This window comes from Xiphias gladius, chromosome 22 (genome assembly GCF_016859285.1).
Source record: "Xiphias gladius isolate SHS-SW01 ecotype Sanya breed wild chromosome 22, ASM1685928v1, whole genome shotgun sequence".
Taxonomy (NCBI): domain Eukaryota; kingdom Metazoa; phylum Chordata; class Actinopteri; order Istiophoriformes; family Xiphiidae; genus Xiphias; species Xiphias gladius.
The window spans coordinates 26,140,234-26,283,645 of record NC_053421.1 but is presented as its reverse complement, the minus strand read 5'-3'; the positions used below and the strand labels follow the sequence as shown (position 1 = coordinate 26,283,645).

General features: G+C 42.6%; 6 protein-coding genes and 1 long non-coding RNA gene across 17 annotated transcripts in view; 4 read left to right on the top strand and 3 right to left on the bottom strand.

Annotated features, from left to right (window-relative positions):
• Nucleotides 1-10,588: 10,588 nt before the first annotated feature.
• herpud2 (HERPUD family member 2) lies at nt 10,589-21,208 on the bottom strand. The gene is made up of 9 exons (XM_040118639.1): nt 21,097-21,208; nt 19,513-19,918; nt 17,118-17,195; nt 15,897-15,998; nt 15,436-15,605; nt 14,562-14,687; nt 12,110-12,445; nt 11,799-11,910; nt 10,589-11,539 (listed from the first exon to the last, which is right to left on the bottom strand). Exons 2-9 carry the CDS (start codon nt 19,657-19,659, stop codon nt 11,339-11,341), a joined length of 1,272 nt encoding a protein of 423 aa, XP_039974573.1. The 5' UTR covers nt 19,660-19,918; nt 21,097-21,208; the 3' UTR covers nt 10,589-11,338.
• Nucleotides 21,209-22,454: 1,246 nt separating this feature from the next.
• On the bottom strand, nt 22,455-26,847 carry pkdc (protein kinase-like domain containing). Of its 4 annotated transcripts, none has more exons than XM_040118958.1 (5): nt 26,795-26,847; nt 24,883-24,942; nt 24,731-24,796; nt 24,235-24,626; nt 22,455-23,227 (listed from the first exon to the last, which is right to left on the bottom strand). In XM_040118958.1, exons 4-5 carry the CDS (start codon nt 24,603-24,605, stop codon nt 22,624-22,626), a joined length of 975 nt encoding a protein of 324 aa, XP_039974892.1. In that variant the 5' UTR covers nt 24,606-24,626; nt 24,731-24,796; nt 24,883-24,942; nt 26,795-26,847; the 3' UTR covers nt 22,455-22,623. The 4 variants fall into 4 exon arrangements, with proteins under 4 accessions (XP_039974892.1, XP_039974891.1, XP_039974893.1 ...); XM_040118957.1 differs by having other exon boundaries at nt 26,615-26,813; XM_040118959.1 differs by lacking the exon at nt 26,795-26,847 and adding an exon at nt 26,398-26,512.
• Nucleotides 26,519-37,685, top strand: ankmy2a (ankyrin repeat and MYND domain containing 2a). Of its 4 annotated transcripts, XR_005706503.1 has the most exons (12): nt 26,519-26,855; nt 27,238-27,289; nt 27,788-27,852; nt 30,415-30,553; nt 30,687-30,785; nt 32,292-32,452; nt 33,966-34,180; nt 34,526-34,661; nt 34,977-35,105; nt 35,631-35,760; nt 36,158-36,467; nt 37,012-37,685. XR_005706503.1 is itself a non-coding variant. In XM_040118949.1 (11 exons), the coding sequence occupies exons 1-11, from the start codon at nt 26,739-26,741 to the stop codon at nt 36,289-36,291; spliced, it is 1,377 nt and encodes a 458-aa protein (XP_039974883.1). In that variant the 5' UTR covers nt 26,519-26,738; the 3' UTR covers nt 36,292-37,685. The 4 variants fall into 4 exon arrangements, 3 of the variants coding, with proteins under 3 accessions (XP_039974883.1, XP_039974885.1, XP_039974884.1); XM_040118949.1 differs by having other exon boundaries at nt 36,158-37,685; XM_040118951.1 differs by lacking the exon at nt 27,238-27,289 and having other exon boundaries at nt 26,746-26,855; nt 36,158-37,685.
• A 4-nt stretch (nt 37,686-37,689) lies between these two features.
• LOC120784835 lies at nt 37,690-51,276 on the bottom strand. Of its 2 annotated transcripts, none has more exons than XR_005706505.1 (3): nt 51,159-51,276; nt 39,898-40,133; nt 37,690-37,968 (listed from the first exon to the last, which is right to left on the bottom strand). It is a non-coding gene; the product is annotated as an uncharacterized LOC120784835 (long non-coding RNA). The 2 variants fall into 2 exon arrangements; XR_005706504.1 differs by lacking the exon at nt 37,690-37,968 and adding an exon at nt 39,686-39,781.
• sostdc1a (sclerostin domain containing 1a) lies at nt 46,956-50,065 on the top strand. The gene is made up of 2 exons (XM_040118961.1): nt 46,956-47,242; nt 48,991-50,065. The coding sequence occupies exons 1-2, from the start codon at nt 47,038-47,040 to the stop codon at nt 49,434-49,436; spliced, it is 651 nt and encodes a 216-aa protein (XP_039974895.1). The 5' UTR covers nt 46,956-47,037; the 3' UTR covers nt 49,437-50,065.
• crppa (CDP-L-ribitol pyrophosphorylase A) lies at nt 51,211-101,510 on the top strand. 4 transcript variants are annotated; one of them, XM_040118953.1, is made up of 10 exons: nt 51,211-51,593; nt 55,193-55,481; nt 58,068-58,217; nt 64,150-64,254; nt 65,217-65,262; nt 66,816-66,913; nt 72,280-72,357; nt 72,534-72,626; nt 78,580-78,711; nt 99,022-101,510. In XM_040118953.1, the coding sequence occupies exons 1-10, from the start codon at nt 51,364-51,366 to the stop codon at nt 99,124-99,126; spliced, it is 1,326 nt and encodes a 441-aa protein (XP_039974887.1). In that variant the 5' UTR covers nt 51,211-51,363; the 3' UTR covers nt 99,127-101,510. The 4 variants fall into 4 exon arrangements, with proteins under 4 accessions (XP_039974887.1, XP_039974888.1, XP_039974889.1 ...); XM_040118954.1 differs by lacking the exon at nt 99,022-101,510 and adding an exon at nt 79,807-80,328; XM_040118955.1 differs by lacking the exon at nt 99,022-101,510 and adding an exon at nt 79,439-79,800.
• A 32,627-nt stretch (nt 101,511-134,137) lies between these two features.
• The window catches only part of meox2a (mesenchyme homeobox 2a), a 9,777-nt gene continuing 502 nt past the window's right edge, over nt 134,138-143,412 (top strand). Inside the window, exons 1-3 of the mRNA XM_040118139.1 lie at nt 134,138-135,022; nt 139,564-139,736; nt 142,591-143,412. The exon at nt 142,591-143,412 is cut by the window's right edge and continues 502 nt beyond it. Of these exons, the coding sequence (XP_039974073.1) occupies nt 134,476-135,022; nt 139,564-139,736; nt 142,591-142,809 (939 nt within the window). The 5' untranslated portion in view covers nt 134,138-134,475 and the 3' untranslated portion in view covers nt 142,810-143,412. The remainder of the gene's footprint in view (nt 135,023-139,563; nt 139,737-142,590) is intronic.

Here is a 143,412-nt window from a genome sequence, read left to right as displayed (position 1 = left end):
ACACGAATGCTCCGTTCTGACACCCTTGCTTAGCGTTGATGTGCGGGCAGTTAATTTGATCTCATCCGTACTTGGACCCTTTTCTCCCAATCTTTTTTGTTGCGCCGGAAATCGAATCCTGGTCCTGTTCCGATGTACAGTACAACAGAATGTGTATTTCCATCTTTCTAAATGTACAGAACTCTCCCCCCTTCGAACCATACGCACATTCCCGACCTACCACTGAAAATAATCTTTTATGTCACTGAACGAGATTGTGTTTTGATGATTTTTAAGTGCAATATATTTATTTTGCTCTCTGGAAATACTGTGTAATGTACTATGCCGCATTTAAAAAAAAAAAAAAAAAAAGAAGTTATTTGTAAACCTTGAGAAATATATATCACCACCTAAACACTTTGGGTTATTTTTTTTTTCACCGACTGACATCATGTACACGTTTCTCCCTCGCAGCGAATCACAGATTGTCAGAAATAAATGAAATCATGAAATGATTTAAAAACCACAGCTGATATACAGATATTTATTTAGGTTTCTGTATCACCCAACATTTCAGCATGAGCCTGTCTTGTGACTCTTTGAAGCAGAAGCGGATATGAATCCGCACCTCCATCATTTATTCTGCCCGTGTAGTAAATTATGAAGTCATTCAAAGGATTCTGTATCCTCTGGCTTATGGGATAAGAGTCGATGGGATAAAATATCATGTAACATTAAGAGGCCAGCACAGAAATCAGTTGTCTAAAGGTTCAGTGTCACAAAAAAAAAACAGACAGGATTCTTCTGTTTCTAACGCTTCACCATGACTTTAACAGCCTCGCTATCACAAGCACATCACGCAACACCACCTGGTGGTCAGCTCTTTCACGCCGCCCTGAAATGCACATGGCTGGTACCTGCGTCACGTCGATGGCTCATAAATACAACACGGGTTAGACTTCCAGGTTTGCTCAGACCCCCATGTAGTGTGAGAGTGTAACTTCACTAAAAAAAAATAAATAGATAAATAAATGAAAAAAAAAAAAAAGAAGCTGATTGATTTCAAAATTCAGAATTCTGGGAAAGCTCAACCTCTCATTGTATTAACTGGTCTTCAGCTACTGAATCAATTTTTTTTTTTTTCCACATCTGGCAAAACTGCAAATATTAGCCATAATCCAGATCAGACAACGACGTGAATTACGACCCAAACTCTCTCTTATTAGAAACATAATCCCCCAGTGTAGATACAAATAGGTTTTTTCCTTTAATGTTGAAATGAAAAGTCGCATATCGGTCGCAACCATTAGAGCTGTGAAAGCTCACTGTGCTGAGGCTGATCAGTCAGATTTGGAACTATTTCTTGCAACCACAGAAACTTCAAAACAGCGCATTGTGCTTCATACAAATATGATTAATATCAATTCAATTAACCTTTTCCAAATGAGATTAATCTGCTGGATAACAGGCTTTTGGTTATCTTATAAATAAGTGGGGAAATTTACTCTCTAATGAGCAGCTCAGATGTTTGGACAGAAAGTGGCTTCTACCATGTCTACATGATCATTATTCATAAACTTCATTCATTCTTAAATGGGAGCGCTGCATCAGCAACGGCACATCAGGAGAATACTCGCTCATCGCTCGTCCGGCCATGGCACAGGTGAGTCATCAGCTCAAGTTCCCTTGTAGTAAGTCAGGAAAAGAAAGAAAGAGATGGTAAGTAATGTAATGTTGGTGACGTTGATGTTGATGAGTAACAAGCGGAAATAAAGAACAAAGGTTTCTCATGTTCCATTTTAACACCATTGCCCAAATATCATCAAGACCAGGATACATGTAGTAAATGTACCCATTAATGTTATTAGATACACCTGTGCTTTTCCTGCCATGGCAAGTCAAGATGCCCAGTCTGACAAGGTAGCGCTTTTTTCCCATCATCCTTCATTTACCGTTTGGGTTTAAAGCTGCAACTGCTTCATGTTTTCTCTGGTTTGAAATCTAGGATCTTGTCCCTTAAAGGGTCAGTTGACAAATGGGTCAAACTCCCAGACTCTGGATATCACATTATGGTTGAAAAACGAGCTTTAGTTTGTTCATTGTCCAGAAAAGAAGACACGATATGTAAAAAAAAAAAAAAAACATTTTAAAAGAAGGCTGCTCACCATGATGAGGTCTGACGGTGTCTGATTTCACACTTACTACGATTTACGTATTAATCCACCTCTGAAAATAGTCCCCAACAAATTCAAGATTCAAGATTCCAGATTAAATTTAATAATCATTATGCAACACAAGATTGTGTAATAAAATCACAGATGTAGTCCCTTTATGCCACTCACAAAAAACAAGAGTTAAGTAAGTAAAAGAATAAATAATAAAGTGATTCGTGGTGTAGTGTGTAGGATGTATTCAGTAGTCTCACAGCCTGAGGAAAGAAACTGGTCCGGAGTCTGGTGTTACGGCAGCTGATACTTGCCAGACGGCAGCAGGGTGAACAGGCTGTGGCTGGAGCGGGTACTGTCTTTTACTTTCCTCCGGATATCGCTGACGCTCAGTAGAACGTTCTCCCCATGACGTTCTGGGCGGGAGCCTTCCTTTCCTGGGTCCTCGGACGTCCTCTGTGGATCCAGGCTGGCTGGGATGGGGTCTTCGATGTGATGGAGAACCAGCTTCTCAAAGCGCTTCATCAGAGTGGGGGCGAGACCCACAGGGTGGTAGTCACTTAGACAAGACACTGCAGACTTTTTTAGGTACAGGGCCCTGAAAAGGGACGGCGGTGGCCGTCTTGAAGCAGGTGGGAACTCCTGTGACAGCAACAATTCAAAATTGTCAGTTATTATGGCACACGTTTTTTATCACGTCCAGGGATTCTTCTCACATCCGCTGTGGACACTGACAGTGGCAGGTCCTCTGGAGGCGGAGTACACTTTACAGCTGACTCTTTGTTGAGGAGATCAAACTGAGCATTAAAACGTGTTAAGGTCATCTGGCAACGCGGCGTCACGCATGGTGAGGGCGCTCCTGCTCTTGTAGCCTGTGATGTTCTGGAGCGCCTGCCGCATTTCCTTGGTCCTGTTGGTGTTGAGATCTCACTGCAGTCTCTGCTGATGTCTCCGCGTTGTCCCCCCGATGCCAGCTTTCAGTCTTGCTCTGGCGGCGTTGTATGCTTCCTTGTCACCTGACCGAAGGGCAGCTTTTTTGGGCTCTGGACAGAGCATCATCCAGGCCTTCTGGTCGGGGAAGGATTTTGAGTTTGAGTTTATTAATATTCGTGCTTCACAGTTGATAACTGAATATAAGCAGAATTTACATGAATACAAACAGAAATATATCTATACATGGTTGTACATCATAAAAAATAAAAATACACACATCTATATACACACATACCCATACATTCATACGTGCAAAATACATACCGTGCAAAAAATAAAAACAATTTAAAAAACATAGACAGACAATCAAAAGACAAACCCCAAAGACTTCAACTATCCATCTTTTGTTCCTTTCAGTTCTGTATTGTGCAGCCTGACTGCCATAGGCAAGGTTGCTGCTTTCAGTTTGTTCTGCACTGAATGTGTGTGTAATTGTTGCTGCTCCGTAGTGGTCTGTTTGTATCATCTGCTCTCGTCTGTGGGAGCAAGTCATGGCGTGGATGTTGTGCATCTGTCATCTCTTTGACCAGCTGAATGGCTGCCTGTACCCTCCGTCTCTGAAGAGGTGGGAAATGCTGGGGTGCGGCCAGGGGAGACGATCCTGAGGGCCCTTCTTTTTTTTGCACCCTCTCCAGCAATGCAGCCTGGCTTTTATTGCACCCCACCAAAAGGACACTACCATACTGCAAAAACATGGCCTTACCACAGCAGTATGGACGGTGACAAGGTCCTCGCAGAGTAGACCGTGTCCAACTAAAACGGTAAGAAAATGGAGCCGTTTAGAGGCTTTCCTCACTACCTGTTCAGTATGAGCGTCCTTGCTCAGGTCACAGACCTGGTGAAAACCTAGGCACTTGGTGGTGGTCATGACCGGGACTTCGTGTACCCCGAGAAGCAGGGGAGCAGGTTGTGCTGGGTTTCTGGAGAAGCAAAATCTTAGTTCCACAGATTTTTCACAATTGAGCAGCATGTTCTATGACGCAGCCCATCTATCCAGCTGCTGGACTTCCATCGCCATTGAAGTGTCACTATGACTATTGGTTGAGGGAATGGCCCAAGACAGCCCTATATCATCAGCAAACCCAATGTCCAATGTGTTGTCAAACACAGTCTTTCGACTGGACATGTGTAGGAGAAAGAGGTATGGTCAAACCATTCCGCCTTGGGGGGCCCCAGATTTAACCTCAGCCAAAGACTGTAAGTGTTGTTCGCCGTCACCCTCTGCCTTCTTCCAATCATGTAGCTGTGTACCCAGGCTAAGGCAGGGCAGGGCACAGCTCAGATGTTCTCAAAATGGGCATGGGGCAGTCCATACACCTACATCACAGACCTCAGCAGTCAGCCAGCAGCCCCCATTCATCCATCTCACATCAGTTCATGTGTGTTTATATATGATCTTTCTTTTTTTTTTGTTAAGCAAAAAAAATTAAATGAATCTGGGTCTCAGTAGGGAGTTCTGGGGTTTTGTTTTTTTTATGGGGGGCACACATTTGCGGAAGTCTTCCATGCAGCTGGAACTGTTCTTTGCATGAGGGAATGTTCACAATATGAGTGAGGACAGGGACCAGATTCTCAGCATGGTCGGATGTTTAATTGTCTTTGTGAACACCACATCGTCAACACATTTATTTTTCTGATGTTTGACTTCACTGGTCATTTACAATCCTCAAGATTGATGAGGTTCTCCTGGGTGGCAGCATCTCTGAACATGTGCCAGCTATTCGCACTCAAAACAGTCCCGCAGAGCTGCCGTAGCTTCATCTGTCCGACTTTATCAGGTAAAAAAAAAAATGCACCATTTACTCATTTTTGAGAAACCTTTGTTAGAAACTACAGTGCCTTGCTATTTTAGAAAATCACACAGCCTTCTTTTAAAAATGAAACTACATATTTGTGAGCAGTTTGAAAGATGTATGTCTTCAGCAGCAACCAGTGGGCTTGAGGCTAACACTTTGTTCTTTGCTCTGTCTTTGTCATTTTGATATCACAAGTTCATTATCTCAAAATCACTTTCGTTTTCATGCAAGAAGTAGATATTTGTTCTATTATCTTGACAAAATTACCTGCCTTTTTCCCAGTATGACAAGGTAATCAACTCTTGATGTCAAGATAATGATAAAATTATCGCAACCGTGGCTGCTCTTCTGTAGATGGTTTTGGTCCTTTCTTGGGATTTGTTGACGATAAGAAAAATCTAAAATAACAACAATCTAATACTTTAACTGAAGATGTCTGAAGATGCAAAAAAGTAAAAGAAGGTTAAAAAGTGACAGACAAAATTGCACAGGTTGGACCAAAAACTTGTCCTCAGGAGCCCGGAAGAGTTGTTAAATTATTAAAGCCATCTCTGAGTTCTTTCAAGGACGCTGCTCGCCATTAAAATCTATCATATATCATAATATTCTGTAAACCTAACAGACCTGTAATTGATGTGCATAAAAAGTGTCTTCCAATAGGAGCAGTATAATGTTTTCCATTTACATTTTAGGCATTTAGCCTGTGCTTTTTATGAGCGTAACAGAAGAATATGAGCATAAACATTATGGGCCAGCAGTAGCACTGGACATGGATATTTGAATGGGTCAAGAAAATATCCAGTCATTGCTAAAACTATAATTTAGAAAAACAAACATGACGTCAGAAACAGCTCAAAAGTAATTTTCACATAAGCCTGGTTAGTGTCACCTCATGTATTCACCCACAATCCATGGACTGAAAAACACACCCATATCTGCACTATTGACTCCATTACATAAAGTATACACACTCGTATATATAAACACACACACACATACAGTCGTCTATCACCAGAACCATCACCCGCCACCGCAGACGAACTGACGGATCGATGGCTGGACGTTAGTCACCGTTTCACCAGGAAGAAGGCCCCACTTCTGCCCTGATAAGAATCGGTTACATCCTTCGAAAATAAATAAATAAACAAATAAATAACATCCATTGTGGCTCTGATTGGATTAAAGGGAGAGGGGAAGGGCAAGACAAGCCACCATGAGGTATGGCCTAACAAATTGGAGCTAACAGTCAGGCCAGAGAGTCCATTTTGGGGCATAATTTACACGGTGAGGAGCATGAGCTGAATCTAATGTCATTTCCATCAATTTTGCATTTTGGCCCTTTTTTCCTTCCCTTGGGCTTTTAGCGGTCATTTGAATCGTCTGGCAGAGGACAGCCAGCGAGCATTACAATGTCGGAGATGACATTTAGCACGGTAGCAGAGTGAGAGGTGGTTCTTTATGGCGTGGTGACTGGCTGCAGTATGGCAGCGTGTATCCACTGCTGCACCATCTTGCAAATGGCCAAGAATATGGTAATAGGGTAAGAGTACAGAATCGCCCCAGACAAGCCACTTAATGGATGTTTTATCTGCAGGTCAAGAGTCTCATCAGCTGCAATCTCTCCTGACAAGATGTGCCAAGTCAAATTTAGCGATAAAGCGCTTTTAACAAACAGGCCACAAAGTGCTTCAGGGAGGACAAAGGACACAAACACACAGAGGAGTTTGTGGTGAAATGTGAAACCTGTTGGCAAACAACGGAAAATCGTTTTAGAGGAAATACACCTTGAAAGCAAAGTTGCCTGAGGACAGAGACGACAGGGTTTCCTGACAGAGCTCAGACTAATTTCACTTCCTGCCCACAAACATTTGGATTTCTGCTACAGTAAAAATGATTTTGCCAAAAGTTTTCTAAAAGTAAATGTATTCTGACACAGCGGCTACAGCAGTGGTTTCCAGACCTCTTCTGAGATTTATGGGACTCTAAAATGTTTTAGTAATGCCATTATGAGATAACCTAAAAACAATGGTCAAAAAAAATTAAGTACTGTATTTAAGTATAATTTTAACGTACCTGACTTGAGAATTTCTGCTGTTTTTCTGCTGCTACATTTAAGAGGTATTTCATACCACTACATTTATCCAGCGGCTATAGTTACTGGTTACTTGGAAGATTCTGACTTTAAAACACATTGAATATGATTGATTGTGGTAAATTAAACTACTCAACATTATACAAAGTCAATCAAATTAGCTCCACCTTGAACAGCTGCAACACTAAAAAGCTGTTTTACTGTAACTGCTTTTGCCTTTAATACTTAAATCTGTATGATTTGTTTTTTCACCACTTGGGGGGTGCAACAAACTGTAAGCACAAAACTGATATATTTTCACCTAATAAATTTGTAACGGCTAACGTGTTAGCCAACAGTTGCCCATTTACACATCCAGCACACATGAAGCAAAATTAGCATTCGTTTGGAGTCATGTTTGTATCCACCTGAATGTAAGTCCAATATTTGCTCCGTTTTGGTCTCCACCAGCTCATGAGGGAGATATCTGGCTCCTTAGTTGCTAAATGCTCAAATATGTTCACCAGCTATTTGCTAACTGCTAATCTGCAGTTTGGTGCTGAGCAGGTAGTGTTCCGTGGGTTTAACAGGAGGTTTTTCGCTGAAAACTGCTGCATGGTTAATCTGAACATGAGGTCGATGAGAACGCTGAGAATGAACCAAAACAGTGAAGTGGCTGGCTGTAAAACCAAAACAATGAGCTGAAAGATGTCAAAATGTTCTGTAGAGCCGAGGGGAACTGCACAGCTAGTGATCATTTTCTGTGGGTTTCACATTTGAGCCCTTGTTAATATAAAAATTTTGATTACAGCAAACTTTTACTTGTAATAAAGTATTATTGCATGGTGGTATTGGTGCCCAAAAGATCCGAAAACGTCCTCCACCACTGCATAGACTGAGCTCAAGGGGGCTATGATTATGTATTAGTTAATGAAATTATACACAGAAGGGACACTCCTTAATGGCAACTTTGTACAGGTTGCCATAGGTTTTTGGGTATGGAAAATCATTCAATTTATCCATCCACCCCTTCTGAAACGAAACCAGCACCTTTGTGATGATATTTTCAGAACTGATTTTTATAACAAATGCTTTTTAAAGAATCTAGTAAATTTTTGTAATGAAAGAATTGCACGGGACATACAGTATAACTATAATTACCTTTTGTATCAATAGCACCTATAAACACAAATAACACAGAAATACAGTTTTTATAAAAGTTGATATGTGACAAATAAGAGTCAAATAAATAAAATGCATATGCTACAAATGTAAATTTAATTAATGTAGTGTTTGTGTGTTGCAAAATAGCCTTAACAACATTAAATTAGGATAGCAACTAATGATTATTTTTATTATCCATCAGTGTGTCTGTTCCAGTAGCCTGTTTTATCTGACCATCAGGCCAAAACCCAGATATAGTCAGTTTACTGTCACATAAGATGAAGGAAAGCATTAATTCCTCACATCGGAGAAGCTGGGATCAGTGAGTGTTTGGTGTTTTTGTTTGAAAACTCTCTATACCAATTTAATATTTGCTCTTTGTTGGACAAACTAAATGACCTCAAACACTTCCGAGCTGCATTTCCTCGTTACTTACTACCTGACAGTCACAGCCGTAACGATACATTTGTGATTAGCTAAAATGGGGCGATAATATCAGCCCACTGAAGCATCGGTCAGGCTCTAGTCGATACATGAAACTCTTACTGCACATGCTCAGTCGGGGTACTTTAACTGAATGCAGGTGCTACAGAGCATCAGCATCCCGTCCTCACAGGTGTCACACACTCTATCTGTCCTCCCCATCTTTTTTCTGCTTATAATGAACTCAGTCTATCTCCTCTCTGTCCTCCGTGGCAGGTGTCCAGCCCAACTGCTGCCTCTCCAAAGACAACAAGGCCTGATAGCAGGGAAACAGGAGGGAGCTGGCTGCATAACAAGGACTTATTATGATGATGAAATGTCCTACAAGGCCCCAAACACCCTCTTAAAGAAATCTCTCCCTCCGATAAGGGGAGTCTAACCCTCGCCCCAGAGCTGCGGGGAGGGGGGGGGTCCTAACCTGATTGGATCGGTGGCTCATGGGGCGCACGCATAACAAAATCAAATGGCCGTCAAGCCGCTGTCATGCATAATTAATTGGGCCTTCTACGACCAACTACACAAAAATCCATGGTCATTTGATTAGGGGGTTTTGGAGGACTCTCTGAAGTGCATCGCTGTCTGAGTTGCTTCCCCACTCACCTCTCTATCTGTGAGGATAGTGTCAGAGCTGCGTTATCCTGCCCATGTAAAAACAATGTTTAACTGTAACATTTTGTTTTGTCCTGAGACAAAACTCAGGACTTTCATTAAAGTCCCCTCAAAGCCCAAGGACAATTTGACTCCTCAGGGTCTGCTGAAAGTCACTGCGATCTTTACATCCAACCTACAGTTCTCAGCAGGTGAAGTCGATGAAACACGTTCTCCATCCCTCCGTCTACCACTGCGCTGCCTTTCAGGAAGACCCATTTGCTCCACTGGAGCTGTACAGGGGCAATTATGAGCCTGTGTTTCATCTCTAGCAAGACCGAGTCCACAGCCACACTGACGCCTTCAGTGTGGATCGAAGTGGTAAACCGACGGAGCCAACCCTTGAGCCATGGCTAAAAAAAAAAAAAATGGAAAGCGGGTAGCAGGATGAGGTGCTCTGTGAATTCTGTGACAACAAAGGTTTTGACTTCATGAGGTCGTTTTTTACGGCTAAATGTAAAATTATTGTTACGTATAGTTTCATACACATTTCCTGTAATTCAGGTGCAGCTTTTCACATCTCTGAAAGCTTTAAACCTCTACCAGTATCCAAAAAAAATTTTTTTTTGGGTTTGAACAAAAGAAAAATCCTGTGCAACAGTAGAAGTTAAACCAGCAGTCAGTATCCTTTTATTTAATCTCTTTTCATAACATAGCTTTATCTGACAGATTGTCCTGATTTTTATTAGATTTGTTTTTACTTTAGTTTTCCACTTGACTTTCCTTGAGTCGTCTTTTTTTGTCTTCTTTCTCGTATAATTTCAATCTGTTCCACTTTGCCTTTGTTCGCCAACTGCTTTTGTTTTACCATCCGCTCGTGCTATTGTTCATTCCTTACATTATGTGAAGCATTCTGTGACTTGGTTTTTGTACAATGCTCTAAAAATAAACGTTATTTCTTATTAATAGCAATAATAATATTATTATTATAATTGTGTGCCATGTATGTCATTGAAAGTCATTACAATGTGATTGGATGCGTATTGGAAACCCTTTTTGAAATGGTGAGATGTGACATAATAAATACGGAAATAAGAAAATGTTACAAATAATTTGGTGTTTCTCTACAACCAGAAGTAAACTGCAAACTTACTAAACCTGAAGAACTAACATCATTCAAAGTGAGCAAAGAAGAAAACCATCTATGAAAGTCATGTACATGGAGGTTCAATCCACCCTACCTATCCACTCTGAGCCACTGTGATATCTGTATGTGAATGCCGCCACCTGCAGGACATTAGAAAGACTGCAGAATAAAGTACTGGGGGTTAAAGAGCAGAAAAGAGTCAAACTGCAGCAAGATTTTTATTCAAAAAAAGCATATATTCAGGAAATAAAGATGCATATACTTACATGTGAAAATTACATGTGTAAATACACAAAGTGGGAAAACAATGTGCTTCAGTAGCTGCAATGTCTATATGCACATTGAGTGCATACATGAAAATGTCTTCAGGGATGTGGTTTTCGTGGTTTATTAAGGACACACATCTCCCTGGCATTTCAAGGAGAGTCCTGATTTTTTTTTTTTTTTCCTTGTGATCTGGGTCATGTCCCTCGTTTGAAAAGTTTCAAAAGCATGACCTCACTGCTTAAAATGGAAGACAGCTCCCTCCAGCGTCTCTCGCCATCACCATGTCTCGATGAAGTCACCAATGAAATGAAAGAGAAAAAAAAAAAAAAAAAAAAAAAACTTTCGCTGCTGAAGCTTTTATTCCAATAACACAGTGTGATTTTTTTCTTTTCTAAATGTTCACTTATTCCCCTAAACCCCCACGGAACTCGCATGGGATCTGCTCTTAATCTGCAGAGCAGACCGTTTTAAATCTCAGTCCGTTTGTTGGCAGCATGTAGGAGGTTTGTAACCGAGTGGCAGGGGTTGTGCCGAGCGGTCTGGGATAAAAGGGTATTGCCCAGTTTTGACCGGATACTTTGGGGTAAATTGGGGATTTAGGACAGTAAAAGATAAAGGTGGGAATTGCTGTAGAGAGATACCTGCTGGCAGAAAGAAGAGGGGCTTTGAGAGGTAGGGGGACTACCTAGTTGGCCGGGTGGGGCCGTCCCTCGGGGATGAGTGAGGTGAAGAAGGTGCTGACGAAGGACCACGCAGTGGTGAGGAAGCTTGGCTCAGGGAGAGCAGCAGCAGCAGCAGCAGCAGCAGCCTGGGCCTGGTCCTCAGGGCCGCCGCCCCCTTCCTCACCGCTGTCATCGTCCTCCATCCCCTCGTCCATCAGACGTTCCTGGGACACAAAAGGGCAGAGACGCGCGTGGGTAAAGAGACAGAGACAATACTGAAGACACAATGCTATATGTGGTTTGTTTTTCGGCAGGAAGAACAGATGAACAAGCTTCGGCCACAATGCTGGCACGTCTACGTTTGCTCAGAGTCCCACAAACTTCTTAGCCTCACTTTTCCAGTGTGGACACACCACGTCCTCAAAACCTAATTCATTCGATGAATGAATGAAATTGGAGACACGCCACCATTCTCCAACTCACCATTTCCTGTATGTCCTGATGTCTCTCTGCCTCCTCCTGAGGAGCGCCAGCCCTTTCTCCTCCTCTAAGGTTCTGTTGCTCTGGCCTGAAGGGGAACCAACCGGCCTGGTGCCTAAAAAAAGAAACACAAACAGGAGCTTAGACCTTAGATCTGGGTTAAGTTTCCTCTTTAAAATTCATATGTACAGAGACATGCTTTACAAAAGTGCTACTCAGCTAAAAGAAAAAGCAGATATTACTGTAAAATGTTGGACTAACACGGTGTAATGCACTGAATACAAGTAACATTACTGTCTGCAGCACTGACTCACAGGTAGACAAGAATCATGGCGCCGACCACCATGACGAAGCGGCTAAAAGAGGAGTAGAAGTAGACAATGCTGAGTAGGACGCCAGCACGAGACACCGTATACAACCAGTCCAGCCAATCGCGGTTCAGCTCATCATCGTTTAACACCGCCCCGCCCTGCGCGTTCATCTGGATGTTGGGGTTTGCCGGCTGGTTCTCTGGTAAAGGGTTGGGGGCCGGGTTGGGCCCCAGCGGGGGCTGCACGGCTTCATTGGGCTGAGCGGGCTGTTGGGGGGCGGACTGGGGGGAGGAGGGAGCGGAGTCGCTGGGAGGCTGAGAGGCGGCTACTGCTGCTTGGCTGAGGAGGTGGAGGAGAGGGGGAGGAGGAGGAGGAGGAGACACAACAGAGGAAGGTGCAAAGATTTTACAGCTTTGCTTTTCATTTCAAACTCTACGTCATCTGATTTTTTTTTTTAAATAACGTGACCAGACAGGAGGAAATTGTTCAGTTCCAGATATTAATATGGAATCTCGTGTGTGTATACTTAAAATATTTCCATACTAGTTGCATTATATTCAGTTGGCCTGTATAAGAGCGTATATGTCAATACGTGTTGGGAGACGTGGGAGCAGATACCGTGAAGTGACAGGATGTGTTGTGGTTAATCATGTGAAGCCGATAGAGCAGCTGTCGACTTAAACTTCAAAAAACTGCTCTTTTTGTCCAGTAACAGAAATAACTGGTATAAAGAGCTGTAAAATTTATTTGGATTTAAATCTGAATACACTAGCAACCCTGTCTCCTAGATATTACTTAAATATACACATTCATCTACAACAGCAAATGCCATTGGAAGGAAATGATGGGATCAATAATCTCGATCCTTCGACTCAGTGTAGAAACAGTCTTGACCATCGACAGACACATTTCTTTAACTTACTATTGCATGTAGTAATGGCGTGCGTACATCTGCTGCCACCACAGCATCTGCATGGGCATGTACATGGGGTGGGGGGGTGCGTTGGCAGGGAAGCCACCCTGTATAGGGACCTGGGCTCCATCTGGCCTGTGGAACAATTTCATAAGTAAACAAAACACACAGAGTAATGACAACAACATATTCTGCCAGACTCTTTTTAGTTTTCCCCTAAAGAATATCTATATGGTAATACAGTGGAAATATTTTATAAGATTTTGAAATATTTCTGGTAACGTCTGCGTGATGAAAGTGGTTGCTTGTGACGCGAAAGTCACACGTGTCAAACTTATTCTACACTTCTGCTTTCAGTGTAATGCAGTCCCTTTAATCTGATCACGGGGTTGAACCAGCACCTCGCGCACAAAACAAAACTGAATATAATCAGCTTCTCTAAAAGGTCTGATTTACTGCAGGACCCTTGCATTGGATTACATTATATTAAATAGTTCCTATGGTGTCTTGATGTACATTTTAATAACCACAATGTAGAAAAGATCTGCTTTGGGAAGCGTGTGTGTAACAAATGACGTTGTCTGTATAAAAGACGTCTTAGTAAAATACATCGTTTGAAAACACTATAAACAGAGTCCCTTTACTGTATAAATTAAAACATCTATTATCATCAAATCAGAGTCATTTTTTACAATAACACAACAGGAAGATTATTTAAATTTTAACCTGGTTAAGTTTGGAAAAAACACAAACAAAAAAACAATCGTGGTCCAGCAGGTCACAGTCGACTACCACCTTTGCCCTAGTTTGAGGAAAACACTAACATCAGTGAAAGTTTCTCATGTAAGTATATCAGTCATACTGTGGTATAGACTTGCTTACCACTGTGGGACACCAGGGGGGCTCTGAGGGTTGTACTGGGGGAAGCTACCGCGATACCTCAGCCCATCATAATTTCCTGGGACAGAAGGGGAGGAGGGGGAGGAGGAGGAGGAGGAGACACAACAGAGGAAGGTGCAAAGATTTTACAGCTTTGCTTTTCATTTCAAACTCTACGTCATCTGATTTTTTTTTTTAAATAACGTGACCAGACAGGAGGAAATTGTTCAGTTCCAGATATTAATATGGAATCTCGTGTGTGTATACTTAAAATATTTCCATACTAGTTGCATTATATTCAGTTGGCCTGTATAAGAGCGTATATGTCAATACGTGTTGGGAGACGTGGGAGCAGATACCGTGAAGTGACAGGATGTGTTGTGGTTAATCATGTGAAGCCGATAGAGCAGCTGTCGACTTAAACTTCAAAAAACTGCTCTTTTTGTCCAGTAACAGAAATAACTGGTATAAAGAGCTGTAAAATTTATTTGGATTTAAATCTGAATACACTAGCAACCCTGTCTCCTAGATATTACTTAAATATACACATTCATCTACAACAGCAAATGCCATTGGAAGGAAATGATGGGATCAATAATCTCGATCCTTCGACTCAGTGTAGAAACAGTCTTGACCATCGACAGACACATTTCTTTAACTTACTATTGCATGTAGTAATGGCGTGCGTACATCTGCTGCCACCACAGCATCTGCATGGGCATGTACATGGGGTGGGGGGGTGCGTTGGCAGGGAAGCCACCCTGTATAGGGACCTGGGCTCCATCTGGCCTGTGGAACAATTTCATAAGTAAACAAAACACACAGAGTAATGACAACAACATATTCTGCCAGACTCTTTTTAGTTTTCCCCTAAAGAATATCTATATGGTAATACAGTGGAAATATTTTATAAGATTTTGAAATATTTCTGGTAACGTCTCATGTGATGAAAGTGGTTGCTTGTGACGCGAAAGTCACACGTGTCAAACTTATTCTACACTTCTGCTTTCAGTGTAATGCAGTCCCTTTAATCTGATCACGGGGTTGAACCAGCACCTCGCGCACAAAACAAAACTGAATATAATCAGCTTCTCTAAAAGGTCTGATTTACTGCAGGACCCTTGCATTGGATTACATTATATTAAATAGTTCCTATGGTGTCTTGATGTACATTTTAATAACCACAATGTAGAAAAGATCTGCTTTGGGAAGCGTGTGTGTAACAAATGACGTTGTCTGTATAAAAGACGTCTTAGTAAAATACATCGTTTGAAAACACTATAAACAGAGTCCCTTTACTGTATAAATTAAAACATCTATTATCATCAAATCAGAGTCATTTTTTACAATAACACAACAGGAAGATTATTTAAATTTTAACCTGGTTAAGTTTGGAAAAAACACAAACAAAAAAACAATCGTGGTCCAGCAGGTCACAGTCGACTACCACCTTTGCCCTAGTTTGAGGAAAACACTAACATCAGTGAAAGTTTCTCATGTAAGTATATCAGTCATACTGTGGTATAGACTTGCTTACCACTGTGGGACACCAGGGGGGCTCTGAGGGTTGTACTGGGGGAAGCTACCGCGATACCTCAGCCCATCATAATTTCCTGGGACAGAAGGGGAGGAGGAGGAAGAAGAGGCTGGCTGACCGTCCTGATTTGGCGTGTTGGCAGGGGATGCGGAGCGGGCGCTGTCTGCACTCTGATTGACGAGACAGAAACACACACCATCACCGATCACTTAATAACCAATACGTGGAAAACAGTCCTTTTTTATAAAGGTGTATTCAGACTGAACCATGACCGAATCGTCATGGCTCAGCAACTCTCATAAATGTTTGACGCAGCATAACAATTCGGCGTTTCAATGTGTGTGTTTTCAGCCTTTGTGTGTCCTGTAATGAGCCTGAACTCCAAACAACAAAGCTGTCAGACACACATTGTTTGAGGCCTATAAGAGGAAGACATGGGAGCGCTGTGTCGGTCTACTCACGCTGGAATCAGAAGCAGAAGAGTTGGAGGGGCTCCGAGGCATGGGCGAGCCTGGGGGACTGTGTGAGGTACACACTAGATGCATCATGTGGTATTCATCCTGCTGTGGGCCGATCAGTTCAGGACACGGGTCGGAGACGTGGGAGGAAGAGAAAAGAGGAGGAGGAGGAGGTGAAGGCAGCAACAGAGCAGATACACAAAACAAGAAACAGAGAGAGGGAGAGGGGGAGAGAGAGAGAGAGAGAGAGAGGGGGGGGGGGGGATTAGTGTGGAAATGGCCAGAATTCAGACACAAAGCTCACCCTTTGTTGGTATAAACACATCAGATCAGCTATTGTTTCCAAGGAAGCCTGTTTCAGTTCCCCAACAGTTGCACGCACACAGAGACAAGCATACAAGCAATGAGTGCTCAAACACACACACACACACACACACACACACACACAAAACCAACATGGCCTGAACAACTGAGGCTTGAAAAGTCATTAGAGGACTGAGTAGCTGCATGCGTGCACACACACTTTCTGGACAGATTACCAGCACTTTCACAGTTTCTTGTAGGAGTGCACTATTCAAATAAAAAAGGACACGGGTTCTTTCATGACACTGTATAAGTACAGGCCGTTATTAAACCACACCATATGTGATCTTTGTCCAGACACTTTAGTTTCCTACTCATTAGGTAGGAGCTGAATTTGATAAATTACCGCTGTAACAAGTAGAACACCTCACGGATGAGGCGCCAAGCTAGTGGTTTTATGTTCAGGGACTACTGCACATCTTCAGTTCCTCTCGCTACCCATTTCGCCACGTGAGCACAAAAGGAGCAGTGATGTGAAATGTACAGGAAATCCCACGTGTTGCAGTTCACCACCAGTTTCTAGTTGCTTGACTCTTTCAGTTTTTGTGTCTTTTAGTTTTCTACATTTTCAGTTGCAGAGAAATAACCGTATAGAACATCAGCACCTGAAATAAATACTAAAAAGATCATTTTCTTGGGCAATTTGCCACCTGAATTTATGGGAGACTAGACATCAATAAATTCAACAGCTAAGTCATTGTTGTACATGAACGCATCATGAAATAAAAAAATAATCAGTTTTCAAAGACGTCTTTTTGTTTGGGGGAAAATCTATTTGCGGGGCTGCCAAACTGAATTTTATCCATGTGAAACATAATGCATGCAAACGCACAACGAACAAGCGCCGCAGTCAGTCCTCACCTTCCTAAGCACATCTCTGAGCTGCAGGTGGTCTTGAAGGAGCCTTCCTGAGTACACCAGCCGCTGGTCTTTGGACAGCTGCAACACAAACAGCATCATGTTGTGGGACGGGGAAATGACCAGTGTATAGACAGTGTGAAGCCCTGTATATGCGTCTTTATTTATTTATTAAAAAACACACTTAACAGCAACAGGCAAGTATCTCTCAGTCTTTTCTTTACGGAGTCATCAGATAAGGGTGTCATTTCGTCTTAGAGAATATGAGATAAAAAGCTGTCTTCATACTTGACATTTTGAATCGAGCCTTAAATCACATAGCTCTTCCTCAGACATTAGCTGCAACACTGAGTGGAAGTGATACTGCTAAGGGCCCAGGAGCAAACCTGGGCCTCAGAGCTAAAACTAACCCCCAGCATCATTGGAAGTGTCTACATATCTATAATTCCACGACAACTGGGCAAACTCCGTGTGCTGACAAAGGTCGCCTGATATAATCTGAATCAACAGCTTCTAAATGGACGTTATGCTGAGACTATTTTCTCAACGGCTGTTTTCAAGGCCAAGAATGTTGAACCTCGGCAATATGTGTTTTGGGGACTCACTGCCAGTGTGACCAGCCCACAGTAATCCTGCACACCATGCAGAGTAAAAACATGAGCCTTTCAGATAAACATTCTGTAGTGGGCTCTAATGTTTCTACCTCCAGCTATGAGAGGGGTAAGACCTTGTTGTTTGGTGGCAAGTTATGGAGTGAAATCCAATGTGTCAAATCCTAGATTTTAAAATTTACTAGAAGGCTTTCTCAGCGTGTGCAATCGTATTCTCTGTGTGTCGCAAATCTTACACTCCTCCTCGGTGGAGGCCCTTTGTGTCATTTTAAGAGAGACACTTGATTATGATGGAAAACTGGCAACCGTACTATAACAACAACAGAAACTCAAAGCTCATCCCCTCATTCTCACTAGCAATGAAATTGCCGTATTTATGTGTGATACGTTTGTTTTTCTACAGAATTAGCTTCTTTCCACTTTTTGCAACATGACCTGTCATCCCACGCATACAGACGTGAGTCATTTTTTTTTTAATGTGTTCTAAGGGAGGAAGAGGCCACAGTCCAGTCACATCTCTCCAAACTTTCACTGACAAGTAATCGTAAGAACACATCTGAATACAGCACTTCTGTACTGAGTATTGTGGCAGAGCAGCACTGAGCAGTGACGTATTACACGCCTGTGCGTCAAGTTTTGTGTCAAACCTAGAAGAGTAGCCCTCACTTGGCCGTTAAGTGGGGCGCCCCTCGAGGTGAAATCTGAGTCCACAAACATGACCCCCATTTTGGCATGTTTTGTTGCTATGGTTACACAGCTTTGCTCTGCTGTTTACATCTCTGGCCTGTGTTTTATGGTGACAAGATAAAACAGAAAGTTGGACGGGCAGTGTTTGTCCGTTTGCTGGTCAACAATATCACCTAGAAAGCTGATCAGAAACTATGTACCTTAACTTTTAACCGATGCTGAAATATTCCTTCCATTTCCAAGATTCTGAGCTGCGACGTGGTCTAAAAGTTTGAAATCTTAGGTGCAGAAACAATACGTGTAAACTGCAGGGTCCCCAGCGAACTGAAGAACTTATGTTTAAAAACCAAACGTGGCAGCAGGCGGCAGGTGCTCTGTTGCGTACAAACCAACACAATGCACCTGTTAACAACCTAAACCCGCAGGATAAAGACGGGTGCGTTGTATTTGGTCATATGACTGCTTGGAACATGCTAAGCGTACTTCTGAGAGGACTGGATTATACTGCTGGAGTGGTTGGAAAAGCCCCCACCCCCACTTTAAAAACTACTTACAGTTGGAATACGTCGTAACTGACATAAATTCAAGCAGCCACAGTGTCAATAAAGAGGGAAACTACAAAACTTTTATGCCACCTATCAACCCTACAGGAGATGACTGGTCTGCGCACAAAAAAAAAGTGATTCAATGTGTCAGTGTCTGTTTAATAAACATCCTTTGTCACTCCACTGTTGCTTGAATGCCTTGGTTGCTTGCTGACTGAATACTTCAGTTGTTCAGCAGACTGTCAATGTGTTTAATTTTCAAAAATGAATTTATTTGAATGAAAATTTATTTCATTAGATAGAATACCACTGCTCTTTATTTCTGTTTCCTAATTACACAGTGAATAGATGTCTGTCTACAGTCGGAACAATTCATCAATTAGTAGTTCAAGTAATTATTAAAGCAAAAATGCTAAATATTTGCTGGTTTCAGCTTCATAGATGTGAGAATTTGAAATAAATTCACAAATTTGACCTTATAGGTATCCCTCCTGGTTCATGAGCCATTTTAGGCTCCTTTTTCAAGTAAAACCATCAAACGTGAGAGCTACTTACTGGCTTGCTGGGGTACACGTTGGAGATGTGACTCTTCAGCCTCTCCACAGTCCAGTTGAGGAAGCAGTTAATGGTCTGGTCTTCATACTTCTGGTTGGGGGCCTTAATGACCAGGGTTACAGGACTATCAACTGCCCCAGAGTCCATGGCTCATATTACTAGCAGGGTGGGCTCTGAAGAACCTGAGCTCGGGAGAGCTTAGTATCACAACTCAGGACTCACCTGAGGAGAGAACTACCTCAAATCTTCGTCATTCTGGACTCAGCAAAACACCTAAAACAGTCCCTGCCGTAACTGGGGGATGGGGCACCCCCCCTCTACAACATCTGCTTCATCTGTAGATGTGTTGGTTGTTTCCAAAATAATATGTCAAGGCAATTCTTGGGAGTTGACAGTTCTTGGATTTCTGGGGAAAAAAAGAGGAAGAATCTGGTGTTTTTCATACAGTATAGTGGCTGGTGGAATACATATACATATAATGTATGTGTGTGTGTGTGTGTGTGTATATTCATATTTAAATAAACATTTAGAGCTGAAACAATTAGTCGATTAAGCGCATTGTCGATTAACAAAAAAAAAAAAGGAATTATTTCATCTTCGCGCAAAAATGCCAGGCATTTGATGACTTGCCACTTCTTTCAGTCTTAGGTTGTAGTAAACTGAATATCTTTGGGTTTCGGACTGTTGGTCGAATACAAAACGCTATGTGAAAACATAACCTTGGGCTGCGCGAAATGACTTTGGTCGCTTTCCCCTCTTTTCTGATGTCTGACGGACCGAACAACTGATCAATTCATTTTTTATGTCCATTTTTAAGCGAAAATGCCGAAACACTGCACGATTTGCCACTTCCTCCGGTCTTACGCTGCGGCTAACTGGATACCTTTTGGGGTCTGGACCATACAATGAACCATTTGAAGACATCACCTTAGACTCTGGGAAACTATTATGTCCACTGCTCTCTGACGTTAGGCAGACCAAACGACTAATCGACTGATCGACTGATCAAAAAAAGTAAAAATAAAAATAAGAGGGTTCATCAATAATGAAAATAATCGGCGTTGGCAGTTCTCATAATAAGTTCTCATAATATCTTAGAATACCACCACCGTCTGTGTTTAGCGGTGTAAGACATTCAGCTATCAAAACAGAAACTAACCACTGCTGGGGGAGGGGGGTTATGAGTTGGAGTTCACACTTCCTGACACCTGCCCTGTTGCATCATTCTTTTTACAGTAAACTGTCAAAACTAACTTACCGTGAATCGTCCCGCGTCGAGCTAAGCCGGGGGGGGTATTCAGAGATAATTTAGCTAGCTACTCTGCTCACCAACGAAGCCCTCGTGTTCACAAACCGACAAATACATTTTTCTAAACTCTCCGTGCAGCTGTTCGTACGCTGCCCCTTGTCCCGAAGCCCCGGGTAGCAGGGTTAGCTCGTCGGCTAACGTTAGCTTCGCCGAGGGTTTGGGCTACAAGTTCGCTCAGACTAGCGGGACGTTTCCGCGGTGACAACAGATCTTATCGGTCCGACCGCGCGAACCGAAGGCCGGGCTATCGCTCCAGGGAGCCCTTTCGCTTGTACCTGTTTCACTCCTCCGGTACCGTCGTCTCTCCCCGACCCAGCTCGGCTCGTCCGCCTTGTTGTTGCAATGTCGGGTGTGAGAGCGGAAACACGTCATCGTCCTCTTCACAAACAGCTGATCAGGAAAAAAGAAAAAAAAAAAAGGAAAAGATAAACAGCCAGGAAGACGCACCATTTCTCGTCCGCTACTGTCGGCTACTGTCTCGACACTAAAACTGCTATAATCCAAAGCGTCGTTGCTAGTTCGTGTTACTGTTTATGGGGCCGTGCCTGTAGGAGACACGTCTGGGTCACAGGGGTAATCCTTAGTTTCTTGAATCCCCAGGGAACATTTTAGGGAACATTCCCTGAAGGTCACATGTCTTTTGCAACGATTAAAGGAAGTTTTTAAAGTTTACTCAAAGTTAAAAAAAAAACAAAAAACTGAAGGTAGAAGAAAATGTTGGTTTTATTTGCTACGTTTAAAGAACGTTCTAGAAACCTTTTGTAAAGGTTATTTGTGAAACATTTAGAGAACCTTCAGGTAACGTTTTTTGAGGGTTCTCTGATTACGCGAAACCTTTGGAGAACATTCCTTGAAGTTTCCCCCAGAGGATTATTTTGTGAAGCCTTCGGAGAACCCTGAGGGGAATGTTCTGTGGAGGTTAATTTTTGTGAAACTTTTAGAGAACCTTCGTGTAACATTCTCTGAAGGTTCTCCAAAGGTAATTTTGTTAAAAAAAAAAAAAAAAAGGATTGTTTTGTGTAACTTAAGGCTACTTTGTGAAACCTTTGGACAATGTTCCGTGAAAAAATAAAATAAAAGATGTCATTTCTTGTAAAGGGAAGTAGCTTGAAATGTTCAGAGCCCAAAGTGACATAATGAAACTGCTTATTCTGTCCAACCATCAGTCCAAAGCTCAAAGATATCAATACACAGTGGTGAATAAACAGAGCGTATAGCTAATGCTCACATTAGAGAAGCTAGAACTGGACAATGTTTGTTTGTTTGTTTGTTTTTCACCAAATAAAATAGATTAATCAATTACTCGAATCGTTTTGCTATGCACTGATTGACTAATTGTTTCAGTACTAAAAGCCCTTAGTACTAAAGAGATTGAGAAAGTCTTTAAATTATTCTCTACCCCATCAGAGGACCCAGTAAGGGGCAGCTTTTCAGGATCTGATGGATGTACTCTAGTCATGCTCTCTCGTTCGGTTCTCAGCCTTGTCATTTTCAGGACGCATAAAACCAGACCTCAACCGAGATCAGTGGGTGTATGGGCAAGTTCAGAGACGTCTAATCGACTTTGGAACACATGGAGAAATGTTTTTTCCTGCTCTAAAGAGCTGCAGTACAGACAAGAATAGCCCAAGCATTTTTCAAAAACTTTTATTTATCCAGAAATGGTTTGACAAGCATGCTTCACCGTAAACGGGCGAGGAAAGGATTTAATGTGTGCGCTTGCGGGCGATTTATTTTTCCCTAAACGGATTTCCAGCTGATCACCTGTCAGTCGCGCGCTTGCTTCTGCGGTTGTCTGACGTTTAAAGTTTCTCGTACAGCTTCAGTTTGCGCAGCACCTCCTTGGACAGCTGTTTACTGTACCGGTTGATCTTCCAGTGTCCAGGCATCCATCCCAGCAGAAAACGATGAAAATCTGTCCAGGCAAATGCAAACATCTCTCTCCACTCTTTCTGTAGGGCCGCAAAGTCCACATCTTGCTTCACAGCTAGCTTTAATTCTGTGAAATAGTACTCCAGTAAGCCATTGACCCTATTTTCACACTCCTTTTCCTCCATGCAGCTCCCCAGAAAATACACCACATCTTTCATCCCACAGCCCCCACCGACATACTGAAAGTCTACAGCCGCCACGTCCTGTCCACTCTGGGAAAAACAGAAGTTGGCTAACTTGGCGTCCCCGTGAACGATGGTCTTGAAGCAACATTCGTTGAGGATCCTGTCAATGTCACCGGCTGCTGCTTTTAGCTCGGCGTCGTCCATGGCCTCCAGCTCATCTGGCCGGGTCTCCAGGTGCCAGTAGGTGCCGACAGGCCACAGCCCCTCTGGTGCCACACCCAGGAACAGAGCATGGAAGTGGGCAAGCCAGCTGAGGCAAGCCCTTATCTCTCTGTCCTTCACACTGGTCCTACAAAAGAGAACAAACTTATTTATCCAGCCCCAAGTGGATTTATTCTCTTACTCAACAGGTCTCACTCCTCTTAATGCCTTGAAATACCTGGAAAACAAGTCTTTAAACTGAGAAAAATACCGGTACGTAGGCTGTTTAAAAGGAAAGGCCAAAACAGAATACTGAGGTACGGTCACGTCTACACTTTCAGTTTCTCATTGTTTTGTTTTTAATATTTGGACAGATTATTTCCATCCTGTACTCCAGCACATTGGATTTGAAATGCTAAAATGGCTCTTTGGTTGAGCTGCTGACCGTCAGATCTATTCTGATGTTACTCGCATCCACATCTAACGAGCCGCGGAGACGGGTTTGCCGTTTTCATACAGAAGCCCCGAGAGCTTGAAAAGGCTGCGATTTCTCCACTGTTCAGCGGGGCTGCAGCCATCATTGAGGACACTAAAACACGTCCTCAGTTTAGTTTTTTTTGGAAATTTGGGAGCTTTAACAACTTGAGGAAGAGTTTATACTCTGTAATTACACACAGATTACACAGATTGAAGGCTGAGTTTGGTCATTTTTATTACAACTATCTTTAGCTGTACTGCTTTTAAGCAAAAGCTCAACTATGACAAAGGGATTGAGTATTTCTCCATCAGAATTATATCCTTCCAAACAGTATTTAGGCCATCACATTAAAATATAATCAACCACACTTGGAGGAAATGTTAAATAAAATGATGAAATTATTGAAATAATCTAAAGGTTTTACGAGCTTTTTGGCAGCTTGTCAGAAAGAAATCTCAGGTGGGTGGGGATGTTCTGGGGGAATTTAAACTCTTGACATCAGTATTTCTAAAATCTTGGCTACTGTCATGCTGTTCAATATTTATTTTTTCAGCAATAAAAAAATGTTTAACGGTGTCATTTTAATGGGAATTTAGAGTTTGTCCATTCATTCGATGCCCCTGACTTTGCAGAGCCACGTATTACCCAGTATTTCACACAACATTTTGTTGTCATACCTTCTCTGATCATAACCTGCCACATCCAGATCCTCCAGCACGATCAGCATCTCGTCTCCATGGGAACAGGCAGCCAGGCAGGCGGGGATGCGGCAGCTCGGGTCGGTGGAATAGTTCTGGTACCAGTGTGTCTCCACCTGGTAGGATCTCACTTTACGTCTGTGGGAGCGATCTGTGTTCCAGCCACCTGGGTGCTCGGCCTCCTCTGGAAACTTGACATGTTTGACCACCACGGACGGCCGGTCGCAGCCCTCCAGATGCAGCCTGACTATCTCCCCGTAACCGCTCCACAGGGTCTGGATCTTTGCGCCGACACGCAGAGATGGGGCACCACACGCCCGCAGGACGAGATCCTGGTACTCCTGTTTCATTTCCCAGGTCAGCGCTGAACCCTGCAGTGTAAGAGGAAGCGCAGTGTCAGTTCTCGTGTACGAGCAGCTGTTATGTAGATAACCTTGTTATTATAGGTGTTTGGTCACTATTTTATGTCACTTACCTTATTCACAAATGATCAAGCTTGTTTCTTTCTCACTCACACACATATGGAGGATGCTACCATGACCTACAACATTTAAACAAATAAAACTGGTTACCAACACTACAACTGCATCAAATACGCCAAAATTGAAGGTAAACGCTTTACTTTACCGTTTGCTTCATGCCAAATGTGTGTCAAATAGCCGGATAGCAGGAAGTATTCTCTCCAGCCTTTGTGGTGTTTAAAGATACAGACATGAAATAAAGTAAGCCAAACGAGTACCGCTGCCACCTGTTGGACTGGAGTGCCCACACAACTCTGGCACCTCTGATTGTATTTGGTGCATATTAGTTTTAAATGAATAATGAGACCTGCATCTATACAATTTAATGCAAACTGTTGAAAGGGGGGTGCGGAGAGAGACGTGACCCAAATACACTGTTCAGTCAAACCTGAACACACAGGCATGAGACATATATTTAAAAAAAAAATAGTGTGACTTACACTTACAAATCATATCCTTAAAATCTGCTTAGAAATAATAAAGAAAGCTCCTTACAACTCCAGACTTTGCTAGAAAATAGTCATGTTTTAAATTTCTCTTCAGTATCAAAGTATTCCAGTGACAGCTGTCTGTACAATAACAGCTAGATTGCAAACAGAAACTGCTAATATTCGATTTACATACTTGATAGTGCAGAAATGTCAAAATGGAAACCAGTGTGGGCTAAAAAAAAATGGGGCTGTAGTTTTAGCCCACAGTGTAACTTTCTGAAGAGAGAGCTGATGCAATCATATAGCTTGGCAACGACTGTGAAGAATAATCATTTTCCATTTTTTTGTTGAGATCGCCTCATAGAAATCCTGATTCAGGTCCTTGGTTCAATAACTTGATGCTATGGGTTGTGCTGTTGTATTGTACGGCGTTATTTTGTAAATATTATAAGCACCTGACAGTACAAACTTGAAATCCACAGCACAGCCTTTTTTTTTTTCTGTTTGTAAAATACGTTCCTTTTTGTGCTTTATGTGTTTATGCAATATGAATAATAACATGGTGCAGTTTTAAAGTGGGAAAGTAATTATTCATCTTGTTTCTATGCCTTCGCATGCAGTACATGTCGAAATTTAATGTCAATAAATAAATAAGTAAATAATCATAATCAGTCATTTTGGAACAGGCCATGTTTTAGTATTACTTCAAGGATTAACCTTTAGCTGCCCGTTCAAATGGATTAGCATGCAGTTTGTATTTTTCCCCCATGTTTGACATTTTGAGGAAGAAACATGCGCATAGATTAGAGGATGGGATGGACACGCACTGACCCTGCCCGAACTGTTTCTCAACCAACTATATGTAACTGAAAGAAAGAAGAAGAAGAAGAAAAAAAGAATAAATTCTCTCCAAAGATCATGTGGAGATAAGAAAAAGAGGAACGAGAGAAGAAAGAGCAAATGCTTAAGTAGTTCATTGACAAATCAAGACTCACCAAGCATCAGGTAAGTCTGTATAACCTATAGATACTTTTCTTTTCTGATCTAGTTATCACTTGTGAAGGTATTAACAACAACTTATACCTGTATCTGCAGAGCAAAATGAGCAAAAATGCTTAACTGCCCCCCCCAGAAGATTAAGCTGTAGGTTACGTCGCGCTGGTGGCCTGCGGGACGCAGAGGTGTTCTACCTTCCCCACTGTGAATGCTGCCTGTGCGCTTTTACAGCGGGATAAACAAAAAAAACCCCGCTGAGCCGTGCGTGCGTTGTGTCGTGACAGTGGCAGAAATGAGAAATGTATCACAGGGGGCTGCCTCGGTGTTTGGCCAGGTGTTCCTAACGAACACCTGGCCAAACACCTGCTTCCATTCTATCCGGCTTTGGTTACGGCGCTCGAGCGAACGCACCTCTGCACTTCCCGTTTTTTTTTTGTTTGTTTAAAACAGTCCCAGTCAGTGTTTATTGAAGTATCATCGGGAAATCCGACTCTCTTATCTCTTCGTCGTGACTCGCAGAAAAGTGAAAACACAGATGAAAGACCGATGTTTTGCACGCGAAAATGTCAACCCCCACCCCCCGCTTCTCACGTGTGCTCCGCTGCGAGGCAGTTTGAATGACCTCTCTGGACTTTCGTGGAACCGATTTCGGGTAAGGAAAAGGGGTTGAATAACCGTCGTAACTGTGCAGATTATAAAGTTTTGGCCATAAGATATTAATTTTATCATTATACCTCTTACGTATATTTGTCAATATATCTCCTGAAAGAAAATGTTTGAGCTTACGGTATAAATTTTGCAGTTTTTAATTTTATTTTTTTTTAATTTTTTTTGGCTTTAACCTAATACCCCCCTGCTAAGAGGAAGCGGTGGTACACTCCAAATGACAGCGTGACCCGAGCTAGCCTATATACCGAGCATCACCAGCCCGTCAGAGCCACGGAAAGCATTGTTTTAATCAAGAATTACACGTTTTATTTGTGCACTTATACACTAATTTTAAACTATTACTCACCAACATGTCTGCTCCGAAGAAGGGAGACTTGTCCCCAAGCGAAAAGGAGTTGTTTGAGGTTATTACCGCAGGTAAGCCTTTTCGGCTAACGCTAATCCCTGAGGAAACCGCACAGCAGTTAGCTCCTGTTAGCTTCGATGATAAGTTAATGACACAGATAATACAAATTAATGTCAGTTTAACACATTTTCTCATCTGTGACTGCTTTGTTATACCATACCAGTTAATGTAATGGTTAGTTTGATGACAAGGCATGGTAGCAGCTAACGCTATAGCTAATGATGTGTACAGGAGTAGCTTACTTATGATAGCTTGCTGTCTTCATAGTCACAAATCAACTTCCAGGATAAAATTAATTTTAATGTATTTTCTTTAGAAGTGTTTGCATTGTAGATCAACAAGTGTTATTCATTATGTAACAGTTTTATTATAATAGGTCAATTAATGACAGTATCTTCAGAAAAAATCTCAGAATAAAGAGGTGGTTTCACTGTTTAGAGCTGAATAAACTGCTGGTAAAGCTTGGTGTTGTATTCGTGCTGCAATAATATTGAGTTTTGTGCTTTTAGGCAATGTCCAGGAGGCGTCAAGGCTGCTGGGCTGTAAGGATGTTCGAGTCAACTGTCTGGACGAGGTAACTGAGCATTTCTGACGAGAGTAAACTCTCAAAACAGACTGACACCTTTGCCAATAGCCTGCATTTCTCCCAACTCACATGCGAGGATGCTTATGTTTTTTAGTTACTAGTAACTAGTAATTATTAGTAGTTACTAGTAACTCCTAGTAGTTACTAGTATTATTTTATTTGTGCAAGTATCGAAACACTATAAAACATCATACATTAACGGATCAGAAGAGGATTGTGCTGGTGAGGGGAAAAAAAAACACATGGGCTCATAAAGTTTAGAACATGTGATGCCTATTTTCAGATTTTCACTTTTTATATTTGAGGCTTGTGCATTGATGAATAATTTTTAGGCACAAATATCAAGTCTCAAATTGTAAACCGGCAGGATTTAACTTACTGTGTTTTTGAAGATATTTACAGTTCCCCCAAAGACCCTTTTATACTATCAATATAAAAAGCATTATGTCAACTGCAAGGTAGATTTTTAAGAAGCTTTACGAGGTTGGACTGCATCCCTATAAAACCAAATAAAGATGCGCAACCAGGAGTAACATATCACCTTGGATCATCCTATAGATACAATGCGTCACTAAATCTGAACGTTTTACTGCCTGTTTCATTTATCTTTATTCGTAATTTCTGATGTTCCTTACACTCTGTCAGCAGTTTATTATGTCCAACTAGCTAAAGCTAATAAAGTCTAATACAACACTCCTGCAATAAGTCCTGACCTCATGAAGGTTATAGTGTTCAGATTTGTTGAAACGTTTTTAGAGAAGTGCTGATTGGAGGCTGTTGAAGTGTATTGGCGATATAAACTGAACACTATAACCTTCATAAAGGTAGGATTTATTACAGGGCTGTTGTATTAGACTGCATTAGTTTTACTTAGGTGTACCTAGTAAACTGCCCACCGAGAGTATTTTCATGTATTATAACATTTTCATATGCATCAAACAACCTGGCAGGTTTTTATAAAGCTCATCTTTTTAATTATCCTTGGGAAGAAAATATTAGCTTGCATCTCTGACTCGAATGTAATCATCAGTGAAAAAGTGTTACGAACACATGAGAGACAAACTTCAGGTTTCTCCTGCACAGTACGGTCGGTACATTTCAGGATGACAGCTTTTTTGAAGGAGAAAAAAGGATAAGATCTTTCAGCAAAGCTCTTCCTTTGTTCAGTGACATATGTGTGGGACAAGAGGACTCGTGAGTCATCACACTCAAGGGCTTTGGAAGAGGTCCTTCCTTCTTTCTGTCACTCTTTGTGTCCACCTGTCAAAATCAGCTGTTTGAAATGGATGTTCTGTTAAGTAACGGATGCTGTTTGAGTCTTTGTCAGTAGCTTCAGGACATTGTGCTCTTTCCTCATTGCGTGACAGGAGAAAAAAAACCATCAAATTGTGTTGCAAATTTCAGGTTAAAAATTGACCTTGGTCAATGACAAACATACTGTAAATTCTAGGTAGCAGACAACTTCACATCTTCTGTGACAATGACTGGGATCTGCTGTTAAATTTGATACGAGTAATGAGCAAAATTCTACTGCAACAGGTGGAAGTAGTTGTGATTTCTCTTTACATGCTGGGACTTGGTGCATGTAGCCAATTTAGCATCATCAGTCAGTAACTTGAAAATATTTGGTTGGTACAGTACTCAAAGGTAGAAAAACCACGTTCAAAAAGTGTGAAAAGAGAGAAAAAGGTTCCAAGGCAAAATAAAAATAAAAAACGAAAAGGAAAAAATGTTAATATACAAAATACAAGTTCGGTTTAAAGCGAGGCTCACATTAGGAAAACAAGATTTCCTGTTTGTGACATGTACATAAGTACAGTTACTTAAATACAGCTAATGAATGTAAAGGTGAAACAATCTGTTAATTGATTAGTTGTTAAACAGATAATTATTCAGCAACCATTTTGATTCTGTCATTTTTCAAGCTCAAATGTCAGTTCTCTGATTCCAGCTTCTCTAGTGTGAGATGTATCTACTTTTCTGTTTCATGTCATTTATATTAAATCAAATGATAATGTAAACTGATTGTATTTGGGTTTCTGGCTGTTGGTCAGACAAACAGGACATTTAAAGGCACTGCCTTGGGCTCTAGGAAATAATCATTGGAAATTATCACTATTTTCTAAAATTTCATTGACGGTGTGATTGATAAATAATGTAAAAAATGATTATCTGCATCCCTTAGTCATGTAAACTCTGTAAAGCATAATGGTCTTCATCAAGCTGACTGACTATTTCAAGTTTGTAGCACATATGGTGGCGAAGGTAATTAGGACGATTCAGAAAGTGATGGTAAAAAATGAAAAACACACATGCAAAATATTAAGTAAAGCATAACAGTTTAAGCCCTTTATTGAGACCATTAGTAGCGACAGTATCTGAAATGTGTTGGTTTTGTTTGTGGTTTTCCCACAGATGTTTATATTCATGATTAACTCTATTTATTTATTTATTTATTTTTTTAATAACCTTTTTGCTTCATAGTGTTTCAAGTGAAATGGTCCATGTGAAGAGCACAGTCTCTGTCAGCCTTCTTTGTCTCGTCCACAGTATGGGATGACCCCTCTCATGCACGCTGCTTACAAAGGAAAGGCAGACATGTGCAAGTTGCTGCTGCAGCACGGAGCGGATGTGAACTGCAATGAACACGAGCATGGGTACACGGCGCTGATGTTTGCCGGCCTGTCAGGTACGCCGTTAGTGTAACGGGTGAAGTATTTTAGAGTTGACCGTCGCAGCGAAATGAGTAGAAGTCCCGTCTCTGTTGTTTTGGAAAGTCCCTCCCTCTGTGTGTCGTGACTTTTCTTCCTCTGTGCCTGCAGGGAAGACTGATATCACGTGGATGATGTTGGACGCGGGGGCAGAAACGGATGTGGTGAACTCTGTTGGAAGGACCGCCGCACAAATGGCCGCCTTTGTTGGTACGTCTGGATGCGACGTGTCCTTTCTCACACAGCAGTCCAGTGGTTGTATGTCTTATTAGTCACTACATCATACAGACAAAGACGAGGGGCGACCACTTTTCTTAGTCACAGAAAGTGTTTTTCCCATTCATATTGTGAGGTATTTTAAACCACCAAATAGATTCTCGCCTTTTTGGTCTAATGGTAATTAATGTATTTTCAAGAGACATTATTAGGACAAAACCACACAGTACAGGTTTTTCTTTCATTTTAAGTCCAGAAATTATAATTCATTATTGCTACGATGTATCCTTAGTGTTTGTTTCGACTTGTTCATTTATTCGCTCAAAATTGAAAACCACCAAAGAAAAGACGTTTTTAAGTTAAATTTTATTTATTTTTTTCTCCATGACATCGCCCCCTAGAGAACACTGTAGGTACTGGCTGACGATGTTGGTACTGGTAAATTGAAATGACCTAAAAATGGTTTGTAATATCACTTCAGTTCCAGCAGTTGCGCAGGCAGTTAACGAGATGGGGCCTGGACGGTTTTAGCCATTTGTGACTGAACACTCCCCTCGTTCCTCCATGACTCTGTACAGAGTGCAGAGGTCACGGGACTACCCTTGAGTTTTGACAGTCTGGTCATTTGCCGTTACCATATCTGGACCAATAAAAGAGAGACGGATGCTAGCTAGACCACCTCCTTTCGTATAATGTGATCAAACACAGGACTGAGTGTGTTGGAGCTGGCGGTCTTGAAACAACATGGACCAAAAGTACCGGGACATCTAGTGGGGAAAAAGTCCTAACCTTACAAACACAAGTACAGAAACAAAATGAAACAGCACTGTGGGTTCTCCCAAACGCTGAATGTTGTAAAGGGATGGACCGTCTAAATCACCAACAGGACATAACCAGTGCTCTGTTCGTTGAAAAAGACAAGAAACCTCTTGTTCCATGTTCGTGTCACACCAGAGTTTCCGTAATTACAAGTTTACGACTTGTACATAGCGTTTAAAGGTAGAAACTCCGATTTATTTATTTAGAGATAAAATATGCGCAATAGCTGCAGTATCTTTTAAAATTATATTTTCTTTGAGAGAAATTCTGGAGAACTCAAATTTCAGTTTGACGTCTTTACCTTACGTTTCTACTTTTTCGTTTGTTTTTCGCGTAGAGCGTACACAGATCCTCTCAACACAGAGACGTGCTGTTGATAAATCCGACTTCTGTTCATCGTCCTCTTTAAGCTGAGCTTCCATCGTCTGGATCCTTCCAAGACGTACTTCTTTGACAGTCTCGCACTACACTATCTGACCGAGCGCACCGACCAAATCAAACACATCTGGTCGGAAGTTGTTGAAAAAGGCCAAGGTCTCTAGGCCTGAATATGTTCACACTGACGCAAACTGTCTCCTGTTACACTTAGATAGCATGTAGCCTGCTCTGATTAAACATAAACATGTGACGGATGGTGCAATCACGTTGAAAAATGAGCTACCTTCTTTTTTCCCTCCCCAGGGCAACACGACTGTGTCACCGTGATCAACAACTTCTTCTCGCGTGCCAGACTGGATTACTACACCAAGCCCCAGGGTTTGGAGAAGGAACCCAAGCTGCCGACCAAACTGGCCGGACCCCTCCACAAGGTCATCATGAGCACCAACCTGAACCCTGTCAAGGTAGGACACCACTGGACAGGGACTGTGGATCTGAACGGTTTTAAATTGTTTTGTAAATTTATGTTCAGATGCAGACTGAATTAAATAAAGTTCTTCATCCTGAAGCCCTGCACCACCCTCATCCTACCATCCTCTAATATCTCATTATACAGTGGTTATTTCCACCTCCTCCGTCTGGGGAATAATAATAGTAGAGGATTATTCATCTTCTGAATTCTGTGGTTCTTCAGTTTCACTGATTACATCCCTTAGTGAAAAGAGGAGACAAGTAATCAGAGAGCTGATCGGCTGCTGCAGTGACTGGTGGGATTGGAAACCCTCATGCCGTTTGGCCCTCCACCATGAGCATGTAATGGAAAGAGGGAACGCCGACGGAAACGGAGAGCAATGCGATTTTTACAGTTTTAATTTCTCTGACCGTGTGGAAATCTGATCTTTTCACATCAGGGATGGTGAATGAACAACGGTATTAAACTCTGAGTCTTAGAGGTAAAACATGAGACTCGCGTGTAGGCTGTTGCAGAAGTTTAGTGCTGCCCTGCAGGTGCACTGGACCGTCGGCCTACTCTAACTGGGTGGAGGCTGTGAATGATACATTTATTAAAATCACAAAGGAGGTAAAGTGTGTGCGGTGGAGAGAGAGTCAAATATTCTGAGTCCAGAACAGCTCTGGTACTTATTAGATCTTGTGATTTTTATGGTAAATTTTTACACAAATTAAATTGAGAAACTCTTAATTGATAAAATAATCAGTGAATTTAAGACCTGAAAAATCACAGCCTGACGTCACATTGATGCGAAATTGTGCAAAAGCATTATTGCCATGAAGCAGTCCTGATTATTGATTTCAATATTTCCCTAATGCAACCGGATATGTCGAACAGACACTGTGTCTACATCATTATATACAGCAAAAACTTTGACTAAGTCTCAAGTCATATATCTTCAACCTGCCCAACTCTTAGCATTGTAATGCAAGGTCTACAATTTTTTTTGACTTTTGTGGAATTTTAGAAAGGGAGACATTAAATCTAATCTGACGCAAACCATGAATAGTTATACATCTACTTTTTTGCCCAGATGCCATATTAAGCAATAGTTTTACATCTTGATGAAAATGCTAAGTAGTTCAGCAAGTAATTGAATAGGTGGTTCCACTCCTTCAGTTCTTGTGGTCTGGAAAAACCTTTTCTGTATTTTAACCTGAGGGCTGCATCAAAGAAAGGAATGCTTTGTGTACATCTGCTTCATCCGTTTTTGCCAATTTTAATTACGATTTTAAAAAATCACGTTTTCCTCTAAAAATGTGTAGTGAGCAGTTGTCGTTATCTTTGACACGATAAATGCTGAAGCAATTTTGAAAAATAATTAACAATGGAAAAAAAGGATTCCAGGTCGAGTTGCAGTCAGCGTGTTAAATTAGGAAACACACCATCATTAGCCGTGTTTATTTCTGGATAAACGGGATTTTTGTTACAAATGGACCTTGAGAGGAATTTCCGGTGTTTCCCAGATGGTGATGCTGGTGAAGGAGAACCCGCTGCTGGCTGAGGTGGAGGCTCTGGACAAATGCCGCCGGGTGATGGAGCTCATCTGTGAGAAGTGCGTCAAGCAGCAGGACATGAACGAGGTGCTGGCCATGAAGATGCACTACGTCAGCTGCGTGCTGGGGAAGTGTGCCTCCTTCCTCAAGGACCGCGAGGACAAGCTGGACGGACTCATCAAGAGGTGAGGACAAGTGTGTGACATTGAAGACTACGGTATCGTCAGCTGCTCATTACAGATATAAACGCTTGTATCTGTTTATGCTAGGAAAAGGTTTTTATGTGAAATGAATGGGAGGTAGAATAGATACGGTTTCTAAGCAACTTTTTTAAACCTCTTAAGTTTTTAATGTCTTGAGCTTCTGTCTTTGTCAGTGTTGTCAGTCCGATGCAACCGAGAGGAGCCTGACTGAAGCTCTGCTCTGTCTGTTCTGAAATTTCCTCTCTCGTGACAAATGTTAAAAGTTCAGGTTACAGTGATGTGCATTCCCAACATGAAGGATCTTCTCGATCTCGATCTCTCCCGCAGTTTGCTGAAGGGTCGGGACGGCGATGGGTTCCCTGTCTATCAAGAGAAGTTTATCCGGGAGTGCATTCGCAAGTTCCCTTACTGCGACGCGACTCTGCTGCAGCAGCTGGTGCGGAGTATCGCCCCTGTGGAGATTGTGAGTATGGATGAAGGATTAAAAACGGTTTAGAGGCGACCATATCGAGCAGCGTGTTTTTAAAGCAGGTATTTTCACGGTACATCCGAACATTAGAGCCCTCAGTTTAGACTTGCAGGTTTTTGGTAACTTGATGAAAAGGGAATCACTGTCTCTTGCTGTAAACTGAGAGCTCATGTCTTGAAGACAGAATCTACACTGGATTTGAGTGAGAGCGCCATCTAAATGTAAAACCTTGTGCGTTATGGTTACGTTGTGATCATTTTTCTTAGGTTCTTTTTTTTTTTTTTTTTCTTCTTCTTTCCTCCATTACAGGGTAACGACCCCACAGCTCTGTCAGTGCTGACGCAGGCCATCACAGGTCAGGTCGGCTTCATGGACGCGGAGTTTTGCACCTCCTGTGGAGAGAAAGGAGCCGAGAAGAGATGCTCCATCTGTAAGATGGTGAGAGTCAAAACTGTTGCAACATGTCAGCTTACACACAGAACAACGGACTCTCCTCCATATACACATGCAATTCTTATCTGCATTGCTTTTGGACGGTACCTTCTCTGCAGAGAAGTGAATTCCCCTTATAAAACAATGGAGATCTTAAAGAGCCATTAAGATGATATTTTCAAATATTTGTGTGTCAGTGTGTCATTGTCAGTTCTTTTATCTACTTCAAATTATATTTTCATTTTACTTTGTACAAGCAGACAACGAAGCACAAAATTAAAGTGCAGTGATGTAACATCCGTAGAACCGTCCAACAAATGCAGTTATCTTGGTGCTACTCTCCTTCTTGTCTTCTTGATGTACTTTCCTTTTTTTAACTTTGGGTGAAATTCCTCTCACAAAATACCTCAGGAATTCCTAGTTTGGCCTCATCGGCGGCTGGTTCCTCAGTCTTTTTGTTTGTAGTTTTTTTTTTTCTTTTTTTTTAATGAGTTGCATGTTCAGGTCAAGTGAACTCTTTGTTTTCCCCAGGTGATCTACTGCAACCAGGCCTGCCAGAAGATGCACTGGTTCACCCACAAGAAAGTTTGTAAGAGTCTCCAAGAGCAGAGAGAGAGGCAAGAAGCAGAATCGGCCAAACTGAGGATGCAGCAGAATAAAGGTACTTCATCAGTCTAAGACACAAAATATGGGACCGATGAAACACTGCAACGGGGTAATTGAAACACAAGTAGCATCAATACCAGGGTCATTTTAGCAAGCAAGTACCTGAAAACTGCTTCCAAGTTGACTGGGAGCTAACTAGTGCCGGTGATGGATGCGGGTGCAGGATGCAGGAGCATAATTGTTGAGACATTTTTTTTCTTGATGTCTCAAGTTTAAGTTTGGGAAAAATTTTAAAGCTTCTTGGAGCTTTAGCAAAAGTCAAGTTCATAAAACTAACAGGACAGAACCTGATGATGGCTGATCACAGCCTCACGTGGCTCGTGGATCATGTTACTTTCAGTGTGAAAAGCAAAGTCAGACCTCAAGCAGCAACATTGTGCTCGTGTTTTCAGAGGAGAGTAAAGCAGTGCAGGAGGCCACAGACTCCATACAGGAGCTCTCAGTGGAGACCAACAGCCAGGCCGCCCCCTCAGACTCTGCAGCAAAAACCTCGAACCCCACTTCCATCCCAGCAGCTGACAACTGAGGACCATCTACCCACCTTCTCCAGAATACATCCGTACTCCACAGACCGAGAGAGCAAACTGGCCGTGAGACTGAAAGCCAGGGAAGGACCGGTCCAGCGGGAGAGAAGAACCCATATTTATTATTGACCCGAGACTGTCACAAAGGCAGGGGGAGACACTAAAGCATCCGAGGAAGGTTTGTGCCACAGCGGCCGTGCTTTTGTCATTTTTATATGTTCATTTTTTTTTTTTTTTCAGGTGACACTGTCAAATGTGAATGGGGAAAATTGCGTAGGATGATGTCTTTGTGGTGGAGGCCGCTGGGAGGAGTCGTGGGGAATATGTGAAGAGCTAATGGTTCGCATCCATGATGGAACGTAAATCTGCCTTAAACAAACTGTAGCAACCTGTGCGGGAAAGCCGTGACTGTGTAGCCAATCAGAGCTCTTGTTTGTTTGCAGTGTATTGGATTTGTTATTGGGAGTGTTTTTTTGTTTTGTTTTTTTGTACTGATAACCTCGTGGTAGATTGAGTGGATAGCATGGCTGCACAATACTGACCAATAATGTAGATTTTTAAATATCAACGACATAAACATGAATTTATTTTTATTGTATCATGAAATATGATGTTAATGCTCAGGATTGTCCAAATTTTAACTGAATGAAAGCCCCCCCCTTTTTTTTTTTCCTCTCCACAAAATGCTACATCATTTGTTGACCAAGACTTGTTGTACACAGCACCAGAAACGCCATGTCCAGGGGGAAAAACACAAAAAACAAAGCTCCTTTGTTTTGAAACAGTCAGTGATGTTCTTTCATTTATCCTGCGGCCTGAATGGACAGAGAAGCTGAAGGTGAACGACTTGCCCAGTGAGGCCTTGTTTGCCCTGAATGACCTCCAATAATATCAAAAACTTGATATTAATCACATTAAATAAAGACCATCTTCATCGGTTTTTTGCAGTAGATTTTCATATTTTATAGTATAGTCTTCCTTTTTCTACTTCTCTCAGGGTTTTGTTTTTTCTCTCTCTGTATGTAGTTAGAGTGATGATCTGACCTGACTCCGAAATCATCACCGAGGCAAAAGTTTCCCGTTTATTAGGTACCCCTGCACACTTTAATCCAAACCGATGCAACACGTTGTTTACTGTCTATTTTAAAAAAGAGTGGGTCTTTTTTTTTCTCCGACTTTTCAGTTCCTCTCAGCTCTACAGAGCGTTTAACGTCTTTCCAGCTTAATGTTTTGGTTTTGAAGCCTGAAACGTTACTGTTTCGGTTCACTCTTCCTGCTCTCATCAACGTCGACTCAGAAGTAATTTCTTATTACAAGAAAAAACATCCTATTGTTTTTTGTTTTTTTTTTTGTTTTCTTTCCTGGATAATTCAAAGACCTCGCTGTCAATTTTTTCATAAAGCTTGAATATACGGATCTGTAACACGCCATTTTGAGCAGACCACAGAAATAGTCTGAGACATTTTGCTTTGCATTTTGTAATGACCGAACTGTCTGCAGGGGAAATAAGAAACGCACACTTCTGCGAAACCAGCCACCATTGTCCTCTCTTCTTGTGGTCCATATTACTCGTTTGCCGAAGGCCACAGACTGGAGGACGAGATGACGATCCGGAAGTGACCTCCTCCTCTCAGCCGGCTTCACCTCTGAACCCACAACGGCGATAAGAGACCAAACTACTGAAAAATGTTAGGACAAAATGTAACAGCAAATGGCAACAAAGGCCATAAAGAGGCAATGAGAATGATTTTGTAATTGCAAATAGTGACATGTGACAGGTTTGTGACTTGGATAGAAGGCATGCAGTGGATCACATGGTGGCGATACCCAGGGTCGTGGGAGATGGGCTTGAGGGGAAAAAAGCTGCCAAAAAAGCCCTCAATTTAGAGAGAAAAGAAATCAAACAGTCACATTTTGCCATCTACAGGTTGATGTGAATCGTAGTGGACTTGCTGGATCCTTGAAACAGAAACGGAGACGTTTCTATGACGTCTGTGGCCGGCCTGCCCCGGCTGCGTTTTCATCGCTCACTGGCAGTTTGGAGCTGCCGCATCCTCCCTGAGCTTGTGCGGTGTGTGTGTGTGTGTGTGTGTGTCCTCCAGTCCTCTCGTCTGGCTGATGTGGAGGAAAAAGAGGTCGCAGGCAGGTCGGATGATTTAGGGCGCCTGCATGAAAGAGGGCGGGGGACAAGTTCCGACAGACGTGGATCTCTCCTGTCTTTTCTAAGGTTTATTTATCCAGCGAGCGTCTGGTTTTCATCTGCCTGCACAAATTTCTACCTGAGAGATATGCAACAGAGGCGGAAAATATCTACGTACATTTACTACAATTTTTCATACAATTCTGAGGAACTTGTACTTTATTTGGGTGTTTTCATTTTATGCTGGGTTATACTCCACTACTTTTCAGAGGGAAATATTATAACTCCACTATATTTATCTGACAGCTGTAGTTATATTCTTTTTTTTTTTTTTTCAAGAGTACTTTGAGCTTTGCGTAAGCACCACTGATACACAGTCTGTCCTCTACTGTTTTGCATCTGGGCAGTTTCACTGTCTTTGTGTCCAATGAGCATTAAGTGTCTATGTCCTCCATCAATCTCTAAACAACAAGCAGGGTCTGCAGCGACGCCCATAAAGTATACGTCCTCCTAAAAGTGAATCCTAAACAGAGCAAATTCTGAAAAGCGAATTGTAAAAACTCAAAACCCTCCTCAGATTTTAGGCTATCTTGTAGCACGGGTCAGTAAAAAAAAAAAAAAAAATTTAGCCATTATATTGCTCGAGGGTGTCTTCATGATCAAGGAGGCAAGAACTTCACACATTCATCACATTTTCACATCATCTTTACAGTCAGAGGAGGATTAAAAATCCACCTGTAATAGACCTGCTGTTATTATTGTGAAGGTAAAGTTCAGTCAAGCAGCAGCTCAGGGAACGGCAGCTGGGCTCGCCGATCTGAAAGAATCGGAACTGAAACAAATGAGTCTTTCGCTCAATGTGCACTTCAAAAACACATCCTGCTGCTGGAGTACACGAAGCTTTACGGAGGCCCGCCTCGTTGTTAGCCAGCCACAGCTTCCTCCGAAAGTGAAATCTGGATTGGTCAGGAGCACTGGTGAGGGCTCTGACCAGCAAAATGTGAAATTACTCTATCAGCATGGGACTCTCAGCAGCTGCAGTGAAAAATAAATTTGTTTTAAATGCACCCCCTCCCGAAAAAAATACGTCTTACTTTGTTGCGAGGCTGAACTGACAAACATCAGCGTCCCTCCTTACACAACGCTTCTGGAGAGAAGCCGTTTTATACGTCCTGTATTTAGGGACTTTATTTAGGAAGACTTTATTTTCTTTAAGAAGAAAGAAAAACATAAGATCTCAGACAGTAACATTCATGTGCCTTTGCAGAGGTTGGAAGTGTTGTCAGTGTTTGAGATGATCCCCTTTGGATTTCCAGACCAGCCACACCTGTTACCAGGAAACTCCTGTTGTGCTTGAGATCACAACAAACAAAAAAAAAAAAGATTCTTCAGCATTTCAAACAATTATACACTTCTCCGCTCATCTTTGTACAGATTGGAGATGAGATATCCATGTTGCGTCGCTCACCTGCAGGGAAGGCGGACATCCAGCAGGGGGTAGTGTTTCACCAGGATTCACAGGCAAGCGAGGTCAGCTGAGTTTAGGTCTATTTAGGTTGATTCACACCAACGGTGCAGTGGGGGTCCAAGAGCTTTCACTTTTTATTGCAACCAAACAGTTGCTTTCACAAACAGGAAATTTCTTACACGACAGCCTCCGCGGATTTTCTCGTCGTTGAGAAATTGTCCCTGCAGCCCCTGCAGCTGGAAGATAACAACAACAACAACAACAACAGTTTGTCGGGGGGGGGGCTGTAACTGCCTATATTGCCTTTATTTATGCTAAGATAGGCTAATTTCCTCCTGGTTCTGAAGCACAATATGTGCTAGTGCACAGACCTGAGAGCAATACACAGTAAATCCTCTCATCCGACTCTTGCAAACAGCTCATGCTCCTCACCTATCACTTCTGTCAGTTTAAACTCTTGTATCTCTGAGTTCTAAATATCAGCTTTTCAGGAACTTTAAAAAACACAATGACATCTAGAGTTTTATAGATTTTGCTCCGTGTACAAACCTCTCCAACCTCCTGGAGGAGCTCGTAAAATTTGCAAATATACCGTATTTATTTGAGCACGGTGGTTCATCCATGACCTTTTGAATCGGCACGCGTGACGGAGTGACCTCAGCTCAAGGTCCGCGTACTTTCTTTGTTGGACGTTTTCTAGCGACGGGTCTTCATTAGCGAACGGAGGCGGTTCAGGTGTCCTCGTGTGATTTCAAGTGAGAAACGCTGGTCATGTGATAACAAGGTCGTGTGAGGAGTGAGTTTGTAACCACTGTCTCCGTTCAAAACGTTTTTGGTGTTGAGTGTGAATGACCTCCGACCTGAAAATCCAATTAAAACCACATGTAGTCCTTTTTTCAAGTCAATAAGAATAATAAAAAAATAAATGTATCATTAAAGGGTTTTTTATTATTATTAAAAGGAAGGGAAAAGGGTATTTGTTGAAATATCAGAAATGCTCCTTTTCCTCTCCGCGGGGTGGATGGACGTGCTGGTATCTGTGTTCGATCGACAACAGCTGGCAGACAGCGCTCCAGTACACGGACGGAGGACCAACGGTATCCCGACGAATGAATGCAAGGACGGGGCGCCGCCACGAAACCAAAAACTATCGAACATAAACGTCCCCCTTTCGGTTTGTGATTTTTTTTTTCTCGAAGAACACAGGACGTGTGGTTTACGCAGCAGATGCGTATGCCGTGGCAGACGAGCCAGCTTGCAGTTTCATTTCAGCTGGACCTCCAGTGACACGATGACACCGCCCGAGCCAGTTCCGTTTGCTGATGAAGACCTTGGGGTGTGGCTGAAAGCTCAGGAAAAAGCTGGTGAGTGAACTTTGAGTTGAGATTATTTTGTCAGCTGTGCTGTAAGTGTGTTCGTAAATATGCTCACAAGTACCGAATACGTTTGCAATTGACTGATATATTAAACGAAGCACTTGAAAGAACCAGGAATGGTTTTACTCCAGGCTGGATTACCTACCGGGCAGAGCAGGCAGCTGCCCAGAGGCCTCAGACCCGAGGGGCCCCTAAAGCCCCAGGTTTACTCCAAATCATTTGGGTCTACATGATTTGAACTCGCAAACTTTCTTCTTGACTGGTAAGTAAACAGCTGGTATTGCTAACGTTAGCTATGTAGCAACAGGGCACCTTTTGAAAGATTAAACCAGTGGTTTCCAACCTCTCCGGCTTCTGAGGTCTTACAAAATGCCGCGTGTGGTCGGCGTCACATCTCAGATGTCTGAGTTGTTAACAGCTCCTCCAAACACTGATTTTTTTTTTTTCCCTCCAAACTTCTCACATGGTTTCATTTCAGTAAATGTTCAAATGCATATCTCACCAAAAATCAAAGACTGGAGCGAAAGTGCAAAAACCCAAAACAGATCTGTGTATCGGGACTCTGTTTTTTCTCCTTCCCTGCCTCATTATTCATCTCACGACGCCTCCCAGTATTTCAAACTGAATATGAAGTATATCAAACCAGCTGCAACAGTGGCATGCTGCTACACACTGATGCTTCAGTATTAATCATGTACTGATGTCGAATGTAATAATATATCTGTCAGAGGGACCAAACCTGTACTTTTATTCCAATACTTCAAATACATTTTGTTGCTAATAGCTTTGTACTCTTACTCTAGTAAAGGGTCTAGGATCAATCTCAGGGAATAAAAAAAGTGATTGAGTCTCCTGTTGGTATCTTTTCCAAACTTTCTGTCTTGGCTTTGTTCCAGGTGTTAGTGCATACCTTCTGCCCCCCCCAGCCCACGCTGCTTACCAACATGCTGTTGACCCATCCGCCTTTCATATCCCGTGAGGGTTGGGTGCAACAACCAAATTCCTGCCGCCGAGCCTCGGCGCGCACAGAGCGGGAGTCGGCTCTCGGCGTCCTGTTTCTTTACATAGCGAAAAGCTGAAAAAAGCCGGCGCCTATCATGTTCACTCCCCGGCATTCATTCGGTCTCAGAAGAAGCTCAGAGGGGCGTCGGAGTGTAAACAGTCCCCTGAGAAGAGCCGGCCGCGTTCTCCCTCTTATTTGCTCTCGGAAGTGGAGTGAACTTTGCCTCTGGTGTCGCTGTGTTGAGGAAAAACAAAAGCCAGAGGAAACAATAACAGAGGCCGAGTGTGAAGGTGAATGACAGACTGGGTTCACCTGCTGAGGAGATGTTTCGAACCAGAATCGGGGGGGGTTGCATTCAGGCAAGATCAGTTTTAAAGCTCTGGTACTCCAGTATTTCTATTACTCTACATTCACTCTGTATTTTAAAAGTTTGGAGCGTGATGTCTTTGTTTTTTTTCTTTTTCTCTACGAAGCCAAAAGAGTGAGAGTGTAAAGAAATGGATTAAACAGTTCCTTTGTCTGCTTCAATGTAAGCTGCAGTCGTTAGCATGTGCAGCTAACTGGCTTACTGCACACGGCAGCAACCGAGGGACCTTCCAATGCTAGATACCATTAACTAGGCCCCTGTGTGCAGGTTCCTCACAAAAGTGGCCAGTGTTGGATGCGATTAGAGTTCGGGCTAATGCTGAACAGAGCTCTCATGTTCTGTCCCGCTCTTTTTTTTGGGGGGGGGGTTCACGCTCCAGCTAAACGTTACCCGACATGGCGTCGCATCGGTTCCTCCTCATCCTCGAAGTCCTTTCTCTTCCTAGGTTAAAAGCGAAACATGCACCATGGGGAAATACAAAAAAAGTATCTACGCTAAGCAGCCCCGCGGGGTTACGTTAGAAGGAAATAACGGTCGGATGTCGAATGCTCCTTATTGGAATTCATAGGATCAACTAGCGCTGCTCTACGACCCGAGATCAGTGCCGCTGCTTCATCTTCTGCTTGGATCGACAGCCGGTGAGGATGCTGAGACCATGGACCCGTCATTTAAAAAATTACTATGGATTCAGTTATCATAGTAAACTGCATAACTGCTGTGCTAGAGATGAAAGCGTGATAGGTGCACAGTAAGTAGAGGGGTGGGGCTTAGCGAAGGGAGAGTTTTCATTGGATGTGAGGTGAGCGCATTTTAAAAATGCACCGCAAAAAGTAAAGTGCTTCACTAACACAGATAAATCAAAAAGACAAAGCAAATAGAGACACGGTATAAAAATGAACAGAGATGAAAGGAGATGAAAAGAACAGCGCTCAAAGTTTAGTTGGATGGGTCTGGAGCCGCTCTTTAAAGGTATCCAGAGTGTCCACAGATCCCGGTTCCAACCGGAGCGAGGTCCAGCATTAGGAAGCTGCCATTTCAAAGGCAAGGCTCCTTTAGTTTCAGGTCTGGAGCAAGGAACAACCAATAAACCCTGATCAGGGGACTCTGGAGACCTCCTGGCGACATGAGGCTGTAGTAGGTCTCTACCGTGGACAGGTGCCTGACCACGCAGGGCTCTAAAAGTAATCACAGGTCATTCCTGTGTGTGATAGTTGAACCGTGGGCATTGCTGTGCTGCTGTGACAGCCTCCCCTCCCCCTCTCCGAAGTCTTCCCCAGCGGGCTGAACCCGGCTGCAGCGATTCGCTCCCGTTCAGACACAGGAGCAGATCATCCCACGTGAGGTCGGGGCTCCGTGCGGGCCGGTCCAGTTCCCCCGCAGCAAACCGGGCAAACCGCTTCTCTATGGACCTGGGTTTGCCATGTTAAAACAGGAAGGGGTCAAATTGTTGCCAGAAAGTCGGAGGAACACTATTGTGTAAAATGTCCGGCTATGCTGTTGCATTAAGAACTAACTTCATTTGAACCAAGGGAACTGGAAGAAAATAGGCCAAGAGTAAACAGGTGTGTGTGTGTGTGTGTGTGTGTGTGTGTGTGTGTGTGTGTGTGTGTGTGTGTGTGTGTGTGTCCGTCCTCATAGTTTTGGCCATATTCTGCATCTCTAATTGATCTTTCTTCATTTCCTCTCTTCTGTCCCCTCATCAGCTCCGTCATTCTTTGTCTCTCATCTTTCCACACTTATTTCCTTCTTTCTTCCCCCCCTTTCTTCTGACCCTCCCAACATCCTTTCTTTCTCTTTTTCCTTCTTTTCCTTCTTTATGTCCTCCTTTTCTTCTAACCTAACTGTCTTCTTTTCTTTCTTTCCTGTCTTTCCCACCTCCTCCTTTCATTTAATATTTATTCCCTCTTTTCATTCATGTTCTCCCTTTCTCTGTTTATTTCATTCTTTCTTTCCCCCCTTTTTCTTAAACTTTCTCTCTCTCCTTCCTTCTGTTATTCAATTTTCTTTATTTTCTTAGTTCCCTCATTCCTAAATTCTACCAATCCAGAAAATAACCCAAATTGGAGACATTTTCAACCACAAAACCAAACTCTGCTTTACTTCACTTGAGTAAATTTAGCGCGTGTTTGTGTACTTTTTCCTAAACCCCTTCTCTCTGTTTACTACAGTTTCGACCCTGTGGTGTTGCCGAACGCGAGTATTTCCTTGAGCGACAACCTTTCACTCAGTAGGGGAATGACTCAACCTCGGGCCTACTCCATTCTCCGTCCTGAGAAGGGACCACAGCGCTGTGCGAGTGCGTGTGTGATAATAAAACAGACGAGAGATCCGCGTATCAGCTTTCATTCACACGAGCGACAATTAGTGTCTCTGCACGACGCCTCTTTTCAGATCAGTAAGACAAGCCCGGATTGAATGTTCCCCACAAAAGTAATCATATCTCCCCCTTGTTTTGTACAGCGGACACACAAAGACTCCAGTTAGTCTGGGCACTCGAATCGTGAGACGTGCAGCTGACAGGGGCTGAGAGGTAGGCCGAGGCAGGATGACATAGACAGACAGCAAATTATGCACAGACCGTATCGGCTTTCATTCCTGAATTAAACGTGTGCCTGAGAGAGGCAAGTCGCAACATGGAGCGCATCCAACTCCAGGAACGGCACAGGTGTGTGAGACGGGAGTCGGTTTCCGAAATCGTCAGCCCTCTACACGTGCGTGATTAATGCTATAGAGGAGAGGGCGGCGGTGAGAAAACGAGCAGCTGTGGACCGGAGTCGGGGTCTGGGACGCCGGGCGACACGACAGATGTCAGACTGTGCAGGCTTTTTCTGCATCTGTCACCTGGCGACGTTCAAACGAACAAGCTCTGAATGCCGAGTCGTTTTTTCGGCATTCTGCCCGAGTGCGGGCAGGTCCTTGGGGAATATCGGGGGCAAACTCCTTGCCACGTACACAATGAAAGCGGTGCAGTGCGCTCCAGACTGGGCGCCCGCTTCTCCACGCTGTCTGAGGTACAGTTTGGATTTCGCACACGAGTCTTAACTGACGGAGAATTAAACATTTACATCCATATTTCATCTGGAAATGTGGAGCCGGGCTGCAAACATCCCTCCTTTTTTAGCAACGCTCACGCCGAGCAGACCCGAGGTATCTCAGCAACTGCTCCCGTACAGTTTGCCATGAGGTTTTGTTCCCCGGGGGGGCTTGAATGCTACTGACTTAGGTGGGCCCCTGACTTTTCCTCTAGAGCCACCATCAGGTTAAAAAAAAAAAAATGTTAGTTGGGGAAAACTTTCCATTTCCATCGGCCTCACCTCCTCCCCACCCGGAGATACAGAGTTTTCACCCAGAAGCAAAGTTTGCCTCTGCTTCACAGTGGACGCCACGCGTTTACGTCACTGCATGCGAAATCCGTAGGCTACAGCCAAGTGCACAGGTCGCTGCAGGAAGATGCAAATGCCGTGAGGTGCAGTGTACAGAGCTCCACAAACCAGCCGCCACGTGTAGGACGGTATTGGAGGCTGGCGTTCAACCGAAGGGTCTGGCTAGATCTAGATCCTGTTTTTTTTTTTTTTCTGTTGTTATTGTTGAGCAAAGATTTTTATTCAGTTTCCTTCCAGCTGGGAAAAATGTTTTGCGGAGCGTCAAGACAGGATGTGTGGGGCCCATTTCGAAGGAAACCGAAAAGGAAAGCTGAGCTGGGATCTAATCAGGACGTCTTCCATCAACTTCTGCAGTGGAAGTTGATGAGACGCGTCTCGAGGAATTCTGTGTTAGGTGATTTATAGCCTTATCTCGCCTCCCGAAAAAAATGTCACCAGCGACTGAGTTCTAGTTTACGGTCGCTATTTCCGAATCTATCTCGAAGTCACACATTGAAGGCCTGTCGTCGCCACGATAAAAGCTGGTGGACTGTGCAAACAGCAGGGACAGCGACTGAAAGAATTCTTTACGGTGTCATTTCATCCCTGATGGTCATTAAGTCTTGTTTTATAGATAAATTAGTATTGTCAATAAACTAAACCAAACCAAAAAAAACCAAACAAACACTTGTTAATGTGATTTTAAAGAAAGCAGCCGAACCAGAGGCCAATTATCAGCCACTCAATCTCATCATCATCATCATCATCATCATCATCATCATGGATAGAGGCATCCTGTTCAGCATCCAGGTTCAAGTTGAACTCTCCAAAATAAAAGCACGGGGCGGGTTTATAGTATGAGCGTGCACCAATCAGAGCCTCCCGACAGAGACGCACCTGAGCAGCTGCCAAAGCGAGAGGCGGACCGGCCGTATAAAAGCAGCGGGGCCGCGGAGACTCCCGCGCAGTCCGTCCAGCATTCGGCCCGCGTCGAGTCGGGCTCACCTTCCCGTCTCCAGCCGCTGCGCAACCATGCACCTGAGCGCGCACGACTCGTGCCATTCCGTGGTCCTACTTTGCATCCTCCTGAGGAGTTGCCAGGCCTTCAAGAACGACGCCACGGAGCTGCTGTCCTCGCACGCGAGCGCGCCGGTGCCGGAGGTCCAGAGCAACGTGTCCCTGAACCGCGCGCGCACCGGCGGGAGAGGAGTGGGCGGCGCGGGGAACGACAGAGGCGGTGAGTGGGGGAGAGGGAGCGTCCCGCCGCGGAGGACCGGAGGATGCTCTGCAGCTCCGACCCGATGCTTTCGGGGTACTTTTTGCAGGGACTGTAACTTGTGCGTGGTCCTGCGGGACGAGCTTGCAGCGACGTTTCCGTGCTTTTAGGCGCTTTATTAGGATCCAGTTCTGTCTCTGCTGCAGAGCCCTTGACTCCGAAATTGGTTCCTCTTAGTGTCTGGCGTCACTTTTAATCGCGGGGTATTTGCATGACGTTAAACAGTCATGGTGCTTGAATACTTTCTATCTGTGGTTTTAGAAATGGATTCACGTGGTCCAACGCCATGTTCCATGTGCCGTTTATAATTACAAATGTGCCATTTATAATGTCCTAAATGGCACATGTTCCACGCGCCATTTAGGACATTTGCTTGTCCCTCTTCTTCACTTGGTCTCTTCATCCTCGTTCATTAAAGGGCGCCTGCAGCCCAAAGCTCCTGAGAAAGTTCCGAGGAGTCCAGATGATGGAGCTCCTCCCGCCGTCATTTCAATCAGTTTACACAAGATCTCTGTATGACTGGAAGACATTACAGACTACACTTATCATAGAAAGACTTCATACATGTCACACAGCTTCTGTCTATAAAAAGTAGCCTCGACCACAAAGATCCTGCACGTGTAGAATCGTATAAAATCCCGTAAAGTAACCTGAGGTCACCGTAAACTGGCATAGACATTATGGGGTTACTTCAGGAATAAAACATGGCACATCTCAGAGCGTAATCCGTCTGCTCCTGAGATCACGCCTCCCTGTCCAGCAGCACAGCGAGCTGAGGCGACAGGCACCTGGCGGGGCCGTTGTCCGGGTAGGGATTAGGGGGCTCCGACCCGGTGTCGGTGCAGCTGATGCACAGGGACACCTGTGGTGGTGGCTCGGAGCCCTCCACGCGGCCCAGAGGGAAGGCGCTTGTAGCCCGCAGCAGAATACTGCTGACAGTTGTAGAAGTAAGCCTCCTGTTAAATCCCCTGCTAACCTGAAAGAAAAGACGTTTGTTTTTTCTTTTTCTTTTTCACAATGTCATTATTCCTCAACGTTTTGAAGGAGAAAGGTCGAGGCGCGGTTGTGCTCCCTCCCTGGGTTCCAGGGACTTGCCAGAGGCTGAGGTGGGGCTCATAACCAGTATAATATGATGTAAAGGGGAAAGGGATGGACGGTAATCCACTCATGTATTATCTTTCAATATAATTATGACATATAGAGTGGATTACATGCAATTTCGTTGTCTCAGCGCTGAAGAAGAAATTCTGAATCAAATCTCTCAGGAATCTAAATCTATCATCAGAGCTGCAGCGATTAGTTGATTAATGGGCAAAAAAAAAAAAAAATTGCCAACTGTTTTAGGATTTAAAAAAAAAAAATCAAAAATACCAAAGGTTCTCTTGTTTCAGCTTCACGAATGTGAGGATTTGCTGCTTTTCTCTGTCGTGCGTCATAGTTGACTGAATATCTTTGGGGTTTTTTTACTTGTTCAACACAAGACATCTGAAGACGTCACCTCAACAGTGGGATAATATAAAGGGCTGGTTTCACTATTTGCTGACTGAGACAAAATGATTAATCGAGAAATTGGCAGATTAATCAATAATGAAAATAACTGTTAGTTCCAGCCCTATCTAACACGATTTTTTTCACACAACCAACCTGTTAATTTGTCTAAAACGGCACATTTATTTCACGCAATTCTCATTCATCGCGTCTTTCCACAGAACGGAGCCAAATCGGATGCAGAGAGCTGAGATCCACTAAGTACATCTCCGATGGCCACTGCACCAGCATCAACCCCATCAAGGAGCTGGTGTGCGCTGGGGAGTGTCTCCCAGCTCAGATGCTTCAAAACTGGATCGGCGGCGCCTATGGCAGGAAGTTCTGGAGTCGCCGGAGCAGCAACCAGGACTGGCGGTGCGTCAACGACAAAACCCGCACCCAGCGCATCCAGCTGCAGTGCCAGGACGGCAGCACGAGAACGTACAAAATCACCGTGGTCACCTCCTGCAGATGCAAGAGGTACTCGAGGCAGCACAATGAGTCGGGCAACAAGTTCGAGGAGCCGGCGGTGTCGCCGCCGCAGCTCCTGCACAAGCACAAGTCCAAGACCAAGAGGAGGCTGGGGAAGAACCGGCTGAGTGAGAACTGGCACGAGACTGAACCCTGAGAGCCGGCGGACGCGCAGACTCGCCCCGAATCCACATAAACCTACAGGAGTTTCGTCACGGTCATATTGAGACACGCCATCCAGAGCTTGCGGTTGCGGATTATCTCTCAATGTGACCGGGACTCGATTCATGTGAAGCTGGTTCCTCACCATGATGGAGAACTCCAGGAGGGCACACTAAGGACTTTCCTTGACATTTTAATCGGCGTGGTTGAAGATAATGGGAACAGACCCGGGGCGTACAGTCTGCAGAGCGTTCTGGAGCCCCGAGCCAACCCGCATTGTCCCAGATGTAGCCATGTGCATGTGTTCCTATATTCATTTTATACACGGAGGGAGACCTGCCTGTCTAGGCACCAACACCAGTACCCAACACCAAACAACTCAAAAAAAATCTCGTGTAAATACCTGTAAATATATCAAATTCTTACTTGTCTTTTGAAGTATGGCCATGTGTATAAAATTTTACCATGTAAGATTTATGATGTATGATGTAATATATTTTCTGTGGCGACATATAACATGATGGGTTCTGCTTAAGTGGCATCGGTGCGGTTGGAGTCTGGAAAAGCTTCTTCATCATTCATTCTTGTAATAACTTTATATGAAATAAATACCCCTTTTTAAAATCACGCGTTGGCGTCAGTGGAGACTTGACAAGGTGTGACAGCGTTCGCGCTGCGGGAGGGGGGGGTGACATTAAAACCGGAAAAAAAAAAAAAGGGGGCCAACATTGTAGTCCAACGCACCCGGGATGTCTATAAATAGACGGTATAAACGTACGGAGGAAGTTTGTAGAGAAAATGTTCCTTACCAGTGAAATGATTTCTAGAAAATGACAGAATCACGCCATCATTTCCGGATCATTAATGGCACACGAATTAAAAGCGTGGTTTTTTTTTTTTTTTTTAACTGCAAATAAGAGTTTTCTATTTCAAAGGGCAGAACGCAGTGGTGACATCCCGCGAGACTTGCTAGTACAGGCCACTTCCTGCAGTAGGAGACTGAAATCACGCGAGACTCTTGGCCCCGGGGGCTCGCCGCCGATGCTCGAGCGACGACGCGTCAAGTTTGGGGACCCGACTTGAATTTGACCGGAAATCGAACATTTTAGCTCTCCACAAACGAGGTTGAAAATCGGAATTAAAACCGAACTGGGTGTAAAGTAATGCTGAGAGACTGCAGGAGTGCCCCCCCCCCCCCCCTCCAAACACACACACACACACACACACACACACACACACACACACACCCCTACTGTATGATTCAGCACAGATTTTATTCTGCAGTGCACTTTTCAGCAGTCAGAAAGGCACATAGACGTTACATTTTCCATTTAGGGGCCGATAAAGTTTGAGGAACTGGTTCCAGTCACAGAGACTCCCCGCTTTTGGCTTGCTGCATTTCAGAGGCAAACATTGTACCGTTTTACGCGAAAACAAAAACAGAAAGAAAAGTTTTCTAGAGCTTCAAACACGCGAGTCTGCTTCCGTGAATGAAGTGGCTGAACGAAGTTGCATTTGATCGACTGAGCTGAGATTCTTGTCAAAGTACTTTTTTTTTTTTCCAATGTCACACTTGCACCACCCGCCGTTACAATAATATTGCTTTTGGTACTTAAGAACAACTACATTTATTTAGCCCCAGCTTGTGTTTCTTTAGCTAGCTCATGGTGGATTTTGATTTCTGCTTCGTCCCTCTTATTATTTTGAAAGCACTCACCGGAAGTACGGCGTCTAGCTCCTTCGGCTCGACAGCGGTGCCCCCCCCCCAAGTCTCGATCCACGTTGCCGCTGTTATCCCACCCCGCCCATGAGCTGGGTATGGACGGTTTTGGGAACGATCTACCTTGACACCCCACCCCAACCCCCCAATCACCCTGCCCCCCACTCACAGCCATGACTTGACGGAGATAAATAATATCAATATGGAGGGCGATAAATGTGACCCGGACAGGCCCGCTCACCCGGGGATTTTCCCGGCCGGCGAGGCCGGGCAGAGCGAACGCCCGTCGCCGGGGCGCAGCGTGGACTTCCCGGTGTCCGTGGTTCTGCCGGCCGGCGGCACCGGAGAGAGGACCGGACTGCAGACACCAAAGCAGTTCTGCTCGTTCCTGGGTAGACCGCTCATAAGCTACACTATCCGGGCTTTCGAGAGGTAGGAAAAGCTCGAAACGGGATGAGCGAGAGAAGTCACGGTGCCTGCTTGTGAATGTACCCGGGTACAGGTGGAGTGACAGGAGGAGGAGATGGGGGCAAAGCCGCGGTCGGGACTTCCGCCTCCTCTAACGGTCAGCGAGTGTCTGTGCAGGCTGCTCAGGCTTGGGAGTGCGGAAGGGATGCATTTACATTTAAGTACATTTACTCCAGCAGCACCGTCCTTCAGTCCACCCGTGAGGACACTCGTACTCTCCTTCGGGGCTTACATTTCCCCCTTATTTCCTCCTGCTCCACTACATTTCAGAGGCGAATGCTCTGCTTTCCCCGCCACCGTCCGACAGCCGGATTTACTAGTCACCTCGTACAATTTGTGCTTTCAACTCAGATTTCATTGAGGAACACAGCTCGTGGGCGGGTGACATACAATGTATGCAAAATCAATAGGATTTTACGGGCAAAGATCAGCTTAATATCAGTTGGCACCTCTATGTTGATGCATTTTTATAGATGAAATTGCCAAACTGTGTAAAAAGCAGTAGAGTTAGCTCCACCTCGAGTAGCTACACCAGTAAAGTGCTGCTTACACTTCACTGCATTACTGTTAACATCTAATAATGTCAGACTGGGTCAGATGCTACTGCAGAACGAGTACTTGTACTTTTACTTAAAGTAAAAGTACAAGGTAGGTGGGACACTTGACAGTCAACTGTCCCACCTGCCTGTGGGACATCTACCTGTGGGACACTCTGGTCTTGGGAGTGCCACTTCGGGTGTCTTTCGGTCTGTACCAGACTCGGTCTTCGCACAACCCTTGACAAATTCCACGTCGTCTGAAAGCTCAGTCTCCGGCTTCTATCTGTGCAAAGCGTTTTAAGACATTTTAGATTTTTGACACAGATTTGGTTCAGGGTTGTGGCCATGGCTCCAAAAGGTCCTTCCACGGGTTTTATATTCCCTTTTTTTAGGCAAAAAGAAAAAAGAAATGAAGAAAGAAAAAGAAAAAAAAAACGTGTTTTACGCCAAAAAAAACCTTTTAAACTTAAATTTTCAAAGAGTGACCTTTCAGAGAAGAACACGAGAACGGGGTTGTCTGTCAAGGGGGTACATATGATTTTGAAAGCAGGACTTTTACTCATAATGGAGTAAATGTATATTGATGTACAGGCACCTTAACTTGAGTAAAGGATCTGAAAAAGTTTTTCCACCACTGATATCCATTTAGGGACTCTGTCTGCTTTTCTTCCACTGCTATTCAGGGGGAAATGTACTTTTTTTTTTTTCCTCCTCTTTTTCTACATTTATATGCATGGCCAGATTATCCTGCATGGGGGCCTCGGGGCAAAAATGAGCATCTGCGGCGCAATTATCTTCCGTCCTTTCCACTCTCTTTCTGTCATGTACAGTGTTTTTACGCTGGAATAACATATGGCCCCTGGTTTGTGGTAATTTAAACAAAAAAAATGCTCAAGAATATATGCACCAGGTATTAATTAAATAATGAGAATCTTGACACAGTGATTTATATTCTTGTATTGCGGAACAAAATTACCATTAAGTTTATTACCAGAAAGCAGCTGCCACACAGTCAAACTGATTCTTTGTGCCTTGCTCAAAAAAATTGACGCCTTTCTCCCTTGCGCAAATATTACAAATAAAAATGGCGGTAAAATGATGAACGGTCATATGTGGTTATCAATCCTGTGGCGGTTCAACAAAATTCAACAGCGACATCTCCTTAGATCAAGGGTGTGTCTCTCTTGTTTGCAGTAACTGGAGTAAACAGTTTTTTGGAGCGACTTTCCTTTTTGGTGAGCTAAAAATAGTTCCGATGAAAACTGTCCACCGTGTTCTGTGGATTTTGAAGATTATCTTCGAAACTCTTAATACACTTGAATACATGGGAGGAGAGGTTGATGTTGAATATTTGAAATGTAATTTTTTTTTAAAAACTAATGAACTTCCATTCACCTCCATTGTCCTGGGGGTGAGGTAGTAATGTGGGATATGGATGAATCTCTATCACCATATATGTAGTTTTTACTTGGGGATCAGTATCTACTGATTTATTACACTTTTTTACATTTTCTGGAAAATCAACCGGGAAAACTCTTTGTGGATAAAATAACCAGCTTGGAATGTTTCTCTTTGGCTGATCCAGAAAATTAAATAACTGACAGATCAAAGCACTTCCTCATATCGATGTGTGTGTTATTCATATAAAAATTAAATATTTCCATAAATCTGAGACATTAAAATGATAACTGCCATGGTATGGCAAAGGCTCTGACAAATTTCTGTCATCTTGCGGTGCATAGCATCATAGTGTAACTGCATGTGGACACAAATATCTTAAAACCTGGAACAATCTTCATGGCTATAGACGACTGGAGGTTAATGGGATGTGTTTTTTTTTTCTTTTTGTAATGTGGGTGAACTGATCCTTTAATACTTTCTAATATTTGTTTACTGCTATGTGTCCCTCTACGTAAAATAAAGTTTACTTACCTACTTTTTCCAGCGGGTCTTCTGTTTATCACAGTTTGGTATTACTAAAGGACATGAGTGTTTGTTCCCCCACTGGCAGACAGACACCAATATTTTCTACTGATTTCAGGCTCCGGAACTGCGATGAGAAGGTGGATGTTTACACTCTGTTGTGATCACTGCCTGACCCTCATTATGACAATACAATAACAACCGGTGTTTATAGTCAGATGTGTCTCCTCTTAGCTTGTTGTCAGTGTTTACGTGCTGTCAGGAAACAAATGCAGCAACATCCTGGGACTAGATGAGCAGGGGAGATGCTGCCTGTGTGGCCCTCTGATTACAGAGGAAGACGACCCAGCAGGGGAGGGTCCGAGGTCACTAGAGTCCTGTTGAAAAGTGGCTGAGTTGGACCCGAAACCCAGATCTGGTTACTCATTGTAGGGATATGTGGTATAGACACTTGTCAGATGTGTTATGTTGGTGAAACATATTTTTGCACAATTTTGGTATCAGTCCTGATAACAGTAACATATTTTCATAGCAGGTATTTCAAAGAGGAATATTCAGCATTTTGGGAAATATACTTATGCTAAAGCCTCAGCAAGCAGCCGGTTAGCTTAGCTTAGCATAAAGACGGGAGGCAGGACAGAACTAACTAGGCTGAGTCAAGCCAATCGTCCATTAGCGCTAACCGTCCGCTGGCTATCATATTTTCCGTACAGGCATGACACTGGTATCGATCTTCTCGTCTAACTCTTGGCAAGAAAGCACATTTTCCAAAATGGCAAACTTTTACTTCATGTGACAATTCTAAACATTTGTTATTTGTAGCTTTTCAAAAGGGGCGTGCTGCTGCTTTGTTGTCGTTTTATGTCACTGTAAATAAAATGTTCTTGGGGTTTGGACTGTTGGTTAGCCAAAACTTTTAAAGTTCATTTTTTTGACATTTTCCAAATTAAATAAGTAAAAAAAGATATCGATAAAGGAGTTGCAGCCCAAATTGCTAAACGTAAAAAGCTCTGGATGAGTGTTATGTCTACCTTTCCTGTTCTGTCGAAAATCCTCAACTTATAGAGCAGACAATGCTGAGCGGCCGGTGTGTTGTTGCAGGGTGTCATGGATCCAGAGCATTGTGGTGGTTGTTGCCAAAGAAAACATGGACCTGATGACGGACATCATCCAGCGCTTCCAGCACAGGAAGGTTCGAGTGGTGCCAGGCGGCTTGACTCGACACAGGTCAATCTGCAACGGGGTCCTGGCTCTGGGTGAGCGGGAGAAGGTGGAGGAGGAGAGGCTACCGGCGGACAGGCCGAAGGTGGTCATCATCCATGATGCAGTGCGGCCGTTCGTGGAGGAGGACTTTCTGTACAAGATAGCCATGGCTGCTAAGGAACAAGGGGTCAGTATGGTAAAAGCTCATTTAAACGCGTAGTATTTGAAGGGATGCGAACTTTGTCTTTTGCAAGCTGACATCCCTCCGACACGTTGCATCTGCTGCTTTTATATTAAGTGTTTTTTTTTGTTTTGTTTTTTATTTATTTGAACTGTTTCATCCTTTATATTGACAATGATTTATTAGTCAATCGACAGAAAATTAATCAGCAACTTTTTTGGTAGTTGACCTTTCAATTGAGTCATTTTTAAAGCAAAAATCCCAAGCAGTCTCTGGCTCCAGCTTCTGAAATTTTGAGGATCTGCTGCAATTCTTGTCTTACATAGGGCTGCAAGTCCTAAAACACAAGCTCAGTTGAAGCTCAGATTTTCTACGGGCGAAGTTGTGATCGTGTTGTTTAACTGTGGCCGATGTGAAAGCTATAGAAATGAATTCTCTATAACAAAATAAAGCAGACAGGAGACGCATTCTGTCAGAAGTGAATGGAAATGGGCCTTTGCACATTGCAAACATTCTATTATTTGTAGGCAAATGGTTACTATGGCATGATGAAACCTTCAAAGCTCAGTAAAATGTTTCAAAATTAAAATAATCAACATTATCTCCAAAGTTCCCATTAGTGAATATGAATTGAAGATGTATAACCTCTATATATTGTCAATTTTTCCAGTTGCTTATGGAGGTAGGATGTGTCTATTTCCAGGAGACGAGAAGTTCAAAAGAGATTGTAATCCCTCTACAAATGGAGGAAACAACCTCAAACTGCCAATATTTTCCTCATGCTTGGAAAGCGTAGCGTATCTAATTAAATCTCAGTCGTAGCTCATACTTCATTTCTTCTTGTGTTTTTAGCTAAAAACCAGAGAAGGTCAATTACAGCACAGAGTATAAACAAATCCATCATGCTTAGCAGCAGATGTAGGACCTGGAATCAAAGCTCTCACCTGGTGGGAAGACATTCGACTTTTGTTTGTGCGTGCTACGGATTTTTCAACGGGCAGTGTGAACATAAAGAAACCAAACACTAAAATACAACAAAATCAAGTTTTCCAGTACGGTTCACACCAAAGACGACAAATAGTCCGTGTGATCGGCCTTTCCATCTTCTCATAAACTCTTTATCAGATTGACACATCCATCGCTCCCGATGGTGGTGTTTATTTCATAAGTGACAGATGGAAAACAGTTGGGGCAAAGCCACGGCCGCTCTGACAGAGAAACTCTCAGATCAGTTTCGTAACGGTTTGTGTCTGAGGCTCCGCAGCTGAGAAAAGACGACGTTGAATGCAGGTCACACGGGTTGTGAAAAAAGCAAGCGCCCCCTGACACAGGACCAACATTTATGGCGTGTTGCTGAGTGTACGTGTGTGTGTGTGTGTGTGTGTGTGTGTGTGTGTGTTTGCGCTTTGTGATGGACTTTCACAGCAGGCGGTCTGGTCTTCATTATTTCGCCCGTATCCCCGCTCATGACAGAAAGCCTGTCCGCACTGAAAAGCAGGAGATTAATTTTGATTTTAACGGCCTGTGTAACACGCAGAACACATGTTTGCTTTCCTTTCATTTGCGAGGAATTTCTGCCGCACACGCTCACTAACTTCCTACTCCTGGCCTTCAATCATGCTATAGTGAGATGAAAATATTATCTCAGAAACGTTGATTATTTTAGATTTCGAAGGGAGGAAGCCCAAGCAGTGCGTGGTCTAGCTGGCTGCTGATGAAAAGCACCATCACGTGAATGTTCTCTCTGAAATGTGCAGTTATTGCTTAACAATTCAAGGTCTACTTACTAGCTTTTTCTAGGGCTTTCTGCAGCATTTCCCGGTCTTCATTCAAAATTGTTAATTCGTGGTTCGTGATAATTAGTCTTGATTATATGACGGATCTTTTCTCAACCTTTATGATCATTTTCATCTACAGTGGCCATCCAACATTACTGACGTTACTGACAGCACAGATCTTTGCTGCTACAACAGACAGCGACTCTCTCTGTGACCGAACTTACCGGGAACTCCAGTTTCTCCGATCAACTCCTAGAAGTTTTTCCTTTCTGTCCCTGTCTCTGTACTGTTCCTTTACGTGGTCATACAGTTTATGATCATTGCAAATCTTTGGTCACATTGATTAGTATTTCAACCAATTTTACGTAGATATGGATCTGCTTGCAAATGAAGGTTCACAACAAGCTAATTAATGTTTTTAAGTAATAAATTCGGAATTTTTGCATCTTTCAGAAAGAAGCAAGACAGGTGGATCTTGGAACTGTTTTGCACGCAATATGCCTAAAGATCAATAGATAAGGAAAACCTTTGTTAGAAACATTGTGAGGACATCAAACTGTGTGTATTGTTAATCAGACTGTGAGCTGATTGTATCATTACACCCCCAAGTGCCAAAATGGCAATATTTTGTGAGAAATTCCAAAATCATGGCATTTGATTTCACAAAATTATTGGATATCAGAGAGCTGCCCTTTCCAGAGCTTGTCTAGTTTTTATGATTTACTGGTTCTCTTATAAATTTGAAATAAAGTCCGTGAGTATATTCTGAACAAACACCAAACACCAAACACTGAATCCTCTCTTCCTCATCCAGGCAGCGGGAGCTATCCGACCCCTGGTTTCAACAGTGATAGCCACCACATCAGAGGGATACCTGGATCACTCTCTGGAGCGGGCCAAATACAGAGCCAGCGAGATGCCTCAGGGATTCACATACGATGTCATCCATCAAGCCTATCAGAGGGTAGGGCCTGTCGCCTGATTAATCTATAACACACAAGAGGGCCCTCCTACTGTGTGTTGTGAATGTGGTTTCAAAGGCAATAGTGAAGGTCCTTGATGGTGTTATAACTTTGATAAATTCTTGTGTGATGAAAAGAGACATAATGATGACATGATGTTCTGCGTGGATTGCGTTTAAGTGGCAGGACATTTAACGAACATGTTGAAAAGTCTTTGGATAAAGTCTGTTAACACCCGGTCACAAAAAGATGTTGACCTAGCAACAAGTACGTCTCTGTAATTGAAAAGTAACACAAATGTCCTTCCTTCACATTAAATACGAGGTGGAAAGAATTTATTGTCGTGTGCATTAAATTGCCTCCGGTGTATTGTCAGACAGTGGAAAACCTGTGCCCTGGCTGCTCTCCAGTCAATACATGCACAGTATACGCAGCCATGCGATCAAACACAAATATTACATTCAGTATAAACAGCTACACAAAGAGTAGATTGCAGCCTTTCGCCCTACGTCGATGCCATACGCTGGCGCAATCTTTTATTAGGCCCTGAAAAGTAATGAAATAATGCACAACAGCTTTCCCTCTCGTGGCAGTCATACCTTCGTTGTTATTGAAAAAAGCTCTGGACACTTGCACCAACCACTTCATTAGAGTAGATTTTTTTTTCTTTCCATTACTTCAGACTAGGGATGTATCATCCTGGCCTCTTTTTCCCTCCTCTCACCAGTTCCAATACCCAAGCTCGGGGTATCTGCTGATACCGATTACTGATCTCCTACTATGTGCCCTTTCCCCCCCCCCCCACACTAAAAACCTGCAAATCTCACTGTGTGGAACTCATTGGAATCATGTTTATGTAAGGTTTAGGGAATGTTGTGGAGCTAAAACCCGAGTCTGCGGCCTGGCTCGTCTAAACGAATGTAACTGATAGCGAACACACTGACTTTTGTAATGACTTGACGAAGAAACTGATGGGTCTGTCACATCTGGCTGATAGCCGGTCTAGTTAATCAGGTCACTATGAGAGATTTTTGTCCTTGTCGTGTTGTTCCAGATGTAATAAAAAAGACGGCTATTTGTGGGTGCAAATCCTGGTTTAAAAACTTGGGACGTGTAGCTCAGACATGGCCCCTCTGTCTCTATATTTTACATTCCCACCTGACACATGAATAGGCATTTACCCTTTCATTAGCATTGGCTAGTTCAATGAATGGAGGTAAATTAAAAATGCCCTCGGATATTTAAAATAAGAGAATTTAAACAAGGAACAAGCTTTAGAGAGAGAGAGAGAGAGAGAGAGAGAGAGAGTTGGAAGATGAAAAAGCAAACCTAAACAGAAACTGCAACTTTATTCTGTCCTTATTTTAATGCAGGTACTTAATGAATTAAAGTTTTTACTTTCAATACCGCTGATCATAAATTGATGCTCACTACCAGAGAAAAGGTACAGTGGTGGCTGATACAAAATACCACCTCTGTATTGTATTTATTCTTATCATTTATTCTCATTTTTTTTTAAATGTTATACTTACATAGGAATCCACTGAGAGTTTTGCACTACAAAAACTGTCACTAGTTATCCGACCACTTTGTGCAACTGAAGAGGTCAAAGCATGGTTTGTTTTTATGACATTTTCCTCTAGGGGCCAAAGCAACAGTGCAGGATTTGTCCAGAGCACATGCAACTAAAAGTGTGATTTCCACAACAGCGACATTTGTAAAAACAACACATAGTATCACAACACGGATTAATCAAGTCCTGCAGGCATGGGCTGCTCACTTCTGGTGTGAATAAAATTACAAAGCAAAGGTCTCAAATCGTATGAAATGACAGTTAGGTTGAGAGCTATGTTGTAAAAATTACACCACTAAGATGACAAAGGACTTTATGGTTCTCATACATCATAGCGGGCCTTTACAGTCCTTTATTGTTTAGCTGATGTGCCAGAACCTGCAGGGTTTCAAGCTGAAGAGCTTGTGGCTTGGGTGCTATCATTTTCACTTTGCCTCTGCTGCATCTGGGAAAGAAATGACATGTTAATATATTCTGCCACACTGCAGCAGATTGGGTCCGTGGAACAAAAATGAACAAAGGCTGAGCTGGAAAAATGGTGGAAGAGCACTGAAATTACATGGCACATTTAGGTGGATTTGGATTAATAGTCGCAGCAGTTGAGTGCGTTTTAATATGTGTACCTGAAAAATGGAAAGAAGTTATCCACTGACGTAAACCGTAAATGTGTCGATTCTTCTCTGGAAGCCTGGGCTTATTGCTAAGACTTGGCAGGCCAACTCAATATGAAACTGGCGTTGCAGAAGCTGACCATATTTATTATAAGACACTTTGAGTTTGCTATTTCAACCTTGACTCCATTAGATGGTTCTCCCGATAGCCACGTTTTTGAAGAACGCTGCAAACTTTGAGCTAAGAGCTAAAATATGCCTCCAGTTGGAGCGCCATTTGTCTGCAGTTATTTTTATTCCTGGCACATATGGATCTTCGGATTGCTTTGAGAGCCTTGTTGGCTTTGGCCTTTCCATAAAATTAGCTCATATTTGTGCTGCGGTGTCAAGGCCAGTCAAGATGCAAAAATTAATACAAATTAGGGAGGTTGCTGGAGAAGGAGGAGGTTGGGGTCAATTGAGAATTTGTCCCCCTCTCCTCTCGTTGGTTTCCTCTTCAACCCTTCAAAAGAAGGGATAGTGTCAGGTTAGGACTGTAGGACATGTGCGTGAAAAATAGCTGAGAGCTGCACATTTGTAGCTTGACATCCATTGAGCGCAGAACAACTTAGGGCTGAAAAGACAAAAGGGGGAGACACTTTATCCAGTCCCCACTGAAGGCTTTTGTACCGGGAGAAAATGCTTAAGGTTAAATTACCTCAAGTCCGAGAGCGTGTTTGTCCTGTAATTTCTCTCTTGAGTTCCAGGGTCCCTGGAATAAAAGACCCCTCTCTTTTATAGCTTGATAAAATATTACCCAGGTATAATCTCAGGTAGCATGAATTTGTCTTTGTAGTCCAGACTGTATCTTAAACCAAATGAGCTCATCGCCTCAATCCAAACTTCCATGGGATCTTCACAAACTGGGCTTTCCCAGCCGTGAGTCAAACCACAAATAAATTGTTCATCGGTACAATGAACTATAAAGGTATTTATCTTAATTTGGATTAGTTCAGGAAAAGAAATTGCAGTCACTAAGATGACGTAAATACACACACACGGGGGCTGGCTGTCATTTTTCAATACTAGTGCCAACACAATGCCTGAATTTTGGTACTTTTATATTAACAATGGATCAAATGACCATGTGTAAAGTTGAAGGGGCCACTCACAGTGACAGACCCGCGGAGAATTATTGCCCAACTCTGTAGTTCCTCTCAGCTTTGCGAAGGGTTTTAGCATCTTTCAGCTCATTGTTTTGTTTTTTACGGCCCACGACCCTTTACTGTTTTGGTTCAGTCTCACGCTCTCATCAGCGCTGTTTATTGTTGTCCTTTTCATCAAAAGAGCTCTGATAAAGGGACTACCTGCTCAGCACCAAACAACAGCCAGACACAGTTATCAACTACGCAGTGAAACATTTAGCAGCTAAAGAGCCACATATCTTCCTTAGTTGGTGGAGACATTTGGCTTTCTCATTCCTTTGCATTCCTGTGCCTGTTTATTTGAGCATTCCACCAAAACAGATTTGTCCCTGCCCAAAAATATTTTCATACCTTTGTGTTTATTTTCTTCCTTTAAAATGTGACATGCAGCTGATTATGACAGAGCTGGCACTTCCCCCTTTCATAGCATATGCATGTTTATGTTATGTTATTCAAAAAGCTTCGAATTTGCACATGTAGTATTTTCCTCCAGTAAAATATACTAGAGCCACATGTTTTTTTTTTTTTTTTTTTTTTTTACCTACTAATGGGCTTTGGAACTGATTCTTAAAAAAAAAACATGGAAAAAGTGCTGGAATAAACAATGTGAGATCTCTGCCGTTGAAACGGCGCAGTAAAGTGTAAGACCCTTCTCTTAGTTATTCCTTAAACATTCATGATAAAAGTTGTTAAAGCACTATGCTACGTCTTTGGTGTTAAAATAACAGGTGATTTCACTGTAAACAAAATAAAAAGAACTACATTTTTGAGAAACCCCCTCAAGACGTCGACCGACAGATAATTTCCTCTAGGTAACACTGTTGTTAAGCGTTTAGATTGAGAATGGGAGGTAAGTTTTCAGAAGAAGTAGGGAAACAATACAGGATCCTGAAATAGATCATGCTGCTCCACCCAGATGAACAATTTTTGAATTATGTAAACATGGAACAACTTTACACCACCCCCGGCATTAGACCAAGATAAAGTTTTTGCCTTTTCTTGCATTTACAGGAACAACGATTTTTATAAAGTCCACAGTTATACAAGAAAACATATCATGTCTTACAGAACAATGTGGGAAAATGTCTTATGACCTGATGAAACAGAATTTGCACATTTTAAATCTTTTTCCAGAGAGATAAGAGTGTTACAGGGCCAACACTCCATCAGCCAAAGAAAACAGTGACCTCTGAAGTATCTACTGAAAAATGTGGCAATGGCAGCGTCATTTTATGAGCCTGTTTCTCTTCTGTGAAAACACCGTCTCTGATCACGACGCAGACAGTATAATGAAATGCTCCAGATATTGAGAGATTGCGAAATATCTGCAGAACTTTGTAGTTAAAGAGCCAGACTATCTGAGGATTGCCGGGACAAAAGAACAAGTGTTAGATCAGAGAGTGCATAGCAGGTCATATTGTAATTTGACTGAAACTGAACTCTGCTGACAAGCAATGTGAGGCCGTTCTTATATGCAAGTTGACTGAGACCTTTGCAAACGTGCCTCATACTGATATAACTACCAAAGATATGCATTATATTCTTTTAATTTGCTGTTTTTGCCTGCTTTAGAATGCCAGTTTTTGTTGTTTGATTGGCCCGCCCAACAATTTGGTTCATAGTGACTAATCTTAACATATGACCATTGATATTTATGATATCTAAGGGGTTGTTCATAAAGATTTTGGTGCCCCCCCCCTACATCATCATCGTTTCACCACTTTGGTCCATGACAATGCATCCCAAAAACAAGTGACCGGATTTCCAGCTCACCAGGGACCAACAATAGAGGCTACATTGGCTTTCTTCTACCACCATCAGTCCACAATTTTCTTATTGTGCACAGCTAAATTCAAAATCTAAACTGCAAATTTATGTGAAATTTCTCCTCAGAGAATGAACCCTCTTCAAGAGGACTTCTCTTTCAGTACCTGCAGAACAAAGATTTCTCATAATCTAATCCCCAGATTGTCATGTAATGTTGGGAGCGCGTTCCCGTTCCCAAGGAAAGGGCATTAACTTTAAACTTAGTGCAGTTATTGGCTCTAAGAAAAGCTCAGGTCTTTGTGAGTTGTTTTCTTTAGCCAACACTTTTCTTCTGTTTGTTGATGAATCGGCCTCCGGGAGTGCCTTTCAGGGCTAAGACTTATAGTCTTATTAAATCACGGTTAGATAAGAAGTAATGAATTATGACAATAAAATCTAAAATATGTCCAAGGTTTCATAGAGTTTCATCATCTAATTTGTAAAACACAATGGACTTGTGCTGGGACAAGAGCTAAATTACCCGTTGAAAATACGAGCACTTTTACGATAATGTTTTTAGAATGTTATTGTTGAAAAATGTTCATTATAAACAAAACAAAAAACCCAACAATTGATTATCCCTCTACATATAGCTGTCAATAAGTACATATGTGTAACATGGCACCCAAGTTGGTTGCGGCCATTGGTTCACTGCAAGCACTGCAAGGATACAATGTTCCACGGTTACTCTGTGTGTGATGGAAATACATTGCTCAACAACTGTACACCGCCTCTTGTCTCTGTTGCGTCCCCTCTGCAGTGTGCTGAGTCAGACTTTGAGTTTGGCACCGAGTGTCTCCATCTGGCTCTGCAGTACTGTGGCACCAATGCCAAGCTCATCGAGGGTCCGCCAACACTGTGGAAGGTGAGCTCGCCAGAAGCCTGGTTTGGGTTGGGTATTGTAGCTCTGGTAACGCTTTGGCTAGAACTGCTTTATTCCTGCTACTTATTTATCATATGGGCACAAAGAAAGCTTATGAATTAAAAGTGAGAGGTGCTGGAAGAAGAGGAAACCCTAGTATATTGAATTTGACGTGCGAGACTAGCATGTAGAAATTAGTTTAAATGTAAAAATGTTGTTTTTAACCCTCTATAAGGTCATGTGGCTTTTATATAGTTGTGAAGATAGTTTTGGTGTTATGTGCTGAGGTTTTGAGATTTGTGTCTCCACCCTAGAACAATAGATGTGGACATTGTTTGTTTGTGGTGCTCAGTGCTTTAAAGAATGACATTTAATGACATTTTACGACATTTTGTTGTTCTAGAAACAATGCATCGGTTACTCTGGATAATCCAGAGTGGTGGTTCCCAAACCTTTGCTTGTCATATATACAAAGCCCATGTCAGTTGTGAGCTGATCTGTCAAAGGAAACAATAACAAGCCATGTGGCCTTTTTTTAGCATTGCAAACTTAGTTGAAATATTTTCTGGGCCACGGGAAAGTGCAGGGACTTTCAGGGCACCAGTAACTATGGCAACAGAATTTAGACCCTAAATTTGCTAAATTTCTCAAATGCTTTCTGGTCACCCGGGAAAGGTCTTGGAGTGGAAATGTCTTATTAGATTTTTTTAAGTTGAAAGATTTTTAGAGGCTTGAAGAGGTAAAACTATACAGTACTTCTCAAAAAAAGCAAAAGATTAGGGAGACGTTTGAAAGATAAATATAAATTTGTCTAGCAAAATTCCTTTTTTATTATTTCCTAGGTCCTATTCCCTATTAAACATCTCCTGAATTTTGTTCTGTTTTGTTTGTTTGTTTATTAGTTGTTTTTTTAATGTTTCGGGTGAACTGACACTTAGCATAACCAAAGTTAATTTGGCCTCCAGGTAACCTACAAACGGGATTTGGCTGCTGCAGAGTCCATTATCAAAGGTGAGTTACCTTTTATAAATTTACCATTACATTATTTCCTGTATGTACTGTGTATAGTGGACTTTTTCATCTTACATTATATGCACACAATTTATGTATGTAGACATGAAAGTCTGAAGACGGGTTAAATGGTCTGACATTAGCAGCGTACGATTGCTTTGTCTCTCTTTGTGTTGCAGTTGAGAGTTGGAGCTGAATAGGTGACGCTGAACCAAAATGGCTCCTCACTGTATTCAGAGGGAGAAATTCTTTGTAGCATTGTTCAGCTTGGTTAGAGCAGGGCGGTTGTAAGCAGTCTGTGAATACTGCGGAGAGCAAGTCAGGGCAAGGGAGACTATCAGAATCGGAGAAATGGAAATAAACACAGCCCTATCTTTCACCCCACCAGCACCTGGACCAACAACTACCTGTTTGATGATGACATAAGGTGCACGGTGATTATTGCCAGAGCCTCTGAAGTGAATGAATTCATTGTGTGTTTTTTAGAGAAGATGTGGAAGAAAGTTCTCACAACTGTCAGTATGAGAAACTGTCGAGTGTTGCAGTTTGTGTGTTTGTGTGTGTGTGTGTGTTTGTGTTTCTTTGTGCTCGCACATACTTGCATACCCACCTTGTCGTGTGTGTGTGTGTGTGTGTGTGTGTGTGTGTGCATAGGCCTACACGTGCCTGTGTGCATCCTGTTGAGAAGTGTGTACATGTCAGGTGGAATTTTGAATGGCTTTCTTCTGAGACAGCCATAAGGGTAGGTCCTCAGTTTTTTGCAGCAGAGGCTGTGATGAGCTCGGGGTTTGAACCAGAGCGTGACATAGTGTCAACGACACCTTTAAAACATTAAAACAAACATCTGTAGAGCGTTGAGTCTGTCAGTCAGTGAGCGACCCGGCGTTAGCTGACTGTGCACGTCGTTTTCCAGCCCCTGTAGATTGTAGCTAGACAGCTGTTGAGCACTGACGCAACAGCTAATGATATCAGACAGTTAACAATGGTCGGAATCCCTTAGCTATACTTTAAGTACATCACATTAATATTTTAATCACTTAGAATAGAGCTTGGCAGCATTTTGTCCTGTCTGTTAAACTACAGCATAGCCAGCATTAGCTCAGCAGCTAAGGGGATCAATTTAAATGAAATCTGATACCTTCAGCTTTACCTGTCAGACCCACCAGCTGTTTGTTATTATTGCCTTCAGTGGAAAACTACATAACATTAATACCTAAGTATGATGCCACTTTTAAATGTGATGATTAGTATAATCAAAAGGTAAAACTGTTGAGATCGAGAGTTGTATGAGAAAAGCCTCTTTAACTTTTTTTTTTTTTTTTTTTAATTAAAACCCTTCAGAAGATGACACTGATGGGCCAAGCCCAGGTGGAAACTTCTGAGCTTGGCTCTAACAGGGTTGTACCTTTGAGAATGCAGGGTAAAACTTGAATGGTACAGAACAGAGTTTACAGTGTGACGGTAGCGTACATTTGAAGATTTGCGGTCATGCAGATGTTGATAGGGTAGTTAGAACAGGAGTCTTTGGCCGATTACACGTCTTTCTCTTTCAGAGACTCTATCTCAGTCGGCCTGTGTTATCACGGGGGGATCTGCAGAAGCTGTGACGTTGGCCGACGCCCTCCAGAAGGCTGCTGGAGCTCTGGACATGGTAAGAGTTTAAGCGTAAAAGCTGATTAAAATGCTGGTTATGTTGATGACAGCATAACTGAAGATTCCCATCAGTTTACCATTTTGTTTCTTCGGTCTTCCTGTCCCTGTCTCCCGTCCTGTACCTCCAGCCCCCCCCCCCCCCCCCCAAACCCAATATGAGCTCCACTTGGGTGGCCCGGTGGTGAGACTTGCCATCTGTGGTCAGGCCTCTAATGAAGCCTGTCTGGGACATCCACACTCTGCAACTTTTCCTCCTCCTCATTTTCTCCCTCCATCCCCGCCCTCCACCTCTCACTCCCCTGCATGCAGGAGAGCAGATGGCATTATTATTTTCTGTATTGCGGGAGTTTGCTTGATTAATGGAGTGTTTAGTGATGAGTTCTTGCCTTCTTTTCATCATCTTCCTACCACCTCAGCACAGTCAGACTCGACAAGCTCCCAGTTTCCACCACAGTTCGTATCCCTCCCGTTAACTTTCATCAATTTAGTGAAGTTGTCCCCGGCCCATTATACAAACATCCTCCATTTAATTTGTAAAATTGTTCATAATAGACAACGGAAAACAGTATCCATATGCAAAACCGTAAGGAGTGACAGTCTAAGGTATTAAATCTGACGGCACAGACCCCGCAGAGCTTCCACATGTGAAATGCTCTCTTCCTTGTCAACAACTGTTGAGTTTCCCCATGAGTAAAACCACATAACCAGTAACCCACACAAGCTTTAGTCTTTCTTTAAAAAGAAGGATGAAGAATGGATGTCAGAAAAATGAGCTTTGCTGGTCAGCGTACGAGTTAAAGCAAAGTGTCTGGACAGGTGACCACAGGATTTGGGTCTGTCAGAGAGAGAAAAGCTTTTGTGCAAAGCTGTATTTAAAACAGTAAAGTGATAATTACCCAAAGGTTGCAATATAAAATCAGTCTATGCGTAAGCTGTAAAACTGGATTAGTGACAAACAAATGAACCCAATTCAAGGTGTATGGGTGCAAGATGGTGCCTGGTAGGGTAGAATTGTGCAGCTAAGAGGGGTGGACACACCGTTATGAATGCCTGTACAGATTAAATCCAACAGCTCGGCGACAGCTTGTATTGTATGTGTTTTGTTAAGGGAATACCCTACAGAAAAATTTGTGTTATGAAATTCAAATACTTAAGGCTTGTAGGCTTAAAAGGGTGGCGATGAACAGTTTGTTTGCCAGGTCCAATGGATTCCAGCGGCGACCCCACTGGAAGTCGAAGGATCAAAACGTCCATAGAAACTTCCCAAACTACTCTTGCAGCATAATTCACTTCTCTGCTATGGATCCGCTCCGTAAGCCTGTTCAGTATGTTTCACGGACATATAGTTTGTCTGTAGGATAGTTAAATACACTATGTCAGTGTCACGCCATCACCTCCCCATAACTCTGAAGCTGTCCAGGAGGGAAAAGAGCGCTTATGGGAGGCTTCTATCTAGCTTCCGGGGGCGTAATTTTCACCAGAGACAGGTGAGACATGTGCCCCTCACTCTTCAAAATCTCACCCACCCCCTGCCGACTTTTACAGTGTAAGCTTGTTTCACTAAACTCCCTCTGAATACTCTTCTTTTACTGCCCAGCTGCTAAAATTCAGATTAGAGAAGGTAGGAGTCGATTTAAAAAAAAAAAAAAAAAAAAAAAAAAGTTGATATGCTTATTTAAGTCGCCTTCAATTATGTTGTGAGCTCGCAGAAATCAGGCCTTAGAAACAGCAACAAGTGACTCCACAGGTTACCCTACTTTATTGCTGGAGGTTGTTGGGTCCACATCCAGCAACCTCCAGCAGGCAACAGGCAGCAGACATTACTCAGGGCTGAAAAAAAAGCACTGCCACCTCATGTGTATGTTTTCAGGTTAAGAAAAAAAATCAGTTTTTATTTACAATAAATACTTTCCTAAAAGCAGTCTAAAAGTCAAAGGTATAATGATACAACACAATGATTAGGTGTCGGTTCTAGATTGATGTGAATGTATATAAATGCAAGATCCAGCATCCCCCTTTTTTCATCTTATGGTTACAGAACTTACAGAAGATTTCATTCTGAAACCAAATACATACCCTTGACTGAAAGGGGTTTGTGTTGTGTTGCCCACTCCGCTATGTAACTGTATATGGGGGAACAAAATAATATGACGACAATGTAAAACAATCCTGTTAAACAATCGATCAATGTAAAGGTGTAAGGCCTAAGTGAGGACAGAGTTGAATCGAAACTTTTAACACAGATTCAATAACAACATATGCTTCACAAAACGTCGCAGGGCTTTTGTATTGGTCTCATGAGATTCCACGTTTTCGTAATATCGCATCCATTTATGTGATTATATTTCACGCCCATCACCTGTTTCTCATCCCCAGAGCTGACACCCAGGCTGACACATTGCCTACACATGGCTTCATGCGTAGAAACATGTTTCTTGGATCATCCTGTGTACATATTCTCTGGGTGTAGCTGTTAATAGTGTAAGGGGGAGGCAGAGCACGCCGCATTATGTGTTTCTGAATTTCACCCTGATCCAAATAGTCCATCATCCTTTAAACTCGCTCCAAGTCCTTCGTCAGCCAGTGTCAAATGGGCAGATCTCGCTGTCTGGAGCTGGACCGGGCCCCCGGAGATGGATTGTGGCCGGCATCGGCCTCTTTGGATTGGCTGATTGGAGCCATTCCTGTCTGTGCTCAGGTGGCTTTTGGTGGCTGTGTGTTTTTCAGTGCCTGTGTTCGGAACCAGATACATCCTTTTCAGGGAGTTCGGGAGGGAGGAAGAATGGAGAGGGAGATGAAAGGTGAAAGAAGGAGAAACGGAAGATGAAGAATTACCTTTGTCCCTGTGCCATTACGTGAATATAATACAGTGATAAGCACGGTTGGGGCCGCCTAAGCTCAGCTGAAAACTGACAGTATAGTGTAGTTTGTGTGTGTGTGTGTGTGTGTGTGTGCAGGTGGAGGATTTGGCAGCATGTGTAAGCGAGAGAGAGGAAGACATTCACAGAAGGAATATGATTAAGGGATTCTCTGAGCAGGATGTAGCATGAGAGATGCGTTTGATCCAGTTTAAATCCAGGTTTACACAGAAAAACTAAAAGTTGTCAGTTGATGTAACATTTATACGAAAATGAATCCCTCAAGTTAACTCCCGAAAACACCACATTTCACGAGGAGGCAGTTTTTCTCTGTGAGAACATTTGAGTTTTTTTTTTTTTTCTTTTAACTTTATTTATGCTGGGAAGTTCCCCTGAGAACAACAGGTTCACAAACACAGAGTTACACACATTAACGCCTGAAAGCTGCCGAGTGTCTTCACTGGCACAGTTGGGGATTAAGGGCCTTGGTCAGGGGGCCACCTCAGTGGCAGTAACGTCACAAGGTTTCTGTCTCTCAACCAGGCAACGTGCCAACATATAGAAGGAAATAAATCGTAGGCATCTTGGCCAAAATCATTACCATAGAAGATATTTTCTTGATAAATATTTAATCCTGTGACGGAACTAAATATACAATACTTCCATGCCTTAAAAATGAAAACCTATTCGTTTGGTAGTATCTGAGAATAAGAAGCGCTCATCTTAATGGCCACGAATGGTTCTTGTGATCGAGATATTTTTTGTAAAAGTATCAGCGGTAGGGGTGCAGTTTTTAATGTAGAGTTAAAAACCCTAAACTCCTTTTATACGGGGTTGAACCAGTTTTCGACGGCTGTCACAATCTTACTTTCCCCTTTACATCCGTTACATCATTAGGATGCCACAACTTTTCAGACGTTTGGCTGCAGTGAATTAGGAACAAAGGCTAAACACAGACAAGTGGATGTTTTATAGACACTTAAGTACATAAATGATGAAAGAAGTATATCATTTAATTAAAAAAACTGGCCAACTCAACTCCTCTGTATTCTCTCCCTTATCACTCGTCCTTTTAATCTTTTGAATTATGATAATATTCTCATATTCGGTCCACATCAAAAGAAATTCTCAGACTCATGTATCAAGCTAGTGAACGTTGTCAGTGATTAACCTCTAGAAGAGGAGCGAGGCGTAGAGACCACACAGGGAACAATCTTTTTTTGGTCTCTCTAGCCAAATCCTTTTTTGAAGCAGAGAATATACCTCTGAATGTGGTAAGTCATAGTATCTGGTATTGTGGACTCATCTGCCATACATGGTCATTATATTTGCATCAACTGTGATTGTAGCTTTTAGTAGCTATTAGCCTTCCATTGTTTTTAAATTAGACCCTTCCACACAAAAATGACTGAAAAAATTGGGTCTCTTCCTCAACGCGTTTGAAATTCATGGTGGGAGGCTCACTGCCGAGCTGAGCTTGGAAACTTTGCTTCTCTTCTGTCCTCGGACTGGCTCGGTTGTTGAGCCTCCGTGGCTTCTTGGCTCCCCAGTCCATGCCTGAATTGAAATAAACATTCTTACTTTGGGATTTCATGCCCAACCTGGTTTAGATCTAGTCACATTTTTTTTAAACGCTGCAAATCTACATCTCGGATTGAAATGATTTTTCTACTGAAGCCATGGGCAGTTATCTTTCAAGACCAAATAACCCGCCGACATATGTTTTCCATAACCATTTCACATTTTCAATTACTTTCTGTTAAAAATGGGTAGAACAACTGTATTTTAAATGCCAAACTAAGACTCTGAATGTTTATGTCTGTATTTATTTCCTGCGTGTGTGAAATTGTAGTACCAGGCTGCAATTAGAGGCACAACAACCAAGATGAATGTAAATTTGACATGGTGGACACTGTGTGCTATCTGTTTGCCTCATGTCACTTGTTTGCCAGGGCTGAAACTTAAATGGAAAGATCGGGACCTAAATGTCCTGGTTCTTTGAGCAGAAAAGCTTTTACGATTCTTGGCCCTACGTCGGCCTTCGACTCAATTTGCAGCGTAATGAAATTTAACTTGGCTTGTGTATGATTATTGCATATGTCAGAATTTTCCTGCCAGTTCAGACATATAAAGGAGCCCAGAAACTTTTTCTTTTCTACCTCTTCCATTTGTTCTAATAAGCTTCTGATTACAGCTGATGGAAATAAGCCACTCAGTTGCGTAGTCCTTGAGTGTATTTAGATTTTTTTACCCCTTTTCTCTAATCATAAAATGATTCATGGCAGGAAAACAGGTGCGATACTCTCACACGAACTGATTGAAGAAGTGGCTGAAACAAAAGCCAGAAGCCTCTTGACCTTTGAGCGCTGAAGTCGATCAGTCACTCGACATCAGATGCATTAGGGCTCTGGTACTGCAGCACCTGCTTTAAACGTTATCCGTCAGTGTCCTGTAACAAGCAGAATCTCGGCCGAATATTTAATGTCAGGGTGTATCTGTGTTACAGGAGCTGGACGTCCTCACAGATCTTATGGAGGACAAGGGCAGGTACCTGTTGAAGGAGTGGAACTTCATCCGGGTTTCTGTAAGTTCCCATTTCAAGCACAACTTTTTTCTGAGAAATAGAAACATGGCATTGTAAATATTAACGATCTGCTCTGGCCAACCATGTTCAGATTTCCTAAGAGCTTGTAGTCCTGGAGAAAACCGAACCTTTCCTGTAAAGCTTCCTACCCAGTTTTTGATTTCCTCGGTCTCCAGGTCAATCGTTCTTGCCTGTCTGAAGTGGAGTCCATACTGATGGATCTGGAGGCAGCGAATCGAGCTCTTCTTCACCCAGTGGTCGTCATTTGGGTGAGTCCACACACTTACCCAGCCATGGTTTTATAAATAAGACTGAAGCCGTGTCCCAAATCCATACTACATACTTATTCCGTGCAGTGTGTAATAGACACTGTTTTGGTCGTTAATATACAAAAAAACCCAACATACTTAACTGTTTTTTACTCACAGGAAATAATACATTATGTGTGACATCAGATGTCCCTGAAACTGTGACTTAGAAATGCCACTGCAAGTTAAACTCCACAAAGAGAAAGCAAAATGTCTCTCTGAAGATTGGTTTCTTATTTTTGTTTTCCAAGATCTTTTCGGAGATGTTTCATTCCTAAAAAGTTTTTAATTTTTAAGACATTAGAAAAGAAAATAATTCTATTCAAATTCAGAGCAGGATTTGAATGTATTTATATAATTTAAAATAACAATATATGCCAAATTTCATTGCTATCCATCCAAATGTTGTCAAGACATTTCACTCAGAAGTGAACATCATGGTGGTAGTAGAAGAAAAGTATGTCTGTACAAAATTTCATGGCAATCCGCCTAATTTTTGTTGGGATATTTCAGTCTGGACCAACGTGGTGGACTGACCCACTGACTGACATTGCCGTCGCTAGAACCATGCCGTTAGAATGGCTGAAAAGCCACCCGGGATTTCACGTACTCGGATCTATCCTGCACTCTCCAGACCCCTCACTGTTTCCATCCCTTGCTGTGAGTTGGCTGTTTTCGTTTGGTGTCTGAATGCATAGATGTGGGGAGTTACGTGAGCGGTCCGGTATGGACTGCACAGCAACTACGGCACGCAAAGTTACAGGGAGAAAACACATTATTTCTTGAATTTGTTAAAGCCGATCTCAACTTTTTAACTTGTCTGATTCAAACTTTGCTCCCCAAGAATCAGTGCCAAAGTAAAGCTCAGAAATGGAGCCAACAGAACCTGGACAGCCCGCTCTCGATTCTGTGATGACAAAAAAAACCCAGAAACTCGGATTTAATGAGTTCAAATGTCACAGAACATTACCCGATTAAACCACTGCCTTGATTTGTGTTAGGTAAGCTGGCCTTTCTGTAAAGCTGCGCGTTCACACACAGCAGGTTTCATTAGTGCAGGACTGGCTTGTCTCTGTCATGCCAGGACAAAGACATCGGTCTAAATCTTATTCTCACAGACAAGCACAGAGACAAGCAATCAAAACTCTGGTCAGTGTGCGTCTTCTTCACTGCTCAAAATAAAGTGAGAAGCAATGACTTTTTTTTTTTTTTTTTCCAAGTTTATGGCTGTTGAGCTGCCAATTTATACAACACAGCGGGGATTCAACCTTTGCTATGATCCAGGATGTGGTTTTTCTGACATTGATGCACAGAAAAGAAACTTTGAGGTTTGAATTCCGTGCAACATTACGTAAAGCGAGATTATGCTTTAACGTTTGGCGTCTGTGGCCATAAGGCAAAAACATGGTGTAAAAAGTAACACAGTTAGAGAAGAGTCCTAAAGTCCCCGAACTGACTCAACAATATCCATAACAGTTCAATATCTATTTAAAGCTCGCTGACATTAGCGTAAATTAGCCATTTTAAACAACTGGTCACGTCGGAGCGAGTAAGGCTGTTACAGCAAAAACCCCAGAGCGTATAGAACTGAGCGAGGGTGTGATTGATTGCCAATAATTTCAACGTTTGATGTGGAAGAGGAATAATGTGTTAATTCTTCTTTCAAAAGTGAGATAGCCTTGCTTTAACAAAACTAGGAGGGTGAAACAGATCAGTAAATTAGGCTGCACTTCCATTGATTAAGGGTTTTCATAACTAAAAATGAATTAATATAAGTGACCTGTTCCCGTAATGATGTAAATGAAAGTAAATTTGAGGAAAGAAATTCAGAGATTTAACAGCTTTTTAATGGGCTAGTGATTGAGTTCAGCATCTGTTAATCATACTTTTTTTTTTTTTTTTTTTTTTGTCATTTATGCATCGTGTCCATTAGTTTCAGAACAAATTCAGCCGTGTTTTTGCCTCATCATATTCCAGCAGGTAACAATTACTGCAAAGTTTTGGTTCGTCAGAAAGTCTAATTATGAGCTGCGTCAGGTCAAAAACTCTAACTGTAAAAGAACCTGCTTATTCATTTTCTTGAAAGTTCACAGCAATGTCTAGTGAAACATACAGATTCCAGTTATTTTATATTTGTTTACAGTACTGTATATTTTTATTTTATATTTTTTGAAAATAAAAATAAAATTAGAAAACAGTAAACAGCTCAGAGATTATGGCTCTTTTTCTATTTGAGGGAAAAAAATTAACAAAGTTAAGAATTATGAGTGATTATAATTCAGAAAACTATCAGAAGAAGCTGTTCATTAACTTCCGAGGGTTAAACGTGTTGCTATCAACTGTCCTTGAGCAAACCCGTCAGGGAAGTTTGCAGTGGTAGGGCAGCCTGCATCAGGTTTTTATCAGACGTTGTGTCTCCCAGAAAATCTATTCAGAAGTCAGTCAGCATAGAACAGCTACTGTGTGTGATGAAAGTTGACTTAGGCAGAGTCGAGCACGCCTCAGTATCCTTTCCCACATTTTGAATGACCTTTTTGTTGCGCGTTTGTGAACGCAGACATCTGGCACAGGACGCTTTCGGTTCCAATGAAGTACACGTACGACGCATCGAGCCAGACCTTTGCTTTTCTCCCGCTTGTAAAAATGTCACCTGTAGTCTACTTCACGTCCCTTGAGGAGCTCTGTAGCTGTTTGGAAACTGTACACCTCCCGGGAGAGCGCCGCAGCTCCGCCTGGCTTACTGTTCGCCCGGATTCAAACATCCACCACTACCAGAGAAACGCTGACCCGAGAGCTCACGGAGAGAGAGAAAAAAAACAAAACAAAACTAGACAAACTGATCAAATCTGCTCCAAGAGACTTTTGAATATTCCCGTTTATGTGTTTCGAATTTGGAAAATCGACCTCTTCAGCTAATACACAGAGCAAGTGCCAAAACAATGCCAGATAATGAGAGACAAATAAACTTGCAGAGGCTGATTTCTACGACAAAACAAGTCTCACTCACTGCAAATGTCACGCAGCATTACTCCACTGAAAGCCTGGCTCTTATTTGTGTGAGTTGTACTAAGTTTTTCAGTGAAGACTTCAACACAACACACACACACACACACACACACACACACGGTGAACTTGGTCACTTTTGGGGACATTACATAGTCTTGCATTCATTTCCTGGAGACTTGCCCTAACCATAGCCATAACCACTACTTACCCTAACCCTAACCCTGACCGTAAGTCTGAAAGTAGCCTATGAAAGACACACTCACACTCACACTCACACTCACACTCACACACACACACACACACACACACACAAACACACAAACAGAAACACACACACACTCATTCACACATGTAAACACACCATCTAAAGCTGAGGTTTTAGTGGGATCGACTCCCTGCCGCACCAGAGCAAAACCCTGCACAAGTTCCCACAATTTGCACTGCCAACATGTTGTTATTCTGTTTTATTCTGTTCTGCTCTGCTCTGCTCGACTCTATTCTATTCTATTATGCTCTGTTATTTTCTACTATATTATATTGAATATTTTTCTTTTCTACTAATATTATATTTTGTTTATTCTGTTCTATTCTATTATTTTCTATTCTATTGACCTCTTGTATTCTATTCTGTTCATTTTTTATCCTATTTTGTTTTGGCCTGCTCTTTTCTGTTCTGTTCTACTCTACAAATCACCAAGCAAACCTGCCGATGCTTTTTCTACTCTTTTAGACATTTTATAGACTAAATGATTAATCATTTTGAAAACAATGGCAAGGAATTAATTCATAATAAAAGTAATCCTTAGTCGCAGCCTTACGTGTCTTATATACCAGATAAGGGTATAAGGCTACATTAAAAGTAACTGTGTCCATAAAGTATGAGGCGACGTGCATTATAAAAGAAGAGAAAAATCATTACAGTCAAAAAATCACACAAAGTTTACTGTTCCTTCTCTGTCTAACCCGATTTCATGGTCACGTTTGAATGTGCATGAACTCAGACTGGGAAGCTGTGACTCTGAGAAACATGAAGCGGCGCTTGAGTTTCACGGTTATAACTGATGAGGCTTAGTTCAGGACCAAAGTGTTTTTCTCTCTTTTATTTATTTATTTTTTTTTTGGGAAGGTTTTGCTGTGATGTGTATGATTGCACACATACCTTGTTATGTCTCACAAGTTTGATCACATGTTAGCGATCAGTGGAGGGATCATTGGGTTTGAGGTGCAGGTCGCGGCCTTGAGGGCAGGGAAGCAGGATATCGGGATACAGTGTCGTGAATCATCACTTTTATGAGATGTTTTACATTTGGTTTTTAGGTTTTGGTTTTGGTTTTTTACCCAGAATACATGAAAACGGGGAAAATACATTGTTGCTGTCAATCAAATTGTGGGTGCCAACTGCTGGTTACCTAGAAAACCCCTTTGTGGAAATGTGCACGTCAGCAGCCGCACTTCCGGTTCTTGTGGCTTCATTTCATTCTGGTGTTTTGGGGCTACCGGTGGAGCAAAACTTTGTTAGCTACAAGGTCCTGTACTTTAGGGCTGCAGCTTACACTTATTTTCATTATCCATCAGAATTATTATTTTTCAAGTTTATTTATTTTTTTTGATTAATCACTTTGTTTTGTGAGCTGCAAAAAAACATCAGAAAAAAATACAAAAATAAAAATGAAGATAATAATTTACCAGAGCCCAAGGTGATGTTTTTCAAATAGCTTTTTGTATTTGACCAAAAGTCCAAAACCCAAAGATTTTCAGTTTATTACCACGTAAGACTGAGGAAAAAGGGGCAGATCCTCACGTCGGAGAAGCTACAACCATCAAATGTTACTCATTTTCGCTTAAAAATTAGCATAGATTAAATATTATTTAATTGATTATCAAAATTATTTTTGATAATCGGCCAATTATTTTTGCGTCAATCAACTAATCGAATAATAGACTAATTGTTTCAGCTGTGCTTTACATCTCCGGTAGATATTTTTAATAAATCTCTCCTTTAACCTTCCCAGTAAACCTGTCAAGTGGCCAAAGATAGACAGTGGATTTAGTGGGGAGTTCCTATATGTTAACGTGTGAGAGAGAAAAAAAGATCCGTCTTCGTAACCACTTTGGCCTTAAGAAGGTAGCTCCAACGAAAAATGGCACATTTTATGTTACTTAACTCGTGTTGTACCAGTTTGTATTTTGGAACTCAGTAATTGATACTGTTGGAGCTACTATCACTGTGTCATCATTTCAGCAGACTGACACGAACCAGTGGCTTGGAGGTTTGACGCCTGCTAATGTGCTGAATAATCAGTCCTCAGATTGAACTTCACCCGATGACAGCAAACATCTGATTGATATTCAAGTCTGAATGTTATAATTGCACGTTTAGAGCAGATGCCTTGACACAGTTAAAATGATTCTTGTGACTGTTATGTATTGTGACTATCAATGTCACAATTTTTGAGGATATATCACAAGATAATTGCAGTGAATAAATCTCGATTTTAAGTTTCTGTCAGCGGGATGGTTATGGAAATAAGCTATGCTTTGGATACTTGTAGAGATGACACAGTAATGTGAGCCAGTGTGTCTGGATTGCGCTGCCCTAATTGGAGAAAAATAAACCCCAGAGGCCCTAAAGATTTACAGCTGAATTAGAGAGTCATTATATCCTCAGACAGGACTGTGTATCAACCAACCTCTGTTTACTCTCAGGACAGCAGAGCTCACGATTCCCAAATCTTCCCCAAACGCAACCTTAAATAAACAGGCCTATTGAGTTGCAACATGTTTAAAGGACTGCTTGAACAATGAGCTGTAATTGCTCCAAAAAGGGGCATAATCGCAGTTCTGGTAATAGATCCTCGCTATTGGCAGGTGTTTTCTGATTGGGTGCGGTGGCCTTTTGTTTTGATAGGTGCATTTGAGCAGTTCGGCTGAGCTGTCCGTCAGCGGGACGATGCCAGAGCCAGCGGCAATCATGGACTTGGCCTCAGCAGCCAAGCTCCGAAATATTCTTCTCTATGGCATCCAGCTTCATCAGTCAAAGGTAAGCTCTTTGTGTTTCTCCCATCCTCTCCATTATTATCTTTTATTTCTTCCTGAAGTGAGCTGAGGGTTCCTGTGCTGTGAATGCATATTTGAGAGGGGCCAAGCTAAACAGATTGGGAAATGTCTCTTAGGTGTCTTGTGCCAGTGTCTTGTCATGCTTTTTTGCTTCGGGCGAGGTTGCCGTCTTTTATCACCCGTCTGTATGTGCTAGTGTGTGTGTGCACACCTGGACGTGTGTCTGATTGCTGTGCAAGTGGGAATACATGGGTGCATGCTACAAGTTTGACTAAGAGGGGCAGGGTGTCAACTTTTTTTTACAGTAGTGTTTGAACTGAATGCCAGAGGGATGAAAAGGATGTAGAGGTGCTGTAGGTGTAAATGACCGTGCAGCTCAACCACCCTACGCATAGGCCGAACCTCCGCCGTTAAGCTGCGTGTCATGGGAATCCTCTGCGAGACCCGCCAAGTGCGCACTGGAGTCATCAGGGTGGATGCGGTTGACCTGAAATCCATAACCGACTGTTCAGTAATTACAGGATTATATAAGGCTGAATTATTCATCCTGCACAGTAATGGCAGGATTCATGCTACCAAAGCCGTCAAGTCAAATCACAACCTTTGGGCCAGATGTGTAGGGCAAGCTTAAAGACAAATGTTGAATATTCATTGCATTATTGGTCTTAAATTTGACATCCGGTATGATTTATGTTCAACACTTACTGCAGCAGTTTGACAGATGAGGCGTCTTGGCAGCTAGATCCCTTCACAAATCAGCGGTAAAAGCCTGTGTGCCTTAGGCGAGCGGATGTTTGAGGAGGTCCGATTTTATTCAGTCCTGCACAAGAAACTGATGAACTGAAGGAGGCCCGGTCTTCCCTGTGGTCACTGAGTGGGTGTAATTTGTCGGGCCTTGACGTCACAGTGCTGTCTAATTAAAACGAGATGCCTCGTATCCTTGATAGCGAGGCGTGCGATACGCTGCGGAACCACATATGAATTTGATTCCGCTATCGGATGTTGGACATCATGGTTTTCCTCTGAATTATGGAGACTAATGCTGTTAATTAGTCATCCTGCTTCAACCCCTTTTCAGAGAACAGAGGAAAAAGGGAAGGGAGTGGACGGAGATAATGCGTGTTTCACCATGATAAAATGCTTATCGTTATGAGATAGTGGAACAGCAGAATACAGCCTTGTATCACTGTTAGCTTTTTTTGTATAGTGAGGATAATTCTTCCCAGATGGACTTTTCGAGATGCCTGCCAAAACTTCTTCAGTCAGCCGCACAGTATATATGAATATTGCTCACAAAGTTTGTTTTATTTCTTTGGTTTTAATAAAAAAGATCTGACAGCAGGCAATAATGCAAAAGGCAGTCAGCCTGATTGAAAGTTTTTCTTGTATTCTTTTTGTTTCTGTCCTTTGTTACTTTAAAGAAAACATGAAAAGAAACAAATAAACTTTAAATAGATAACACCTGAGTTAGTGTTTGGTTTTGCAATAATGTAATCAGTGAGTACCAGACACAATTCGGGTATCTTTGCCGTGAAACTCACCATTTATACCCTCCAGAGGATGATGTTATTTTCAGTTGGGTCACATGATCGCTGACATGTTGTCAGCACGACAAAACAGTCTGGATTTAATTTTCTGTTTCTGGCAAATAAAGGTCAAGTTTTCCTGTTTGAATGTCTCAAAATGTATTTGTGAAGGAAGCCAGTGTAGAGTGAAAACATTTTAGTTATGCTGCTGTCCACAGTTTTATACATACATATGTTCTTCCTGCGACAAACATTCACTCAGTTCACAGTAATAAGGTACAAGCTGCAGTATATACTCTAGCTCCAAATGCAAGTTTTTCCTTTTATTTTTGTTTGTGTCTGTGGCTTTGTGTGTTTATGTGTGTACCAGCTTCTGCACCACAGAATAAAATAGTGCTGCAGCTAAATGGTCCACACCATCTTGGTGAGATTTCTTAAACTTCAGTGTTCTGGGGTCTGGCTTTTGGAGAGAGTTTATCATGTTATAAAAAACATCGACCAAACTGACTGCACTCACCACAGTTGCAGAGATAAAATCTCGAATGGCGCTCCAATTTAGGCTAAATTAAGAGCTGCTATTTCTTTTGCTGCATTTTTGTGAAAATCGTTTAATGATACAACAACTGAAGCCGTTTTAATTGGCAACAGCAATTGGTGGTGGAAGAAAACAAAACAGCCAAGCCAGAGCCATAATCTGTGAACATCTGTCATACTGCTGGATGTACCCTCTCATCAACACTGCTAAGGTGCCCTTGAGGAAGATGCTTAACTCCCACCTGCCCAAGTGGAGCTGCTCTTGAAGCAGGGAGAAACAACTAGACTGACAGTCCACAGTTTAGAAATACACCCACCTACTCCTCTAAAGCTCACTAATTAATACAACATATCTTGTTTGTTTAATCCATACACAAACAGATATGTAAAAGCAGCAACTTGCAGTTTTAGGGGGAGTTATGTACTTTAACCAAGCTAAGCTAATCGACTCTGAGCTCCAGCTCCATGCTTAATGCACAGATATCAGAGTGGTGTCTATCTTTTCATTTGACTCCCGTTAAGATAGTGAATAAGCATGTTCCCCAAAATATCCAACACTTCCTGCAAGTTTAGACAACTGAAGCCATTTGGTCAAGGTTAGAAAAGGATCATAGTCATGGTCATAATGAAAAAATTAACCTGTTTAAGATATGAAAAGACTGGCAATTTAGGTTGTGTCCTGACCACCACACCCATTTATATCGTTGCAATGTGTATAATAACTACTTGGAATAATAATTCTTCAAATTAGAAGAAGAATTGAAATTGCTAAAAAAGAAAAAACAAGTTAGTTGTGAAAATATCAGGCAGCCATTGTAGAAAAACTGAGCTGGGTAAACATTGAGAAATGTGTTCAGTTTTAACCTGGCATCAGTGAGGCCTTGTGTCTTAAGAAAGCTAAGAATAATATTTGTGCAGTCAGAAAAGCTTACTTTTCTGGATTTAACTGTAAAGTTCAGAGCACCATTGACCAGGACATGCTGCCAGTATACAATACTTGGATATTACATTCAGAGTTGCATGTCACTAGAAATATTTTGAATCCAGTTAACATTTTACAAAAACAAATCCCCAATATTATTTTATTGCAACATTGCAATACTGTTCCATTGCCTTACAAACCCGATGAAAATTCAAGGTTTAATTTAAATAATCTGTAGATTTGACATTTTCCGATCATTTCTGATGCCTTATATCTCTATTGATAGTAAAATAAAGAATGACATAAATACTACGTGTGTCTTCCATTTTTTCAAATACAAACAATTGCTAAAGATAATCCACCATAATTTCTTGGGCGCCTTTTGTTCCCTTCTAAATGATTAATCCTCTGACATGACTGGTTGTTCTCAACTGCACACTAGTGGGAAGAACAACTGGGGGGAACATTTATGTGTCCCTTGCCTCTTATCATGTATCACTCGTAGGAATTATTGGACGCACTTACTGGTTTGGAGAGCAACAGCCGTTTGGCTAATTGAATTGTAACCTTTGACAGTAAAATTGCATGAGCACATGGAATTGTCTTCGTCCCAGTGACGTTGGGAAAATGATCCATCTCATTGACCTTTTAGTGATGTCTCTCTGTATAAAAAGTGGGTTAACTCAAATGAGGCCTGACTATGGTTTCACATTATTCAGAGTTACAACCAGCCGATGAGGCACAACGCATCCAGCGGCGTGTCGCCATGCATACCACTTGGCTGCGTCAAGAGGAGAGAGTGAAATGGAGTCATGGACATTGAAACGCAGTCTCTCTGAAGGGACATGTGATCAAAGCACTTCTTTAGAGTCCTTTCCCGTTTGTGTTGCCACCTCTCTGAAGATGCCCAAAAGCCAAACATCAGGTGCAATAATGTGTGAAAACCTCAAACCGATCCAACGATGTTGACTGAGAATATTCAGACACCGGATCCTCATAAACTGACATGATGTTGTGAGAACGGTGACGGTATACACTATCAGTGTCTGCTGTGGCGATAGGAAGTGTCATTGGATCCCTCCTCGCACAGGATCCTGGAGACTTGTCATCCGCTGAAAAGGGAGTTGTCACGGTGATATATGGGTGTTGTAATCTCTGCAGTGAGAGCCCTGATGTTTACCCAACCCCATATTTCCTCCTCCTCAAAGAGCCCGGACCGGGAATCCTAAACCTGAGAAGAGATTAGCAAGCCGGGAAGAAAAGAGAGGGAGAGAAAGGACAAGAGGGAGGGGATGGAGAAAGAAAAGGAGAGGAGTCTATAGGTGTATTCTCCTCTGCCTGTTCAGATCTAGGTCTGAAAGGCAGACAGGTGAAACCATACACGACCCTGTGAAGCTCTTGCTGTGACACCCGTGGATTTGTACCCTCGCCGGGGTCAAGGAAGATCAGGGACAACAGCAGTCTCTGTGGCTGCAGCATACTCTCGACTTTTCTCAGGCTAAATGTTGTCCCAACAGTTGTCCTCTGCTGAATAAATGACTGGTCTTAATTGGCAGGCACAGCATTGTGTAAAAGGAAACAAGATTTGTAAAGTTGTCCAAAAAGCAGTGGCAGATAAGTTTATCTTCTCTACTACCCGTGAGCCACAAACAAGTTATTTAAAGATCTTCCTATCAACCAGGGGGGTCACTTTATAAATCTGAGGGGTCATGAGATGATTAAGGGGATAGGAAAGAGAAAAATGTAAAGAAATGAAACAATCTGAGACGTTTTCGTATGGAAAAAATCCCCCCCCTCTAGTGTAACTGCTCATAATTCACAGACATATGCAACCTATGATGAGGTGTCAAAGGTAGACACGGATTCGTTTGGAGCCAAATAGTTTGGGAAATAGTGATTTAAAGAATATAATTATGGCTGCAACTAATGATTATTTCCATTAGTATTTAATCTGCCAATTACTTTCTCGATTAATGGATGAAACGTGTAGTCTAGAAAAATCAAAAAAATTAAGAAAAGATGTCCATCAGAATATCCCAGAGCCCAATATGAGCTCTCCAGTTGCTGGTTTTGTCTGACCAATAGTCCAAAACTCACATGTATTCAGTTTACAATGATATAAAACAGAAAAAAGCAGAAAATCTGAGACAATGGATGAACTGGAACCAAAGAATGTTTGGGGACTTTGACTGAAAAAAGACAAACGATTAATTGATTATCAAAATATTTGCAGATTATTTTTTTTGGTGGTCGACTACTTCATTAATTGACTAATTTTCAGCTCTAAATGTGATTATATGTTTAAGACAAGACAAAGAGTATACAGCCATGCTAGCGGCTTTAAGGCTTTCGTTGGGCCACAAATGCTAACATGCTCACATTGACAGTGCTAACATGCTGATGTTTAGCAGTTATAATGCATACACAATGAACAGCTTAGAAAAGCTTAGGCTGATTGCAATCTCATTAGTTTCGTAGATATTTCTCTAAACTAAAGTACTGGACAAATTAAATTTTGACCCGATGATGGTTCTAAATGATTAGTTAAGGGATCACAAAAGTGATCCTTTATCAGACCAGAGTCATTAGGCCTCATCATCTGGGAACATTGAATGATTGTAGAAGGTTTCATGGCAAGCCATTTGATAATTTCTGAGATATTCGGTCTAGACCAATGTGGGTCGAGCGACTAACTGATGCTGCCATCCCTAGAGGCTGAAAGTGAGCCCAAGTTAATAAAGTCATTAACAGTCAGGTTTCACCGCAAAGTTCCATGTCTAAAACCTGCTCCTTTAGTTAATGATTTCAAAAGGAATGACACACTCCTGGAGAATTTGCTAAATAAAGTGCCAAGGGCAAATGATTTCTCCAGAGGTCTTTGTCCACACTTATTCTCACACTACGTCTGTCAGGCGACATACACAGCTTATCCTGTTTAGTTCTCAAAAGGCAGACAGGTGAAACCCTACACAAGCAACTGAAGCTCTTGCTGTGACACTTACTGTATATGTATGGTGGGGTCAAGGTAGATCAGGGGCAGCTGCTGTCTCTGCTGCCTCAGCACACTCCCGACCTTTCTCCTAGCAAATCCAACAATTGTCCTCAGATGAATAAAGCCCCTTTCACACAGGACAAAAAACCCACAAACATCTGGCTTTTGTCTTTAGTGGGAAAGGGTATGAATGGCTTTCATTCCCGGGTCAAATGACTCTGAAGTAGTCACAGGTATTTATCGGCTCCAGCTCCAATCGGCAGTGATGGAACTTGACACCCGGGTGGACATGCTAATTTTTTGCCCCTTTTTCGATGTGATGCTATGACACATGTCGAAGTTTCAGATGTTGGCGCATAAATAGCCAGGAACGTTTATTGTTTGTTACAGTTTCTGGGACCAACTTGCAATGGCAAATTTTGTGCTTAGTATGCAACACTGCGTGCATTGAGTTTAAAGAGACTGTAAAAAGACAAGGCAAAGGCAACTCATCTACCAGCAATGGGAAAGGAATCAGTTGCCTTTCTTTTTTAGCAGTTTTACCCGTGCTTTAAAAAAACCTGCATGTATGCGCTAATTTTGGTGTAAAAAGGGTATAAGTGACTGGTATTATATTTTCTGTGACGAAAGGGTATTGGAAGCTTTATTGCACCCTGAGAGTTCCAGTTTCATTCCAGTTTCTAAAAATGAGGAGTTATCTCTATTACAAGAACGATGTAATTGCCAAAATTTGCATTAGCCTCTTCTCGTCAAGGTTGACCGACAGCTGTGGAGAAATTTTAAGTAAGGGGTAAAAAAACACTAACTTAAAGTTCTGGAAGTCAAGTCAAGCTAGCCTTAGCATGATACTCAAAAGCAAACCGTTCCGCTCCACCCACCCCGTCTGCTCCTCATTCCCTTATGCTCCGCCCAGACCTTCACCTACAGCCTTGTTGTGTTCGCTGTCTCAGCCAATGCAGGAATCGGGATTCAGCCATTGCGGCATCTTCAGGCAGCTAATACTAGCTTGAAGCCTTGGTCCAAGAGGACTTGTAGACTTGTATTGAAAGCCTTGCACTCCCACATCTGACTTTGGCCTTCTTTGATTGGTTAGTAGGATCTTTGGAAGGGAATATCTCTCCATTGCTGCCAGGCTGTTCATGAGTCTGGGTCACAGAAGTCTTTGACACCACTTCTCCACATTAAGATATGTTGTTATTTCAACTTAAGAATATTAGAAAAACGGCACATACTTTAGCTTTAACTGAACGACCATTAGATAAGCTATTCAAAACACTGCAGAAAGCAGCACAGATTAGAAATTACTTCGCATTTTATAAAGCTGTTTTTGGTTACTCAAACAATGTCTGTGGGAGGACTGACAGATGTGGCGAGTCTTGTTGGTTCACCGCACTTAGCGCCAGAATAAAAGTCCAAAATCCAACCTGCCGCTCGACACCCTGCTGTTTGCCTAAGTACTTGTCTTTGTTCTGATGGTTATGTCTTAAAACTTTATCTAAGATTTCCTTGGAAATGTGAATGAGAGCATTTGGCTCCCTCTGTGGAATCCTGACATCTCCATACAGACAGAAGCCCGTGGATGGCTCCCCTCCTTAGCGATGTATTTGTAGAGTGTTAGGGTCAGAGCCTTTGGAGAGACTCGCACTGCCACAACATGTGCAGGATATCAAGCCTGATCCTCCATGCCGAGAGTGCTCCAGATGTGTGTCGGCATGTGTGAAACTTGACCGCTGGAGTTTGGCTCAAGGAATTAGGCATACCAAAGGGGTGTTTACTCAGCTTTGATTTCTTAGATTAAAAAGACCAGCAAGCGCACTGTTTGGGCTGATGTGACTTGACCCAGGCTCTTTCAAACAATTGGGAAATAACATTCCAAGAGAGAATTAGTATTACAAACAGACAGTAGGTTCTTATGGAGGATTAACGTAAATCAGCTCTTCACAATTAGTTTGTAAACATTCAATCAAACAGCGTAATGTTTGTATGTTTGTTTTGCCACATGGTTTTGAGCTGTTTCTGACCGACCACAGTAGTCCTGGTTTGAGTTTTCTCTCAGCTCTTCAATTTGGACATAGGATGGAACATCTCTCCAGAGGTTATGCTTTCATTTGACAGGCCTCATCAAAGATTGTTTTTGTGATGATCACCTTCTTGTTCTTGTAGTGCTTTTATTTGCGGGGACCACTCGTCACACGCTTGTCTGGTTGGGTGTGGTGGAAAATAGCTGTGGAATAGCGCACAGTGTATACAGGCCAGGGAACATACCACCTGATGAAAGCACAAGAATACCTTGTTTTGGAACTCATCAAAAATATGTTATCTTTAAAATATGTTGAAGATTAGATGAAATCTGCAAAGTAAAGAGGTTAAAAAACAAAAAACCAAAGTGACCACATGGTGGAGCTATTCAGTCCAAATCTTCAGATATCTACAGCGCAGGTTTTGATTTATAGTTCAGCGTCAAATTTCATGAACCACCCCAGCAACACTAGACAGACATACAATACGGAGTTATACACTGGTAACTTCTATTTTGCATTGTCGCATTACTGAATAGGACGCTACAGCCATGCAATCGCTGCATGTATGTTTATTCATTAACTGTAATAAAGAGCGGTGATCGCAGAGGGTTTTCAGTGGAGATGGCTTTGTTAGATGTGTGCTACTAAGAAGGAGAAGATAACTGTCTTTTCTTCAACTTCCTTAATTTTGTCTTCACTATCAACAAACTCCACAGGCCAGAAACTTGTAGGAGAAAACACAAGCAACCAGTTACAGTTCTTGGGGATGGCATCCCATCACATGGTATCGCTGTAACTGCAGTAGCCCTGAAGTGTATTTACATTTTTGAGGAGGGAAACGTCATCTACGGCATATATGCCTTAACTTCAGAGCCTACGCACACAGCCGCTGTAACTACAGCCATAACTCCTTAAGGCACATCATTAAATCAGACTTTTGTTCATTGGGTCATGACCTAACTTTCCATAAAAATTTCAGAAAACGAAACAGCACTGGATCAGACTTACAGCATGAAATTAGTGGAATTAATGTACAACCAAGTTTTTCTGGAGGTTTTCCCCAGCAGTTTGAAGGTTGGTTTTAAAAAAAAAAAAAAAAAAAACGGCTGGTGAGTTTTGGGATTTGGGCCCCAATGCTAAAATCAAATTTCCTGCTCTGATGGAAACCCCAATTGGGGTATATAAAGTATATAAAGTTATAAATAACCCGATTTCAAGCTAGGATTCAAGAACTTAAATCTGGTGTTGCATTTAATGTCCTCAAAGGAATCATACAGCCCTGGATTTTTCTCATGAAGAGTCATGTGAAAATGATTTTCCTTACCAGTTTCTCGTAGCAGCTCCTTCTTGTTCTCACACTACATCTGTCAAGCCACACAGCCGGCTTTATCCTCTTGATGTTTAGTCTGCGGTACACCGATATTTTGACAACAGTACAAAAACATGGTGTTGCACCTATGTTTATACATCAGGCTTACGGCGTACCGCGATTACAATCTCATGCATGTATTAAGGATGGAAGTGAGGGCCCTAAACCTTGGCCAGGATGTGCGCTGCTGAAAACCCAGATTGTAATAAATGTCTTGTTTTGTGAAATATTCCTGCACCTGCAGCTGACCTCAGATGGCCTCGGATGTAGGCTGTATGTGGCTTCTCTGGTTTTCTGTAAATGATACAGTGTGATAAGTAAATGAGGCATCCATGGAGGGTGTGTGCTTGTGGGGCTCTCTCAGCACATGTGGGATTTGGTATGTCCCAGTTCATAAATCCCACCCATGCTTTCATGCTTTCATACCTCCTCAACTAAGGATCCATTGTTCTGCTTACTGTTGTGAGGTATGTCTTTCGGTGAGTTGAATTCAAACAAAGTCGTCTCTCACCAGAGCTTGTTGAAAAAGCTCCTACTGAGGAGATCCATTGGAAATACAGAGCCCCTCGGTGTCCCATTCTTAGCAGGGTTTGCCCTTTCTGAAGAGGGTACACAGAAAGAGAAGTTGTACATTAGACGTGACTAACAAACTGCTATGTTTGCCCAGTGGTCACCCCTAGACAGGATATTTTGGAAACCTGTGTTGAAAGAGCTTTACCAGTGTACCGTGAAAGGGTGGTGTGGCGGCAATTGTTCTCTCAGTGGGTTCTGAAAAGGAGTTATCAGTACAAAAGTTTGCTTTTTCTATGGCTGGAAAGTCTCAGGGAACTCGCAGCCGCACAAAAGTAGGGTGGGATACAGACTTACTCATTTTCCTACATTACGATCCCTTTCAGATGAAGTGAGGCGAGTGGGAATGACACGGGTATCTAAAACACAGACATCCAGGCAGCGACACTAAATACCTAGGCGAACTTCAATAAAACACATTCCTTGGAGATGCTTCATCTGTAAGAAGTAGAAAATAATGCTTATGTCCTTGTCATCTCCGTCAGCTTCAGCTCTCGGTCCCACAGCTTTGGTCCAAGCAAATTTTTTTTATATTTATGGCTGAACTTTTGGTGTAAGCATGATGTATACTCTGAGGTTGCATAGGCCTAAAGCTCAGCAGTAAATATTAAAACCGACTGGATCTAAGTGTGCCGAGGTTTTCTCTCCAGTGTACCTAAAGCTCCTGAGTGGTCTGGTGGGATATCATCTTTGATTCATTTCATCTCAGCAGATCATTGATGCATCCTCTGCCCCTATGTCTTACACTACACATCCAGCCATTATCCAGCTCACCGCCATAGGGGAAAAGTGCTGAAGCACTGAACCTAAGTACTATTTTGAAGTATACTCTATACTTCTTTTCTTCCTTCCTTTTTGCCTTATGGCCTTTCCTGTCTCCTTCTTTCTTTCCTTATTTTTTTCCTTTCCCTCTTCAATTGAACTTAAAGCGACAGAATCTCCAAAGCTAGAGATAAAGGTTTTCACATAGCAGCAAAACCAAACCTTAGTTACCCTTCTTCACAATCAGTACTTTTAAGAAGTACTAAGAAAGTGAAAAGTACAGAACTTGATTATGTACAATAGAGGACTTCTTTTTTTCTCCCTTCTCTTGTTAAACTAATCAGAAAGCATGAAAATCCCCCAAAATAGAAAGTGAAACTTGGAACACTCTTTAGTAAGTACTTTTTTTGTGACATTTGAGGATATTTTGATGCTTCCCTTCTGCTTCTCTAATCCCACCATACCCACGCCAGTGGGTCAGTCATTACAAACTGTGGATAGTCCACAGTTTCCAAAGTTTCCAAGATGTCAGAATGAATGGGGAAATGTGTATAAAATGCAAAGAACATTTTACTTTTAGTGGAGTATTTCCCCCCTGTCATATTGCTACTCTTACTAAGGTAAGGTAAATGATAAGGAAGGATAACAATTGTGTTCATTTATAAAGTCAATTCATGAGATTAACTGTACCACCTTTCCCTTTGTCGATACCAAACGTCTGAAAAAAAGAATTGAAAAATGAGCATGGATAGCAAGTTAAGTGCAGACTTGGTTTTGAAGTTATCAAGTTATCCTCAACAGAGGGGAAATTAAAAAAGGTACATATGGAAGTGAAAGAAATGACCAGACACAAAATGAATGAATCACATAATAGATATTGTTTTAAAAGGAAGTATCAGGATGCTGATATATTAAAGTGAATATAACCACAGCTATAAAGCCATTAATCGATGAATCGATCAACAGAAAATTAATTTGCAATAATTTTGATTGTTGATTTAAGTCATTTTTAAGCACAAAATACCAAAAGGGACACTAATTTTGAGTGTTTAAATGTGAATATTTTTTTGGTTTTCTTAATCTTCTATGATGGTGGACTCACACTACATTATTTATATTTTGGGGTTTTGGAGTGTTGATCAAACAAAACAAGCAATTTAAATATAAAGAGGATGAGGTTTTCACTGAGAAGCAATTAAAGTTTAACACGTCTTCAAAATGAGTGCTTTTATTACTTACTTTAAATATTATAACACTTTTAACACTTTCAATAAATATCAAATACAGCACTTAAAATACATTTTTTCTTTACCTTTTGTATGTTTTTGTTTAAGTCCTTCCTTCTTGAAATGATCTAAAAGCATGGAAATCCTCAAAGCTATAAATGAATAAAGCCTTTCATCCAACAGGAACACCAAATGCAAACACTCTTCCTCATAATTAGTGATATTTGAAGATATTTTGCTCGTAGTACTTGTTTACTTCTACTTTTCTAATCCCATTGACCATTTTGTGGTTCAGTCATTACAAACTCATGCTGTGCAGCCAAACATTATTCAAACCCACAGATCTTTAGTATTTCAAATTTTAGTGGAAAGCTCAGAGTTTCCAAAGATACCAAACATGTCAGACTGAATTTTGGGCAAAATTAGTATAAAATGATGCACTAGACAACTAAAATATTTCCAGCCACATAAACATTGGGTCTTAGGTTTGAATATTTAATTCAGTGTAAACATCATATAGCTTCAGTAAAGGGCTGGAACAAAGTGATACAGAATATGATACTGTCAGACAGTGTGGAATAACATAATTTCCAACTTTAAAGCTTCTTAAGGGGAAATGAAAGGGAGACACTGGATGTTAGGGGATTGATTTTAAATGCAGGAATTTTACTTGCAATTGTGTATTTTCCCACTGTGGTATTGCTACTTTTAGTAGAAGATTTTAATCATTCTGCCGCCATTGTTCACTATATGAAATGAGTCTCTACAGGGCCTTAGTGGTATAAAATTTGGGGCTCTAATCAGACTTTTGGACTGAGTAATTGGACCTGTTACCCCTTCTCTCTTCTCAGTTTAGCCCCTAGCTACTGCCTGTCTGCAGTGATACACGGAGGGGAGGGAAGGTAGCAGGGCCACAATACCCACTCAGGGACAAGCTGTCAGAAGCCCTGAAACACTATCCTCTCTCAGACCAAAGCACTGGGTGTTTTTAGCAGTATTGTATCACTGGGATTCAACACGCAGGTCATTTGGGGAGAGTTTTTCCGAGAAATTACTTCATCTATTTAAGAGCAGAAGTTAAAGTAATGCTCAGTGAAGTTCATGTTAGGTGGTGGTTTAAGCTGTAAAGACTCCCATAGCGGGGACTGCTGTCTGGATCCTAATGCTAGTAATGATACTGCCCTCAAGTGGTTTCTACAGCTGTTAGTACCGTAGCACCTTCATATCACAGGGAAAAAATCAGTGACAGTAAAATGATGAAAAGAGGCGATGAAAGCTTTCTAAATGTTCTTGGCCACTTTGGTTATGGTAGCTGGTGTAACTCTAACAACTCTATCCAGTTCTCTTGGCTCAGGCTCAGTGCCAAGCTTTTGCATAGGCTGTTTTCCAATTAGGACCTGGCGCTCTTGGCATTTCATGAAGGGAACAGAAGTAGAGGCCCTCAGCAGCAACAGCAGCAGTGGCAGCAGACCTCAGGGCTGGTGATCTCGGGAGTTTGACGGAGACATGCAAATTGTCACTGTTAAAGGTCCTAATTGCCTGAAACCTTTAAGCTTCAAAGCAGGCCCTTCTTGTGTGGCAGAAGTGCTGCTGCGCTCTCCTCTCAGATGGAAAGGTTGATTGCATATGTGCCATTTAAAAGTGGAGAGAGTTTGAGGATTGCTCATTGTGTGGTCTGCTGATGCCCCCCACCCCGTTCTTCCCCCATTCCCCCTCTGCCCTGTGTTTCCAGGACCTATTGCCTCATGGCTTGTCAAAATCCTCCCTTTAAACAGTAAGCAAAAGTACAGGCTAATGATTGAAGTTCCATCCCATAAAGTTGTGATTACAGTTTGGAATAACAAGGCTGTTGCATGTGTTTGTGCATTAATACAAATGGGAGTGATTGAGAACAATTTGCTTTTTAGTTACTGCCTGGTCATGTGATAATATGTATTAAAACAATGTTGTCCACTAATTCTGTGACACTCGTCTCTTGGACTGGAATCTAGGTCTTTGCTGCACAAACTAAAAATGAAAAATTAAAGTGACCCCTTAAAGCCCTCAGAACTCTCTCCATCTCTGACTCCTTTCCAGGGGTATTTTCCCCTCGATAGCAGTTCATATATTGTTTGCTGACAGTCTCTATTTTTAAATATGAAATCTGTCAAGAGAAACTATGTAAATGACATCTCGGCCACCAAGGGATTGGATGTGTCAGTAATCGACATAGCAGAAGCTCTGCTGTCAGTGGAAAATTAAGTGTTGCGTTTCAAAATGTAAATGTGTCACTCTCACATTTAATATGGCATAAATTACAAGGGAGAGTCCTCCCACTAATGTGAATAAATGATCCTACCTTTGCCTGGGAAATCCTTTAAGTGAGGATTTGTGGCAGGTAATCGTTATGAAGTGGAAAGTGAGGTTCCGTCACGTCTATTAATGGTGAATCTCATAAAAAAAAGGCCATTTTAACATAAAATAAAATAAAATATCCTCCTACTGACAGCACTTAGACTCTGGCACATGAAGAAATTTCTGTTGGAATATATGAAGATTAATTTCACATTGTAAACAGGTGAGGAGTGCCTGTTAGCTCAAACAGCTCTATCAATCAGACTAAATCACTTGTGGTTTTCATCTGAAAGGCTCCGTTACGCTTCGCTTTAGGTTTTATCTCATGTCTGTCCAAATGCCTGTCCATTTCAGTTCTGTTTGTCTCAGCACTGCCACAGTGAGAAATATTAGGCCCTCGATCGTTCGCTAACTGGTTTCTCCACCTCTACAAACCACTCTGCTAGACTAGACCCCGGGCTAGAGACAGTGGAAAACCCTCTCAGTCAGCGCTGGAGGACATAGGCTCTGATGATGATGAAGATCTGCAGACATGAAAATCCCTTAGGAACAGGATTACATTCCCCCTCTCTGTGTGTCTGTGAGGATGCGTGCACATGCTGATGTACAACGAAGTGCTTCCCCAGTTTCTGCGTGTGTTACGTCTTTTTTATGCGCGTGTCTCGACACATGTATTCCCCCTCGTGGATGTTCTCGTCCCCATAACAATTAGACAGTGAGCTGCTCATTAGCGAGATGCTTTATGGCTCTCAGTGGAAGGAGGAGAGACACAAGCTGAGCGGAGCGCCGCCCCCGCCGCCGGCGGCGTAGCCCGGGTCCCGTCGAGACCATGCACTGACCAGACTGAACTGTGGCTCATCCCTGAGTGGCGAATAATCAGTTGACAAGTTCCTTATACTAAAGTCATATAGCTGTCAGCCTGAATTCGGTTTGATATGCAGATGTCTCTGGAGCCTCGGACTTTGTCGCTGCTAAGTAATTCTACCCTTTTGCCAGGCTTTCTTCTCAACCACATTTGAAGCCTGAGTGGCAGTATTGACTACTTAAAGCTGTGCCACGAGTCAGTGAAGAGCTCAGATTGTTTTTGTGTTCCACTGTGCAAGCAACTACTTGATTTAATGATGCTGTTTTATGAAGCATGATTCATATTTCAAAGGCCGCATATCTGGAGTGAAAATAATTCACCGCTAGAGCTTAGACATGCTCAAAACTTTGATCCTCCTTGGTGATCTTTATTTGCCCTTTTTTTTTTCTTATTTTCTCGTGTGTAAACTCAAGTGTTTTTTTGTTCTGACTATAAGAAAACAGACCTCTATAATAGAATCATTAGCTTTGGTTTGGTAGCTGTAGCTGTCTTCAATATGCCCAAGACACCCACGGTTCTTGTGACTTTCCCATGGTCCTCGTCAGTGCACTTGGGAGATAATCGGCCAATGATCGTGCTCATTGCATTTATCATCCCCACGGCCCTTTAGCTCATCCAAACACATGTAACATCTCAAATACTTTCCATGTGAAGATGTAATTGCTTTTCGATAACAATCAGAGGAATGCTTTAATCTGATAAACTGAAAAGATGCAATCAGATTTACCAGAACACTTTGATAACTCGCTTTGAGCTCCTAACTGATCACTGATGAACCTATGCCTGTTCCTGAGGATATGTGGCCAATGTTGTGCTATCAGCTGCATTCTGTTGACTGATTACAGATGTACTGACCCGCCTCCTCATCGCCTCATAGTAGTGACTAAGCCACAGAACAGTGACTTTGGTACATCGTAAAGAAAAACAGGAAAGCTTAACTTTTTTTTTCTTTTAATCCATACCCTTTGATTCTGCAAAGTTCTTGCCAGTTGTGAATATAAAAGTATATTAAGAAGTGATTGTAGATGCTGACGCTAATGATCATGTTCAAAGCCGTCATATCTTTATTTATTTATTTATATATATATATTTGTTTTTTAATCCCCCCGTCTGATGCTTTAACCAATGAGAGGCTGGAGTCACTGATCTGTACTCCAGTGCCATGTTACCCCCTTCAGTCAGTTGGTGTGGAAAATCCTTGTCATCTGACTCCCCCCGTCTGCTGGTTCTGATTAGGGACGAAGCGCTCCAGGACGTCTGGATCCCAGGTCTCTCGCTCCCATTAACAACGCTCAGGCCCGATTCCACGCTCATCGCTCTCACACCTCGTCTTATTCCCGTCCAATCCCTGCACAAACTGGGCTGTTAGAAACTGGTCGGTGGAGTTGGGCTGTATGATTGAGAAAGGACAGAGTGAAAGGGAGATTATTTTTTCTCCCGTTGAACTACAGTCAGCTCCGAATATTTTAAAACTGCCGGCACATAGTTGAGAAGCAAAATGCATTTGGAAGCCAGATCTGAACCTCCTAAATCATAGATATTTTGTCATGCTTAATGGGATTTATTTTAAATATATTTTCATCTATTTCTCTGTGGATGTTAGAATGTTAGAGCTTTGTGAGAAGCCTTCTCAAGCCATCTTAAATGTTTTGCTTCCACTCTAAGAAAACCTGCCTCTTCAGAGCTGGATGATAAAATTGGTTTTAGACCCAAAAGAGAAAGTGTCAGATTGGTTTGTGTCTTTCAGTTGAAATAATACAAGTCAGATCCAATCCTGTTTTAAAGGATAATTACAGTTTATTACAACTTGCCCCTAATTTTCATAGGTTTGGCGCTTGTTTTTGTCTTTTTTGATAATATTGTGCTTGCCAAAGTAATAGTAATAGGCCTTTTTAACAATAGATGTTTTGACATCTCATGGCAGGAGGAGTACAAGTAAAGCCTGCATCCCAGTTAGTTGGTGAAGTTCACTGTCAAGACTTACGGGAACACCCAAATGGAAGAGAGCCATCATTAATGTCGTTAGTCATACCTGTGCTTTTCCTGCTATGACGAGTCAAAATGACTACCGTTAAAAAGGTCTGTTTGCCGAGATCGACAAGGACCGACAAGCTTCCAGAGAGTCAAATGGGTTTCAAACAAAGCCGGAGATTAGCTAAACCTATTGGGAAAAGAAAACAAATTTTAACAGTAAAATTATCATCCCAAATTGTCTATTATAAACATCCATCACAGTTTACAGACCAGCTGCATCATCTTTGACTTTACTGTGTTTACCATAAGTTGTGTGCAGTTTTCCTGGGCAATAACAGTTTATTTACTGACATTTCGAGAGACCACACTCTTATTTTACTTCACTCACTGAAACTCACTAACCTCACTTTTTTTTTCGTTTGGCCTCCGAGCTGGTGGATAATTTGGCTGAACTGCTGAATTGTTTCCAACCCGTCTGATCCGTATTCCCAGAACTTCTTCCCACAAACAGTACTTGTCCAATTATAGCTTTGTAACTGTAGCTAACTAGCTTACTGCCCTCAAAGGTAACCTAACGTTACTTCCGAGGCCAAGGAGCACACCATTAACTAACTCCATTAGTATGAGGAGTTACAGTTTACGTTAAAAAAAAAAACCTAACTCCTCGTTTATGACCAGTGCAGCCTGTTAGCTCAAATAGCTCTATCAATCAGACTAAATCGCTTTTGGTTTTCATCTGAAAGGCTCCGTTACGCTTCGGTTCAGGTTTTATCTCATTTTTTTGTCCAAATGGCCCCATTTCAGTTCTGTTTGTCTCAGCGCTGCCACAGTGAGAGGTGTTCAGTCTCGAGCGTTCGCTAACTGGTTTATCCACCTCTGGCACTGTATAGCAGGCGGTCCTGGATGCTGTCGATTTTAGGCTAACGTTAGCAGCTCTGTCCTACTCTTAATTGAGTTTGGCGAAAATTTACACTCTAGTTGCACAAAATAGTGTTACGCTTGCCAGACACACTAGTTGGTCCTCAACCATACTGACAACACCGAAAATAGGTACGTAAGCTACAGTAAGCAGCTGAACAGGGTTATGTTAGAACAAAATAACGATCTGGTTTTACATTCTTCTTTATCATACATAGGACTAATTAGCCTTACACTGTAATACAAGAACAGTGCTGTTTCTTTATTTTCGTGTCTTCTACATTGATCACCACCAGGTCAGGGTGCTGACTTCTTGCCTAGTACCCGTTAGCGTGTACCTCAGGCCTTCAGCATGAAATCATTTACGTAGTGCTCAGGTGTATATTTACGACTCGTTTCATAGGGTCCTGGTCCTTTTAAAACAAGTCAACTGGGCACATAAGAAGTCAGTTGGAGACTGTTTTCAACCAACTGCTAGTGACAGTTGTCATTTTAGCCGGCAACGTTGATGGTCATCGATGAGAAATGAGGAAACTACTTTTATGTACCTCTGTCTGAAATCAAGGACCCATTGTTTCAAAATTACTGCGAATTTTGATGGTAAATCTGCCACTGTTGTGATTGTAAACGTCTGTATGGAGAACACGGGAGAATGAAAAGCTTGACAGGCATAGCAAAAGGGAATAAGAGTAGGAGAGGGCTTCTCGAAAAATTGTGAAAATAAATCCAAGGATATAATTAACCGGATCGTCCTTCAACTTAATTTTGACATTAAGTGTAATATTGGAAAGCATATTTGAAAGACATTTTTGAAAGCATAGCTGAGGTAAGTAAAACCGGTTTCCCTTGCATGAGCTGAAGTCTATCCCAGGCGTTTCTTTTTCTCTTTCTTTGCGGTAGACATCCTTTTTGTGTTTTCAATGGTATATTCTGTACTTTAAGAGTTTCAAAAAATGAAAATCTTTTTTATGTGTTCTCCCTCATGCGTGCTGCTACATCAAAAGCTTTGTCAAAAGCCTTGTTAAAGTCCACGAACCATTTATGAAAAAGTCCAGGTAGAGCATGAAGCATAAATCTATATGAGGAACAAGCCCGTGGTTAAAACAAAGTAAATCTCCTTGAACTGCAGTGCCTTTGAAAGATGGAAAACAGGTCATTCTCAGGCCTCATCAAGAAACTAAATCAAAGTAGGGAGTCACTGATGCCTAAGGAATGGAGTCAGGGGAGTGAAAGCCATTAAATGTGCATTGTGCAAGCGGTTTGTGGAGAAAAAAGAAGAAAGAGATACAGAAAAGAGGAATCACAAAAGCAAAACAACCACAACAGTCGGGTTTGCCTTTAAAAAAAAAACAGACGGAGCAAATGACAGAATGTATGGTCTCTCTTTGTCTGAATGTGTGGTTTAGCATTGATCTGTCCAATATCATGCAACATAAATCTAGGAGTATACCTTATTGGTTCACAAGCTTCAGACCACTTGAAATGAACACATTTGTGAAAAAAAAAAAAAAAAATTAAAGTGCCTTAATTCTGTGGCATTTTTCTTTCCCCTCCTCTGGAAAATTGCTTCCGTCTGTTGATTGAACACGCCGTACAAAAACATGGGAGTCACGAAAATCCTCCACCAGAATTTGCGATTCTTGCAGTCAAATTAAAGGTGATGAACTCGGATTGCCGTTCAACTCCTGCTGTTTTTATTGAACCTTACAGCTGACTCTCTGCAGGTTTCAGGAGATGAGAGCATGAAAGGAGCAGGGGGATTTTTCTCCCCGTCAGGGACATCCTTGTGGGAAGTTCGGCATCCATGACACTTTTATGACTCTCAGTCATCACTGTCAAAAGAAAGTGGCAGCTAACGCTAAATTTGAAATATCTCATACTTCCCTTTTTACCATTTGTCAGTGATGTTCGTGCAGCTTAGAGTAATACCAAACCACTGATGTTGTAACTCCCTCTTAACAGGTCTGTTACTTACTTTTGCCATTACTACAAGTGGAACAACATGGGTATGGTTTAACTTTGTTTCCTGCTGGTTTGAACTGCCTCCTAAATCCAACTGGATGCTGCTGGCAGTCCCATAAACTGAAACGCTTGCACAAACATTTGGATGACTCAAAGGGAGTCGTGACTAGTGAGAGAAAAGATAAACGTGAACAAATGTGAATCTCCGTGGAGATGTCTTAGTTTGTTACTGCAGGATCTCACTATTGAGCTGACGTAATGAGCGAGGCGGAGTGTTGCTACCATGTCTGTAATGTTATGTTATTCTCTTTCTCTCAGGACACAGAGCGTTGGGAGAGTTCAGTGATGAAGGTTGCTGAAATCACTTCAGCCCTGATCCGGGAGAGGAGCCCCGCCCTGGTGGGACAGCTTCTGCAGGCATGAAGGGTAGCAGCAACAACAGGAAATCCCATCCACATGCCTGAAAGCAGCAGGGATGAGATGGTTACACTTTTTTTTCTGCTCTAAATCCATCTCCTTGTCAATTACAGCAAGGTTTAAAAGGGTTACTCACATGATTAAATGTTGGACTTCCATAAAGTTTGGGGACATTGGCGAGACTTAAAAACAGAATCAAACACTTTTAGTCCCAGGTGTGTGTCAAGCTCCAGAAACCCTGAATGCTACTCTTCCTATACTGCAACTCAAGAGCTTTTTTTGTTAAACTCCCCCCGGCCTGCTGCACGCTCACGTTGTTCAAACTCAATTCCCCGTTTTTGTAGGAGCAAAAGAAAACTTTATGTAATTGTTTTCATAGTCTGAAAACATTAAACCATGATTTCTAAATTGACTTTGGCGTGAAATCGGTGAAGTGTCCCCTTAATAACCATTTGCCAGCCAATTTTGGTAGTGGCAATGATAGGTTAAGCTAGAATTTGGGGTAATCAACCATAATTTGAAGGCAGTGGTCTATTCTAAAAATGCGGTTGATTGTTAATTGGCCAGTGTTTTTTGTTTTTTTTGTGGTGCACCAGTGGCAAATGAAAGAGAAAGTTACATCTCCTGTCCACATTAGTTAAAAACTTTTTTAAAAATGCTCGTTGAAGAATTGTTTGGGATATTAAAACGGAAAAATAATCGACACATTCGAGTAAACACATTTTAAAGGTGCTACATAGACTTTGGTTTGTTTTTGTACCAGTGTATTTTTCAGAAATTAAAGCCCCCGTGTATAAGATTCAACCTTCAAACTTTGAAGACTCTTAGTGGTAGTATTAATAGACACAGCAATGCACACCGCAAGCAACACATACAGTAATGTAATAATTCAGCACATAGAGGCTTTTAAATGGCTATAAAACAATGAGACCACTGAGAAAATTGTTAGCCCCCTATTGGGCTCAACAATCATTGCTTGAAGATTTAAAGAGAGGGGACATTTAGAGTTTTTCCAGTTTTCCAGAGTGTTTGGCAACTGACGGTCACAAAAAAATCCCCTCCAGTATTTTTGTCCTTTTCAGTAAAGCACAAAGCAACGGGGAGGATCGTTATTTATGCAGACTGTGGTGTTACCTTCTAGTAAGACCAGTGCTAACATTATCAATGCCGTGAGCCCGAGGCTGCCTGTCATCCAAGCTCTGGTCTCATTTGTTCACCAGACATATCATAAGTACTTTGACAATATACTGATGTTTGGAAAGAGGCATGGCAACAAAAGCGTGTATAAATGATCACAAACAACAAATGATTTCCAACCTTGCCCCCAACCTGCATTAACAAGTTATATCACTACATTAACTTATTACTGTGTAAATTCAAACTACAGTATGTATCTCAGTGAAAATGGGCATTTGTGAGCAGACGGCTGGCTAAATAGTAATTTAGGGTGTGTGGTTCGAAGCTCAAATGGTTCAAACTCTGGCGCATTTGTTTGTTTGGTTTGTTTAGGCTGGTGTGAAAGTCGTCAAGCAAACTCTGGCGCGGTTTGTTGATGGTGTGAAAGAAGAAAGCAAGATTTTCCGGAAGCGTATGTGTGGGTCTAACATATTTTCAAAAGCTAAACTACTATCAAATTCACCTTCTGGCTGTGAACTGTAAATGATGCCATCTTGTAAGCGATCTGTACAAGTGACAAATATATATATATGTTGATCATTTGGTAACCATGGTGACTTGTGTTACTATGGCTAATAGCTTGTGTCTGTTTCATTCTGTTTCTACCTGGCCATTATTCGTAAAATAACCTCGACTAATAATGCTCACAATCAGTTTGTTATTCACGAGCTTCTTGTGACACCAGGGAAGATAAATAAACACATAAGAAGCAGTAAAGTGCAGCAGAACTTAGTGTCAGTCGCCAAATTTAGTTTTCACCACAAGGACCCGTCTACTGCTGATGATCGCAGGATGACCACCTTATGCCAAAACTTTCAGCGCTGACTGGATGCTTACTTGGGTTCATTTGAAATGAGCCAGTGTGAACACAAACTGGTTCAGAACAGTGCATATTCTCAGCGTCCTTAGGGAGAACCCCCATCCTCCCAACACACTTTGTTGGTGAGAACGTTCAAACGCCAAAAAGCTGCCAAATGGCTTACCAGTGAACTGAGGTCCGACGTACTATACGTGAACAAGTCAGGTGACTGATGGAGGAGAGTTTGGGGCATTAATGATAAAGAGTTAATCTGCTGTATTGTGTCACAACCACTGATTCTACCAGATGAAAAAGCTGTTAATGACTGAATCACCAATATGTAATAAGAGGGTGCTTATTTTTTTGTACGCCATTAAAACTGCTTATTTAAAGCAATAAAGATGTGTTTTTCATATTCTACTGTACCTGTGCTCTTTTCAAGAAATGTTCGTTTGGGTTTTATTCGGAAGATATTCAGATATTCCCTTCATCCCTAAAGTCACAGATTAGACCCCAACAGCAGCAACAGATGCTCAACGTCTTGCTCGTGGACATTCAAGCTTCTTATAATAATGTATGTTCGCGTGTGTTGGAAGAAACCAATTCCGAATCAAGCTATTTTCTGCAAAAAAGGTGAGTGGAGTTCCTGAAGTTTAGATGCAGGTCTGGTTGTCTGTCTGCGAGCTCATGCATCACTGAGGCCCCTAATGAAGCGGCTCAGAGGAGGCTCCTGTTTCCTGCAGTGAACCAGCTCTAATACCACCAGACCCTGCAGCAACTTAACCGTGCAGAGGATGATGGTGCGGAGTGAAATTGATGGTAGATTGAGGTGTTTGCTTTCTTTACCAAAAGTTAGGACGAGAAGCCCCAGCTGTCAAATACATAGAGTCTTGGTCACTTGAGGTCATCAAGCTTAAATAAACAGAAGATTCAGGGGGTCATATTAAACTTGAATTAATGAAATTAATGAATGAAAACACACCAGAGATGTCATCCAGATGATAAACCCAAAATGTTTTACTGCTTCAACTATTGTTATTCACTCTCCTTTTATCTCTGTTTTTGGTCTCCACCAACTCATCATTTAAAAAATGGTTCTTTAGCTGCTAAATGCACCACCATGTCCACCAGTTGGTTGCTAACTGTGTCTTTCTGGTGTTTGGTGCTGACCAGGTACTCTACAATTGGTTTTTAGAGGGTTTTGGGTTTTTTTTTTTTCTTTTTTGCCAAAAAAAGCTGCCCCCTGCTGCTGGAGATGACACTGATGAGAGTGAACCAAAACATTGCGCTGAAAGATGCTAAAATGCTATGTACAGCTGCAGAGTCGGTGTGTTAGTTCTCAGTGGGTTCGTCCCTGTGAGCGACCCCTTTCAAATTACAAGTAGTCATTTGATCCATTGTGTAGCAGCTTTAATCAACACGAACCGAAAATCTACGGCCAGCCGTAAGGAATCCTTTCAAGTGAGCCAGTGGAAGCCGGTGTTTTCCTAGCAGGGGCCCGGTGAGATTTCAGGATCAGTTAGAAGTTGGACGTCAGCACAATGGCCTAATATGACGATGGCTATTTTTGCTCAAAGGTTTCACTCTACAGCCTGTTGGGATCACCTCAGCTACATTACACCTCTTCCCTCCCTTCCACGTCAGACCCCCATTCTTCTCACTTCCACTGTGTTTGTACTAGAATTTTCCAGTCATGCCTCATCTTCCCTCTCGCTGCCTTCAGTGAGTTTCCCTCCACTGCAGATCACCTGACCCCTCACCTGTCTGCACAGCTGCCCCTAATTTCCCCTATTACTCTCATTACATATATACAGAGGGCATCTTGAAGTTAATCCTGGCCAGATTTTTGTTTATGTTGTCAAGCTACTGCAGCGCTCCATGTTAATACATGTTAACTGTCCCATAAAACAGTTGGACCATACACTTGTGTCATTCTGTGTCAGGTGATATCTAATTATCATAATCTCCTTGGGTTTGGCTGGTTTTTCCTTCTCCAATCTGAGTAGGAGTGTGCTGCCGTTACTTCAGCCAACCAGCTGCTCAAGTAACCAAATGTGAAGCGAGGGCCTTTATCAGGGCGATTTAAGGTAAATCTCCTCGATTAAGGCTGAAACACGCTGGTGAAACGAGTCTCCCAGCGAGTCCGCTAGTGTTGCCAAGTTGTTGGGTTTTTCTTTTTCTCCACATGAAATCCAATTAAAATCACGCCAAAGATGGCCAGACAACAGCGATATCTTAATTTTCAATGTAACTAGAGATTCCACCCATCGACTAAATGTCGTAGTTCAAGTGGTTTCTCTGAAATTAGGTAAAGGAGAAGTAGGTGGTCTGCAAAGGTGAAAATGTGACATAGTACGAAACTGAATGCAGCTGTCCTCGGGACGGTGTATTTGTCACAGCAGGTGGGAAACACAGCCTCGGACATCAAATAGTCTTTAAGAGCTGATGCCGGAACATTCCTGAGATCGCCACAAAGGCCTCGTTGCTTTGTGTGCACCTCTCGCACTTCCAGGGCATCTCCGGTTTCACGCATTTCTCCGTTCTCTGGCAGCCCAGTGGAATTCCAGCTGTTGATAGAGCGACGCCTCGGGCGAGAGGCGCCGCTTCTTCGCATTCAGACTCCTGTAACGAGCTCCTCGCAACGTATACTTATATTTCAGGGATTTCGCTGGCGATTGTGACCCGCAGTGACGCGTGATGAGTGCTGCGGGCAACTCAGTGTCTAAAGTTTATGCAAGCATCCGCATTTGTTGTGCTATTTATTCATCAAGTTCATTCATTCAGTCATTTTTTCCCCTCTTAATTTGTCACCCATCTGTATGTTTACTCCACCTTCTCCACCTTTATTTTCTCATCTGTTACTGACGACAGTGGAGCTCTGTGGCACAGAGGAATAAGACATATCAGGCTTTGGACACACAGACCCTGCTGATTAGCTGGATCAGTCCACTGTTGGTTTTGGTCTCCACATGGGTTTTGTGGACAAGGAGGGAAATACAGAATATCAGCAGGGTTATTATTTAAGGTCCTTGAACTTGTCCACATCGATTTCAAATCATTGTATGATGTTTTCTACTTAATGCTCTTTTGGTCTTAAATCAAATTCAAATGGCCAAAGTTTTGGTGCAAAAAAAAAAAAAGATTTGTACTGGTGCTGAAAGAGAGCCCTCAACCCTGCATGATCAGTTTGATCAACTGCTGTCCTCACAGATCAGTTTTCTGGCCCCTCTAGCAACAAGAGAATATTTACAAAAAGTACGTCACGCTCACTGCAACTGGAAGATTAAGCATCACATTGTAGTTTTCTATCCTGCTGAATGTCCCACTACAACTGACAGTAAAGCTGTATCGTATCTCTACCCTCCCCGGACCCCCCCCCAGTGCTGTGTTGTCACCGTGGGCTTTCCTTGGACATGACAAAAAGTTTCCGGAATTAAGTCGACAGCGGCTCAAGAAAATCAAACGTCTCCTTTGCTCTTTGACCGGCAGGAAGAAAACCCGCAGGGGGAAAAGGTCAAGTGACTCAGGTGGGTCGGTAAGCTCAAGAAGAGGTTTTCAGGTTATTTGGGGGAACGGGGGTGACTGTGTGGGCAAGTCGGCCAGTTCACTGATAAACGGGGGGGGGGGGGAATAAAAAGTCAGGTCAGGATGGAAGGACCTTGTCAGTACCATTTACATACCAGTGGTTAGTGGATGTCAGACTGTGGTGATGAAGGCTTGAGGATGCTCATAGTGTATGTCTTTGAGCATAGTGACACCTTGTGGACAGAATGGCTAACGAGTCCGGTATAGTTTGAGTGTTAGACATTCGTGCTCCACTAGGGGGCCACATTGGTCTTTTGTTTTCTCCTCGGACACGAGGACCTCACAAGTGTACCAGCTGCAAAGGTTTTGGAAAAGTTTGGACATTGTTTTTTCTAAGTTTGATACAAAAAAAAAAAAAAAGAAGAAGAAGAAAAGCTTGTTAAGGTGTTGCAACAGCAATTTTAAACTTTGTTGGTCTGAAATGTGGGGTAACCCCCGTGATTACGGTATTTCTAAAAAGGATAGTATTTATTTAAGGCCACCAGTGATTTCTCCTTTAAAAACTGAATCATTAACAGTTTCTTAAGAACTTCTTTGCGGGAGAGGGGCTGAGAAGAAACGGGCTGATCGTGATTTATCTAATCCATTTAATTAAATTCTGTTTATTAAGTTTATCTTGAATGTAAAACCACAGTGTCTCAATACAGTTTTCAAAGAAAGACCAAGAGGCAGCATGAATAGGTTTTCCCATAATTTCGTGTCCCTTCTGATAAAGGTCATCCACACTAAACCGTTTGAAGATGTTTTCCAAAGAGGTTAGAAAAATATCAGTCTTGGATTTAAGTGTCGAAACTGAAAACAATACTTGGCGAAAACTGCAACATCCGTAATTCCAGGCTGGATGGAGACGTCTGTTGCATGTCGTTCCCTATCTCTCTCTCTCTCTCTCTCTCTGCCCTCTTTTCCTCTCATTACTTTACTGTCAAATCTCTGATACAGGCACAAAAAAAAAAAAAACCCCAAAACCCTCTGACCTGTGACTGTCATCCTTCATAGCCAAAGTTTGGACACCATCTATTTTTAATATTTTCTTGGAAACACACATGTAATACAGTTGAGGAGAAAAAAAAAAAAAAATCCACCTCTTTTTAATTTACACAGCCTGTGATAAACCTCTAATGGTGTGGTTGTTGTAGGTACTGGCAGACGGTTGAGTTCTGTCTGAGCCCAGCTAGCTTACTGCTAACCAGAGCCACGGGCCTTGGCCGATACCTCAGACCAGGTCCTGTTTAGATAGCACCGCTGCTGGCGCTGTGGAGAGGAAGACCAAAGCCAGATCCCACAGTCGGACTCTCTGTAGGTCTGCCAGGCCCCAGACAGCGAGTCGTCACCCCGACCAGCCGACCGCAGCTCTGATCACGGCCTTGGTTTTTATAATGGAGCCTGTGCTCACAACTAGCTGTGTGTGAGTTTTCAAGCAGGCGCATTCACTTTTGTGCGTGTCTCTGAGTGTGTGGAATGAATATGACAACCCTAAATTTACTCTTTTGTCCGAGTTCATCTTGGCTGCAAGATTCCCGAATCTGGATCACAATAAAAGCGGCCCGTCCATGCCAGCAACGCCTAACACAGGGCACACGGAGAGAAGCCACAAGAAAGCTCCTCTTCCTGGAAACTACAAAACAAACACGGCGAGGGGGTCAAAAGAGCAGACTAAGAATATGAGGACTTCGGACGGGTCAGGAAGCTCCATTAGGTGCGATGCCAAGTACAATAATGCAGCCACGAATACAGGAGGCAAGGTGTCCAGGGAATTTGACCTCGTGAAGCCACTGCGGACCCACGTCGTCTGGTATCCTCACTCCGATCCGGTGGACATCAGGAGGATTCAGTGTCTGTTTACGTTGCTGTGGTTAAAACCATAACACAGATGCCGTCGGGGTTCAATTTCCGTGGCTTCCCCACCGATTCTAACAATGTAAATGCGATATATAAACATTGGCAGAGCGTCCAACAAATGTTACCTGAATTCAGAGGGGACACATCTGTGAACAACGGTGCCGTCTGGTGGTCGTTACTTTTGAATTTCATGCTGGATTTAAAACAGAAACCTCAAAGTTCTAACCTCCAAATGTGAGCAATTGTTTGCAAGTTTTGATGTCTCACATAAAGCCACAGTTACCACAATAGAAGGTGCTATAATTTTCAGATTACATTTTCACTAAATATTAATCAACCTACGGTAGGAGATTTATGTTGAAGGTTGTTGTGAGATCACAGCGCAGAGAAGCTGCTGTGTAAACACGCTGGGAGGGATGTCTGTGTGCAGAAAAATGAGTTTACACAAAATAAATCAAAGAAGGCTGTGATTTTTCTGGTCTGGAGGAGATTTAGATTTAGAGTCAGCCTGGGAAAATCCAAGAGGCGGAAATTTAATAACACATACCCCTCTAACTTCATTTTCTCTTCTCATCCAACACGATGTTGCCGGAGTGCAGTGGTCTGTGATAGGTGGCTGGTCTGACCGATCACATAGGGTCTTCGAGCTCAGGTCGAATGTAAACATGCAGATTATTGGAGTGCTGGGTGCAAGTTAACAGCACGTCAGGGAGCCCGGGGTCATGCTTATGTCTATCGCACTCCCGCTTGTTTCATATCAACCCCTGAAAAAACCCGAGGGGGAAATCTCTTCTAGAGGTAGACACAGAAAAGGAAGGTTGAACACTCATCACCAAAATCCAATACGAATCAATAGCCGGTGGCTTTCTTGATGACGTGAACCTGTGTTTGGTCTCAGGTCTCCCTTAGGTTGACATCTCGACTTGATTACCTTGATTAATAACACCTGTTCCAGTTGGCATAAATGCCGTCCAGGCGCATGCGGGACTTTACCCTGAGTCACAGCAGTTTGCTGAAACGGGAAATCTCTCTTACTTGTTGTTATGCGTGTGTGGCTTTCCCTTTCTTTATTTTCTTTTCTTTAAAATATGAACTTATGCCCGCAGTTGCTCTGGCTCTTTGTGCGTCTGTTTGCATTAGTCTCCAGACTCTTCTCCTCTTGACGTATTGTTTGGTTTTTCAGGGCTGGGTGGTGGCGGTTGCCAAAAATATTCGACGCTACTGATAGTTTGAGCATCAACAGGGTTAATCAAGAAATAATAATAAAAAGGGGAGCCATCTCATATCAGGTGATGCTCTGGGCACATGAGCAGCATCTAGTTGCTCTTCTGCTGCTGTTGAATGCACACAGTAATCACTTTATAATTAAAAAAAAAAAAAAATCAAACAATAAACATTTATTTACTATTAAAAGCCGTCCCGTATTGATATTGGTGATCCTGGCCCTGTCATTACTTGGTGTTAGAACAAAGCAAGATTTTGTGGCTTCAGCCACCTATAACTGATTTAGCCTTTTTTAAATGTTAACCTGCAGTTTGATTAGAGATGATTTAGTCACTTTGGAGTTTATTCTTTGTTTATTGCAATTAAACTGTGATGTTACCTCACATTTAAACAGCTTTTCAGTGTGTACGTTGTTTTGTTTACGCCCACTATTTTTTTCATTTGGAGTTTATACGTAAAACTGGTTGTGTGATGAATAATTAAGACCTTTACTGTGAAACAGAAATTAGCATTGGAATGTGAGTTGTCTATCTTGATTAGAAGTATTGTCGCAGTCTGGCTTGAGCTGTAGAAACATAATCAAATAATCAAAAAATACTATGATCTTATTTGATTATGAAAAATAAGTCAAATGAAGAGAAAACAGAAACATAGTTTAATACAAATTCCTTACAAAGAATGCCAAGCAACACCAATTCATTTTTAACTAATCATTAATTCAATTTAATTCAAAATTAATCATTGTACATGTGGCTTCCATATGCACTCCTGGATTTTGTTTAAGTGTCCCCAAAACAGAATTTTCTCCATACCTGAGTTTTAAGACAACAGTTACAACATTAAGCTGGGATTAAATCTGGGGATTTCTAATGGCACTTTTGGTCACTATAAAAAGTGAATATATGTCCAGCCTTTTTAATGAGCCTTTACCGCATAATTATAGTGTTTCCTACAGCACTTGAAGGCAACAAAAAATGCTGCGAGTGGAAACCAGGTTGGTCCTGGAAAACAAACAGACAAATGTTACTGGATAAACCCATAATTGAGAAAAGATGACAGGGATCAACGCTGTGGTGGAATAGCTTTCATTCAGTCTTGCGTGTTGGTGTTCAATTACCATAAAACAGTAGAAATTGGCAGAATTCGCTCTATTGTATTTTTTTTTATTGTGCTGTCTTCTCCCCCGCACCAACTCCTACATATTCCCTCCTGCCCTACAAGCTGATTGCTCCTAAGAGCCAAATGAATTCCACATTTCTCCCCCTCCGAGCTGTCACTGGTCCACACACAGCTGAGGCTCACGTTATAAATGAGACTCAGCAGGACGTGGGATCTCTCGCTGACAGCTACGTCTGAAACAACCTGCTGGAAATGGAGGTTTGGTGAGTTGGTGTGAAGCTTCATCTGACACTCCCCACGGTGTGTAAATGTGGACAGGCCCCCGGGGGCCCACGGTGGTGCTGTGGTGAACCACAACTGTGTGGTGAGCAACCTGGTGTTGAGTGGCAATGTTGTGAAGATCTGCCAAAGATCGCTGCAGATGAAGGCAGGGTTTGATTCAGTAGCCTGAAATAAAGCTTTCTCTTTACCGCAGAGGTAATGGCTGCAAGCGGTAGCAAGACCCAGATCCAATATAGTAAAGAAAGGTCCAAAGTAATCAAACATACATATGTTGGAGGCTTTACCGTAATGTGTAATGTCCTACTATCAGTGGTGGAGGAAGTTCTCAAACCCTTTAACCCTTAAGCGAGTCAAGGAATAACACACTTGAAGAAATACTCCATTGCATGTAAAAGTCTTGCAGTCGTTCGAAAACATTCGCAGTAAAATGCACTTCTACAATGAAAGTGTTCGTTTTGAGGGAGACTCCTTCTTCGCTCCCGTCATAATTACTGCGGCCGATAAAATGTAACTATGCGTCGTAATAAGCTGCTTGCACAAGGTGCCTATGGGGCCCTTGTTTTATGGGAGGACAGTCTCATGAAAAACAACCGGCTGCTGGCGCTGGAAGCGAGGCCGATGAGAGCCGCAAGACCGAACCAAAACAATGAGCTGAAAGGGGCTGAAAGTCAGCCGTTTCACATTACCCATAGTCATCTGAGTCAATGATAATATAAATACCAAACTGATGTAAAAAAAAAATAAGGGCGCTCAAAGTGCAATACTTGTATAATATACCTAATTTCAGTGCTTTCATTCTCTACATACAGTGTCTAACATCACAAGCTGAGAGGTTTTCTGGTCTCTAATCTAATGTTCTCTAGTGATCTTTGCAGGTTGCATCACTCAGCAGGACTGAGATCCAAAACTTGTCTACATTACCCGAGCCAAGGCGGTGGTTTAGATGTAACAGAGAGTTTAGTAATGGGGGGAATTGGTCCAAATTAGGTCCAACAATTATCCGCAATCATTGCGCTGGGCGGACGCGATCGCACATCAGCTCTGCTTATTTGTGTTTGGAGGCGGGTGGGTGCTGTGGGTTAATGGGTGCTCCATCATAGGTGGAGAAGTGGAGGAGTGACTCATCCTCTGTGGATGTGAATGTGTGTCTGTGTATTTGTGAGTTTTCTTGTGTTTCTGCTCTTAATGGTTTCAATAAATGAAGATGTCCCAAACGGCAACCAGGCAAAATGGGACAGTAGGGGGGGAGTTAAAGTGTTCGCATCATGGTGAAGTGAAAAATAAAAGAAGTGTGAGAAACTTTTTGGAATAAACAAGACTAGGTCACAACCTAGTATGTGGCTGGACCGCCCTTTATTTGTTTGCTTTTTCTCCTCCTCTCTGTGCCAACCTATACAGTATTTTAATGCAGCTGAATTCCAAGTAAAGCTGTTCTCATTTACGTTTTCCTGTGTCTGTTGTCAGACAACGGAACAAGTATGAAATAGACTTGACTGTAACGCGGCCCGTTAAGACCACACGTTAACCACCAGTCACTTCTGAGCCACTTCCAAGCTGCTGCTCACCACTGCTGAATCCTGGTTTTCATCTGTTATCTGACAAAATCGCGATACACATAAATTAGGTTAAAGTTCGTCCAAAACGTCACTAGGTTGCTAAAAGGGTGTGAAAAGTCGGTAAATCTTGCAATGAACGCTCCCCTGATGACGTAATAGAAACTGTTCACACCAGTGGCCAATGGGGAAACCCCAACATTCAGCCGGCCAGTCAGCAACATATAGGGCTGTCCCTGCTGTTATGGTCCAGACAAAACGGGAAGCGAGGGATGGAAGGATGGAAAGAAGAAAGAAAAGAGGAAAGGAAACAAAATAGAAAGAAACAAAGAAGGAAGCAAGAAGAGTTGGAAGGAATGCAATGGAAAGAAAAAATGGAAGGAAAGACAAGAGGAAAGAATGAAGCAAGAGATGAAGGAAAAAAAATGGAAAGAAGAGAGGAAAGAACAAAACAATGATGGCAAAAAATGGAAGGAAAAAAGGAAAAATACAAATACAGAAGAAGGTAGAGAAGGCAGCATGAAAACAGAAAGAAGCAAGGAGGGAAGGAAGAAAAAGAACAATGGAAGGAAAGACCATAAAAACGGATGTAAGGAGGCAAGAAAATGGAAAAAAGAAGGAAGAAAGGAAGAAAACAAGGAAGCAAAAATGAAAGTTAGAAAGGACAGAGAAAAAAATGAAGCAAGGAAGGAAGGAAAAAAATGGAAGGAAGGAAGGCAGGAACATGAAACTGGGAAAAAGAAAGAAAGAAGTGAAAAGAGAAAAGAGAGGCATTTTGACTGGGCAAGCCAGCAAGAAATGGAAAGAGGGCACAAAGGAAGGAAGGAAGCAGAAAGGTAAGAAACAGAAAAAAGAACAGAACCTGCACCGTTCAGCTACGGAACCACTTGTTGATTGAAGCTGATAGAAGAGGAGAAAGAGATTTAGTAAAAAAAAACAAAAAAACAAGTAAAATAAAATAAAATAAACAGACTGATGTCTTATCTTTAGTTGGAAAATATTTTCTTTTACTTTCATGCCAATAAAGTTAATTGAATCGAGCTGAAACTGAGTGTTAGTTGGAAGCAGCTGTGGATTTGGTCCTGCAAGCTCAACCCCCCCCGCCGCCCGATACAATCTCCATCATGCTGACAGCCATGTTGCAGCTCTGTTCGTGATTCAGACGATGAAATATCAGCAGAGCTCAGCGCAGCGTCTCCTCCTCCTCCTCCATCCATCCATCCATCCTGGCCGCTTGCCTCGCTCCTCGGCTCGTTCAATCAAGCCCGCCTCCGGCGAGCGGGACGGGGCGTCCATCCATCACGGCTCGCGCCCCCACGCCAACGGCGGTGGGCTTCAGCCGGTGAACGCGCGCTCCTGCAAGGATGTTGCATTCTGGCCCGGCTGATCCTCAATCCTTCTATGAAGTAATGATCTACGGCTTTTCCGTATTAATGAATTACCTGTTCTCTGTGAGGGGTCAACGGTTGCATTAGAGAGTAGTGGTCTTAAACCTCAACTGATCAAAGCATTTGCAGCTTTCACATAATCTACTGTGTGTGTGTGTGCGTGTCATTTTTCCGTGAAAGTAATAGCTGGACATTTTGGGAAATAACATTATTCGTTCTCCTTCCAATACTTTGATGAAAAGGTCAGATCTGTGTGTGAAGTGCAGCCAGAAGCCGGGGGAAAACAACAAGCTTGGTTCTGTCCAGTTTAAAGTTCTAAAGCTCGCTGTTTAACACGGATCCCTGTCTTATCTTGTTTGTTCAATCTCTGGAGAAACGGAGACGTTGAGGTATTAAACCCCGCAAAGTAAACGACAAATTGCACTGTTTGCCCACGTTCCTGTGGAACGCCACATGGAAGCGTTTTTCCGATCTGATGCCCCTGTCAGCGGGACAACAGCATTCGTCTCTGGTTCAGTGGAACTTTGGCACCAAAACGACTTGGTTTGGTTTAGGTTAACATTGTGGCGTGGGGTAAATTGAATACTTTGCTATGGTTACGGGAGCTTTGTCATTATGATCACAATGATAAATTAGTCAAGGTTAAGGAACGATCATGGTCATGGTCAAATAAAGTAGCATTGTCTGTCATTTCAAATCAGGACACAAACACAGCAGTCTTCGGCGTTAAAGTCCAATGTCACAAAGACATCGCCAGACTTCCCCCTTCGCCGAACATGACCATAAATTACTGCGGCCCACTGGAGGGCTTTGTCACAACGGATGCCTTCGTTTTTTTTTTGGGGGCGGTCCCTGAAAGAACCGTGTGCCAGAGACGGTGCCGCACCAGTGCGCACTTCTTTTGAACGTTCTGATCGGTTCCCTCAGGCTCACAGGGCTTGGCGACAAATCAGCGTTTATCAGTCCAAAACAGCGGTAAGACACTGGACGCTTCGGGCCTCCCGTTCGATTGTGCCGATGTGCCTTTTGTGGCGATATGATTCAAACGGGCCACGTGTTCAGCTGCCGTGTGCAAAGCGGGTGCGTGAACATAAAACAGGGGATGTCAGGTGTGTTCTGGAGTCGGTAAACGAAATGAAACACTGACATATTGATAACACTTACTTTATTTCAGGTTTTGAGGGAAACTGTCCTGGACCGCCCCGCGGCGATTACGTCCTGGGCCAAACTCTCAATGGAGTCACTGTCTTCTGCTTCTCCGTGACTTTCTCTCTGCTGCATTAAAGTACCTGACGGTTAAGGTTTTAATAAAAGCTCCAATTCCTTTTCCCGTCCACAATACAGCATGAAACCAACTTTTTTCACGAGGAAGATTTTATGGAAAAACGGAAGCCGGTGTGAATGGGAGGCTAAAAAAAGAAAAAGAAAAGAAAAAACGATTTGTTTTCAAATGTATCTGAATCACTGTGAACATGGTCTCAAACTCAGCTGCCTCTTTCTCTCACTCTGGCTTTCACACACACACACACACACACACACACACACACACACACGCACACACTTTGAAAGACTAACTGCACCGTAGAGACAAATCCCCAGTTGATCTTTCCCATGAACATGTCTCCCTGACTCAGGACTTTCCCCCTTCGCCAGGCCCGAGCTCCGAGCCCCGGCTCCCTCTGGGACATGGTGAAGGATTGTAACTATTTTCTCCGCAACGCAACCTCAAACACAACAACAGCAAGTTAGTCATCGCAACCTGCCATAACATCTTGATTTGTATTCTAGCGTGGGAGCTGCGATACACACACACACACACACACACACACACACACACACACACACACACACACACACACACACACACACACACACACACACACGCACCACTGTTCTCAGCAGCACCCTTTGAGGAATCAACTCATCAGTTGTGCATGAAAAAGACTCGGGGTTTTGGAAGCCCCCATGCTTCTCTCCCCCGAAAAATGATTTATGAGGCCGAATCATTCACAGCACTCACTTCCTGTCGGGGAAATCTCCAGACGTCCTCTTCTGTTTTATATTGTCATGTCCCATCTAGATGGTTGGCTGTGGAATTTAGTGCATGGCTGGATTAGTCTTGTCCACACACGTGCTTTGCTGCGGGAAGCTCTGTACCATTTGACTGTCCTTGTTCAGTTTATAACTGCTTTTTTCTTTTTTCTTTTTTCTGCACGGACTCGCTTTGTGTTTTTCTTAATATTTCTTAATCGCCTCTTGTGTGGAGTGAGTTTAACACCCCTACGGACAGAGACACAGTGTCCCTTTAAGATTCTCATGCTCCTACATCGCTCAAACCCTTGGCTTTGGCTCTGGCGTCATCAGTTGGCTTGACGACTTCCTCTCTGATGCTGATACTGTGAGATTTTACAGCCTTTTCCTCAGACGCCCGAAGATGCTGAAACTCGAGAGCGGACAGAAGACACAGACAGTGTCCGGTAAATGTTTCAGCGACTTCAGCATTCATCCTGACTGAAAGATCCACTTTTGCTTTTCATTGCAATTTAACCGTGCGTCTCCAAGTAGCGACACGCTCGGTTGATATTTATTGATATGCAACAACCCCAGAGCGCCTAATTGGCTGCTCTGGAACTGACCCGACCTGCGAGGGCTCTCTCGGCTGCCAGCTTCCCTCCCAAAAAACGGCTGCACCGACCACAAGCCGCGCACTTTTCGTAGAGCTCGGCTGTAAATCCTCTTTTTCTTCTCCCTTCTCTCTCCTCCGCCTCTAAAGTCTTCATTACCCAAGTCGTTTTGTCAGCACACCATTGGGTGTAACAAAATACCGTGCTGACCAACAATTAGGTCATTTCCTCCCCTTAAGACCAGATACCGTGCTGCCGCAAAGGTGGCCGGATTGCCAGGTTTGAGTCCTGAGTTGTCAGATCGGGGACCCGGCTAATCTAATTAAAGAGTTAGGGAAAGAGGCCCGAGGGGCCCGCAGGACTGGGACCGTGGTGGAGCCAGGACTGGCTCCCCCTTTTCTTAAAACTCCGCACCGCAAAATAAAATGTGGTAATGTCTGCGGGCCTAATTCTTCCGGAGGGGAGAGAGCCGGATTCTGTGCTGCAGACAGCCACATCCCTCGCTTCAGAGAGAGAGAGAGAGAGAGAGAGAGGAGGAAAGAAAGAGGGAGCAGAAGAAAGAGAGTCCGGGGATGATTTATGTCTTGCTGCGCAGACGCAGAAATAAATCCAGTGACCTAGCACAGATGGGGGAGCAGGCCATAAAGCAAAGGATCAATTCAGACCTGGTTCCCTTTTTTTTTTGAAAAACCCCAAATGAGCTAAAAATCTCCTTCCATGTCGAAGCCAATGGCTTTGTTTTATGTCATCAAGGCCTTTTACGATAGCGTCCCCGCTCTCGAGACGGAGGCCTGGTCATCGGTCTGTCCGCTGACATGTGAGGTTCGGCCTTTGGAGCGAACTCGGCGCTCTCGGAGCCGATAATTAGGGTCTTCGGTGGGGAACGTGGTGATAGCTGTGTGGGAGGCCTCTTTAAAAAAAAAAAAAAGGCACCCCTAATTTGAGCCATAGAAGTTATTGGGGTTACTGCTCCTCGCCCTACCCTCAGCTCTCAGTGGTGCGGAGGTCCCGCATGGTGTCTTTGATGTCGCACACACACACACACACACACACACACACACACACACACACACGCGCGCGCGCGCGCGTGCGCGCACCTCCAGGTGGCTGAGAGCTGTGCACATATTTCACACCCACTCTGCTACGATCAATTTCACCTCTTCGCATGCGTCCAGTTAAGTGAGCAACTTTTACAAGCGAGAGAGGGATCAGTTTCAAACTCCCCCAGAAATCCCAGCCTCTTTCCATCTCTATTAAACGGCGCTGATGTTGACCAGTAAAATGATCACTATGCTGATTTGTGACCTCTTGAATCTGTGTTTTTTTTGGGAGGGGGAGGCAAAATACACCCAGAATAGAGATGGATTTAACCAACAAAGTAACAGATAAAGTCACCATTAATGTAGTTATTAATGGGAGGCAATAAAAACTTACTAAAGTACTTACTGCAAAAAACACTCACTGTATATCTCAAACTATTATAATGACAGCACTTCAAGGTAATATATATATATATATATATATTTAATTTTTATATTTTTAAAATTTATATATTTTAATTGTATAAGAAGGAATGTCATATTTAGAAATAAACTATTCAGTGAATGACATTTATCGATTTAATTTGGAATGATGCAAAAATGGCTTAATTTCCAAACTAGGAGGACGACTTAAGAAGAAAACAGTCTTTAAATTGAAGATAATATTTTTGTTTTTCTAAAAATGCACAGTGCAGGAATTTCTCATTCAAAACAGAATGTTTAACTCTATTAGTTACTATGGATTAAAAATGCATTGATCAGTTTTTTGCTTTTTATACTGACAATTGATCAGTTGACCATGTTTAACATAAAAGGTGTTCTTCTTAGTGTCAAAACCGCAAACCTGCCCAGCACCAGCCCCGTGGCCGGAGAAGGCTTCGTGGAAGAGAATCAGACCTCGCTGGGCGGGCCCTTTGTAAGTGTTCAGATCGTTAAAAAACGATAATGGGAGATGCTGGCAGCATTTCCATTTCATTTCAACAATACTGGAATTCAGAATTCATGAATATATTGAAGAATTTTTTTAATTTAATTATTGTGTGAGGTAAAAGGGTCACAATATTTGTCTATGTGATTTTCTTGCTAAACCATTGCATACAGCGTGACTGCAATTTATCCGATAAAACCGCAACACTGCAATTTTATGCAAAGACTTTGATAATGCCCTTACGACGTAGTAAATTACATCTCGACAGCATAATGTCGTTACATCGGCGAAACTGTATGACCATAAAAAGGGCATAGTTGGGAAGAAATCAGGATAACGCACAGGGGCATCACTCATGGCGAAACCACTTAAAGTGCTGCGTTTGGTTGAAAGTTGGATTTGAAGTTGATTGTGTCCAGGCTGAAGAGGCTGTCTGAATCCGAGCCAAACCTTCTGACACAGCACATCAACGGGCCTGCAGACAAGTACTACAGGGCGTGGTACAGAATATAAGAAAACTGGCTGACTTGCATTGCTCGCAATAATATAAAAAAGGATTGTTGGTGACAGGGAGCATGGAGTTCAGTGTAATGTGACAGCAAAATAACGATAATAGTAATAATAATGAGCGCCAAACAGCAGACAGACAAAGTTAGCAACTGGTGAACAATAGTGGAAAATCTAGCAGCTACAGAGACCAAAACGGAGCCAAAAGAAATGTAATGACTGAACTTAAATTCATCGTGTGTCCAGAAACATGACTCCAAACGAATGATATGTTGCTCCATGTCTGCTGGATGTGTAAATACTGTGCAAATACAACTTCTTTCCCCTCAACCCAAGTTGAAGGGAAAGAAGAAGAAGAAAAAAATAATAATAAAAAAAAAAATAATGCTGCTTTAATGTGGATTTCTCAATTTCATGTGAAACTGTTCCACTTTTTAAAACAGGAAAAGTCACAGTAAAAAATAAGGGGGTAAAAATAAACCAGGCAAGGTCCAGTGTTGTGCCAAATTTTTGTTTTCCCTTGCCTTGATTTCAAATCCACGAAAACAAACACACACACACACACACGCACGCACGCACACACGCACACACGCACACACACTCACACACCCACACACGCACGCACACACACAAACATGCACACACGCAAACTTTTCAAATACTAAAAAACATATTCAGTACAATGACTCTTAGATTCTGCTTGTTTCTGATCTTATTATTGGAAACCACACACATCTGTTGATTCTGTAAGTGAGTTGTCAGTCCACAGTCGGCTGGATATTAATGTACTAGGCATTTACAGAGCTAATTTCCCTTATTATAATATCATTGTACAAGGCCCAGGGGAAACACATTTTTAGCGTGATACAAATTCTGGCACAACACCCGCTCTTCCTCTCTCAGTTGTACGTCCTGGACAAACCCTTCATCTCGCCTCCTCTCCGTCTCTCTGACGTTGACTAATTGTGCTTTGTTTTGATTAAAGCCACCAGATGCTCCGTAGGAACCGGCCAAAACCCCGTAAACTCCCAGCTCTTTTTCTATCTCGCCGCTCTTTCTTGTGGAGAGCAGCAGGAATGTCAGCCATCCTCCCATCAGCACGGGACGCCACAACACGCTGGTTTTTAAGAGCATGTTTACAGTGAAACGTTCCGCTGATGTGGGATAGATTTATTACTTATTCACTCTCCAGCTTGGCCCGGCCTTTTCCTAGGTCCCATTTCTGATCACTTTCGATGCCTCGAGCCAGACCATGAAGTGATGGCGGCATGTAAACACGCCCGACAGCGAGCTGAAATCCAGGAATGTGTGTGTTAGTGTTTTGTGTGGGTGTGAGAATGAGGCAGGGAATTTGTGTATTTATACCCACGGCGGGGTGTGTATGTGTGTATCTCTGCAAAGGGTGTGGATACTGTGCGTGTACAGTATGCGGATGCGTTCTTAGAAGCATTACACATTGTCGCTTATTATTGAACACGTGTGTTTGTGCATGAATGTGTCTTTGTGTGTCCTCTTGTTCTTTGTAATTGTGTGTGTCTTTTAACTCTGTGTGGGTCCCTGCACGTTTGTGTGCACGTGCGTGTGTGTGTGTGTGTGTGTGTGTGTGTGTGTGTTCTCCCTCCCCCGCGGCATTTCGTAATTAGACGCTTGTAATTAGCGGCTTTTAAAGGATCAGTCATATGGAAGTTAAACATGGCCTGGTTGTGTAACACACTTCATTGAGGGGGGAAAATGGACCTGAGTGATCGCAGACAATCCTTACGGTACTTACACCACCTGTTGCGCCCTTTAATACTTCTAATCCCGAATTAACAAAACAATTCTACTTTTGCACTCCGGTTTAGGGATGCAAAATTTTAAGTAATTTTCCAAAGGGACTGCTGTAAGGAATAACTTTGGTTTATTACAAATTGAGTGTTATTTTCATAGTTTTGGCAACATAATCTGGCAGGGCGAGAGACACACGCAGACGATCAGGCAGGCTGTAAACAAAGCAACAGTTAAAACAGATTATCTGGACCACCTCATAAAAACACAACAAAATGCTGAGAAATGAGGAATATCGGTCAGACTGTGATAAGTCATAGCACAGAAAAAGTGGCGATATGGAAGGTCAGAGTCGAAGCAGGAACAGTGACAGATGTTTAAGTTGGGCGCCAATTTTACCGTTCAGCTTTGTTTCGGCTCCGGCGGATGTCAGCAACCTGTTTGATCACGTGAGTCCTCCTTGTGTCACCGTGTTAACTTATTGTCATCGGTAGGAACGATGGCCGAACCTACAAAAGCAAGACACCAGTTGTAATAAGCAAGAACGATCCTGCAATGATCACTAATCAATTCTTAATTACAAACGCTATCACAAGACGTGTGCTTTTAGCCAGTGACAGCATTATTTGAGCAATATGACCATGACTCATTTTGAGGTACAACCAAAGTAAGTAAGAGGGACAAAATAACCTCAACTCAAGGTCCACTTACTAGCTTTTTTGGAACTTTCAATCACAGGAAGATCAACATCAAAAGGCCGAAATGTGGGACATAACAAGTCAAAGTGGATTGTTGGATGGATCAAATGTGCTGCTATTTTCAGTACAGGGTTATTATATCAACATGGGTTGAAAAGATGTGAAAGTCAAACAATGATAAAGTAAGTGATTTCTGAATCCCTGTAGCTCATACTGGCTTTTCCCCGTCAAAAGGTCTGTTGTGGTCTATTGGGTCAATGTACGTGCGGCAGGTCTCAAGCCTTAACACTTTAAAAGTGCTGCCTAAGCAGTACCAGGCTCTTTGGGTAAAGGCTCTGTGACATGAAGGACGAGAACAATAGCACAGGATGGGAACGGGATTGGGACTAAAAGGTACGGGGAGCGGTTGGGATTGTCAATAAAAAGGAGAGGAGAAAAGTTTCGATGCTGTTCATCGGTCAGCCCTCAGCCGTCTCTGAAGCTGTGTGCCTCATGGTACGAGCCGCTGCAGCAAATAGTGGCCGGACCGAGAGCTGTCAGGAAAATCCCTTTTCTAAATGTTTCGTCCTCTCCAGGAAAGTTCAAAAAGCAGCGAGAGGCAAAAAGCATACGGTGAATATGTTCTTAATTTTACATGAACGTAAGCCCGACGTGGTGAGCCGTGTCGTACTTTCTCTCCCCTTCAGCGACGGTGTTGTAACACGTTCTGAACGTATCACGAATAAGTGTACTCGTATGGTGACACTACACACAATTTGTCATCTCTTATGACTTGCACTGTGCAGCGTACACGTAGTGTGTGAGCTTTTCTGTGTATTTTCATTGTAGCTATTAAGTATTTGCACAGCGCAGCGAAGGTTTGGACAAATTGCCATGAGAGTTCTTCGGTTGATGAACAACAGCCGCAGCTGTTGTTTGTATACTTGGCAAATAGCTGTGAAATACGTGTCAAGATCACAAAATCAAGCTTAAACTAAAGAGTTGATTTATTCACAGTTTATTTATTCAGCTCACAGAACATTGATAATGAAGCCAGGATCACAATAACACAAGTTTTTATTCAACTCTTTGTTCAAAGGATATTTCACAGCAGATTTCTCAATTAATTCCCTCCCCCGATTTGTGACTGTTAAGGAAATCTTATGAACAGTTAAGGTATCTGTATGGAATCTTGTTGTGAAATGAATTCTGTGTGCTCGATGAAGGTTTGACCATCGGAGAACGACTCCATAATCTGACAGTTTCAGGGCAAAAAAAATCAAATACCATGAATGTACCTTTGTGTTTCCCACTACGACCCCTGTATGTCTTTCTTCAACTCTTATTGGATTTGTTTTCCTGCCATTTTTCTCCATTAGGTGAATGTTCCCAGGTCACAGCAACATTACCAGGTCACAGTGGACGAAACCCGGACACTCGCCGCCTGCAGTATTAGTGACATGGGAGCTTTTTCTTATTCTGCTTGTTACACTTTCTCTGGGCTGGGCTGGGTAAGAGTGTCATCCATACGCCTATAATTTGACCTGTGAATCAGTTTTATGGAAAACAATCTCTGGTCCAAGTGGCAGTCGTCCCGCGCTGATTCCTGAGCGATGCTGTTGCTTCGGACTGACAACATCCCTATTGTTTCCTGTTGGATGACGAACGGCAGTAATGTAGCTGTCAAACCCCAGGTGCGGCTCTCTTCTTCCCTCCCCCCACCGTCTCCTCTCCCTCCTTCACCCTTAACATGGAGTCAGATAATGTCGGTCGATCTGGGATTCGGCTCGGCTTTTGCGCAGCAGTAGGTAACGTTTTCTGTCAAAACTGCCTTCGGGAAAAAAATCCCTGTTTTGGAGCAAAGCAGACATCAAGATGCTTTCCAATCTCCCCACAAACTACTCGTCATCATGCTCAGTAGTGAAGGACATCAAAACATGGATGCCCTTGCCAAGGAGTGTCTTTGGCTACTAATGAGTGACTGAAACTTTTTAATCGCTTAACCGGCTATCGTAAATATGCCGTGTTAAAATTCAATTTACACTAAAAGCGTTTTTAAAAGCATTTGATCTTTTATAAGTAACTCTTTTTTCTTTTTACTGTCGTTTTTATGGGCAGTCAAGTTTATTTATTATCATAATAATAATTGGGAACAGAGTTTCGAGAGAATGTCTAGTGACTCCACACGTAAAGCTGCACTAATCAATGATTTGATAATAACCCCGTCTCCTACAAATTTATATGTTGCCATTTGAAAACAGCAAAGGAAGGAAACTTCATACGTTTTTGGTTTTTTTTGTTTGTTTGTTTGTTTGTAAAACCAATATAATGATGAATCTTTGGTCATTAAGGAATCTGTCATGTGTTAAAATGTTGATGCTGAACGCATCTGTGAAGGGTTTTTTATCACCAACGGATCTAATTAGTTTTTTCCCAGCTAAAGCATGATTATCCTTTTTTTATGGATATGTTTAGGCACTGGCAGCACTTGGTGGGGAAAGATTTGAGTTGAAGCATGAGTTGAAGCACCAGACTGGACATGTTGTATTAAATATTTAACCCAAACCATGATCTTTCCTTAAGCTTAACCAGAGTGCTGTTGATGCCTAAACCTAACCACATGCGAGACGAATGCATGATCTATGAAGCTCGGTTTTGAGTGAAAGATCCACGAGTTTGAAGACTTACCAGACGCCAAAAAGGCTGCCCAACGGTTTATAATTTTATGAAACACGATTACAACTTGACAGTCATTTTCCCTGGCTTTGTTATTGCAAAATAAACAGTAGAATTATGCTGTTCATGTTACTAAGTAATCTATATTCACTCTGCATTGGCACTTCTCATTTTGCATTGAAATGGATGAGGAGACTGCATTTTTTTTTTTTTTTTTTTTTGGTTTGTTGACGCAGCCTCAAGATGGAAATGTTTACTAAATCTGAGATACATCCTCTCCTTTTTCAAGGGGGTCCTCGATTATACTATTCTGAAAATTGATATAAAGGCCTCTGTGAACCGACGCAGAGAAGGGCTTTATGGGTAACCGCACAGGTCGCGGAGACCGGCTAATCCCAGCTGCGCGTTGTGCAGACCTGCACATCCAGAAAGGCGAGCGGTCGATGGAGCTCCTGTCGGGAGACAGGTTTGGAACGCAGATGAAACGCACACAGCCACGGGAACATGCCGGCGCGACCCCCGCGCGTTCGCCCACGTGCAGAGGCTGTACGTTTCTTGGTCCGGCAGAGTTGCTGGCTGACCCTACGGTCGGTCCGAAACAGGAAAGACGGGCGTAAGGTGGCGTCAACGCGAGTGAAATGGAGACCGAGCCAATATTCGCAGAGCAGAAGCGTATTGCAACCGTACCTTTAGGCTAAATAGGCTCGATTGGCGTTACCGCAGTACCCGTTGGTCACCAGTAGAGGTCACTGATTACTTGAACTGACGACGACCTGGCGACCTGCCTGCTGACGGCAGGTTTGCGTTGCGGGTACCGGCTTAGAAAAGACAACGCAGGCTGTTGCAGCCCTGTTGCACGATGGAGAACTTCTGTAACGGATACCCGTGATATTACTGTAGTGTGACTGCGGACCCTTCTGTCCACATTATAAGTTGGAGTTCCTATGGGGTCACGGTTGGTCTGTTACATTCCAACAGGAAGTCCCACCTCCTCCTCCTCCTCCTCCTCCTTTTGTTTTAATGAAGCCCCTGGGAGGTTCTGGAAAGCCCTGGAACTGAATGCAGTCCATCCCGTCCAAACCGCCGCCTCCTCTTCACTCCCAGCGAGCTTGGACCAAACCCTGCTCTGCCTCCTGCACACTGCCCCGTCGCCACGGCAACTGCAAACAGGACGGGACAGGGTCCTGCTGAAAACGGGGTTATGATTTCAACAGATGTCACGACACACAGGCGAGAGAAAGCGCTCGGCTCCGGTCAGTTTATAGCACGAGTTTCTGGGGATCTGATCCACGGGCGACACATTTTCTACATTATCAGGGATAGGGCGCAACATTTAGGTTTCTTTTATGCGGCATGGTTCATCATTTCTAACAAGGCAAAACACTGAGAGGACCTCAGCTGGCTTAAGGTGTCAAAACATAAAATTCAGGAAATAGACACTACGCTGTAGGCTGCAACAACCTATCTCACCCTGCCATCATGACAAAGGAGGGTATTTCACCCATACAGCATGCCTCTATATCCTCCTATTGTCCTGGCCATGCGTCATGTCCACACGGCTAAAACCAGTCGCTCCAGTCTCCTGATTGGGCGACGACATGGGATTGTTCTGGATCACAGTCGGGGGAAATGCTTGGGAACTCCACTTCCCAGCGTGAGATGAGACAGAGAGCAGAATGGCTCCCCGGAGGCGAAGCCAATGACCCCGCTGAGTGCAAAAGTATGCAGAGGTCGCCGGGTTTCTATTGGGCAAGAGCTAAATCTGACTGACACCGAGCAGCAATAACCCTTGACTCCAGAGCTTGCTGGGGAGACGCGCTATTTATTTGCAGGCAGATTAATGTCAGGAAACAGTTTCAAACATGCGTTCAGTAGAAAACAATCTGTGATGTAAACTGAGGGGAGCGAGGAATTTTCAGCTCAATCGGAGCGGAGAAAAGACATAAAACGAGTTACAAACAAACAAAAAGAGAAGTGGAGTTCCAGTCGTGGCGGAACACGCTGGAGCTCTTCGCAGCCCTCCGACAATTACTGAAAGTTGTATTTGGGACTCCACATATTTATTAAAGTAACCGATGCTTTTTTTTTTGCTGTGAGGTAAAATCCTCGTACCCCCGCTCTTGGCGGTTTCAGGGGCAGTGGTGGAAAGTCACTGAGTACATTTACTCATGTACCTCATGTTTTGACATACCCATTTTTATCCTACTTTATACTTGTATTTCACTACTCCTTAGAGGAAAATATCGTACTTCTGGCTCAGATAAAGATTTTATATACAAAACATAATGAGTTTATAAACTACGATTAGGTTAAAACCCCCCCAACAGATTATGAAGTGGTTAAAATGAGCTGAACCTCAACCAGCTACAACAGTAAGGGACATCTTGCACAGTAACACATCCGTGATGATATTCAAACATAAGGCCCGTCTGCATAGCGTAATGGGTACTCTCTGTAGTCGTAATGGAGGGTTTTCATGGTTTGGTATTGCTACGTTTCCTTGAGTAAATGGTCCGGATCCACCGCTGTTGGGGGGCAAGCATTTAGGATCAGAGCACGCCGCGTACGGCCGCGTGCATGGCAGCTTCATTATTTGCCCAGACATAGAGCAACATACCACCACTCACTTACCTGACACTTTGCCTACTGTGTGTCAGTTAGTTTTTAGACAACTGCTTGTTTTTTTTGTTTTTTTGAGGAACACGCACCAGGCAAACACAGGAGGAATAAAAATATATGAAGACTTTAAACTAGATTTTGACGCCGAGCCTCTACAGTATGCAAAAAACCCAAAACACCCATCTTTAGTTTATATTGTTTTATGTTTATTTGGATTCCCAGTACTTGTTACCACGGCCACATCTACTTTTCCTGTGGGTTCACGTTGACATGTACAGTACAGTCGACAAATGCTTGCGCTTACTTGAAGGCTTATTTATATTGAATTTTCAGTAAGTGGTGCAATTAAATTATTGACATCCAATGGACACGCAGTCTGTCAGGGGGGTTTAGGAAATCTGGCCCGCGGGGCTCTTGCCCATTTCCCCCAGTGTTAAACCCCTGTTGCATCTTGCACGGCGTGAGACCATTTCTCAAACGCTTGAGGCCACAAGATTGTCTCCAAAGCCCTAGGACCATGCCGAAAATGAAGCGTGAACGCCGATTTTTCTAGTTTCAGTGATAAAAGATTATAACCTTTAAATTTTCTGTTCCTGTTTTTATTAAATTTCTACAGACATTTAGCATCGTGAGCACCTTGTATCATTGAAACAGTTTTGATTTTCATCTTCAGCATTATGCAGTTTTTTTTTCAATTTACACAACATTGTGATAAGTGAGTCATGTTAAATCAAAAAACCAACTACCTGTGTATATACGGTATTTCTATACATCAACAGGTTTAAACATGAAATAATTAAGGTGTGTGTGTGTATGTATATATATATATACATATATATACATAAATATACATTAAAAAAAAAAATTAAAAAAAAAAATATATATATATACATAAATATACATTAATATATATATATATACATAAATATACATATACACTTACATAAATATATATATATACATATACATAAATATATATATGTGTATATATATATACATACATATATATATATACACATAAATATATATATATATATATATATATATATATATATATATATATATATATATATATATATACACACATAAATATATATATACATACATAAATATGTATATATACATATACATAAATATATATATATGTACATACATATATATATGTGTATAGATATACATATACATATATATATACATATATATATATACATATACATATATATACATATATATATACATATACATATATATATATATACACATACATATGTCTATATATAAATTTATATATGTATGTATATATCATAGCTGCTTTGTTTAGGATCACTAGTAGTTCTAATACAGCTGTACTGAGAGACATGCACACACCTCTCTCATCACCTACCAGTAGAGGTCGCTAATCTCCTGCTGCACACTGCAACTCCTGTGAACTCGGGGAGGGCAGGCTGCGGCGCCTTCAGGTCCTCGGGTCACAGCGTGGAGAGCTTCAGCAGTGTCGAGGATGGATCACTGCGCAGCCTGAGCACGACCTCTTCTCTCTCACCAGGTTAGTGAAGGTATCTCGTGTCAACAGTTTTAGACCAAGTTTATTAACGAATTGTGCCAATTCCCCTTAATGTTGTTTAGAGTTGCCAATTATGTGTCCAAAAAAGGTCAGCCCGCTGAGTTTATGCTTGTCATGGTGGAAAAAAAACCTCTCAAATAGCATCGAGACCATCATTAGAGCCTACAGCTGCATCAGCAGGGTGAGATCACATATTATTGCCACAGTCATGCTTCACAATGTGCCTCAAAGACCTTTAAAGAGAACAAGTTTAGTGAACATCTGATTAGCCCACCACAGTGAAACTATGCTTTACATGATGCAAAAAAAAAAAAAAAAAAAAAAAACCCCACAAAGAAGGGGACTGAAAAATGGCCCAACCACCGATTCAGTGGCAAGGGGAAGAGTAATATAGCCGGTAGTTCTAGTCCTAAAAATTATTTCAAATGTTAAAAGATATATTATTCAGCTGCAGCATCACCTCAGCAAACCTGAGGGACGTCTGTTCTGGAGTCATGTTTGCTTTGTTGAAATATCTTTCGACTCTACTCTCAGGATTGGCTCTACATTGCTTTTTGTCTATATTGTTGCCAGCTGATTTTATATTTCCCCCTGCTCTATTAGGGAAGTTTATTTTTTAATATTATTATTATGAATAGACGTAGCGGCGGTTGCACTACTTTAAGTGCTTTATTTAGAACAGAAAAACAAATAAAGCAAAACAAAAGAGCAGAGGACAGAAATCCCGATGCTCGACCTAAAGAGCCCTAGAGCAAACTGAGTAGAGACACAGCAATTATTAATTTATATATAATGAGTTGTATATAATGAGAACTGCTAATGCAATTGATGGTAGGGGTCTTAGACGTGGTCACGGACCAGCATCCACCAAATCAGAAGTAGGTGACAGTGACCGGCCGATATTTAGTGTTAAATTAAATGAGATGCTCTGCACACAGGCGCCTTCGGTGATTCAGTCTCATTGGACATCTGGTCGGGCTGAAATTGGCTGAAGCCCTGCTAGACATCACGTGAGGGCAGGGTACCGATGAGGGTGACACGGGTGCAATTCAGATCTGCTCGGAGGAAGCTCGGACCAAAGCCGGGACATAACAAATCACAACCCCGTCAGCTAGACACTGAGTCTACATATTACTAAACTGTGCTCCCCAATTAAGTTGTGCTGAAAACATTTTTGGTGGCTGGGTTGTTGTTCAGAGGAAAACATATTTTCATAGCGCATGAGGAATCGCAGGGGTCAGGGAGGACTGCGACTCCAGAGATCGGGGGTTCGAGTCCCGACTCCCATGTGCGGTTTAGGCAACAAAAGCACTGCGGCTAATGTCGGGGAAAGATTCTGGTTTCAGTTAAATGTTAATAAACACACTCAAATCAAAATAACTGTGGACTTTTTTCTGTGTTAGGCCAAGGCAGCCTGTCCCTAGGCTAAAGTCTCTGCCTGTGCCCAAACATAGCCATAAGAAAGTTTGATAATGCTGTAGTCGCTTTGAGGGGCTTTAGTACTGCAAGATCGGATATTTGACAGTGAACATTCAACCAAACCTTCAATATTATCATTTTTGCAGCTTGCCACATTTCATACATTAATAAACAGCATTTCCCCATGATGTTACTGGAAAACGGAATCTGGCCGGCATTACCTTTCCTTCAAAACATATTTGCCGTTGCGAATTAGAAACATTATTTCTTGGAGACAGGGTTTTTCTGAACCAAACGCCATCACCAACCCGTCGTGGTGTAACTGCACGAGGATGTCTGGCGGCGATCGAACTGATGGCGCTGAATCCGAGTTAAACGTTAATGAGATTCACCAGGCCCGACACACCCGCTGCCTGACTGACTTAACATCAGTCAGGAAACGGGCCGGTCCCCCATACCGTAACTTAACAGAGCGAATTCCCTGGGAACCATCCAGAAACCCCCAGGAACCTAAAGAGAGAAGGAAGCTGTTAAATAATAAAAGGTTGACTTCACTCTTCTGGATGATTTGCCTGATTGGAACAGCATGTTGAGGCCGGAGCGTCAGCGGGACGCCGGGGTGATGCAACGTGGCCAGAGCTCCTCCAAAGCCATTGGACCAAACCTGTGTTTTGCATGTGCGTCGGTGTCGTGGAGCGGGAGGTTCAGCGCGCCGGGCGGGTTCAGTCGAACGGGAGATGGGTGGGCGGGCGATTCGATCGAACAAATAAAAATCACTAATGGCCCCCTTCACGAATCAAGAAGTCTGGATTTGTTCCCTGCCTGGCACCCGTTCCCGCTCGCTTTACGATAGCGAGGAGTGTGAAGGGGGCGAAGCGGAGGAGGGCGCTTACAAATTTAGTCTGGGAGGAAACGAGCCTAGCACTGTGGCCGGCTGGAGCTGGTGCCGCTTTTGGTTTTGGCGGTTGCACCGGGCCCAGATCTAAATGGAGGTTTTTAAGTCTGGCGACCCCGGGCTGTTTGAGGTGTGGTCTGACTCGGTGCGAGGCCCTGCACAGCATCACACACGTCTATTCAGGCTCCAGCGGGGAGGGGAACCATCCCACCACGCAGCCCCCCCCTCCCCGTTATAGATGATGATCTCACCCTGGCTGTCCGTGGCCATTACAGACACAGAAAATGGCCACCTAAGAGCAGCAGGCGTGTTAAAATGACTCCATGAGGGCAGGAAAGCAGACTCAGTAGACACCCTTTTATAAACATATCATCACTGTCAGATAAGAGCTGCTGTATCTCTGAAATGTCAACTTTTTAGAAAGAAAGTCAGCTTTTTTTGGCTTGGTGTCCATATTAGTCTGGAATCTATTAGATGAATTTCATGAGCAAAAAGAGTCTTCGTTGTTTCTCCAAACACATTAGTCAGATCGTCCTTTAATTTAGGTGAAACCAAAGTAAATAACCAAACATGGTGTCGCAAGGTTTCCCATGAAATGTAACTTTTAAAACTTTTTTTTAAACTTTTTTTCTCTCGTGCAGAAACCAAATAATTAAGTCGAATGCAATCTGCAGCACAGCTCATACGCAGATGGTTTTGTCCGTCTCAAGCCAAAGGAAATGAGATTAAAAATAATAAATGCATTCAAAGCTGTCAACATTTTCCTTTATGCCTTCATGCAGTCACTCCCTGAGAAGGCTGCTGTTCTCCTCATGTAATCGAGCTGTAAACGGAGACAACATTTACTGTCTCACCCCGGCATATATCACCGACATCCTGCTATCGTCCGTATGGACAATATTCCTGACAACCCCGCCGTAAATCTGCCATGGGAGTTTTGAAGGGGAAATAGCGGCGACGACAGTTTCCACGACGCCCGCAGATGTTCATCTCAACACTGAGACACTGCCACTGTCCCCGCTCTGTTATTAGTCGCAGGACCAAACCCAGGGATCACGTAAATTATCTCTGAAGCTGATTTGAAACGGTGCCTAGTTATTCCAGCGCCGTCACACGATCAAGAATCCCACTTTTTTTTTTTCCAAAGGGTGGTTTTAGTTAATGAGTCGGACAAAATGCTAAAATTTTCCCTTTTTTGCCGCCGTGCATCTGAGAAGGACAAAAGTTTATTTCTGTCGAGGAATATTTGCCGGTGAACATGTGAATAATTTATCCAAAATAATCACAAATATTTTTAGAGAAAAAGCAGCAACTTTTTGTCCTTAAAACACACAGCCTACTCATAGAAAATAATCTTGAAATTATATCCTGTGTAATTTAATTCTAATTTCCATGCCCACAATTGTTTTGTAAGAGCCGACATCGTTTTTTTCAAAAGGCGAAAATCTCACATCAGAGGAGAGTCAAATTTTTTCCTTTAAATTCAAACATGTGTCAAAAGAAATTTCTGCTCTTAAAGGTCTTGGTGGAGGCCAAAATTTACAAGGATGACATTTCTTATCGTGCCAACCATCTTACTTTGGACATATTAAGTTTACTGCTGCTACAAAACCCATCGGTTCTAATCTAACTGTACTTGGCTGCGTGCTCTTTACATCAAGAGAGGCTCACTGAGTGTTGCACGCTCTGAAATGTTTCCATATTAGCTGGAGAATTTTTAAAAAAAAAGGTCTAATAATGATTACACGCACGCACACACACACGGACTGGGTCTTCTTAAATGCTTGTATTATACTCTGAAGCCCAGAGCTACATCAAAGCTTTCTGCAGCAAAGCACATTACACATCCGGGGCTGTTAAACTTTTTTTGAAAGCGTGTGCAGTGAGTGGCGACGAAAACAGCTAAAGGGATTCAATTTAATCATATTGTTTCATGTATGTTGCCTTTTTTTTTTTTTTTTAAATGATCATTGTCATTAATGCCTCTATTTACTTAAGATAAACACACATACTTTCAGTCCCCCTGTTTAGCATTTACAAGCAGTATTCATACATGTAATAAGTGGTTCACAACACACTATGTTGTAGTTGTATGCAGCTATAAAGACATTTTAAGTGCATATTAATGTACAGTATTTGTCAGCAATGAAAAACTCTCCCCTGAAGACGTATTTTATATTATTACAACTGTGTTTTACTATATTATCGTTCATTATCTGTCTATACAGCAGCCTCCGATCATGAATGTCCACAGGAGGAGTTATAGTTGTTGGCAAGTGAATTAATAAACACTCATATCTGCTTACAACCACAGTATAGCGTTTGATAAAAGATATATTAAATGTTAAAGCTTGTGAGTGCTGAATGACACGTTAATGCAGAGGACGCACTCCTTTTCTGCGGTTTTATCTTTCGACTGACCTGTGGAAAAGCCAGAAGCTGCCGCTGTCGTGAGGGTATTACATTTCCACGGAGGTTGCTCTTTTCCTGATGAAGGCCAAACCGAAACATGCAGTAAATGACCATGCCGGCTTTAAAGGCTTGCGAGGAAAAAGGCCAGAGTGGCACTCGCATGTTTGTCTTGGTGACGGTGGCACTGGGCTGCGTTTGCTGTAATCGCTCCCGCCTGTGTGACTGACAGCCACAGGTTGAGCAGCAGGTCCACCTTCAGTTTGTGTCCACTGCGGGGAGGACGTGCCGCCCCGGCCTCGCAAGATCACCACAAGCACATCGACAACGGCGGCCTTGCCCTTCCACCCACTCACCTTTATAACCTCTTTGCCTCTTTTTATTCTCCTCTTTATTTCACATGTCATCGCATAATAGGGTTTTAACAAATATGTGCTTTTGGAGTCCAATACAGGTAGTTTTAGATTTATGTCATTGATGGTCTGGGCCAGTATTCACATATCTTCAGATGTGGGTATTTTCAAGTCCAAATAAAAAGTTTCCAGTTGGATCCTGTTCAGCTCAGACTGGAAAAGCATCTGAAACAACATTTACACAATCATGGGACACAAAAATTCTTCCCTGAATCCAAACTAATGGCATTTATTTTAGGGTTAGTAGCTCTCGAAGGCTCCACGTGTATTGAGTATTAGAGAAGACAAGGATACATGAAGAAAAGTTTATATAATGAATAAATGTGTCCAATCTGAATCCTATCAGATGTGGACAACATGACTGGGTGAAATACCTCATATTTTCAAAATAAAAGTCCAGTATCGGAGCAGTATTATTAAAGCGTGATCCTATGTCACACACAAACACACACTAACACTTATTCACACAAGGGGAGATTTAGCCTCGCTAGGACTGACTGAAAACACCCACGCCACAGGCCATCATTGCTGCGAGACCAGCGACGGGATTGGAAACACGTGTATTAATATCTGCTCAAGGCCCTGAGCAAATATATAGCCTGAGCTAGCCTGCTAATAGCCTTAATTTGTAAGGTAAACAGTAGAAGAGTTTGACACTCACTCACCTAAGGTGCTTTTCCTCTGCTGCGCTGCCTCTGCTGCCTTCAGAGGCTTTGGAGGGACTGGTGGCGGGGGTGGGGTGGGTGGGGGGCGCAACAGCGGCAAAGTTACAGCCTGCCTCCGCCATGCTATCTGTTAAAGTACTTTTCTCTCAAAGAGGAATTAATTTCCTTTCTCAGGCGGCCCCGCAGCGCCTGTGGCACAGCCTGTGTCGTCCACCGGATCCCCTGAGTATGGAGTTATTGTGATTGTCCATCTGTAAAACCTGTCTGAGCCACAAAAACTCTGAAACAGCTATAAATTTTAATTTTGTTTTGTATTGTATATTATTTGATTTTAATCTGTACAGCATACGCGTTCAATTCATACTGCGGTTAGTATGCAGTATTATAGACAGTCTCACTGTTGTCTTGAGTTTCGGAGATTTAAAGAGAAAGGGAATATGTGCCTATGGTGATTATTCCTCTTTATTTTTTGATCAAATGTATGAAACGTTTATTTACAATATCTGAATTATGTGGTCTGTATAAATTAGAAAACTGAGAGATTTTAAAGACATAGACCAGATTTTATAATTTTGCATGATCTATTGTCTGTTTTTGCATCAGAGGTCACGTAAATGAGCTTGAGGGCAAATACATGTATTTTTATTTGAGTCTTGGTACAGATCCATTCAGTAACAATGATAAGAAAGGATAAAAGAAGCCCGTGAATGCGTCTCTTTCATTTCCCGGCTGCTGACTGGCTTTTATTCCTACTTCACTTCTGGAAAATGACAGTTTTATGGCCAAATTGATTTAGGGAGACACCAATGTAAGGGCCGACAATATGTGATATGGGTGTTTCGTGTATTTTGAGGTCTTAGGTGGTTGAGATATTTCATCTTATATAAACTCCCGGGAGTTTCCGGGGTCTTTCCTCTGGTCTCTGTCAAATCTACAGACTGGGGATATTATTTTTCTGTCTACATGTAATAGATTAAAAACAGTGATATAAGATGTTACGGGCTTGATTTCAAATAAAATAAAAATGCTGCTGACATCTAAAATAGTTTTTTTTCCAATTTGTACCATTGCTAGGGTGATTAGTAGCCATTTTACAGTGGCCACATTTATTATTTGAGGCAGCTCATCTTTTAAATAAAAGCTGCCGACCTGAAAAAAGATGACCCTTACACAAGGACCGGTTGCAGTGAATTACAATGGAATGTGTTTGATTTTAAGGAGCAGTAGGTAACTTAACTTGGCCGACAAAATGTTAACCCTTATTTTGCACTGCTTTTAGCTTCTTGAGAATAAAACACTGAATATTTCTTTTGAAGCGGCAGGTTCGGTGATTAACCAGAGCTCTGAACCTCACAGGATTCCTACACGACACAGGCAGACAACAAAATGGGCAAAGGAAACCATTAATTGGAGCAACAAGTATCCTTCCCTGCTGCCACAAGACTAAGTGTATTTAACGGGGTCAAAACTGACAAAGACGGGGTGACACGCCGAGTTAACCCCTGACACCCCGTCCCCCTATCTCTCCCCACTCCCTCCCCTCCCCCCACACCCCCTCTCTCCCCCTCCCCCAGCCACACCCATGAACCATTAAGGCTGTTTTCTTGCAGGGAAAAAAGATGGCCACCGGAGGTCAGATCCAAGTCCAAAATAAATTGCCTTCTTTCCTGAGGCTCAGCCATTTTAATAGTACAAATTTATTGTGCTGTGCTTTTTGGAGGGCGATCATATGTATGTGGTCAGTAGCGCGTATGCAGTCTGTGACCCAGCCTCCCTCTCACGTTACACCCTATTTATAACATCCCCTCCGCCGGCTCCCCTCGTTCTGCAGTTCCTAGGAACCTCCTTCTGCTCCCAGCCTCGAGCTCCAGTCCCCTGTTCCTCCTGACATCTGAGAGGCTCTGCTGCAGCTTATCCTGGGTTAACTGTTTATCCTGTACAGCCTGGCAACTGGCCGCATGCTCCGGATTACCAAAGGACACCCATTTCAAAACACACTTTACTTTTTACTCTGACTATCTGAATTTTTTTGACTGAAGGAAAAAGTTTTTGGGTTTGTCAGGGGGAAAGAGAGAAGCATCCTGGATATGTGCTTGTGATCTTTTTGTTTTTGGTTGATTGAGAAACTTTACCCTTTTTCACTTGCCCTTCTCACCTTTCCTGGAGGGCCGTGTGTGTTTGCATGCAATGGATCACACGCTGTTCGGCTGTCTGCGGAGCCCTCACGCCCCGGCGCAGGCCCTGCATCCTGCCTTCACTCAGTCCCCCCTGACTCTGCACGGACGCTCGGACCACGTCTCCTACCCCGACCTGGCCTCTTCATCCTCCTCCTCCTCCACCTCCTCGCCAGCACCGTGTATCATCTCCAGCTACCCGGCCGACGACGGCCTGTTTCCCGGGCAGCACCACCACCTCTCCCACCGCGGCCACCTGCCCTCCCAGCAGCATCATCACCCGCCTCAGCACCATGCGTCTTGGCATATCCCACAGATGCCCTCACCTGGCGGCGCCGCACGCCTCAACCTTTGCCACCCGCACTCCCACTCGTCCCACGACAGTGGGCCCGCAGACCTGGGCCACCCTGGTGGGCCCAGTATGTGCGCCAGCACCCCCAGTCTGGGCAGTGGCAGTACCCCTACGGGGGCCTCCTGTGTGCCTGCAGACTTTGGCAGACAGACTCTGTCACCTGCTGAGGCCGAGAAGAGGAACAACAAGAGGAAAAGTGACAGTTCAGGTAAGAGGAGCTTAGGTCGAAGTTTTTTTACTTCGGTTTTTAAGCCAAGAGTGAAAGGCTGGAACAATCCTCATGGCAGAGATTTTATTTCTCAGACATTTTTCTGCAAATGTTGTTAACAAATGAGCTGCTTTTGACACACTGCACAACCAAAGACGTAATGTGATATTCTTCTGAGGTGTTCCCAGCATGTCTTTGTTCATTTTTTTTGTTAGATAAACATCATCTCATAAATATCGGTGTTATAAGAAATTCCAAGCAGAGCTCAAGAATAACACAAACATCTGTACTTGTCATTCTAAATCTTTCAACACTCTGCAACGGCGGAGATTTTTCTGCAGCTCTGATAGAAAAACAAAAAAACCTGTCTGAAAAGCAGTTTGTAGGTGTTGGCTGACACGCAGCGAGGGTGCTGCAGCAGGCGGGCTGAAGCGTGCAGCGAAGGGCCACAGCGTAACTGTGTGGGCACCTCTGACTACTGGCAAGTTTTGTTTAAAAATCACATCTGGTTTGTGGCGACACTCCTCAGAGGGCAGAAAATGAGGCACACGGTAAAGAATTAATGTCACGGATTGTAAAAGATTACACCGGCGCCTCGTGCCACACTGTACACCGGGACAGAAAGAGGGTTTTTTAGGCGTTTTTCTCGTCTAAAACCTCGCAGTTAAACTAAATCACGTCGGGTTTACCGAACGAAAATGAAAGACTGGGAAACAGAATGTCAGTTTAAAAAAGAATTTATCTCGTTTAATTCGACACGAAAGAGCTATAAATAATTTGTTTATTTTACAGTTCTTTTTTCATGGATTACAAATGATCTCACTATCCCAAGTAAATATTCCAGCACATCGCTTCGAAAAGTAGTTAAAAGACAGGTCAGAGAGATTTATTATTACACAGTTTCAGTCAACAGACATACTGTATGTTCCGTACAGTAAAGTGCACCTGCACTCTCAGCTTCAAGACCAATTTTTTTTGTTGTTGGGGAATTTGTGATTTTGTGAAATTGCCTGCAGGCGTCCTGACGTTAATCTTTGTAATCACCGGACAGTTTTTAAAGATAATCCATAAATAATACAGCCGTATTCAAGGCTTTACATTGTCCTTAAATAGGGACGGACACAGAATTATATAACCTGTATATTAGTGTTAATATACACAAATCCTGTGAACAGAGGTTCAAAAAAAAAAAAAAAAATATGTAACAAATCCCTCTTTTAGGACTGTACTCAAATAGGTAGCACCTCCCTGATGACCTGCAGAACATTTGCACCAAGCAGTCACCACAATAATCAATCACGGCATGACAAACTGCCGGGGTCGGGTCGCGGGAGTTCTCGCAGGGAACGTGATATTAGTGAGAGTTCTTAGTTTTCCAGGGAAACTCTGCTCGCCGTGCTCTCTGTCCATTTGAGGATTGCGGGGCCCTCGGCGCAGGTCCCGCGGCCTTTTAAAGGCCTCTTTGTGTGCACAGCGGGTCACCTGCACTCGACCACTGACCGACATAACTGCGTCTGATTAGTTTTTCGCTCAGGTGGGGCCGGTGGTCATCACGTGGGGGGGGGGGTGTCTGTACCCTTTGACGGGCCGGCTGGTGCTGCAGTTTTCTGAACTCGAGCGTGCAAAAATATAACGGGACTAATTGCTGACTGACTGTAATTGATAGTCAGTGTGGCAGCACTGGAAACGGGTATTTGTTATAATTTAGGGAACAATTACAAATACTAGAAAGAGCAGGTTAAATCCGCATCACTCGCAGATTTAATAGGAACTCCAGATGTTATGTGCTGAAAAGTTACAGATTCCTGCAACAGAAAATATGCCGACCTTATGTAACGTTACAGAGCTTTTCAAGAGGCGAGGACGCTTAATTTTCAGTTTTGTAGTTCTGTTTGTGCTAAACGTCGAGTTATCCACATGCAAAATATTACAGTAGCACATTTAATCCACAAATTCAACACACCACCTCCTGTTTCCTTCCTCCTTTGTTAAATGATGTGGAAACTGAGCACAAAATCCCACTTCCACTGCAACAGCGGCTACATACTCATTACATATGCTGTGCATTCTCTTCACGCCGATTATCGGGGCTAACTAGGTTGCTGACTCAATCAGCTGTCTAAATATCACACCGCTGCCAGTCGCATGAGATAGAGCCCTGCTCGGGTTTCACCATCTGGACCAGAAACCTGAATTCAGATACAGAAATAATAACAAAACCTGAGAGCTAGTTTTCATGCTAGGTTTACCCCTTTTTTGCTCAAATATGAAGCGTCTCAACTTTCTGTGTCTAACGCTCAGTTGATGATGGTTTCCTGAAGGAAGGCCACGGGTTGGGCTAATGAGATGAGCCGCCTCCTTGGTATTTTGCGTGTCTGGTTTCTGGGGAACCTGTTCGTATTTTTTGAGGGCAAGCCGGGGAGCTTTGGCCCTGTGGAGTGTCTGTTAGTGCCCTTCGCTGAGTTTCTGGGTCAAGGGAGTGGCCGTTCTTTAAAAAGTTGCTACACTTTCTGTGTGGAATAATAAAAGGTGCTTGAAGTCTTATTTTGTTGAGGCAGCGTTGTAAAAAGGAGGCGTGAGGTGCTAGAAAGCCACTTGCTGGCCCCCAAATTTTCTTTGAACAAGTTTGAGAAGAACATTGCGGACGTGTTGATTGACTCATTCTTCTGTGCGCTGATCTGTCGTATTATTTCAGCAAAGGAAAATAGAAAGAAAAACACAACTTTTACAGTAGGAAAGAACCAACCAGGCAATTTTCCATCACGAAAAAAACCAAAAAAACAATCAGCAAATCAACATTTTGACTTTTCCGTTCTTGCTTTCGAAAAGAACAAGATATTATTTTCGAGAGGGTTCTTCCTGCACCGAGCTCAGTTCATTTTGGAACCCTAAACGATGTGCCCCGTCTGGGTGCATGTATTTTTCTCATATTATTCCTCCTTTTTTGTGGAGAGATGAAAGTTACAGCGGGGACCTAATTGCTGTGGTGTAGTGGCTGTGTCATAAAAGCCTGCTGCTCGTTTTAACTCCAGGCCTGCTGGACTGAAGCAGCTGGTCGTGTTATTCTTTTATTTCTCTTTACACAATGCCTGTGTTTACCAGAAAGAGAGCGGATAAATACGTCCGAAGACCCGCTTCGATCAGACACACACTGTCTTGAAATTACAGGGAGGGAGAGGCAAGGTCAAGGGGCAGCCGGACACAGGCTGTGGGTCAAGCAATGATCTGTTTCATTTCATAAAATTCATGTGGGAATTCTGGCAGTTTATATATCTGTTTTTCTGTTTGTCCTTGGCTCTAAGACTGTGCGAGTGCCATACAAATATAACTTTAGTAGAGCCGTTCAAGTTAACCCTCATCATCTCTTCAGCCTCTCGTGGGAGTTATTTTGCTCTGAAAAAACACACACTTGATTAGAAGGAAGATCCTCTTTCTAGCAGAGAGACCGAACCAACAGGGGTCCCTCCGCAGAGAAGTCGTAGGTGAAGAGATAGTTTGCCCTCTGACGTGGCCTCGGGCCCTCGCGGTGTTTGTGCGTCTGACTCCGAGCTGCAGGACTATTTACAGTTTGGCTTGACACAGAAGTGCTGGATTAACACACGCACACAACAGAACAGGACCGCAGATGAATTTGCATGCAATCGCTGCTGCCTCCGAGAGCACTGTGCAACTGAAGTGTGTCCAAAAGTGAAACCGCAAAGGCTGCTCACAATAGGAAAGTTTTGCAGGGTAAATTAACCGTACGTGTTTTCTTTAAAAAGTTTGTGGAAATACCTAAACAAAAAGTATTTTCTGGGGTGATGAGCCAACCCACAATTTTGTTCAGAAAATACATAAACTATTGCGAGCCCCCCCACACACACACACACACACACACACACACATTTTCTTATTTTCATTAAAGGTAAACACATCTTTAAATTTCCCCAGCATGTTTTCTATGACATTATCATAGAATTAACATTTCATGTTATGCATGCATAATGTTTCTTAAGGCCTTTGCCTGCGATTTCCCATTTTTTTTTCAGAAATGTTCATCTCATGACTACAGGAATTATTGATGCACTGGCATTCTGAAAACTGCTAAGAAAAGGTGAATCAAAAGATACGAGGCTGAAAAAGCAAAGACACTGTTGCAATTAGTGGAGGAGTTTTTCAGGAAAAAAGAAATATGTAAATCCTGCATAGCTGTTCTGTTTCATACTTAAAGAATAAGGTTGTTGAAACAGATTCCTTTTAAGAGTAAGACAAATTAAATCCATGTTGCCAGTGTAAAAGCCAGCATTTTTTTAACAGCACAGCTGCCCCAGTCAGGCACACATGTGTAGCCGCCCATGAGTCTTTCCAGCCACTTAAAGTGTTCATAAACAATGCGCGAACAATAAAGTGCGATTGACAGCTCCCATTGTTTCCCTTACCTCGCGTCTTCTCTTCCCCTGCTTACGTGCACCTGCCACATAACGTTCGCTTTATTTCTCGTTTGTTTTCGCGTGTAAATCTGCCCTGAGTGGAACAGAAACCTGTGTGGTGTTTGGTTTCAGAGTCCCAGGACGGGAATTACAAGTCAGACGTGAGCAGCAAGCCCAGGAAGGAGAGGACGGCGTTCACCAAGGAGCAGATCCGAGAGTTGGAGGCCGAGTTTGCCCACCACAACTACCTAACCAGACTAAGGCGCTACGAGATCGCCGTCAACCTCGACCTCACTGAAAGACAAGTATGTTCCCACCCACAGCTGCTCGCTTCCCCTCAGGTTTAGACATTATTGAATCCTCCATAAGAACATTAATGCCATGTTGTGAAAACAAAGGTGGCCTTGGGACAACGACGAGGCTTTTCAGCTCGCTACTGTGTTTTCGTAACTTTGTAGTCAGGGCTATTGTGCTCCAGATGTGGCTGTGTGACGGGACTATCGTATTCCAGATGTTCCTGTCTATTCTTTCAGGCGGGGAGACGTGTTGAAGGAAGTGCTGTCTAGCAAGTCACTTCCTCTCTCCCACTAGCCCTGCAAGCACATATTGGTCTCTGAGCGTGGGCCGGTTGCTGTAAAATGCAGGCGCATGAAATAAATAACAGGAGACAAATGGTTGGGGGAAGGAAGCGGCGTACAGCCCTGTTGATCCCCGACAACCGTTTGGAAGCTGTAAGTCACACTTAGTTGACACCTAGCCCGCGATATTTTGCAGTGTGATACAGGGAAGGTTGGATGTAAAGAACAGAGTATAGTGTAGCGTCTCCGGTGACACCTCGGATGCAAATCACGACTTAAGTTCCCGAAGGCACACACGTGTGAGCCTTGTAGATCGTGCGTTTGAGTCATGCTACAATTAAAAGGTATGAATCACTGCATTAATCATGATGTAAACACATAAAACCACCACATCCGCTGACGAACGTACATGAATCATCTGACGGAGAATAATAACCTCTCTCACTGTCAGCATTTTGATTTGTGTCACCAATAACATCAGCGATGGCTCCATTCCATTTAGCACCGTGTGCTGCTTCAGCGGCACAGCTTTCTGGGACACCTAAGTGGAACGGGGTCCTCATCGACGTTATCACTTACACCCGCGCTTTTCCTGCCATCCCTTATTATAATGTCTGGCCTGTGAGAAAGGTCTACAGGCAAAGCAGGTTTTATTTGTATAGTACCGTCTAATACAGTCAACAACAAGGCAATTCAAAGTGCTTTATGTAAAGGGATGCAAGACATTAGGACAAGATATAAAAGAAACACAAGATGGTGGAAAAACACATAAATAGGAATTAAAAGAGTGTGCAAAGAGTGACAAAATTCAGTTTATTCATTTACTGAATGAATCACCTCAACATCTGACAACAGCGTGTCTTTGCTAGCTCTCTGACTACAGCCCCCACTAGACTAACGGTCCAAACATCAGTAGTGTCGTCAGGGTTTGGAGTTTAGTTCCCAATGGGGCCACCCACGCTAGAACTGCACAGGACAGACTCATGGTGCTGTGTAAGGGGCTTCGGGCAAAAAAAATGTCACTGAGAGGAATCTCCCAGTGACGCAACCGGAAATGGCCACGTGAATAGTGATAAGCATATCATAAACTGTGTAAGTAACCCTCTGCTTTTGCTCCTTATTAGAAAAAGTGAAAAAAAACTTTGAAGGAATACTTCTAAATACCACCATGTCAGGCAAAACTCAATTTAACTCCAAAAGGCCACCAAGCTCAGAGTTTCGCCACCAGACTGTTGCATTCATCTTTTCGTGGCTCGTAGCGGCATAAAATGTGCACGAAGTTTCTTCAGCTCATGCAGCACGAGTCGTGCATGACCTCGGTTTTGTGTGGGAAAATATACAGCAGGAGATAGTGAGGTAAATATTGGCATTACAATCAGCTGGCCGTGGCGCTTGATTTACGCTGCGTGAGCTGTTTGGAGAAATTTGATGGATGTTTTATGTCTTTGTAGGCTGTGAAAACTGGAAATTTTTTTCAAGGACGGCAGAGGTGGAGCCACAGGGCAAAACACGTTGTCGGTTTTCGAGTTTAAACCAGCATAGGAAAGGAAAAAAAAAAGATTGAACTTTGCCAAGTAAGCATACATTTTTAGATGTGTAAATATCTAGATCAAAACCAGACCATATTTGGTTTAAAAGTGAATGTTGTTTCAGACCTCTAAGTTACATATGAGCTGCAGATTTTAAACGACTACGTTTCAGCGTGAAGTAGTAACCTTTCAACCAAATTGAGCCCCGTTTTAAGCTAGCTGTCTGGCTTTGATTTTGACTTGCAAACCAAATCAGTGCTTGCCATGCTGTCTAACTCATTATCAGTAGTGGCTTTTCTTGCTATGTTCCGTGCCGTAAAAGCGAAGGAGTTGAGCAGCCCATGAATGCTCCATGGATGCTTAGGCGAGCCGTTCTGAAACAATGGATCGACAGTTTCTGGTAACGTACCAAGGCTTGAAAAGGACATAAAGGTCAGGGGTCTTTGGTGCGATGTGTTGTGATTCGAAGGTGAGTGTGAGAGAGAGTGTGTGTGCACATTTGACATTAGAGCCTGGCATAAATAAGTGATCTTTTGCTAGAGGCCCCCCCCCCCCCACCCCTCCTGCTCTCAGAAAAGGCCCAGAGGCCTGTAAAGAATCCGAGGTGATACTCGGCACGGCGTACGCCCCTGACGTGTAAGACAAACGTTTGCGCTGTCAACTAACTTCCTGACCATGTGACACTCCCCAAAAATAAACCCACCCCACCCTGCGTGACATGGGTGAGTTTGCCCCCCCCCCAAAAAAAAAAAAAAAAACACTCAGGGAGCCTCTGCTGCTACTTGACGTGCAAACTGTTTTAAGCAACAGCTTAATCATCAATCCGAGAGACGTAAATACAGTTGAGGCTGTTGAGTCAGGGAAAAACAGGTAGACACCAAGTGGCAGATGGAACAGTACATATTGCTGATGAGGAAATAGCTGCCAAAGTTTAGAGAAAGTTGCCGGCAAGCAGTAAAGCGTCCTCATTGCTTCGTGATTATTTCTGTGACCTGTCTGCTCTCTCCTTAAGAGCAATGAATTTGACGGCTTCTGTCTACTTAACCCCGCAGGTGAAGGTGTGGTTCCAGAACAGGCGGATGAAGTGGAAAAGAGTGAAGGGCGGCCAGCAGGGGGCAGCAGCTCGGGAGAAAGAACTGGTGAACGTGAAAAAGGGGACTTTGCTGCCGTCCGAGTTCTCTGGCATCGCAGCGCTCCACCACTCGACAGACTCCCTAGCCAATGAGGACAGTCACGACAGCGACCAGAGCTCCGAGCACGCTCACTTATGATGCACGCACACCCGTCCCCGCCCCCCTCGAGCACAGGCCCTGCCTCCGCCTCAGGACTGTCCTTAGAAGGACTGCTGTCTGTTGATTCGCCATCGTCATACAACGATGCTAAACAAGTGTACAAATGTACAGAGGAATGACGTGTGTTAGAGAATACAGTCATCATGCAGGCAAAATCTATATTTCAAGAACTGATCACATAAAGCGAGATGGTGAAATATTTCAAAATGCCATTGGTTAAAAATTTCCTTTTATAAATGCAAACAAAACCCAATATTATAAATATTGAAATGTGATGTTTTGGCTACGGAAAAAAAATTCACCGAATTTTACAGTACATTCTGGAAATCCTATTTAGTCAAACTGTTGTAAACATTCCATGTTGTGTGCCTTGAGAGAAGCAGGCTATGGCTTTGATTTGCACTGTTGAACACACAGTCTGCACCTCAATCAGTTTCTACTGTATAAAATGTAAATTTACGATGTAATTGAGTTATTGATCAAATCAAGCGCCAGGAGATCAGATTTGCCTAGCTAATATAAATGATCTGTAAATACTTCTCAGTATTGTCTTACCTTAACAGTAATTTTATACCCACACTA

Bases quoted from the DNA above. Each gene is read 5' to 3' on its own strand.
- herpud2 (XM_040118639.1), bottom strand. From the start codon at position 19,659: ATGGACTCTGGGGCAGTTGATAGTCCTGTAACCCTGGTCATTAAGGCC. The intron at 17,196-19,512 runs GTAAGTAGCTCT...TTTGTGTTGCAG, and splicing joins ACGTGTACCCCAGCAAGCCA to CTGTCCAAAGACCAGCGGCT. The intron at 12,446-14,561 runs GTAAGTTAAAGA...CCACCTCCTCAG, and splicing joins CGCCATTACTACATGCAATA to CCAAGCAGCAGTAGCCGCCT.
- pkdc (XM_040118958.1), bottom strand. From the start codon at position 24,605: ATGAAACAGGAGTACCAGGATCTCGTCCTGCGGGCGTGTGGTGCCCCA. The intron at 23,228-24,234 runs GTATGACAACAA...TCTCTTTTGTAG, and splicing joins GCAGGTTATGATCAGAGAAG to GACCAGTGTGAAGGACAGAG.
- ankmy2a (XM_040118949.1), top strand. From the start codon at position 26,739: ATGAAAGACCGATGTTTTGCACGCGAAAATGTCAACCCCCACCCCCCG. The intron at 26,856-27,237 runs GTAAGGAAAAGG...TCTGCTCCGAAG, and splicing joins TTTCGTGGAACCGATTTCGG to AAGGGAGACTTGTCCCCAAG. The intron at 35,761-36,157 runs GTACTTCATCAG...TCGTGTTTTCAG, and splicing joins GAGGATGCAGCAGAATAAAG to AGGAGAGTAAAGCAGTGCAG.
- sostdc1a (XM_040118961.1), top strand. From the start codon at position 47,038: ATGCACCTGAGCGCGCACGACTCGTGCCATTCCGTGGTCCTACTTTGC. The intron at 47,243-48,990 runs GTGAGTGGGGGA...GTCTTTCCACAG, and splicing joins CGCGGGGAACGACAGAGGCG to AACGGAGCCAAATCGGATGC.
- crppa (XM_040118953.1), top strand. From the start codon at position 51,364: ATGGAGGGCGATAAATGTGACCCGGACAGGCCCGCTCACCCGGGGATT. The intron at 55,482-58,067 runs GTCAGTATGGTA...TTCCTCATCCAG, and splicing joins TGGCTGCTAAGGAACAAGGG to GCAGCGGGAGCTATCCGACC. The intron at 58,218-64,149 runs GTAGGGCCTGTC...TCCCCTCTGCAG, and splicing joins TCCATCAAGCCTATCAGAGG to TGTGCTGAGTCAGACTTTGA.